The sequence below is a fragment of the Crocuta crocuta genome, unplaced genomic scaffold, assembly GCF_008692635.1.
Source record: "Crocuta crocuta isolate KB4526 unplaced genomic scaffold, BGI_CrCroc_1.0 scaffold30, whole genome shotgun sequence".
Taxonomy (NCBI): domain Eukaryota; kingdom Metazoa; phylum Chordata; class Mammalia; order Carnivora; family Hyaenidae; genus Crocuta; species Crocuta crocuta.
Genome location: NW_027528345.1, coordinates 8081727 through 8219428, shown reverse-complemented (window position 1 = coordinate 8219428; position 137702 = coordinate 8081727). Strand labels below are relative to the sequence as shown.

Here is a 137702-nt window from a genome sequence, read left to right as displayed (position 1 = left end):
GCCACAGAGGCTGTCCCTGGGAGGGATCCCCATGCACACACATTCCCCCAGGGCTGGGATAGGTGTCCACAGAGCCTGAGCCATGTGTGGCACTGGGAGCTGGCCTGATGGGAGACACAGAGGTCCAAGGTCACCTCCCACCCCTACCTCACCCCAAGGGGCTTCTGTTGCACTGGGGGGGGAATCCATTTTCCCTGGGGGGTGAGGGATGGTGCCTGAAGGCAGCCTATGAAGCCCAGGGGTTGCTGGTGGCCAGCATTCTGGGAGCCAGAGGCGGCCAGAGCTGTTCCTGTCAGGGGCCACAGGGAGCAAAGGGGAATGAGAACAGATTTCCTGAGGATGGTAGGAGGAAAAGACTGGAAAGGTAGGATGGGGCTGGTTGTGGGGAATGCTGCACTGGGAGTAACAACCAGGCTCTCTGTGCCCAGGTGTCTGTCCCTACCCCCGTCCTCCCAGCCAGGGACTCTTATAGGCTCCTTCTCTCTCTCTCTCTCTCTCTCTTTTTTAATGTTTTATTTATTTCTAGGAGAGAGAGAGAGACAGCGTGAGCAGGGGAGGGTCAGAGAGAGAGGGAGTCACAGACTGAAACAGGCTCCAGGCTCTGAGCTGGCAGTCAGCGCAGAGCCCAACGCGGGCTGGAACCCACGAACCGCGAGATCATGACCTAAGCGAAAGTCGGACGCTTAACCGACTAAGCCACCCAGGCGCCCCAGGCTCCTTCTCTTCTATAGGCAACACTTATTCCCTCAGGATCTGGAACTTTCTTTATCTGTTTTTTTGTTTTGTTTTGTTTTGTTTTGTTTTGTTTGACTGCCTAGATCCTTCCTACCTTTCTGATCTCTGCCAAAATGTTGGTTCTCAGAGTGCCCCCCTCCTACCTCCCTATACAGAGCAGTCCCCACGCCCTGTCCCCCACTCCCCGCTTCCTACAGCGTATCTTCTATGATTCTCTCCAAGCGTTATGACCAAGTGGAGTTGTTCTGTGTCTTTGTCTACTTGCTTATTGTCTGTTAGCATCTGTCACATCCCACTAGAATGAGGGAGGGGCCTGGACCTCTGTTTGCCCAGGGCTCCCACACTGCCTGGCTTGTGGCTGGTGCTCAGGAACTAATGAGGAATCGCCCTCGCGTGCTGGGCCCTGTGCGAGGTGCTGACGATGCAGTAGGAGGGGCGAGCCACCCCTGGTCTCGTGGGGCTTGTAGTCAGTGAGGGACAGAGCTGCTGAGGAGTGTCATGATGCAGGAGGGAAAAGGAGGGAGGCTCTGAAAAGAGAGAAGGGAAGGGCTGACTCGGGGTCAGGATCAGGGAGAGTGACCACAGGAGCTGAGAGCTGCAGGGTGTGAGGATCAAGGCAGTAGTGGACCGCAGTCAGGTTCACGGGGAAGGGAGTCCACCTGTTGGGGACCCTGCAGTAGGAAACCCCCGGAGAAGACCGGGAAGGCATGCAGGGGCCACGGCATGCAGGGGCCCTGTGGCTCACGGTAAGGGACTTGGTGCTTGTCCTCCAAACAATGCAAGCATTGGAGGTGTTGGAGCCACGGATTGACAAGGTCAAATGTGTGTTTTGAGTAGGTCAGCTAAGGAGCCTGTGCTTTATTGAGCAGACAATGATGGCCTTGAAGCTGCATTAGGAAGCTTAGTCTGGCGCAGGTCAGGCAGATTGGAGGGGGAGGGCGAGAGGTAGCCGAGGCCCAGGGTAGAGAATAGTAGGGCCATTGTAACACATAAGGAGGGAGGCCCCTGGGCAGGTGGAACAGGAGGTTGGCCCAGGCTGGGAGGAGGGGCACAGAGGAACCCCCAGAACAAGATGACAAGCTGTGGGGAAGCTGGGGGGGTTGGGGGGAGGGTTGGCAGAGGGGACATAGGAGCCCAAGCCCAGAAGAATGGCCGGGAGGCAGGATGAGGGGTCTGAGGGAGGTGCTGGGTTTGGGGGGATGGAGCCCAGATAGGGAAGGATCCAGGAGGTGCCTGAGAGCAGGCTTGGAAGAGAGCACAGTGCTGGAGGTATGGCCGCATCTCCCACATGCAGGTGGTGTGAGACTTTATAGAGCTCTGAGCAGAGCCCTGAGCCTGGGAAATCTAGGCATGGGCCCGGGCAAGGTGTGAACTTGGAGCTCCGCCGCCTGCAGAGCTGGAGGAGGAAGAGTTAGTACGGGAGGCGTTGGAAGAACAGTCGGGTGGGCAGAGGAATTGCATTACGGAGACCTTTGCTGAGCGGGGCTGCCCCATGGGCCCAGTGCTGGAGCCCAGTGAAGAAGGGCTGTGGGGCTGGACCGGGCAGGTGACACAGGGCGGTAGAGTGTCAGTGGGTAAGAGCACAGAGGGAGGGAGGAGCAGATTAGGGTTCCAGCTGTGCCACGTACAGCTATGTGGCCTCGTGCATGTTATTAACATCTCTGAGCCTCGTTTATCTCATCTATAAAACGGGAGCAATAATGATAATATTTTTGTCAAAGGACTATTGTGAATATTTAGATACTTTGAATGAGACTGCACTTAGCCTGGCATGTAGCAAACAGCAAACTAACAAATAAGAGCCAGAGGAGGAAAAGGAAGAGAAAACCAGGGCCGACAGCTGAGGTGTGCTCCTGTTGGGCGAGCTCTGGGACTATCTGGCAAAGGGAGTGACACATACGTTCTGGGGCGCTGGCTTGTTTGTAGCCTGTTCTGTCTCTTCTCATGGGGCCTTGGGGCGTCAGGTCCCTGCAGGCAGCAGAGCCCGATGGTGGTGTGTGTCCTGTGTGGGTCCCATGCTCCCGGTGACAGTCCCCTTTCTGGCTCAACACTCTCTCCTCTGTGTCCTCCGGGCCTTACTTTCTCTCCCTCTTAGGCCAGGAACGTGCCTGTTTGGCTCCCCGGCCAGGACCAGCCCCTCCCCGGCAGCAACTGTGCCATTCGAGTTGGGGACAAAGGTTGGTGGTCCCAGCCAGCCAGGGCATAGCCTGCACCCTGCTGTCGTCACCCTTGACCTCATTATGCCTGGCTGAGGAGGGCACGCTGGACTCCTCAGGGTCTCTGTTCCAGAGTCTGCCGCCTGGGCCTTCCTCTGCAGCTCAGGGCCCCCTTCCCTACTGTGTACGGCGAATCCACCCGGGCTTCCCCTTGTCATCTGTCCTGCTTCCTTGGGACCTCCCTACCCCCTGCTGCAGTTGCTGCCTGCTGACCCCTGGGTAGGGGCACCAAGAAGCCCCTTCCTACAGCTCAGCCGGGTCTTCCTTCCTCCCCAGTCCCCTATGACATTTACCGGCCGGACCACTCGGTGCTGACCCTGAAGCTGCCTGTGACAGCCTCAGTGAGAGAGGTGATGGCAGCATTGGCCCAGGAGGATGGCTGGACCAAAGGTCAGGAGCTGGTGAAGGTCAACTCTGCAGGCGGTGAGTTGTGTCTCTGGGCAGGGTGGCCCCGAGGGAGAGGCCCCTCAGGTCAGCGCCCAGATTCTCCCCCCACCCCGGGATTAAGAGCATCATCTTTATCATCTTCATCAATGGCAATGATGGTTAGCACGTAAGAGGTAGCATTTACGTCTCTTCAAAGTGCTTTGCGTGTAGTGCTTGAGAGCGTGAGCTCTGGAGCCTGTCGGCTGTGTTTGAGCCCAGCCCTTGAGCAGGATATTTAATCGCTCTGTGCTCTTTTTAGCATCTGTAAAATGGGTCTGATGAGAGTGCCTTCTTCAGAGAGGAACTGTGAAGATTGAGTGAGCTCATCTACTTATGGGTTTAGAATGGTGTCTGGCACAGCAGTTTATACAGAGGTTTTATTATTATCATGCTCATATGTTCATTTAATCCTAGTAACAACCTCATGAGATAGGTACTTTTCTCCTGTTTGCAGACTGGGAAACTGAAGCTCAAGGGGTTAGGCAATTTCCCCAAGTCCACACAGTAAATGAGAGTGCCTGGCTTTTGAATCTAGGTAGTCTGCATTCATTTTGTCAGCCAGCAAACGTATTGGAGAGTCAGCTAATGGGCCAGCAATGTGTGAGGAGCTAGAGGCACCATGGCAGGTGAGATGGAGAAGCTTAATGCTTAGGACCATAAACAGGACTCCCAGACCTGGGCTGGGATCCCAGGACCCACTGCGGATTAGCTGTGTGATCCTGACCCAAGCAGAGTGCTTACTGTCTTTGAGCCTCTGATTCCTCATCTGTCACATGAGCACTAAAACTGTACCTATCACACAGGACTGCTGTGGCCATTAAACGAGATCATGTATATAAAACACTTAGCCCGGGTTGGCACAAAGTTAGTGCTCAGAACAGGGCAGCAGGAGAATTATTTAGACCTGCTTTCAGGGAGCTTGGGCCATCAGAAACCACTGCAGGTTTTCCGGGAAGGACATAGCCTGGGGTTGACAGCTGGAGCCCAGGGTAGACAGGAATTAGGGGCACCCAGAGAATAAAGGCAAGGAGCGGAGGCCAGAAAAGCAAAACCTTCTCTAAGCCATGGGTGTCTGTGCTCTGTTCTGGGAAGCACCGCTCTCTGGTGGCCACCTGGAGAACTACAGTTGCCCAAGGACTGTTGACTGACGGACGCCCTGCTATATAAGACAGAAGCTGTTTAGAGCACTGACCTTCAGATTTTTTAGATGGACTTCCATGTCAGTAACTAATATTTTTACTACAAGCCCCCTGATCTGTGTCTATTTGCTTATAAGTCATTTGCATATACTCCTACGCTAACATCTTATAATTATAAAGCTACCCACAACAGAAAAATGCAAAACAGATGAGAAAAATAAATATGTGCTAATATTTTTTTGAACACATGGATGGTCTTGTATATGTTGCTTTGGTGGCTACTGGTAGAGACTGGGGATTCGAACGTGACTAAAAACACAGTCGCAGTCAGTAGGCAGTGATAAAAATCAACACTAAGGCCTCTGTAAGGCATTTCCAGTTTCCAAAGGGCTTTTGTATGCATTGTATCCTTATGGCCACTACTTATACACATTACTTTATAAGACTCATGAGTAGTCAGGGTAAGTCTTGCTGTCTCCGTGTGACAAAGGAGGAAGCTCAGGAAGACTCCAGTATTGCCCAAGCTCTGCCTGTCTTCTCACCTTCCTCGGGTGTGTGGACCTGGGCAGTACAGGGGTGTGAGCACCCGGCCCTGCGCATTTAGAGCACCTGCCCAGGACCCCATCCTGGCTGCTGGCAGAAGGGGCATCCAAGCCTCCCAAATGGGGCCTCCACCCTGCCTTCAGTTGCTCCCTGGCCTCCCTCCCTGCACCTGCCCCCTCTCAGCCCACTCTCTGCTCTCTTTGCAGATGCCATTGGCCTGCAGCCAGATGCCCGTGGTGTGGCCACATCGCTGGGGCTCAACGAGCGGCTCTTTGTTGTCAACCCACAGGAAGTGCACGAGCTGGTAGGGACAGGCAGGGTGCCAGGGAGGAGCTAGGGGTGGCAGAGGTGGGGGCAGGGGAGGGTCATAGAAAGGAGGGAGGGGGGCCTGGCTCTGGCTGCTGTTGGGACTTAAGGGAGAAGAGGAAGGAGCAGGCCTCAGCTGATAGGAAGGTTCCAGATGCTGGGGAAGGGAGAGAGCTGGTTGAGAGCTCTGGAGAAAGAAGGCCTCTGCTCATTAGGGGTGCCCCCAGGAGACTGGAGCCGTACAAGGAGGGGGGTCTCAGCACCGGGGGGCCAGCAGGAAGATAGATGCATCTTTGGGGAGCCCTATCCTTCAGAGGCCCTTCCTAGTAGCACCCCTACCCACCCAGACACCCCTTTAATCATGGGCACAGAGTCCCCCCCCAGCTCTGCGCCTGTCCCCTGGAGTGCTCAGGCACCCCTCCTGAGCTCTCTTCCACCTGCAGACCCCGCTCCCTGAGCAGCTGGGGCCCTCCGCGGGCTCTGCCGAGGGGCTGGACCTGGTGAGTGCCAAGGACCTGGCGGGCCAGCTGACGGACCATGACTGGAACCTCTTCAACAGTATCCACCAGGTGCAGGAGCAGAGAGGGGAGGGGAGAAGCACAGATGGCAGGAGCACCTTGCCTGGTGGGGGCTGACCTCCCCTGCCGTCTGTCCCCCACCGCCAGGTGGAACTGATCCACTATGTGCTGGGCCCCCAGCACCTGCGGGACGTCACCACCGCCAACCTGGAGCGTTTCATGCGCCGCTTCAACGAGCTCCAGTACTGGGTGGCCACAGAGCTGTGTCTCTGCCCCGTGCCCGGCCTGCGGGCCCAGTTGCTCAGGAAGTTCATCAAGCTGGCTGCCCAGTGAGTGCCTTGGGGCCGGTGGGTGTGTGGCAGAGTCCTGAGGCCACCTTCTCTCCCATTCCCGTCCCTGGTCAGTTTGTTGGAGACTCTTGCTTCCCTGGGTCTCCTACGAGAGTCTGTGTATCCCCAGCCCATCTAGCTGCAGCCCCCACAGAGGCTGGCCCAGCCCCATCCTGGCCGCAGACTGGCTGTTGTCTGGGTATGAACTCTGTGGGTGTGGCTGCTTCCCCTGAGGACCTCTGGGTCTTCCACTCACAGCCTCAAGGAGCAAAAGAATCTCAATTCCTTCTTTGCCGTCATGTTTGGCCTCAGCAACTCGGCCATCAGTCGCCTGGCCCACACCTGGGAGGTAGGTATGATCTGGGGGCGGGGGGCCTGTGCCCATCCTGGGAGTCCTAACTGGGGATGGGGCTCCCATCCCAGAGCAGTGACAGCTGCATCTGCCTCTCCTTCGCAGCGGCTGCCCCACAAAGTCCGGAAGCTGTACTCGGCCCTGGAGAGGCTGCTGGTGAGTGCTGGGCCTTGGCTCCTCCTTCCAGAAACCCCAATTCTGGGCTTCCCAGCAGCCCTTCTATGTATCTGTGGTCCCTTCCAGGATTTCCAGCCCTGGGTCAGAGCCTGATTCCGTCTGGGCTGAGAGTCTGGGGAGCTGGCTGAAGGACGGAGTGTTAGCGTTGGGGGGTGCACAGTGTATTAAATCCCTCAGTGTGGGGAGCATTGGCTGCGGCTATGACATCCTGTATGAAGACCAGGACAGGGCACACGTGGGGTCTGGCCTTGGGCTCTGATGCACCGGAGGAATATCGGGATCGCTGGCCTCCAGCTGACCTGCCTCAGGACCCCCGGAAGCAAGTCCTGGCACCAGACTGCATGGTGCACCGGGGTCTGTCAGTGGCCCCTCAGGAGATGTGAGGAGCCTGTAGGCTAAATTAGGTGATGAGGGAAGCATAGAGGAGCCGACTGCCTCTCCCCCCCTCCTCCCTGCTAGAGATTGTTGGGGGGTTAAGAGGTTTGAGAGTGTTCAGGAGAGAACTGGCACAAAGGTGCTTTTATCAGCCTGGCTCTGAGCTCTTGGGGGGAAAAATTCACTTTGCAGGCTCAAGAGGTTCAAAGGAATTTACTCACTAGAGAGGGACAGAGACAGAAAAGAGAGTTTTGAAACCTGGAGGGCCCCTGAGACTAACAGCCTTGAAGTTTGCCTGGGGGGTGGGGGTGGGGCTAACCCGAAGCCAGGAAGCCACGCGAGCAGACTGGCCATCCTGTCTCAGGTCTCCGCCCGCCCTGGTGAGGCCCGGGGCCCAGGGGAAGCAGAGCTCGGAGAGGCCAGGGCTTGCTGGGGTCTTGGTGTGAGATGGGTCATGCTGAGCGCGGCTCTCCCTCGCTCACGGAGGCTTCTTCCCTCCCAGGACCCCTCCTGGAACCACCGCGTCTATCGACTGGCTCTCACCAAGCTCTCCCCTCCCATCATCCCCTTCATGCCCCTTCTTCTCAAAGGTAATAGGACCAGAGCCTCCCCTCCTGCCTCCGCCCTTCTAGTCCTGTGCCTGTCTGCATGTCCATCTGCCCTTTGGGGTGTTGACGTATTGGGGCACACAAAGACGAATTAGGAGTTCCCGGGTTAGAAGCAGGGTTGAGGCATGCAGACAAGCGCTGAGGACATCGGGTGGTCTCCGAGATGGGGCCTAAGAGATACAAGGAAATTGCTCCAGGGGTCAGAGGTGAACCGGAGGAGGAGGGCAGTGTGGGCCGAGGACGCGCAAGGCCCTCATTATTGGCCCCCTGCCTTTCCTGGGCGGCAGGAAGAGGAAGGACTTTGGGGACCTTTCAGCAAAACCCATCTCTTTGCAGACATGACCTTCATTCATGAGGGAAACCACACGCTGGTAGAGAATCTCATCAACTTTGAGAAGATGGTGAGTTCAAGGACAGTGAGAGTCTGCCCCTAGAGTGGGCTGGGGGATATGACTGTGGCCTTGGAAGGGGGTGGGGGTGGGGTGGGAGAGAGTCTAAAATTGTTAATAATACAGATATGGGGATGCCTGGATGGCTCAGTCGGTTAAGTGTCTGACTCTTGATTCTGGCTCAGGTCAAGATCTCACAGTTCATGAGTTCATGCCCCACATCGGGCTCTGCGCCAGCCCTGCAGAGCCTGCTTGGGGGTCCCTCCCTCTCTCTCTCTCTGCCCCTCCCTGCTCACGCGCTCTCTGTCTCTCTCAAAAGAAATAAATAAACTTCAGAAACATAATAGAGTAAGAATACTTCTTATGAAATAGCCCCAGCTTCTCTCCCTTGCATGGTGGAGAGGGCGGCCTTAATTACCTCACCCTGCATCCAGGGCCCTCCAGGCCTCTTCTGCTCTAAGCCCTTCCTGATCTCTGTTCTTTCTCCCACTGTGCGCTCCCCACGGGGCCTGTGAGTGTGCTGGGGCAAAGCAGGCCTGGCCCCATCTAGTCCCTAGGAGCACCCCCTCAAAGGGGGCTCAATCTCTAGTGGACCCACAGGACACACTAGGGGCCTGTCCCTCAAGCCTGGTCTTCTGTCCTCACGTTGCCTACAGAGAATGATGGCCAGAGCCGTGAGGATGCTGCATCACTGCCGAAGCCACAGCAATGGTGAGAGGGCTAGTCCCCATGCTAGGAGTCCCCGCCCCCACCTGTCCCCTTCCAGGCCCCTGCTCGGCCCAGCCTCCCTGACCCCCACCTCTCACCCCACGCAGTGCCCCTCTCACCACTCAGAAGCCGCGTCTCCCACTTCCACGAAGACAGCCAGGCAGCAAGGACATCCACATGTAAGTGGGGCAGGGCTGGGTGCTGACGGGTCAGCCGCGGCTGGCATTTACAGGCATCTGCGTATAGGATGCTGTGAGCTCTTCACACCTCTCTGAGGTGGGCAGAATGTTATGTGCACGGACAGATGCACAAACACGCCTGAGCACTGAAGTGACCTGTGCAACGCCACACAGTTAGTGACTCCAGACCGGATATTTTTAGTTGGACTTCAGATGCATGAAATGGGATTAAATCATAATCGACAGTTCATACCACATCATGGGCCCTTTATTTTATTTTATGTATGTGTCTATTGCGATAGTATAATGGACGCCACTGGGCCCAGGCCAAGTATGAGCACATTGACAAGAGCTTCCTCTCCTTAAAGAGCCTTTCCTTTTCCTGTGCCGATGGAATATATTTATTTGGATATATTTATATAGACATGTATACACACATGTGTACATCCACATGGTTCTTTAAAATGCTTCATGTATATGTTATGACGACAAAGTATTCTTTAGTTTCAGTTGTTTTTGAGTTTAGTAAGAGGAGTATGATGCTGTATATAATCTTGGGGACCTGTTTTTTTCTGAGTCTGAGCTCTTAACCACACTTCTGCTCCAGACTGGGGAGGCTGTGGATAGTCTTCAGGATTGGCTGTGGGAAGTGGCCGGGTAGAGTGGTGNCCTGACTCTTCTCCCCCACACCCTCTTCTCCCCTCCACCCCCCAGGCTCCGAGCAGTCGCTGAACACCCGGAGTCCAGCCAGCACCTGGGCTTATGTCCAGCAGCTGAAGGTCATCGACAACCAGCGGGAACTCTCCCGCCTGTCCCGGGAGCTGGAGCCGTGAGGAGGCTGGGGCCCGAGCAGGCACTTCCCGTCAGGAAAGCCAGGGCACACCCGGGGCCAAGAGGCCCGAAGGCCGGCCGCAGCTGGGCAGGGCTCTCCGCGGAGTGGACTCAAGGCCCTGGAGCGGGCAGTGTGGAGGCAGCTGTCCCCTGTGATGACTGGCAGCCAAGGAGGACCTCGGGATGGAATGGGCCGGGGCCCAAGGCCAAGGAATGGGGGGCAGAGAGGCCCTGGAGTGGGTGGGAGAGCAGAGCAGGTGCTGGGACTCTGTGTTCAATAGAGAGCTCTCCACACCAGGTTTTCCCCAGATTCTGTGTCTTGTGGCTTTGTTGTCAGGCCATCTGTAGGCGGTTTGTTTTCACAGTGGACAGAGAGAGCCTGNCGTCCTGCTTTTCTTCCCAGAGCACAGGAGATAAACAGTCGGGTGTGGCCAGGGCTGTTCCTACAGGGGGAAGGGGGCAGGGGGCAGACGTGCTGGTCCCAGAGGAGCCTTACGGGTTGCATAAATTACCCTGATGCTGTGTTCCCGGGCCAGCCCTTTTGGGGCGTGGCAGTAAAGGCCCGGACACTCCAGACCTCAAGAGCTGGGGAGGAGGTGCTGCGCTCTAGAGCGGACCGGGAGAGTCTGACAAGCAGTCCCTCTGGTCTCTGGGACCCAGGCAGGGCACCAAGATGGCTGACTGCCGTCCAGACCTACCCCTCTGGCCACAGGGGCCGGAGCGGCTGCTGGAGCCTGGAGGCCCTGTCAGTGGCCAGCCAGGACAACCCTCGGCTCTCCAGTGTGGTCTGAGAGCACTGTCACAGCCCAGCTGTGACTAGCTTCCTCCCCCCTCGCCTCCTGGCTGCACTTGCTGTCCTTCTCTGCCTGCAGCACGTCTCAGCCTGTTGGGTGGTCCCCACAATGAACGGAGGTCTTAGAGAAGTGGCCGGTGATGGAGAGAGAACACTGAGGCAGAGACTTCGGAGGGGAGACCATCCCTTTCTGAGCCATAGCAGGCTCCCAGGAAATCCAGTTTCTTATCAGGGATCGGAATGGTCTCAGCAAGCTCTGTCACCGTTCAGTCCTTCCCTCCCCAGGGCTTCCTGCCTCTCAGCAGGGGGAGGTACCCTGTCTGGCCTGGTGAAGGGCCTCTTGGCCTTGGGGACGACCCCAGAGTAGGTATTGAGCAGCAGGCCCTAGCGCATCTAGAGGACGTGGGCCCCTACATCGAGGTGGGGCAGACAGCTGGTGTGGCTCTGGACTTGTTCAAGTCCTCTTCCCCTCACCCCTGCACTGTCAGACCTCTCTTATCCCTGTGGTCATGGACACACATGCAAACTGCTTCCATAGAGGGTTAGAGCCCTTCACAGGAGGCAGCACAGCTGGGATTATACCTCAGGTCTCTGAGTGAATCTGAGCAAGTTAAGGAACAGTTCTCTGCCTCTCTTTTTCCATCTGTAAGATGGGTGTGGTGGTCTCAGTCCAGCTTTAAGTGACAAGTGAGTCAAACCGTAGCTCTGCCTCAAGAGTCAAGGAGACAGCCTCGGCAATCCCGTGTCCTCGACCCAGTGGGCCTGATGGGGTGGGCAACGACGGACTGAAGTTGGGCAGAGCTCATTCCTCCAGGGAGAGCCTGGTTAGAGCAGATGGCAGGGTCACCTAGTCAGTCCCCTTGCCTATGGGTGGAGATGCAGGACTGCAGGGCACGGAAGCTTCCAGAGCTGAGCAATGATGACATGAGGCCCCGGCCCTGGTGAGTCAGGACTGCCAGGGGCTCACTTCCCCCCAGAACTCATTGTTCATGGGGTTTGGGCAAAGGCCAGACCAGCCTGCCGGTCACCATCCTTTCAGACCCAGGGGTGAGACCAACCCTGCAAAGACAGAATGGAAGCCACGCGTGGTCGGGGGTGATGTCATCCATCAACACGTCTACTTGTCTTCTCTGGGGCCACACCTATGTCCCCAAAGAACTTGGGCAGCGCGTGAATCTCCCTACTCCCTCAAACTGCCCTGCAACTTCCCAGCTGGCACTTCTCTCAGGCACGACCCCTGTGGAGCCTGCTGGGAGAGGCTTTGCCAGGAAAACAGTGCCCGGGACGGGCAGGAAGGCCCAGACTGGGCTCCGGAGACCCTGCTAACAGGGCTGCGTCACCACGGGACAGGCAGAGGCTCCAGGTCATGGTGGCTTCTTGTTCTTAGGGCCCCACTGCCTGCTGTCTCCCTGGCTGCTGAGGCACGGGGTAGCTGGAAGCCCCCTCTCGTGTCCTGGCAGCTCACGCTGTGTGCAGGGGGCTCTTAGTTGGTGTCCTGGCTTCAGGGCAGCTGTGACGGTGGAGAAGCTCAGGGGACTGCTGAGAGAAGACAGTATAAGACGAGGCCTTCAAAAAAGCCTCTCTTCCCTAACAGGAGGTAGAGCGGAGAGGGAATGTGTGTGCTTGCGCACATACAGAACGGAGCGGGTCGTTGTTCCCCTCCAGTACACTCACATACGCACCCCTCCCTCACCCCTAATCCCTAGCTCCCTCCTGAAGGCTGGGACACTAATTGTGGGGTGCATGCAGGGAGGGTCATGCCTCTCCAACAGGCTGAGCAGGGTCTTGTGAAAGGGTAGGCGGGGCCGGGGAGCCCAACTGTCCGGCCTTCCGTCTCCTCTGGCGTCTGTCCTGGGAGCCGGCCCTCCTCTCTCTCTGCGAGCCCTGGGCTTGGGCTGCTAGCCTTCCCAGGCAGCAAAGATCAACCCCAGCACCGCTGTTCTTCCTCGCGTTTCTCCTGCTGACTTAGACTTGAAGAGTTTTCATCGTTTCTGGCATACTTTCACCTCTATTTTCGCCTCGTATTTTTATACTGATAATACGGCAAGTTCTTTTTTTCCCCCACCCCACCCCTATTTAGAGTCAAATGGAGGCACAGAATGATGGGCCTAAGGTCACGTAGCTGGCTAATAAGCAAGTGGACTGGTGAAGAGACCGGGTGTGTAGCAGCTGGGCCCATGCCATGGGCCTCTGCTCACCCCTGCCCTTCCCTGGTGCCCCCGGCACTCCAGATGCAATCTCCCTGAACCCCAACATTTTCTTCTTTTACAGGAATGGGCCCAGGCACATACATTCCCCCCCTCTCACCTCATATTTGAAATCTTATGTAGTGGGGGCTCTGTGAGTGAGAGGTAGTTGGGGCTCTCAGGGAGCAGACCACCCAGCCAGGCAGACAGACAGACCCAGAATAAGGCTGTCAGAAGGGACAGGATGCCGCAGAAAGCAAGTCCAGAGAGCGGTGGGTGCCTAGGGCCGTGGGATCTCCCTGCTCACCCCCAAGCATTTAGGCACAGCTCTGCCTCTCAGAATTGGGGATTCTCTCTACTTCTTGCTGGAGCGAGTCACTGAGTGTTCTGAGCATCAGACAGGTACAGTGGCTGGTGTCCTGACAGTTGTTCATGATTCCTTCTTCCCTTCCATGGACCAAGAGGCCGGGAGGTAAATGCATTCCCAAAATGTATCTCACACCACCCCGCCCCAAGTGCTAGGCTTCTCACACAGCTGCTGGGGTGGGGGTGGGGACACGGGCTTGACCTAACAGTCCCCTTAGGCCTGTCCGGTTGCCCCAGACAATCCAGGTATCTGCCCCTGAGATTCTAGGCTCTTCAAGACCAGAGCCCCGCCCTCCTGTTGCGAAGCTGGACAGGGCACCTGAGGGCAAAGGGGCTTATGGCCCAGGTGAGGAGTGCCTGTTGTCCCTCCCAGTGATGATGAAAGCGATCCCTCTGAGAAGCTGAGTCTGACTCATTTGTGCTTTGAGAGCATCTTGTTAGTCATGCCTGGGGCCTTCCTGGGGCAGGCGGCCTTGCTGGGGCCAGAAGGGCTGCTGCTGCTGGTGGTGGGTGGAACACTGCGGAAAGAATATGGGCCCTGTGACTCCCAGAGGAAAAGGAAGGCTGGGCTCAGAGCTCAGATCCACACTTTAAGGGAAAGGTGTGGGATTCTAGTTGCTTGTGTATGTTTGGACTTTGACCAGTGTGCACCCTGGGTGAAGGTGCCCTGGGTTTAGGGCCTCATCTGACTCTGCCTGACGTGTTCTTAGCCCTTGGGGAGAACTCAAGGCCACAGTTGTCTTGCTGGGGTGTGAGGTGTGGGCAGCCACAGCTGTTTCTGGGTTGCTGATGGAAGGAGAACACAGGCTCTCCTGGCACTGAGGGGACTGTAGCCAGCAGAGGGGCGGAGACAGGGTGGCTTCTTGCTGGGGTCATGACAGCAAGGCATTTTTAGCTCACTCTACCTTCCTGAAAGGTGCCCTGTAAACTAGAGTGTGAGGTGGCCCAGGTAGGTGTCAGGGCAGCCCTCCGCGGATGCAGCGCGTGGAGCCAGAGGGTCCCGGGTCTCAGTGGCCACGCAGCCTTAGGCAAGTCCCTTCCTCTCTCTTCCTTGCTTTCCTGATTTATAAACAGGGATTTTGACTAGAAGGGTTTGGGATGTATTCCCACTCTCAGTGTCTTAGGCTGCTCAAGGCAACGGGAGATGAGGGGGCAGCGAAGCTGTGGGTCACAAAGCTGCGGCTCTCTGAGCATCTTCCCAGTGACGGAGTGTCAGCTGTGAGCAATTTTATCAGAAGGCTTTTCAGTTCCCTACCCCTAAAGATTGCCTCCTGCAACCTGCCTGTGTGCTGGTTGTCTGTAGAAGGCCCCTGTTGGGTAAATATGTAACTTGGGAAGATTCTAATGGTCTAATGGTCAGGATTCTAATCCTTCTAATGGTCACTTCAAGGGAGAACTAGAAAGGAAGAGCCCTGAGGCAATGCAGTAGGGGAGTTTTCCTGACCCTGGGCGAGGGGCAAGGTCCAGAGTATCACTTGGGGAGCACAGGGCACCCCAGGGAGAGGCAGATGGCTGGCTTCACCTGCTCAGCTTTGCTGCGGCCAGTCCTGCAGGGGCAGAGGAAGATGGTGGCTCATGGAGGAGGTCAGCCTTCCTGATCTTTCTTCTTCTCTTGGTTCTTCACTTCTGTGCTGGGCAGCCATAGGGGATCTCATCAAGTAGAACACAGAGCCATGGATTTGTTCCCCAATGATGCTCCAGCTTCCCCCAGAGCATGTCGTGGGGCTGCAGCCCCACCCCCAGAAAATAAGCGATCCCCTTTGGCAACCAACCAGGGGAGCTAGACGGTGTGATTCATTGAAGAGTCATTCCCCCAAACCTGGAAATACTCAAAAGTGAAATACTTGAAAATACTCAAAAGCACTTTACATTTTTAAAATACAAATTTGTTCTTGGAATTAAAAAAAGAAATCACATTATGGAGAGTTTAGATTAGAAAAACTGGCACTTTCTCATCCTTTATGTCTCTTTTAAATGTCATTTTTTTCACAGAGGTGTCCCTAACCATCCTATCTAATTAGATCTTCTGTGGCCCTGCATTTTTTAATTGAAGTACAATGAACATACAGTGTTATATTAGTTTCAAGTGTACAATAGAATGGTTCAGCAATTCTGTATGTTACGCAGTGCTCATCATGATAAGTGTACTCTTAACCCCCTTCATCTATTTCGCCCATTCCCCCACCCATCTCCCCTCTGGTAACCATCAGTTTGTTCTCTGTAGTTTTTTGTCTCTTTTTTCTTTGTTTGTTCATTTGTTTTATTTCTTAAATTCCACATGTGAGTGAAATCATACGATATTTGTCTTTCTTTCTCTGGCTTATTTCACTTAATATCTTCTAGATCTATCCATGTTGTTGCTAATGGCAAGATTTCTCTATTTTTTTTATGGCTGAGTAATTTTCCATTATGTATATATGATATAGCACACACATACACCACTTCTTTATCCATCCATCAATGGATATGTATGTTGCTTCTGTATGTTGACTATTGTAAATAATGCTGCAATAAACATAGGGGTCCATATATCTTCTTGAGTTAGTTTTTGTTTTCTTTGGGTAAATACTCAGTAGTGGAATTACTGGATCACGTGATAATTCTATTTTTAAAATTTAGAGGAACCTCCGTACTATTTTCTATAATGGCCGTACTAGTTTGTATTCCCACCAGCAGTGTATGAAGGGTCCTTTTTCTCTACAGTCTTCACTAACACTTGTTATTTCTTGTCATTTTGAGTCTAGCCATTCTGGCTGATGTGAGATGATATCTCATTTTAGTTTTAATTTGTATTTCCCCAGTGACGAGTGGTGTTGAGCATCTTTTCATGTGTCTGTTGGCCATTCTTATGTCTTCTTTGGAAAAATTCAAGCTCTGCCCATATTTTAACTGGATTGTTTTTATGATGTTGAGTTGTGTAAATTCTTTATATATTTTAGATATTAACCCTTTATCAGACATATCATTTACAAATATCTTCTCCAATGGTTTCTTTGGCCATGCAAAAGCTTTTTATTTTGGTGTAGTCCAAATAGTTTAATTTTGCTTTTGTTTCCTTTGCCTCAGGAGACATATCTGGAAAAATGTTCCTGTGTCTGATGTCAAAGAGACTACTGCCCACATTTTCTTTCTAGGAATTTCATGGTTTTAGCTCTCACATGTAGGTCCTTAACCCATTTTGAATTTATTTTTGTGTATGGTGTAAGAAAGTGGTTGAGTTTCATTCTTTTGCATGTAGCTGTCCAGTTTTCCCCAACACCATTTATTGAAGAGACGGCCTTTTCCCCATTGCATATTCTTGCCTCCTTTGTTGTAGATTAATTGACCATACATGTGTGGGTTTATTTCTGGGCTCTCTGTTCTGTTCCACTGATCTATGTGTCTATTTTTTTTTCTTTTGGCCAGTACCATACTGTTTTGATTACTACAGATTTGTAGTATATCTTGAAATCTGGAAGTGTGGTACCTCCAGCTTTGGTCTTCTTTCTCAAGACTGCCTTGGCTAGCCCTGTTTGTGTTTAAACATTCACTTACCTGGCCTTGTACTCTGTCAGGCACTGTTCTAAGGGCTTTGCGAGGATTAACTCACCCCATCTTCACAGAAGTCTTGTCAGGTACTCTTACTTGCTCTATTTTATGATTCTGGGGGAAACCAAAGCACGGAGAGGTCAGGAAATCCAGCCAGGGTGGTACAGCTGGTGAGAGGCAGGGCTGGGATTCGAACCCAGGCAGCTTGGCTTTCGAACCAGCGGTCTCAGGCATTGAGTTCTGCTCCCCCAGTCACGGCCTGCAGTGTGCTTCGTCCATTGTCTCCCTCCCCCTCTGGCAGCTGAGCTCCTTGTCCTCACATCCGCTTTGCTCAGCAAAGTCAAGTGAATGAACAAAGGCTGAGAAAGGGGAAATGCCCATAATCTAGCTACCTTGGACACTAATTATGATGATTTTGACAGATTGTAGATCTTCACACCATGGGTAGGAACCACTGTCATCTTTGTGAGGGCAGAACGGCCAGCTGGGCCAACACACCCGGGGCAAGAGGCCAGTGAGGTGCCTCGTGCCTGTGCCTGGCTCCTGCTTGGCTGCTCCCAGATCCTCCGTCTTCCCCTTGCCCTTGCTCACTCCCTTGCTGTCTCTCTGAACCTCCTTATCTCTGTCTGCCCGTCTCATCTACTTCTCTTTGTTCCCATCTGGGCCTCCAGACCTTCCCCAAAACCACTGGGGTTTGAGGACACGAAATAGAAGTTTTTATTTCTATTTCTACCTGGGTGGCTCAGTCGGTTAAGCATTGGCTCAGGTCACGATTGCATGGTCTGTGAGTTTGAGCCCCACGTGCATTGGGCTCTGTGCTGACTGCTCGGAGCCTGGAGCCTGATGCAGATTCCGTGTGTGTCTCTCTCTCTGCCCCTCCCCCACTTGTGTTCATTCACTCTCTCTCAAAATAAATACAGATTAAAATTTTTTTAAAGAAATTTTATTTTATAAACACTATTGGGCAGTGTAAAACAAACATTAGCACAGCTGGCATAAGATGTAAGCAGGTGGTTAGTCTGGCATCTTAAAAATCAATGTAAGTCGAGTTGTCTGTTACCTTATGGATTCAGAAGCTGCTGGAATCCCAGGTCCTGTCTGATGCCTGTGTTGGCTGCCCCTTGCGGTGGTGGTGCCAAGGGGTGGCTGGGGTGGGGTGGGGTGGGGTGGATGCTGCTGAGTTTCCACTAGCTCCTGAGAGACGTGCAATATTGTGTGTTTGCTATGAAAACGTAAAGATGTAACTACCCAATGAATGCCTAGACCCCATTTCTACCCACTGCCCATAAGCCCCCGACCCTGTGCAAACTCTGGAGTCTCCAATCTCAGAAAGGGATCTGTCTGGTCTCTGTGTTTTGCTCATTATCTTCCCTCAAGCCTTTATAACAAGTGGGGCTGGGAGGCTCAGTTCACTCACTCACTCATTCATTCATTCATTCATTCATTTATTCTTGGTTCCTTGCACACGTTGACGGTTATTCATGACATATTCAATGACAATACAAAACAGTAGAGGGTATCCAGAAGGTAGACCCCCTGTCACAAAGAATTTCAGAGGTGAGCTGAAGAAACAGCCTGTATGGGTGAAAAGGCAAATGGCAGTGCAGGGGTTAACCGACACCACACTGGCAACGCCAGAGGCAGAGGCACCCAGGACAAATAATCTAGGGCTGAGCCTCTCTGGCAGGAGGGCTAAAGGCAGGCTTTGCGGAAGGGTGGGTTTGCCCCGGGACTGGAGGTGAGTAGGTGACAGATGGTACACGGTCCGGGGGAGGGCGTTGCAGGCAGAGGACTGGTGTGGGGTTTGGCCAGCAGAACCAGACGCACAGCCTGGGACTTGGACGAAGGGCCCTTGACTAATGCATCCAGGGCAGGTGGTGAGTGTGATGCTGAATATCAGGGCTGTCCGCGAACTTAAAAAGAAATGCCTGGAAGCCCAACTGTGGTCCACAGCACACGAACCAATGTGAGAGAAAACCACGCGTGGAGCCATTCTAAAACACATTCAGTAAGACGTAACTACAGACAGGTGGTTCACAAGTGACCAGATGTGGGTGACTGTCTTAGGTCTCTACCCTGGGCCACAGTCGCATGGGGGCTAGAGGTCGTTAGGTGCCAGGGGTCCCCTCGAGAAGCGACTCTAGGCCTCACCTGTGCTGGGCCAGCCGCAGGACCCTTCCAGGTCTGATCTTGTGCTGAAGCGACTCAGCCTTGGTTTCACAGAGGACAAGGAGGATGGGTAGTCTGGCCTGGCCCAGTCTCTCCCATAGCCTGTCGGCCCTCACAGACCCCTAACCACCTGGGTAGCCCAGAGATGTGTGGGGTCCACTTCGAACAGCAGCCTAATGCTGGGCCTTCTCTGTCCTCTGTCCCACTTAGAAGCCAAGGTTCTAAGAACAGCTTTCCACCCTGGCCTGAATCCCGCCAACCCAGTAACAGCAGAGCACCAGGCACGTAGTGGGCGCTCAGTAAATATTTGCTGATGGGATTCTCATTCCTCACACCACTGACAGCCTGACTGCACCCCCCATCCTTGCCCAGGTGGCTTTGCCCTCTAATCCCCCATAGCTGCACCCAATCCTCACTTCCTGATGGAGAAGAGGCACCTCGGTTGGAGTGCTCATCATGGGCACCCCATCTCCCACGCATCTCTCACCATCCCCTCCCTGCCCTATGTCTCCAGGGCCTCCTACCTTGCTGGCTGGCCCCACAGGAAGAGTTTTCAGTCAAGGGTGGAAAGCCCAGGGGAAGACCTAGCCGGTGGGAGGACTCGGAAAGAAGAACAGCAGTTTTCTGTCTAGACCAGGCCAGCCGCTATCTGAAATGCCATTTAATGCGTTTGTCTGTATGTACACATACGTGCATCTACGTTCAGCTAGGAGGCATCTTCGTGTGAATGTATAGAGGTGTGTTCACACGTTGGCTGGTGGACTGTTTCCTCCTGTCCTCTCTGCTGTGTCCATGTCAGCATGTCTTGGGCTGGGAATGAGATCCGGGAAGTGGGGAGGAGCAGCGCTGAGAGGCACAGAGGCATCCGAGTGGAGGCAGCACCGCCTTTCAGGGCTGTGTAAGGGCTTGCAACACCAGACGAGAACAGGGGCCAGGTGCCTGCCGGGCTCCCCTTAATTCCCACTGAGTCTGAGTGCAGACCACCTTGAGTAGTAACCCAGCCGTGATTGTTGATGCATTTTGTGAGACAGCGTGGCATCAGTGCCCATTAGGATGGCCTCTGGTGGGAAGCTCTCTGGCATAACTTACCAATGTGCTCCTGGGTGTATCTCCCGACCATTATGTCTCTCAGTTTCCTCATCGGTGAATGAGGAGAGCAACGGTACTGTTAAGGGTTGCAGGGAGAGTAGAGTGTGCATAGGAGGTGTCGTGGGTGACACGCGGCACATACTTCATCAGGGTTGATGGCTGTCCTTACGTTGGCATTGTAGTTCTTGCTGAAGGACCTCTGGCTCTCTGGGGTCAGTCCCAGCTGCCTCCGGCTCCCAGCCTTGCTCCTGACTTCATCTCCACAAGGCAAGAGTGGAAGATTCTCCCCAACCCCCCACAGCAGCTCATCCTGGACCTGGGCAGGAAGCCCCAAAATGAACTTGGAAGGGATTATCAGGTCCAACCCTGTCATTTCAGAGATGGGGAGAAATGTCTCACATTTCAAGCACACTGGCTGAGGGGGACACGCTCCCCTACTTCACCCCTGGAAAAAAGTCATTATGGAGTAGTTTCAATCATTCATCAATTATGCCTTTTCATATAAGAGTTTTCTTTTCTTGAGAATCTCCATGCAGCCCTCTTTCTGGAAAGGGTGTTTTAGCAGATTCTACCTTTAATAGGTGGGAAAATGTGGCAGCCCCAAGTTGCTGCACTTCTGCTCTTGGACTTGGGGAGCAAGGATGCTGAGAAGCCTCATCTCTCTGGGGAGGGTTGTCAGGAAGATGAGTGTAAGTAAGGGATGCAGGGAGTGGCCTCCTGTGGCCCCAGGGGAGGAAGGGTGGGTCCTGTGGGTCTCTCTGAGTCCTCTTGCCCATCGCTGGCCTCGTAAATCTGGAAGCTGTGAGAACCTAGAACATGTAAAACCTGAGATGCTGACTCAAGAGTTAGAGACCATTTGCATACTAATGCAATGCAATGTAATGATCACCTTTCTATGTTCCCCATATTAGGCACCAGGAACTCAAAGATGAAGCAAGCCTGAAGCTTCTTGGAAAGTCAGGCCTGTGGCTTGCAGCTGGGTGGGTGTTTGGAGGGCATCACCCAAAGATAAGCCCTTCAGTGTTCCCTATTTGGACAGAGAACCCCTCCTCCCCCAACTAAGCCCATCTTGCTGCACCTGCTTGCATGACCTATTTTCTGGCTACAAACAGCTAGCATTACCTGTTCTAAACATCTGGAATTACCTGCCTGCTTAGTCACCTTCCCTCTGGCTTCAAACAGCTGTAGGGCCCCACCCCCTCTCCACCTCCTATCCATCTAGGGTCCCTCCCTCCCCTTTTCCCTCTTGGAAGGATCCGGAGGTACCAGATCCACAAGTTCTGATGTCTTTAAAAGGATCAGCCTGGGAAATAAGGCTCATTTGAGAGCTGTGACGTTCACCTGGACTTGAGTGAAAGTCCAACAGCCAGTCCCCTTTTGACCTCCAACTGGGCACCATGAGGGCCTGTGTGCCCCTGATAGTGGCCATGCTCTGCAGCCTGGCCTGGGCTGGTAAGTCGCTATCTGGTGGGGGTTAAAGGGTCCTGCCTAGAGAAGCAGAGGATTAGGGAACTTGGTAGAAGGGAGGGTAGTGGGAGAAGGGAGGGTCAGCTCTGCCCTACAGCCACAGAGCATCTTGGACCTGTCCCTGTTGAAGTATAGGAGTGATCTCTGCAGTGAAGGGGACTGTACAAGGGGGTTGCAGGGCTGATGGACTAATGTCATGGAAGTTCCTTCTTGACTCCTTGGAAGACCAGCCCCACACATCCCTCAGTCCAACCTGACCTGTGATCTCACCAAGGTTTGGCCCACTGTGTGGTATAAGGCTGGGGTTGTGGCCTGCTGGGTTTGAGTGGCCTGGCTGCCTTTGGTCACTCACTCCACTGCCTGGGGGTTGTCTGGGAAGGGGGTGGGGACTGGAAAAGCCCCTGACCAGGAGGTGGGCTGTGTGCTCTCCTGGCTGTACAAGTGGTCAAAGGAATGGGTCTTTGACCCAGGGTCTGAGGGACTAGAGCACAGAGAAGGGTCCTGCCTGTGGTTACTAGCGGTGCAGGGGGTGGGACCGGCAGCTTCCTGTTTCGTGGGTGTGCAAAACGCTGATGCTGATGTGTTAACTGATGGTTAATGGGTGAGTAGGAACGAGTGCCAAGGGAGGGGGCTGAGCTGAGAGGTGTGCAGAGAATCCTGCTCTGCCCAGAGGAGAAAGAATCAGAGCTTGATACCCATCGCACCCAACCCGGGTTGGGTTGTTGTAAGAATTAAGATAATGTGTAATGAGCACCTTACATGGAGCGAGATCTCAGTGAACTGGGCTTAAAAATTTTTTTTAATGTATTTACTTGAGAGAGAGAGAGAGAGAAAGAGAGAGCAGGGGAGGGGTAGAGAGAGAGGGAGTAAGACACAGAATCCAAAGCAGGCTGAGCTGTCAGCACAGAGCCTGATGCTGGGGCTGAAACTCACCAACCATGAGATCGTGACCTGAGCCGAAGTCGGTCGCTTAACTGACTGAGCTACCCAGGTGTCCCAATGAACTGTGATTTTGATCATGATTATGCTTATAAATATTCCTGGGAGAAGCTTCCCCTTGGAGTCCTTTCCAGTCAGGTTATGTCTACGGAGGCTCCTAACGGGATGCCCAAATGGAAAATGTTTGGAGGAGAAAGCTGTTCCCAGGCTCCCTGCCCTGGGACGGACCCCCTCAACTCGGACTCACACAGCAGAGCATCTGGGAGTCAGCTCCGTCTGGGCCCTGGGTGGCAGACAGCCAAGAAGGGAGGGCATGAGACCTTCTAGGTTAGTGTGAAGGTGTGGTCGCTGGGTTGGCACATCCCACTCTCAGGAGAGGAGAGTGCCTTGAGACATTTGGTCCCTGGGTGGACACCCCTGAGGGCAGAGGCAAGCGTGGCTTCTGAGTGCAGGTGGGGCCCCTGCATCTGGGATGGTGATCTGATCTGGCTGTGGGATCAATGGGAGGTGAGGGTCCAGTGGGCGAGGCCTTCTTTCCTAAGGTGGCAGGGAAGAGGCTCTGCCCTCGTCTCTCCTGGTTCCACCATCTCAGACCTTAGATTCAAGAATGTGAATCAGATGGAGGAGTCACTGCCAGCCTCAGGACCTTGGTTGTTTCGAGTGAACTGGGGCAGGAAGCTGGTCCTTAGAAATGAATCTTCTTGGTTGACGAGGTCTCCAGGGAAACAGCATCTGGGGCTCCCGGACAGGCATGGGTGTAGGATGCGCCAGTCGTCAGAGGGGCTAGTATACTAGGGACATCCAGGCTTGGGACCAGACTCTCCTATAAAGAGGGCCATGCTGGCAAATTGAAGTCTTGGAGAGTGCAGAGAAATTTAATATTTCATGGGAGACGAGGAGAGGTGGATGGAGGGAAGACCTGAGATCAAAAAGGCCAAAATGAAGAAAGGCAGAGGCTCAGGGAGATGAGGCTTCTAGAAGGGCTAGAAGCAGATGGTTGTCGAAGCGGTGACTCTGCACCTGACCAGTGGGTGCGGCACACATGGAGCCGCGTGTGGCCTGGAGGTACAGGGTGGGGAGGCTGGAGTGAGGAGTCAGGGTGACTGGTCCACCGAGTGTCCCCAGGACAGCCCAGCAAGGCACCTACGAGGAAGAGTTCCTCCTGCCTCCCCCTGCCCGCTCTAGTCCCCAGGTCATCTGGAAGAAGACCAACTTTACAGGCAACCCCTGGAAGGGGGTTCTCACTGGGGACCGAATTCTTGAACTGAGATGAAAAAGTCCACTCAGCCGGGCCAGTGGGGGGTGTTCTGAGCCCCACAGAGCCGGCCGTTCACTCAGGGCCTTCTCCGCTGGTGTCTGCTGCTGGAAAGAAGTGAATTCTTTCCTTGCGCTCTGCTGATCGGCCCATTGTAAATGTTGCCCTGATTTGTCCAGATTTTCTCCCTTTGGATTCTGGGTGTACTGCCAGGCTGACCAAGCAGGCAGCTGACCAAGCCTTCCTCCTGGCCTAAACATTTCTCCTTAAGATCTCTGCTTTGAGGTTCCAAGGGAGCATCATTTAAGATTCAAGTGGAGTTCTCCTGAGCCTGAAGGGAGTAGTGGCCTTGGGCCTGGTTGTTTTTAAGGACAATCCATTGGATCAAAGGCCTGCCTTCCTGGCCACAAGGGAGGACCTGTATGCAACTTGAGGCTGCCTCAGGATCTGGTTAACCTTGACCTGACACCTCTTTGATGTAAAGAGTGTAGGCTCACAGCAGTGACATCAGTTAGGAAACTGTCAGCAACATAAATGCACCGACACCCCAGTCCAAGGGATGATGGCCCTGCCAAAACACAGGGAGGGAGTCAGCTAGGTTACGTAGGTCAACAGGGAAGACTGCTCCAGCCTGTCTGCACACTTACCACATTGAAGGTGGGCCTGGAATATTATCACTGTGTATTTATCTAACTCATACATGTTGCTATTACGTGTCATGCACTGTGCTAGCGCTTTACAACTATCACCCATTTCATTCTTATAAATATCCTATGAGATGGTCTCCGTTGCTATGACCCTTTCACAGATAAGGAAACTGAGGCACAGACGGTCAAATAACTTGCCCAAGAGCTTGTAGCTAGAAAGCAAAAGAACCAGAATTCCAGCTGCATGCAGTTTGGGTACCAGGTCCAGTTTCTCAACCTCCCTGCCATCCCACACTCATTAGCACAGGATAAACCCTAATCCCAGAGCCCAAACCAGTCACTTAAACCCATATCCCTAATATTCACCTCCCACCCACTCCAGGCTTAAGCTGAGATACTGTACCTGTGTGGAATCACAACCAGAACCAAATCCCACATCAAATCTTAGGCGAAACTGGGATAATTTCTCTTCTCCTAATCCTAACACATTCTTCAGCTGTGAAGTGGCCTTAAACCTATCCCCACATTCCTCACCCAAACATCAAGACAAAATTGTCACTTTATCAATAAACGTAACTCAAGCCCAAATCCCAACTGTAGCTCTTAATCTAGACCAAGCCTAACCCCAACTGTAGCCCAAGTGAGGTTTCCGTTTCCGTGTTCATTCAAATTCCGACGCTGATAGTAACTCTGCCTCTGATCTTGACATCCTCCGTAGCCCACAGCCTGGCCCCTAAGCCCAGCCTTCGCTAAATCCAAACCTCAGGAACCTCTAGTGGAAACAAAGACTCTGTAATTACCCTTAAAGCTCAAAGTGGAAGGAAAGGGTCCCCAAGGCCAGCCGTCCCCTGCTGTGCTCCAACACCATCTTTGCTGGGGTGGGTATGGTAGGGCTTGCGTTTTTAAGAGTGGTAGTGGGTTTGTACCATTTCTTTCAAATTTTTTTCTTCTTCTGTCTTTTGTGATTGAAAATTTGCTTCTGCAAGTCATCTGGCTGGAGTTAGAGATGTGGTCTGCGGTTACATAACAGATCCTATTCCAGAACCGAAATCTTACCCGCACCCGCCTCATTTCCCATCAAGTAATTCAAACGCATTCCAAAGACTTGCAGAAACAGAAGGATGGGACCCAGGGGGAAACAGGGTGCAGGGAAGACCAGATGAAGGGGAGCAAAGAACAAAGTAGCAGAAGACATAAAAGGGACAGGATGAGAGGAAGGGAGTGTCAGAGGAGAGAGGGCGGGTGGGATCCTGGGGCAGCAGTGATGCACCTTCATCTACATGGCAGGCGAATGGTGGCCAGTGGGTCATGACCAGCCCACAGACCTCTTTCCTTGGTCTGCCTGTTTTTTTTTTTTTTCAACCGGGAAAGTTCACCTAAAAATTAAAGCTTCTCTTGAAAAATTAGAGGCTCTGGAAGACTGAGCCTGCATCCCAACACACAGCAAGTGAATGGGGCTGAGAGTGGCTGCCAATTTCAGGCAGAGCATCCCTGCCAAGTTTGTCACGGTCCCCACCTCTTCCCTCCACCCCTCTGCTTCTTTACCTGCTTCTACTAGAGGTCTAGCCTCAATAGGCATTTGAGTTTGTGATCCTCATCTGTAGTATGAGGCCCGCAATACACAGTGGGTGGTGGGCAATGGGGGTGAGGTTTCTGTCGTGCTCAGGAGGCTCTGTGTGTAGTTCTCCCGTGCAGATTACAATGATCTTCCCTGTTGGGTGGGGCCCCTGCCCCTGTCTTCAAGCCCTACTGCAGGGGTTACCTGGATGAGGAGAATAGGATCCGCATAGCCCTGAGTTTGTGACCTTTACTGTCCACAGGAAAAATGGAGTCATGTGCGTCTCGCTGTAATGAGAAATTTAACCGGGATGCTGCTTGCCAGTGTGACCGCCGGTGTCCCCGACATGGGGACTGCTGTGAAGACTATGAGCACCTGTGTACCGGTGAGGCTCCTTGTGGGGTGAGGGGTCTGGGAGGCACAGCACCCCAGGCCATGTCCGTGCCCAGGCCCAGCCCGCCTGAAGGGATGTGGGTTTGGGTATCCAGCAGTTCAGAGCAGAGTTCAAGACTGATGACAGGGCTCAAAGGGCCCGAATGAGGACAGTGAGGTACAGAGTAAGGTCAGGGATTTGGCCACTATTTGTCCCAGATATTTTAGGACGTCCCCAGTGTCAAACCCCAATTTAAAAGAAAATAGATGTCATTTACCTGCAATGTATGTCTGAACTGTCAGGATTAACAATACTATCTGGAATGTTTAAGTAATTCCCAAAACAGCAAAATGACAACAGACAGTATAGCATGGATTATATTACCAACTGGTATGCAACACTTTAAGTTGCAAAAGTGTAAAAATGGCCTTGAACTTCCCAACTTGCAAGCCACCAGGAAGACTGCATGCATCACAGTGGCTGTCGTGACTCACTCTACTCTTCCTATAATGCATGGACTGAGTGGCTGCAACATCTTCAATCTGTCATTCCCTGGCTAGCTATTGAACGGGACATACACCACCCTCGAAAGCCAATTGTTTCTCTGCTGTACTAACAACATAGTTTTAAAGGAATCATTTGAAAAAAGTATTTTGAATAATCCCCCTGTTTGAATGCTTTCCAGTGTTGTAGAGCACCATATAAATGGTCTTCTGCTTTGAGACACAAAGCCTTGCTAAATTTACTGTCAAACCACACGCCATGACCCTCCGTCGGGTAAACATGATCACTGAAGCCACGGTAGGTAATGGCCTGCAAGACCGCCGCATATGGTTGTGCAGGTTGTACACTGCACAAGGGCACCTGGCTGAGAAGGCCAGGTGGACCAAAACTGAATCAATACCCTTCTTGTTAAGTCATGTGCTCTGGTGAAGAGCTGTGTCTGCTGAGAGAAAGGAGGACCTTTCCCTAATTTTCCCAAAGGTGGTATCTGCAGACCTAGCCATGTGCTCACTGAGCTGCTTCTACCCTCATTCGATTTACACAAAAACACCACCTATACTAGCAGAAGTTCTCTGAGCAGCCCCAGGAATGGAAGCCCAGGTCCAGAGCTCACTGCCAAAATCAGAGACTACCCCTTTTCCCTGGTCACCTTGGACCATCTGGCTGGCATTTCACAGCACAGACAATTCTTAGCTTCGGAGCCAGTCCATCTCCAAGNAGATGATGCTTGAGACTCTCAAACAGCTCTTGAAAGTCCATTTAGCATAACATTGGCTACGGTAAGAACCCTGCAGATTGTCAGCACTTAGAACACAGCCTGGCACAAAGTGAGTGATCAGAAGATATCTGTAGGCAGAATGAATCATCTGACCTGTGGTTCTGATAGTAATAAGCCAGCACTCTTCAGAAAACTCACTAACAGATTCTGAATCACTTTGTAATGGTGCTGNCCCTGCTCGGCCCAGAGCCCCGCTGCGGTCCCCCAGCCTGCAGGCCCAGGGAATAGGGCAGCATTAAGCACGCACTCTTCTGAACACACCCTCCCCCCAGACGGTGTCCGTGGCCATTGCCAAGTGTTGTAAAGAAAGAAGGGAAGTTGGTATCTCAGGAAACAGTTCTTGGTCCTGGAGGGCCTGGGTGGAGTTCACCCTTGGCTCTGACGGGAGTTTTTATAGGTAAGGGATGTTCCTAAGCAAGCGCCTTGTCGTTTGGAGAAGCTCAAGCCCGTCCATCTACCAACTTACACTAAAGCAAAATCATACGAAAATCAGGTTTCAATCCAGAAGGCACAGGCTCCTGCCACCACCCCTCCCCTTTACCCAGAGGAGCAAATACAAATGGGTTTCCCTGAATGGTGAAGTGGCAAGCAAGAGTTGTCACCTGCGGAAATCCTTTTTACTTTTTATAACAGTTTTCAGCCATTTTCAGTCTGTCGCCTTCTTCCTGTGGGTCTTACTCAGGTAAGGCGGTGCCTTACCCCCTGTTTTGCGTTCTCTTCCACTGCACTGCTTGTCCCTGAGGCTGAGGGAACTGAGGACCCGGATAAAGGGAAGGGACCCCTTGGGGGTGTTTGGTGACTTTCCTTCTCTGACCTACAGTGGAAGAGGAGCCCAAAGAGCCAGAGCCATTCCTGGAGCTGGAGGAAGGGACGGAGGAGGCCCCAGGGAGCCGTGAGTGTGCCTTCCCAAAGGGGACACTTTGGGCTAGAGGAGGGGGGACATGAAAGGGCGACAGGGAGGGGACGGCCATCTCGGCAGCCACAGGCCCAGGCCTAAGCCAGATGGACCCCCAACCCCCAACCCAGCACCTGGAGGTGGTAAGAGGGCCGACCTCTCAGCCTGGGGTGGAGGCAGGAAAGGGAATCTGAGGCCCATGGAGGGAAGGGGAAGAGATTTTATTTTTAGAGTGGGAAGATTATAAAAACAACAGGCCAGAAAGTAGAGTTCGGCCCCTCTGAAAGGGCTTCCGGACTGCGAAGGGTGTGCACCGATTTAGCTTGTTTGTTTTCCTTCCCTGGAGATCTGGAATACAGCGCAGGAGGGAGAGGCTTGGGGGGGGGGGGGGCGGTGTAGAGAGAGGGCAGTGAACTGGCCGCCGGACGGAGGGGCGCCCTCTAGCGGTCCTCCCCGGACACACACCCCCCTCCCCTGTCTTCTCAGATTTGTACTTGGCGCCCAACTCCTGTCGGGACCGCTGCCGGGAGGCCTTCGACAGGCACCAGCCATGCCACTGTAATGCCCGCTGCCCAGAGTTTGGGAACTGCTGCAACGATTTCGAGAGACTGTGTGGCCATGACGGTCAGTCTCCTGCTCCCTTTGGCACAGCCCCAGAAACGGAAGAACTCTCCAGAACAGTAGTTGTCCAGGGGGGCGGTCCCTGGACCCGGCAGCACCAGGAACACGTGGGGATTTATTAGAAATGCAAACTCTAGGGCTTCCCCCGAGATCGACTGTCAGAAACTGGGGGCGGGACCCACTGACCTGTTTTAACAAGCCCTCCAGGTGGTTCTGGTGCGGGCCAAAGTTTGAGAACCTCCCCAGGGGAGGGGGCGGTGTGGACATTTCGTGGACATTCTGTGGGCAAGGCCATGTGATTTTTTTATTGTTTTTTTTTTAATTTTTAAAATGTTTTATTTATTTCTGAGAGAGAGAGAGAGCGCGCAGGGGAGGGTCAGAGAGGGAGACACAGAATCCAAAACAGGCTCCAGGCTCTGAGCTAGCTGTCAGCACAGAGCAGCACGGGGCTCGAACCCATGAACCATGAGATAATGACCTGAGCAGAAGTTCGACACTTAACCGACTGAGCCACCCAGGCGCCCCAAGGCCATGTGATTTTAAGTATCCTTTAGGCCCTAGGCCCTAGCCCTCCAACCACGAGGGTGACCTATACAGCCTGTCTCCCTGGCTGCTGGCTTCTGGGAAGCTGCCGAAGAGAGGGGGCACACAGATGGCTGCCTCCTCCAGGCCTGCCTTGGGTGAGACGCCCCCTCCCCAATTCTTCCTAGAGGGCTTCTCCTACAGCAGTGATGCCATAACCAAGGAGGAGCTGCAGAGCATCTCAGAGAAGATCTACAGGGTAGACACCAACAAAGCCCAGAAGGAAGACATCATTATCAACAGCCAAAACTGCATCTCACCCTCGGAGACCCGAGACCAAGTGGACCGGTGCCCGGAGCCGTGAGTCCTCCTCACTCCTCATCCTGCAAAGCCTCTCCCCCCTCCCCCGCTCTCAACCCCAGCTTTGCTTCCTTCCCAACCTCAGCTCTTCTCTCCTCAAGGCGTTCAGGATCAAAGGGAAAGGACACATTATAGGTCTCCAGAGACAAATATCTTGAGGGACTATGGGTGTCCAGTTGGGAGGGTTTCTGTGACTGGGCCGATAGTAGAGCTGACCTTCCACGAGCTGAAGGGGAAGAAAAGAGTGACCTCACGTATGCCCTTGGAGAGCGTCTGGAGTCCCCACTCTGCTCCCCAACCCAATCCTCCAATGCCTGCCCCGGCCTTTCTGGCAGTTCCTGTGGGGGTTTCTGCTCCACGTCCCGGCCTCTCATTGGGCCTCCCTCTGCCTTCCCCAGGCTCTTCACATATGTCAACGAGAAGCTGTTTTCCAAGCCGACCTACGCAGCCTTCATCAACCTCCTCAACAACTACCGGCGGGCCACAGGCCATGGGGAGCACTTCAGCGCACAGCAGCTGGCAGAGCAGGATGCCTTCCTCAGAGAGGTCATGAAGACTGCGGTCATGAAGGAACTCTATGGCTTCCTCCATAGCCAGAGTGAGTGAGCCTCCCGGGCAGTGCTGAGGACGGGGGTGTCTGCAGGAATGCCTGCCAGCCCTGGGGCTCCATGGTGGGGGGGAGGTGAAGAGAGCAGGTGGGGACTGTGTGGCGGCCGGTGGATGTCTTCGAGGGGCAGGGAAGGGGCCAGAGAGGAGCCCGGGAGAGACCGTGGCCCTGAGGAGCTGAGGAAAGCCTCTGTCTGGCTTTGGAGGTCGCCTCTCTTTTGAGTTACCCTTAGCTGCCTCGTTTATCCCCGCCACTCGCTGCTTCAGTCTCGGGGTCTCTGCAGGAGGGGGAGTCACCCCACTCCACCCCACTTCAGCCGGTCCCGGGGCCAGTGCCACCTCCCAGGCGCATAGGGTCTCTGATTCCCCTCCCTCCTTGTGCTCTGGGTCCAGGAAGGACGTTGGCTCTCTCCACGTTTTTGCGGGGGACATAGCAACAGAAAATCACTGAAAGTTCAGAGAGGGACGTTCTACTGGGAGGGGTTCTGGTTGGAGTGGCTCCAGATAGGGATACATTCGAATCAGACCGGAAAAGGCTTGAGCCGCAGGACTTTGAGGCACGGGGTTGTGTTTGTTAGTGTCCTGCCCATTCCTCTCGTGAGCTCCAGGCAGCTGGGCTTCGCCTCGTGGGCAGCTGTGTCCTCCGCTCAGAGCTGCTGCATCCCATCTGCCCACCTTCCCTTAAGAGTTGGTCACACGCAGTTTTTAGGTAAAGCCGGTGACACACAAGCGAAGAGGGCGCGATCTGGCACCGCGCCTTGGTGCTCCTCTGCAGGAAACACCGGAGAGTCTTGGAGGTCAAGGCAGCTTGTCAGAGGAGAGAAGTGGAGGCTCGCACAGGCTAGGTGACCTGTCTGAGACCACAAGGGAAGTTGTGAGTTCCCTGGGACCCGGGGATCTGATCCTGAGGCCAGGCTGTTCCATACTTGTCCTGTCCTCACCTCTGTCGCTGTCCAAATCCAGACTGTCCTTCCACTTCTAGCTCAAGTCCCACATCGCTGAAGCTGCACCTGCCCCAGCTCACCGCTGGCTTTCAGCATCTCCTCAGAGGTCAAGGGTTTCGGGGTGGGAGGGTAGCCCCAAATCGCCTTGGGCCAGACAGACCCTGCCACTTGTTAGTGGTGTGACCCTGGGCAAATTATCTTCCCTGTCTGAGCCTTATCTGTGAATGGGGTCTTGGCGGATTAATGCATGTAAAGCACAGAGTGGAAAGCCGGACACCGGGTAAGTGGTAGCCATTCAGATTGTGAAACCATTCTTATTTCGTGTATATTCTGTCCTGTTTTCCAACTGTGGTTTTTAAAAAATTTTTAAATGCTTATTTCTGAGAGATAGAGTATGAGTAGGGGAGGGGCAGAGACAGAGGGAGACACAGAATCCAAAACAGGCTCCAGGCTCTGAGGTGTCAGCACAGAGCCTGACGCGGGGCTCAAACTCGCAAACTGTGAGATCATGACCCGAGCTGAAGTCGGACACTTAACCTACTGAGCCACCCAGGCACCCCTGTGTTTTAAGTCCTTGAAAGGTCAGAAGGTGCTGCTATCTCTTTGGTATCCTCCACACACAGTTCTGAGCAGCAGACCGTGGATATCTGATGGCTCCCTAAATTAGAGCTCCAGACCCAACTTTCCTCTTGGGTTTCCACTGCTTCTCTGATGTCTCATGTGGCTTTCTCGTGGCATCTAGTCAGGACTTAGTGTGGAGAGAACTCATGCTTCCCCTGTCTTCCTCCAGACCTCCTTCCTCAGGCTTCGCCATCCCATCAATGACACTGTAGCTTAGCCCAATGCTCAGGCCCAAACCCTAGGAGTCCGATTGGATTCTTCTCTTTAATTCACAGCTCCTCACCTCCAACTCCTCCATCAGTAATGTCCATCACACCCTCCTTCAAAATCTGTCCCTGGTGTGCCTGCTTCTCACCCCTCCTCCACGGCTGTCACCACAGTTTTAGACCTGGACAAAGCGTTAGCCTCAAAACTGGTGTCTCTGCTGGCTTTTTACATACACAACCAGAGTGAGCCTTTAAAAACAAAGCTATCCCATAATTTCCCTGCTTAAAACCTTTCGGTGGCTCTTTCTCCTCTCAGAAGCTATAAAGTAGTTGAGAGACCAGTTGATGTCAGTAGCAATCATGTGGGCTCAAGTGCCGTGTCTACCTTTTATTAACTGTGTGATCTTGTGAGAGTTACATAGCCTAGTCTGCCCCAATTTCCTCATTTCTAAATTGGGGATAATTAGTATCAACTTTATATGGGTGCGAGGACTGAAAGCACTTAAAAGAGTCCAGGCACATAGAACATACTCAGTACATCTAAAATATTTTTGTGTGATTACTTTTTGGCCGACACCCAGCTTTCTTGCCATGGCTTGTGTGTGGGTGCCATTCCCTACCTATCAGATGTCCTCTGCTACCGCCCTCCCCCACAGCCCACTGTGCTCTGGCCACGCTGACTTTCTCTTCGCTCTGCGCACAACGCCCAAGTCATCTTAAAGCCTTGTACCTGCTGCTCCCTCTACCTACCTGCCCCCCTCCAGATTTTGCATGGCCGACTCCTTCAGGTCTCTGGTTAGTGCTACCTTCTCTGAGAGGCCTTTCTGACCTTCCTTTCTCAAAGGGCCCCTACCCCCACCCCACCTCCAGTCATCATGGGCTACTCTGCTTTATTTTCTTTATGGCACTTATCTGCGATCATATTGTTTGTCTCTTCACTGGAATGGAAACTATGACGATCTCGTCCTTGCCTTTCCCTGCTGAATCCTCAGCCTTTAGATCTGGCTTGGCACAGAACAGGTGCACTGTGGATAGCTATTGAGTAGACAACTGAATACGTTTGATGGTTGCACCCATGTGTCTCTTGATGCGCTGGAGCAGGTAGCCCTTCCCTGCTTCCCAGGGCCTGGTCCCTCCTTCCCCTCTCCTAAGTCCTCTGTGTTCCTCTGTGCAGACCGCTACAGCTCGGAACAAGAGTTTGTCAGCGACTTGAAGAACATGTGGTTTGGGCTCTATTCAAGAGGCAATGAAGAGGGAGACTCAAGTGGCTTCGAACATGTCTTCTCAGGTGGGATTATTCTGCTTGGAAAGAAAGAGTTGGAGGAAGGAAGAGACAACTTCCCTCAGGAGTAGGGCAGCATTGGGCACTGCTGAATCGGCAGCCAAGCCAATTAACAGGGAGGGACACGTCCACTCCCAAGCTGAAAGGAAGGGGTCTGAGGAGCTGCTTTTGAAGAACGGTCTCTTCTGGGATGTCTGAAGAGGAAAGGAGACCAGATACTGGGGCTCCCAAAGGGCACACGTAGGAAGGGAGATGTGTTTGGGGCATGGCTGTCTACCTCTGGATGGTCCTCAGCTTTCCAAGATGGCCATGGTCTTTCTCCCCACCCCATAAACCTCCTGCCATGTTTGGCTTGCTACTGGGGAGACCGCTGAGAGGAGAATCCCAGGTTGATCACCAGGGCCAGCTGGGAGGAGGAATTCTCCCAAGGGCTTGAGCTGAAAGGGTTTGGGGGAGGCTTTCCTAGGTGGGAGTTAGGGATTCTAGGAAGTCAGGGCAAGGGACTGAGTAGGTGTGCATTCTACAAGCCAAAGCCTGAAGAAGGGGGGGCAGCCTTGGCATGGGAGGGGCCAGAGGGGTTGGAGGGGAGGCCCAGATCACCCACCTTAAACTCTTTATTATAGGTGAAGTCAAAAAAGGCAAAGTCACTGGCTTCCATAACTGGATCCGCTTCTACATGCAGGAGAAGGAGGGCCTGGTTGACTATTACAGTCACATCTACGATGGCCCTGTGAGTACTGAGTGCTGAGCCCATGGACTGAAGAAACCTTATTAGCAGTCAGATATCCTGCCCTCACTCTGTACTCCAAACAGCCAGACATGCCTCTCACCGTGACTCTCACTGGCCACCTAGTGGGGACTGTGAATATGACTTCCCTATTTGCCGGAGAGCACATCCTGGAGGAGACCCCCTAACACGGAAGGCTCCAGACTGAGGAGGATAGGAGGCAGACAGCGCCATCTCTGGACGGGAGGCTGGGGGAGGGTTCTCAGAGGGGAAGACTGCTCTCAAAGATGTACAATTACCCCCTGCCTGAATTTCCTTAGAACGTGGCCTTGGCTGGAAGTTTCAGCCTGGCTAGTCTGAGTTCAACCCCTTACGTTTTATTAAAAAGAAACCTTTGCTGCCCTGTGCCAGGAAATAATTTAGGGGCAATAAATTGTCCTCCTCCACATGTGATGGCCACAAGAACCAGATAGCGCTCCAGCTGTCCCAGTATCGGTCACAGGAGTGTGGGCTCTGGCCTCTCTGGGAGATGCACACTGGCAGCTCCAGACAGTGTGATACCTCGGCAGGGCAGACCGTCTCCCTGGCCAACGTGAAGAACGCAGCCTCCCCAGAAAACTCACACAGCCCATCAACAAATCTTGGCCGGCTGCTACCGTTTGTCACCTCTCGGTCAGGCCGCGCTCTGTGGTATTCACCAGGCCCTCTTTGCTACTCTCCGCAGTGGGATTCTTACCCCGACGTGTTAGCCATGCAGTTCAACTGGGACGGCTACTACAAGGAGGTGGGCTCAGCCTTCATCGGCAGCAGCCCTGAGTTTGAGTTTGCACTCTACTCCCTGTGCTTCATTGCCAGGCCAGGCAAAGTGTAAGTACTGGGCCTACTAGGCCCGGGGAGCAGGCCAGGGCCACACGCTCTTCTCGGCCAGGATGGTCAGGAGAGTTGGGTTCTGTGACTCCGTGGCTCAGACAGATCACCCTTCCGGACCTCACTTTTCTCACCCGGGCAATGGAGTTGTTAGATAAGACTGGTGGTTGCCAGGGGTGCCTGGGTGGCTTAGGCAGTTAAGTGTCCAACTTCGGCTCAGGTCAGGATCTCACTGCTTGTGAGTTTGGGCCCTGTGTCGGCCTCTATGCTGACAGCTTGGAGCCTGGAGCCTGCTTTGGTTTCTTTGTCTCCCTCTCTCTCTGCCCCTCCCCTGCTCATGCTCTGTCTCTCTCTCCAAAATAAACACTAAGAAAAAAATAGAATAAAACAGTGAGAAAATGGAGCTGCTCTGGCACCATGGGCCTCTCTCTTTGGCCCCAAAGGCTCCTAGCGAGAACCTGACATCCCAGAGGGTATAGCTAGAAGCCACGGAGCCTCATGCCTTCCAACATTTGAGGACTTTGGGTCCTACTAGTTCTGAAACCCTAACATTTCATTTCTGGGGGTTCAGCCATAGCCTCTGAGATTTTAGACGACTGTTCTGGGAGAGATGAGGAACAGTGTTCTTTAGGAAGATAGAAAATAAGGCACAGATTTTGAAGGGCTGACTGTGCATGGGGAGCTGGAGGCAGTGGCTGAAGAAAGCTGTGGCAGGTCTCTTAAAGGCTGTTCAAGTCTGGGTGGAGCCCTTCTGCATGGGTCGGACTTGATCTTCCCAGCCAAGGGATGGGCGTGGAGAGACGGGGCAGGCCCCTCTGACTTGGCTGTCTTTCCCCACAGGTGCCAGTTAAGCCTGGGTGGATACCCCTTGGCCATCCAGACCTATACCTGGGACAAGTCCACCTACGGAAATGGCAAGAAATACATTGCCACAGCTTATGTGGTATCTTCCACCCAATAGAGCTTGGAGCCAGACATGGGCCCGAGGACAGTGGGAGCTCTTGCAAGACTCAGGTGCTATCTGCACCTGAGGTTGGAGGAGGATGGGGGAGACTGGGGGGGAGGGGGTGTGGATTCCCAAGTCTAGAAATGCCCTTATGGGAAAAAGAGAAAAGAAACAAATAAGAGAAATGCAGAGAAACTCGAATTTTTGTGCTTCAGCAGTTTGGAAATAGAATCCAGACAGAGAAGATAGGAGCCCTCCATAGCCCTTTGTCCTGACGGGTGACAAGTCCTTGACCTCTCCAGGCCCCATGTTTCCTTTTAATGTAAAGGGAAGGGGTTTGCCCCCTTTCCTCTTTTTGGGGTTGATGAGAGGGCAAACCTGATGGTATCATTACCGTGAAGGTGTTTTTAACCTGATGGTATCATTACCGTGAAGGTGTTTTTAATTGTTCTTAAGAAGAACAGCAGCTAAAAAATCAAGGTTACTATAATGGCTGTTATCGTACACAGCTTTGCAAACTGCAGCTCAGCCCTGTGTCAGGGCCTTGAAGAACTCTAGTCATGGAAATCAGGCAGTGGGTGTTTGGTCGTTTCTAGGGTTATAGCCTCACAGAACAGGGCCTGGGAGAATGCTGATGACTGATGGAGGGCATAATGGGTTGGCACCGAGCGAACTTGGGAGGGAGTGAACTTCTCCAGGCCTGAGTGTTTCTGTAGCAGCTCAGTGACTGCATCAAGAAGCATCCTACTTGTATATGTTTAGTGCAGGTGCAGAGGTGTATTTTGATTCCACGTATTTTGTGAAAGAGCCTCCCAAATAGAAAGAAGATTTTGCATCAGGAGAAAAGGAATTTACAGCTTGGTGACATTAACAGTTATTTTAAGACTTACCCAGCAGCCCCCATTTGCTGGCATTAAAGACCAGGGAGGGGGGGCTCCCTTGTTCCAACCTCAGTTATGCATCTCTACCCTGACCTGAGGGAGACCTAGGCTTGAGTGATGGTTTACAGGGTTTGAGTCTCCAATTAAAGTCATTCAGAAAACCTAAAATCTGTCCCTTCTTTGTATATGGCCCCCGCCCTCCAAGTGTATGTCTCCCTCCCTGCCTTTTCCCTGGAGCAGGGCTGGGAGCGATGTTGCTGGCTTCAGTGTCTCTTCAGGATGGTGTGGAGAAGGTGGTATCTTGAAGTCCTTGAGGACTCCCCAAATCTCTCTAGCCAACAGGGGAAGAGAGTTCTTCCTGGTGGACTTGTAGTAGGAGCAGTGGAAGGAGTGTAATTTTGGCTTCTGGTTCCACATATAAGGAGCTTGGAAGTTACTACTCCATCCTACCAATGAGTAGAAAACTGGACAGACTGAAAAATCAACAAATCTTGGATCTGGAAGAGAGGCGAGGACACAGGCAAGCAGATGCCCTGAAGATTGGAAAGTCAGGCAAATATAGATTGTCATAAGCTTGGAAAGACAAGCTTACTGGAGCGGAGACTCTCAAGCAGAAACCATGGCGGAAGCCAGTGCCAAGACAGGAAAATCCAAACGGCAACTGATGAATTGCCTGATGGAGAGCCGGTACAGACTACTCTGAGAGTTAAAAACTCCAGGAACCCAGTCATAGGGCGAGGAGCGCCACCAGGTTCCCAAAGAAACCTGTGTGTCAGAGAAGACCCCCTTGGGCTTCTGGCACAGGGAGACGTGGAATCATTCTGAAATAGCTAGAGTGCTCTGTCCTTCTTAACAAAGCCTGCCGTTGGAGGAAACTTGTTAGCCAGAGGCTAACCTGCTGGAATATTATTAGAGCCTAAAATTGACCTGAAGAAGGAAAGTACCCAAATCCACCCATTTTAGCCATCGTCTCACACAGAAAGGGGGAGAAAAAAACCTTCTGAGAAACAGCTGTGAAGTTCTCAATCCAGAGGAACAGGCTCACTAAAAGACTGAGACAGAATCATAGTAGAAGGCTTCCCTTCTCCTCACACCTCACGACTGCATTACTAAAGGCCTACTTACTATGCCTGGCAATCAGCAAAGCATACCAACAGGCAAAATAACATAATTTGAAGCTATAGAGCAAACATCAGAAACAGACATGGCAGGGATGTTGGAATTATCAGATAAGGAGCTTAGAGCAACTGATTAATAAGCTAAGGGCTATAATAAATAAAGTAGACAGCATGCAAGAACTGATGGGCAGAATGTAAGCAGAGAGATGGAAAGCCTAAGAAAGAACCAACAAGAAATTAGAGAGATGAGAACACTGTAAGAGAAATGAAGAATAGCTTTGGTGGGCTTATTAGTAGACTGGACACATTTGAGGAGAGAATCTGTGAGCTTGAGGATATCTCAACAGAATCCCCAAAACCAAAATGCCAGAGAACAAAGGCTGAAAAACACCCAAGACAGGATATCCACGGACTGTGGGACAACTACAAAAGGTATAACATACACATAATGAGAATACCAGAAGGAGAAGGAAGGGAGAAAGGAACAAAAGAAATATTTGAAACAATAATGACTGAGAATTTCCCCCAATTAATGACAGACATCAAACCGGAGACCCAGAAAGTTCAGAAAACAACAAGCAGAATAAATGTCAAAAAAAACCCCAACTCTACTTTGACATATCACATTCAAATTATAGAAAATCAAAGATAAAGGAAAATCGTGAAAGAAGCTGGGGGCGGGGGAAATCTTACCTACAGAGGAACAAAGATAAGAATTACATCCAATTTCTCCTCAGAAACCATGCAAGCAAGAAAAGAATGGTGTGAAATATTTTAAAATGACAGGAAAAACCCCACTAACCTAGAATTCTGGACCCTGCAAAAATTATCTCTCAAAAGGGAAGGAGAAATAAAGACTTGTCTTTTTGTTTTTTTAAAGATTTTTTTATTTTTAAGTAACGTCTATACCCAACATGGGCCTTGAACTTACAACCCTGAGATCAGAGTCACATGTTTTTCTGACTGAGCCAGCCAGGCGCCCCAAAGACTTTCTCAATTAAACAAAAATTCAGGGAATTTGTTGCCAGCAGATCTTGCAAGAAATTTTAAAAGAAAGTTCTTTGGAGAGAAGGAAAATAAGAAGTAAGAAGTGAAGATAAAATGCTGGTACAGATGTGAAGCAACAGGAACTCTCATTCATTGCTGGTGGGAGTACAAACGGACAGTTACATTGGAAGAGAGTTTGGCAGTTTCTCGCGCAATAAAACATACTCTTACCATATGATCCAGCAATTATTCTCCTTGGTATCTGCCGAAAGGATCTGAAAACTTATGTCCACACAATCGCATGCGTGTGAATGTTTATAGCAGCTGCATTCATAATTACCAAAACTTGGAAGCAACCAGGATGCTCTTCAGTAGGTGAATGAACTGTGGTCCATCCAGACAATAGAATATTATTCAGCACTAAAAAGAAGTTGACTTATCAAGCCGTGAATCAACATGGAGGAACCTTAAATTCGTAATACTGAGTGACAACAAGCCAATCTGAGAAGGCTACATACTGTATGATTCCGAGTATATGACGTTCTGGAAAGAGCAAAACTATGGAGACAATAAAAAAAGATCAAGTAGTTCCCAGAGTAGCAGGTAGTGGGGAGGGATGAATACATAGAGCACAGAGGATTTTAAGGCAGTGAAAATATTCTGTATGATACAATGATAGATACATAGTTGTTATAAATTTGTCCAAACCCACAGTACAGTACTAAGACTGAACCCTTAGTTCAACTAAGTTTAGACTCTGGGTGTTAAACTAAGTTAAGACTCTAGGTGCTGTGATGTGTCAATGTGAAGTTCATCTTTGGTAAAAAAAAAAAAATTGCACTCTTCTGGTGACTGATATTGACAATGAGGGAGGCTATGTATGTATGGGGCAGGAGGTATATAGGAAATCTTGGTACCTTCCTCTCAGCTTATTGGAAACCTAAAACTTCTATTAAAAAAATAAGGTCTGAAAATAAAAAGAGTGGAAGGAGCATTGCACTTAGATTATGGGGTGCGGTACATGGAGACTGGTGATCCCCAGCCCTTATAAGCAGCCCCCTTGACCACATCCACAAGGAACATAAGGGTGCTCCTGGATGTAGCTTCTGTGGTTGTGGGAGTTGACCAAGGTGAGGGAGGAGGAGGAGGTATTAAAGAGATAAAGAGAGTTCTTACCTGTAAACAGATCATGTGGGCCACACATGCTAGGAAAATGCCAGGTATGAAGGAATACTTCAGGCAAGTTACAAAGTTCAGATGGATGAAGCAGGGCTCATCTCGCTCTTCCTCAGGGGAGCTCACAGTCAAATGAGCAGGACAGGGAGTCAGCAGAACACGGTGGTCACAGGTGCTGGCTCTGAAGTCAGAATGCCCAGGTGCCTCACCAAACCCTGTCACTTGCCGGCTGTATAGGCACACGTTTTAGTTATTCAAAGGAGTTTCCTCATTGGTATTATGGGGATAATATTACCATCACGTTGTGAGATAAAAAGTACAATATGTTTATAACTTAACAATAATTCTTTAAAAAAAATTTTTTTTTAATGTCTTATTTATTTCTAGGAGAGAGAGAGAGACAGCGTGAGCAGGGGAGGGTCAGAGAGAGGGGGAGATAGACTCTGAAATAGGCTCCAGGCTCTGAGCTGGCAGTCAGCACAGAGACTGACGCGGGGCTCGAACCCACGAACCGCGAGATCACGACCTAAGCGAAAGTTGGACGCTTAACCGACTAAGCCACCCAGGCGCCCCATAACTTACAATAATTCTTACCTGTCTCACTTATTATACAGATTTCATTTTTCATGAAGAGAGGCAGTTCATATTCCCTGCAATTAACCTTAACATTCATCTACTGGTGCCTAGTACTTGTCCTCCTTACAGACCTCTTCAGAGGTCTTCCAGGCAGTCAAGTGGGACACAGAGGCAGTGATCATATCCCAGGGTCTGGACCTTAGCTTTGCTAAGGAATGAATTAATATATAAGATCTCAAGCTGTCCCAAACTGTGCTAGGTGGGGTTTTTACATACATTTTGCTCAGCCTATTAGTTTTTTTCATCTTTACCATTTTAATTTTCCCTAGACAACTGAGGCTTTGATTAGGCCACATTCTCAGTAAGTAGCAGAACAGGATTACAAAATTTAACCCTTTTCCTCAGGCTATAGTGAGCTTGGATTTCTAGCAGTATTGACTCATTTATTCGTTTGTTACTCTTTCAAAGAATACTTACGAAGGCCTGTGATAGAGGTTACTGGTTTCCCCTCAGTATCTGCTTTCCTCCTCTTTTTCCTGGATTGTTTTTAGATAAGCAACATGACTTCCAAGAGTAAAAACCTCTCTTGCAGCCAGGAGGGGCCGTGTGTCTGTCCTGGCCAGTGGCATGCAAACGGGAGTGTTCCTAAAGGCCATCATTCCTACTGTGCCCTTTCCTGCTGTCTGGGTTGCAGACAAGATGGCTGGAGCTTGAGCGTCCATCTTGAGCCACCAGGGAAGCCATATGCTCAAGATGATGGAGCGGCAAAGTAGAAGGTACCTGGGTCGACACTGGAATTATCATCCCTGTGGGGAAATAGGTTCTACTTACATAAGTGGGTTAGGAAAAAGCTTAGGGCAGAAAGTCGCCACCATGGGGCAAAAGAACCTGGGGCTAGGTAACAAGATGCTGTAATGGGATCACCCGTAAAATTACTTTCCATCTGACACCAGTAGACATTGATCACAAACTCCACTTGCCCCCCAGGCCCTTTGGTTCTTGGAGCTGATGACAGTTTTCTTCACGTTCACCATGTGTGTAAGATCTCAAGAGCTCAATAAATACGGAGATGAAACCCCTGCTGGGGGCTCTTGTCTCCTCCTGGATATTAGGCTCTCTCGTATTCAATTCTGCATCCACCCTCTTGCTGTACAAGAGAGGACTCTAGACTTCTAGTCTGCAACACATACCAACCCTGGATTGCTCACATTCAGTCTTCTTTGAGAGAGAAATATTATTCTCTTATGTCTAAGCCACTATGATACTGGGCTTTATCTCACATGCAATTAAACCTCCTACAATTCATAACAACCCCAAGGTTCACAAATGTGAATAAAGCTACTTAGCTAATGTTCCTTTTCTTTCTTTTTAAGAAATTATTTATTTTTTAGAGAGAGAGAGAGAGAGAGAGGGAGCGAGCGAGCGCACATGAGGGACAGAACAAGGGAGAGAATCCCAACCAGGCTCTACACTGTCAGCACAGAGCCTGATGCGGGGCTCTGCTTCATGAGCCGTGAGATCATGACCTGAGCCGAAATCAAGAGTTAGATGCTTAACCAACTGAGCCACCCAGGAGCCACCCAGGAGATTCATATAAACTTTCAGAGTGTTTCCTTATTTAGCTATTTTGAAGATCTCAGTAATTGTTTCAGACATTAACACCATTGACAAAGTGAACACCATTCATAATCATTAACTGCAGCATTTTATTCTTGCAATAGTAAACACTTATATATATATTTCCACTATTAGAAATTCAACCTAAAAGGGGCGCCTGGGTGGCTTAGTCGGTTAAGCGTCCGACTTTCGCTTAGGTCATGATCTCGCGGTTTGTGGGTTCGAGCCCCACGTCGGTCTCTGTGCTGACTGCCAGCTCAGAGCCTGGAGCCTATTTCAGAGTCTGTATCTCCCCCTCTCTCTGACCCTCCCCTGCTCACGCTGTCTCTCTCTCTCTCCTAGAAATAAATAAAAATATTAAAAAAAAAAAAGAAATTCAACCTAAAGAACAAACACATAAAGAGATACCTTTTTGAAAATGACTATTCAGCTATTAACAATAAGTGCAACTGAGATGACTGGGGTTTGTTTTCCCTAAAAATAAATTAATTAATGAGACATATAAGCATAATTTACCAAACTTGTTGAAAACTATTTGAAGATATGTCAACAGAAAGTGGGTAAGTCTGCAATCTAGAAAAGAACTTCTGATGGCCTGCGTCTGGGCTCACATAAGAGGAGAGAAGGCTGTCATGACAGGCATAGCTGGTTTGGGAACAACAATGTGAGCCTTGGAATTAGGTAACAAAGGCCATCAAGACCATCTAATTAACTCCTTTCACTTTGCTTCTGTACTCACGAAGAAACTGTCTATTATGTGACTTGAGAGGGAGACAAAGAGGATGGAGGAGTCACCCAAGGGTCTCCGAGGTTTTACTAAAGGAGCCAGCAGCCCCCATCCTTCTCATCTCAATGGAGTCTGGTAGAATTCACTTAAAAAAATACATTGGTTTAGTTAAGGACATCCATAAATCAATATGTTTTAAAATTATTTATTATAATAATTAAAAACAAAGCAAAAGAATCATTTAATTAGTAAATATATTGATGATTCACTTAATGACTACTATGATGTAAAAATACTAAGATACTATATAAATATACAGTGGGAAAGATGAGCTAATGATCTGCCCTTATAAGAGAGGACCCCCCCCTCAGGACGGTTTTTCGTTGACCATTATCTGGATTAGTGGTTTCCAGTCTAAAATGCACAGTTGTATCCTGTGCTTTAAAAAATCATGATGCCCAGGCTGCATTAATTAAATCAGAATTTCTGGGGACAAAACCTAGATATCAGTATTTTTTTTTTTTTAATGCTCCATAGATGATTCCAAAGTTCAGTCAAGCCTAAGAGCCACGGAACTGGATTTTGAGGCTAATGTTTGAGATCATGGAGTTGTTTCAAACTGACAGGTTTCTTTGCTTCCGTTTGTTTTAATGGAGTTTTGAAATCATTGTTGTTTTACAATTTTAGAGTTGTCCTGAAAATGAAAGAAAGCTCACTCATAGTGGAAGCAGAAGCAAGAAATGTTAGAGGCTTCACATTCATTCTTCTTTGTAAGCCAGGGCACTCTAAAGACAAATCTTAGTACTGACACACGACCAAGAAAGACTCAAGAGACAGACTTTGAAAAGCAGTTTACTTGCAAAGGTGAAGAGAGTCAGACTGAAGAACTGGTTTGCCAAATACAAGTACTTAAAGGAAACAAAACAAAACAACTGCATGTTTGACAATTACAAGATTACAGTCTGTTCAGACAGAGAAATAGTACCTTTCTCAGATGATTATCGTACTTACAAAGGTCGTGATCTCTAGACACCCGCAAGGCAGACATTCGGGATTAGATTATTTGGAAGGGAGTCCAAGGAAACATTCAAGGAGTTATTACTCTGGGAATCAGAACAAGTAAGGATGACTCTGCAGTTTTGGGTTACCTCCCGTGAAGTTTAGTTATTCTGGAAGCAGGCAAGGTGTCACATTTGGCTTCAACGCAAGCGTCAATTCTCCCACCCTGAGAAGAAAGGCGCACCGTATCTGACCGTCTGCGCACGCTCCGCCCGGACGCCAGGGGGCGGGGCGGCGGCACGCGGGGACTTGTGGGAAAGCTCAGGAAGGCGGGGCCCGGCGTGAGTCGCTGCAGCCCTGGGATACCGGCCTTGCGGGCAGTAACGGCCTAGTGAGGTAAGTCGGCCTTGTCGTTACCTCCGGCTGCAGCAGCCGACGAGGCTTTTGGGGTCGCCTGTCACGAAGGGGGCGCGCGGCCGTGGGTCCCGGGTGAGGCGGAGGGCGTGAGGGGAGCGGAGAGGGCGCGGCGGTGTCTAAGGTAGCGGCGTCCCGGGTGAGCGTTCCGGAAGGGGTTTGCTCCGCGCGCCCGGGGCTGGACGATCTCTGCTGACCGACCCTCTACCCCAGCTGCCCGGGGTATTGGGCGGATTGGCAGTGGTAGCACCGCAGATCCACTCTCTCCCGAGAGAACTGCGGTGAGGCCCGCCCCCCTCTCGGCGTCCGTGTGCAGCGTTTGCCCGGATATTGAGTGTGAAAGCGATACCCCCCCGCACTGGAACTTTCTGTGTGCTTGCTGGGACTCCAGCCCTGTCGCAGGTTCCCTTGGGAGCATTTACCCCTGTGGGAGCAGGAGAGGTGATGAATGAATGAAACGGAAAAGGGTTCTGACGCTTTGCAGCATCTCAGTGGCGTGGTGCGGCTTTATTCCTATTTTTGAGCCCCCAGCTAAGCAATGTACTAGTTTCGCCTTATTTTATTTTACTTTCTAAAAATGAGATCTACATATGTGATCAAACATGGGCGCTGCCTGAAAAGAATCTTAAACTTAGTTTAGGTTCTAGGGCTGGGCTACGGGTCAGAAGACCAATCTGCATTTGCAACCGTTAGAAAACTGATTTTTCTGATCTCTTCTCTCTCTCCCATTCTGCTTCCCCACTTCTCTTAAGCTTTGAGTCCGCTCCCACCTTTTTGGGGACTTTGTCTCATCACTTATCCTTTTTCCTAGATCTTCTTTTATCTTGTTTCTCTTCGCCAGACTATATTTCTGAGCAATCTTTGATTATTAAAGACAGAATCATACTAATCCCAATATAATCTCATTTACTCAGCAGCTCATTTTATTTCCATTTTTTTCTTTAAATCTCATTAAAACTCTCAATAAGTCTTAATATGACCAAATAATAATGCACTTTCATTCCTCTTTGATGATCTTTGTGTCATTTGGCACTGCTAACCTCTCACCTTCTTGAATTGTTGAAAATTCTGTTCTGTGACTACTCTCCCAGGTTTTCCGCTCAGCTCTCTGGTTGTTGCTGCCTAGTTTTTCCTGTGTTTGTTGGCATCTCTTCCTCTGCTTCTTCCCTAAATGATAGTGTTTTCCACGTTCCAGCCCCTCCCCACCCAGACCTGTATTCACAGTGATTAAACGTGTCCAAATCCGTGATTGTAATTTACACCTTTATGCTAGTGACACCCAAATTTGTATCACCAGCCGTGTGTAACTGCCTTTAACTACCTACTGGATATATCGTCCTGATGTTCCATAAGCACCCAGCTTAGCATATCTCAAACTGAAATATTTGTCTTTCCTCTTGTCCTCCAATCCTGAAACTTTTCCCTTTCCTTTCCTCATTTAACCAGGTTTCCAAGCCAGAGATCTAAGACATTGGTTGAGTCCTCTGCTCCCCCACTCCTTATGTGAATCAGTCATCAAGTATCTTTTATCTTCCCACTATAATACTTTTAACTTAACTTCGAGATCTCATGGCCTGGCATTTCAAGATCTGCCCCATAGCCACCTGGGCCTTCTCCTTCATCATTTCATCATTCTCTTTCTTAGTCCCTCAGTCCATCTGCCCACTCCTCCATGGTTAATCACTTGGCTGGCCTCTTTGAAGCTTGGCTAGTTAGAGCAACTCTGGGGCCTCTTTCCTGGAACCCCCCACCCTACCCACCATCTGATTTATGCCTGTCCTTTGTGGTCAGTCCCACAGCACCTGTATATACCTCTATTTAGCACAGTTGTTCTCAACCAGGAGTTAATTATGCCTCCCAGGTGACATTTGGCAGTGTCTGGAGACACTGATGCTCACAGTCTGGAGGTGAGGGGGAATACCGCTACCTAGTTGGGAGAGGCCAGGGATGTTGCCAGCTATCTTACAATGCAGAGGACGATCTACCAGAAAGGAAAATCTGGTCCACAATATCAATAGCCCTAGGCTAAGAAACCCTGCCTACCCTAATATTTTGTTGCTCAGTACTTGATTATTTTGTTTCCTTCTCCCCTAGATGCAGGACCTTGTCTTACTTGTTTTTACAGGGCCTATCACATAGCAGAAGTTCAATAAATTTACTCCTTTGAAAGGAGTAAGTAGATAATTAGGATTAATTTATAAGCTGGAAATGGGCAGATAGTCTGCTACCATGGGCTATTTCCTAATTTCAATGATTTCCTTATTGCCTTTCATTCACATTGCATTTCAGTGATGCCCAAACTTGTCTGTTATTCATTTGTTCATTCAGCAAACATTGATTCACCTAAAAAATAATATTCTGATATTTTCCTTCTTCAGCATCACTTTAGGCTCTCCTTTCTCCGTGTATTTTGGCCATTTATGAAGTGGTAAAAAAAATTCATTATTTTAGCTAAGCCTCAAAAAATAAGCCAAATATATTTGTTTAATTCTTGTGAGAGATTGGTTGGTCAAAACTCTACAGGCCATAATGACTTCGACAAATAAAGCAATTGAATTACAACTACAAGTGAAACAAAATGCAGAAGAATTACAAGACTTTATGAGAGATTTAGAAAACTGGGAAAAGGATATTAAACAGAAGGATATGGAACTAAGAAGACAGAATGGTGTTCCTGAAGAGGTAAATTTCTTAATTAAATTCTTCTATAGCATCCTGCAAAACTAATTTAAAGTAAAGCACAACCTTAAAAAATATATTTTTTAACGTATGTTTATTCTTGAGAGAGAGAGAGACAGAGTGCAAGCGGGAGCGGGACAGAGAGAGAGGGAGACACAGAATCCGAAGCAGGCTCCAGGCTCTGAGCTGTCAGCACAGATCCTGCCTGGCAGAGGGCTCGAACCCACGAAGTGGAAGATAAATGACCTGAGCCAAAGTTGGACGCTTAACTGACTGAGCCACCCAGGCACCCCAAAGCACAACCTTTTAAAATGCTTTGTGAAAATACTGAATTTGAAGTGATTTGCCACCTGTCAGCATTCTGAAAAATTCTGCTTTTAAGTTTTTGTAATTATTTATATTAACTATATTAAGACAGATTAAGCCTTAGTGAATAGTTACTGAAAGGAAGACAATGTGATAATTCTTAAGGTAAATAAATAACATCATACAATATTTTGGTGTTTGTGTAGATTATATAATCATATATAATTATATATTTAGTGATATATTAACATACAGTATTAGCATAAACTGTAGATAGTACAGTCAAATGTTTTTCTTAAGACTGTGGATTTAAATATGGGTTACTGTCATACTAATGATGGGGAGGCAGTTCAGTTTGCTGTTGCAGTTCTGCTAATTCATTGTAGTGAGACTGAAGATCAGGCAGGTTTGGAAGTGTGCATTTAGGATTGCAGATTAAATGTATAGTGAAACTTCCCAGAGAATACTTGTGACTAAACAGTGTTCAACATTTGGGAGAGAATGAATTGAACATTCCAGCATGAATTATTAGTGAAGATGGTAAATTAATATCTTTAAGTACTTAAAAAATAAAAAGTACTTCCTATTTGAAGATATAATTTAGTGAGAATTTTAAACATTGCTAGTTATACAAAAAAGTAATAATACAGCAGTGCTTAAACATTGTGTGTGTGTGTGTGTGTGTGTGTGTGTGTTTTCTCTCGTCCCTAGAATTTACCTCCTATTCGAAATGGGAATTTTAGGAAAAAGAAGAAAGGCAAACCTAAAGAGTCTTCTAAAAAAACCAAAGAGGAAAACACAAAAAACAGGATAAAATCTTATGATTATGAAGCATGGGCAAAACTTGATGTGGTAAGTTAATCTACTCATGTGCTTCTTAGTATTTGAATAAAATTATCTTGGAATTAGTTAAGAGTCATGGGTTAAATGAAAAATAATGAAAGGTTTTTATGCCTGTGTTTTTGTCCTTTGGATTGTTTTATGTGAAGACCAGTTTATTTATAGTGCTCTTTAATTTGCTACATTATTTTTTTCTCCTGCAGCCCTCTTTCAGTGAATAGCAGCTAAAACAGCCAGTATTCTTTTCTTTTTTTCCTATTTCTTCTTTCTTTTTTCTCTTTTTGCAAGACTAGTATGTAGAGGTCCAGTGTACTTTTCACCCAGTTTACCCTGGGTGATGACGATCCAAGTTCTATTGAGTGTACTTTTTTAAAAAAAAATGTCTTCTTTATTTTAATGGTCATGTAATTATGAGCACTGTTTTCCTACTTATAATTTCAGGACAGTATCCTTGATGAGCTTGATAAAGAAGAGAGTACCCATGATTCTGTGTCTCAAGAATCAGAGTCAGAAGAAGATGGGATTCATGTAGATTCACAAAAGGCTCTTACTCTAAAAGAAAAGGTATTCTTTAGGTTAGCGTTAGTTTCCTTCACGTAAGCAGGATGTGCCGAAAATCATGTGGCTCCCAGTATTTCTTCAACATAGTTTGGGGGGTGTTCAGATTTAAATTTTTATTGGCTGTACCCATATCAAGAGACAGTAGAGCTTGTCGATTAGGAGTGTCTGCTCTGAAATCAGATTATATGGGTTGAGATCCTGAGACAAGTTCTTTAAATTGCCTGTACCTCAGTTTTCTTAACTGTAAAAATAAGATTACTATTATTAGTAAATCTCAGTGGGTTGTTATGAATATTAAATGAATTATTATATGTAAAGTGCATGGACTCTACAGAGAGTCGTTTTAGAGTTTTTTATAGTAGACAAAAGTAACTTAAAATCAGTGTGACGTGAGTATTAAATTCTACTCCATATCACAGGCCAACTTTTCAGATTAAACCTCATCCTGCTGCCTTATTTTGTTACATTTCTGTGGGTTATCAGTAAAAAGTATATAATGCTAGGTGTGTTACTCATTTTTCTGTCAAGGCTTTTGGATTGTGCCTATCCAATGACTATATAGTGAATGTCAGCATTTGTTGAAAGACCATTTTGCTTAATTCTCTTTTCTTTACTGTTAACCTTGATTATAGAGCAAATGTGTTAGAAAGAGATGCATCATATTGAAAACAAATGGCTCTGGAATTCTGTGCCAATACGTATCTGACTCTCATGCTTTTTCAGGGCAATAAATACTTCAAACAAGGAAAATATGATGAAGCAATTGAATGCTACACCAGAGGCATGGATGCTGATCCGTATAATCCCGTGTTGCCAACAAACAGAGCATCAGCATACTTCAGGTTGAAGAAGTAAGGGATTTCCATGTGTGTGAATGTTTTATATGTAGATGGACACTGATTTTAAAAAAAATCTTTCATACACCCCGGCAATAACATAATATTCAGAGGTAAAAAGGCATGTGTTATTAAGCCTTGAAAAGTCATGGAGAAACTCCAGATGCATATTTCTTTTTTCTTTAAATAGTGTTACTGACTTTTTATTCTCATAACTAAGCATAGTAAAACAAACATACAACCATTTGCTATCATTGTAATTTTTTGAGCAAAAGAGCATTTGGCAGTATTAAGGATGTAATCTTAGAACAGTTTTTTAAATGAAATCTATTTGGACTTATAAAAATGTACTACATGGCCTGTCTTTTCCAGGTTTTCAACATAGTAGTAAAAACTTGTCCCAAATTCTGGCATTTGCTTGCAGAGCAGTATTTGGGAACCGTACATCATAAAAAGATAACTGTCATCTTTCCTTGAAAATGGGGATGGGATCTTCATTTTTTTTTTCTTTCCAAGTTTTTGTTGAAATTCCAGTTAACATACAGTGTAATGTTCGTTTCAGGTATAGAATTTAGTGATTCTTCACTCACATACAACACCTTGTGTTCATTACAAGTACACTCCTTAATACCCATCATCTGTTTAACCCATCCCCCTTCACCTCCTCACTCCAACCCACCTCCCGTCTAGTAACCCTCAGTTTGTTCACAAAAGAGTCTATTTCTTGCTTTGTCTCCCTTTTTTCCTCCTGGTTCATTTGATTTGTTTCCTAAATTCTGCATACAAGTGGAATTATATGATATTTGTCCTTCTCTGACTGACTTATTTCACTTAGCGTAATACTCTCTAGCTCCATCTGTGTTGTTGCAAATGGCAAGATTTCATTCTTTTTGATGGCTGAGTAATATTCCATTGTGTATAGATACCATATCTTCCTTATCACTTATTAGTTGATCGACATTTGGGCTCTTTCTATGATTTGGCTATTGTCGATAAGGTTGCTGTAAACATCAGGGTGCATGTATTTAGTATTTTTGAATACTTTGGGTAGATTCCTAGTAGTGAAATTGCTGGAATTTAGGGTAGTTCTTAACTTTTTGAGGAGCCTCCATACTCTTTTCCACAGTGACTGTAGCAGTTTGTATTCCCACCAACAGTGTAAGAGGGTTCCCCTTTCTCCACATCCTCACCAACATCTGTTGTTTCCTGTGTTGTTAATTGTAGCCATTCTGACAGGTGTGAAGTGATCATCTCATTCAGTTTTGATTTGTATTTCCCTGATGATGAGTGATGTTGAACATCTTTTCATGTATGTTAGCCATCTATACGTCTTTGGGAAAATGACTACTCATGTCTTCTGCCCACTTCTTCGTTGGATTATTTGTTGTTTTGGGTGTTTAGTTTGATAAGTTCTTTATAGATCTTGGGAACTAAACCCTTATCAAATATGTCATTTACAAATATCTTCTCCCATTCTGAAGGTTGCCTTTTAGTTTTATTGTTTCTTTTGCTATGGAGAAGCTTTTTAAAAAATGTTTATTTTTTTGAGAGAGAGAGAGCATAAGGGGAGGAGGAGCAGAGAGAGGGAGAGAGAATCACAAGCAGTCTCTGCCCTGTGAGCATAGAGCTCACCGTGGGGCTCAATCCCATGACCCCAAGGTCATGACCTGAGCCAAAATCAGTAGCTAGATGCTTAGCCAACTGAACCACCCAGGCGCCCCTAGAAGCTTTTTATCTTGATGAAGTCCCAGTAGTTAATTTTTCTTTTGCTTCTCTTGTCTCAGGAGATGTGCCTAGTAGGAAGTTGCTATTGTTGAGGTTACAGAGTTTGCAACCTGTGTTCTCCTCTAGGATTTTGGTGGTTTCCTTTCATCCATTTTGAATTTATTTATTTTTGTGTATAGTGTAAGAAAGTGGTCTAGTTTCATTCTTCTGCATGTCGCTGTTCAGTTTTCCCAACACCATTTGTTAAAGAGGCTTTTTAAAAAAAATTTTTTTTAACATTTATTTATTTTTGAGAAATGGGGAGAGAGACAGCATGAGTTGGGGAGGAGCAGAGTGAGAGGGAGACACAGAGTCCGAAGCAGGCTCCAGGCTGTGAGCTGTCGGCATAGAGCCCGATGTGGAACTCGAACTCATGATCCATGAGATCATGAACTGAGGTGAAGTCAGATGCTTAACCAACTGAGCCACCCTGGCACCCCAAAGAGGCTGTCTTTTTTCTATTGGATATTCTTTCATGCTTTGTCAAAGATTAGTTGGCCACATATTTGTGGTTCTATTTCTGGGTTACCTGTGTGTTTGTTTTTGTGCCAGTACCATACTGTCCTGATGACTACAGCTTTGTAATATAACTTGAAGTCTGGAATTCTGATACTTCAGTGTTGCTTTCTTTTTCAATATTGCTTTGGCTGTTTGGGGTCTTTTCTGGTTTTATACAAATTTTAGGCTTGCTTGTTCTAGCTCTGTGAGAAATGCTGGTATATTTTGATAGAGATTGCATTAAGTTTTTTTTTTTTTAATGTCTTATTTATTTCTAGGGGAGAGAGACAGCGTGAGCAGGGAAGGGTCAGAGAGAGAGGGAATCACAGACTCTGAAACAGGCTCCAGGCTCTGAGCTGGCAGTCAGCACAGAGCCTGATGCGGGGCTCGAACCCACGAACCGCGAGATCATGACCCAAGCGAAAGTTGGACGCTTAACCGACTAAGCCACCCAGGCGCCCCTGATAGAGATTGCATTAAATGCGTAGATTGCTTTGGATAGTATTGACATTTTAACAGTATTTGCTCTTCTAATCGAGAAGCATGGCATGTTTTTCCATATCTTTGTGTTGTCTTCAGTTTTTTTATCAGTATTTTTTTTAATGTTTATTTATTTTTGAGAAAGAGAGACACAGTAGTGTGAGTAGGGGAGGGGCAGAGAGAGAGGGAGACACAGAATCTGAAGCAGGCTCCAGGCTCTGAGCTGTCCGCACAGAGCCTGATGCAGGGATCGAACTTGCGGACCAAGAGATCATGACCTGAGCTGAAGTTGGACGTTTAACTGACTGAGCCACCCAGGTGACCCTCTTTCATCAGTGTTTTATAATTTTCAGAGTACAGATTTTTTACCTATTTGGTTAGGTTTATTCCTAGGTATCATATGATTTTTTGGTGTGTATAGAAATGCAACAGATTTCTGTATGTTGATTTTGTATCCTGTAACTTTACTGAATTTGTATATCAGTTCTAGCAATTTTTTGGTGGAATCTTTTGGGTTTTCTGTATGGAAGATCACGTTATCTACAAATAGTGAAAGTTTGACCTCTTTGCCTATTTGGATGCCTTTGATTTCTTTTTGTTGCCTGATTGTTGAGGCCAGTGCTTCCAGTGCTATGTTAAATAACAGTGGTGAGACTGGAAATCTCTGACCTGGTCCTGACTAGAGAGGAAAAGCTTTCAGTTTTTCCCCATTGAGGATGGTATTAGCTGTGTGGTTTTTGTATATGGCTTTTGTGATGTAGAGGTATGTTTCGTCTGTCCTCTATAGTTTTTTGAGGATTTTTTTTTTTTATCATGAATGGATGTTGTACTTTGTCAAATGCTTTTTCTGCATTTATTGAAAGGATCATATGGTTCTTCTGCTTTCTTGTATTAATGTGGTGTAGCACCTTAATTGATTTGCAACCACCCTTGCAGCCCAGGAGTAAATCCCACTTGGTCTTGGTGAGTGATTCTTTTAATGTATTGTTGGATTTGATTTGCTACAATTTTGTTGAGAAGTTTTGCATCCATGTTCATGAGGGATATTGGCGCTTAGTTCTCTTTTTTTAGATTTTTTATTAAAAAAATGTTTTTTTAACATTTATTTATTATGAGAAACAGAGAGAGACAGAGCATGAGCATGAGAGGGGCAGAGAGAGAGGGAGACAGAATCTGAAGCAGGCTCCAGGCTCTGAGCTGTCAGCACAGAGCCTAATGCAGGGCGCAAACTCATGAGCAGTGAGATCATGACCTGAGCCGAAGTTGGATGCTCAACCGACTGGTAGCCACCCAGGTGCCCTTTAGTTCTCTTTTTTAGTGGAGTCTTTGGTTTTGGAATTGGAACTGCTGGCCTCATAAAATGAATTTAGAAGTTTTCATTCCATTTCTATTTTTTTGAAATAGTTTGAGAATAATAGGTGTAAGCTCTTTCAGTGTTTGGTAGAATTCCCCTGGGAAGTTACCTGGCCCAGAACTTTTGTTTATGAGAGATTTTTGATTACTGATTCAATTTCTTTGAATCAGTGTGTTCAAGTTTTCTATTTCTTCTTGTTTCAGTTTTGGTAGTATATATGTTTCTGGAAATTTTTCTATTCCAGTCTTTCAATTTGTTGGCATATAATTTTTCATAGTTTTTTTCTTATAATTGTTTGCATTTCTGTGGTGTTGGTTATTTCTCCTCTCTCATTTGTGTTTTCATTTATTTTGGTTCTTTCTCTTTTCTGTTTGATACATCTGGCTAGGAGTTTTTCAATTTTGTTAATTTTTTTCCACAGAATCTGCTCCTGGTTTCATTGATCTGTTCTGCTGGGTTTTTAGTTTCTGTATCATTTATTTCTGCTATAATCTTTATTATTTCCCTTCTTCTGCTGGCTTTGGGCTTCATTGTTCTTGTCCTTGTTCCTTTAGGTATAAGGTTGGTTGTTTGAGTTTTTTCTTGCTTCTTGAGATAGGTCTGTATTGCTGTATACTTCCCTCTTATGACTCTTTTGCTCCGTCCTAAAGGTTTTGGACCATTGTGTTTCTATTTTCATTTGTTTCTATGTATTCTTTTATTCTCTGATTTCCTGTTTGACCCATTCATTCTTTAGTAGCATGTTGTTTAGCTCCATGTATTTTTGGTCTTTCTAAATTTTTTCTTGTGGTTGACTTCAAGTTTCATAGCGTCATGGTCAGAGAATATGTATGGTATGATCTCTGTCTTTTTGTGGCCTGATTTGTGACCTAGTATGGGATCTCTTCTGGAGAATGTCTCATGTGCATTTGAAAACAATGTGTATTCTGCTTTAGAATGAAATGTTCTGAATGTATTTGTTAAGTCTGTCTGGTCCAATGTGTCATTCAAAGCCATTGTCCCTTATTGGTTTTCTGCTTAGATGATCTTTCCGTTGCTGTAAGTGGGGAATTAAAGTCCCCTACTATTACTGTATTATTATCAGTGAGTTCCTTTAGGTTTGTTATTAATTGTTTTATATATCTGGTGCTCTCATATGGGGGCATGAATATTTATAATTGTTAAGATCATCTTGTTGGATAGTCCCCTTATTATGATAATGGTACCCTTCTTCCTCTCGTTACAGTCTTTGGCTTAAAATCTAGGTTGTCTGGGGGCACCTGTGTGGCTCAGTCAGTTAAGTGTCCCAACTCTTGATTTTGGCTCTGGTCATGACCTCATGGTGTCTTGAGTTCTGGCTGTCTGCACGGATCCTGCTTGGGATCCTGGGGATTCTCTTTGTCTCTGTCCCTCCCCTCCTTGGACCATGGGCGCACTCACTCTTTTAAATAAATAAGTACTTTAAAGAGTATTTTTAAAAAAAATAAATAAAATCTAGTTTGTCTGATATAAGTATTGCAATGCTGACTTTCTTCTGACTTGCATTTGGATGATAGATGGTTTTTCATCCCCTCATTTACAATCTGCAGCCATCTTTAGGTTTAAAATGAGTCTCTTATAGATAACATATAAGTGGGTCTTATTTTTTTATCCATTGTGACACAGTATGTCTTTTGATTGGAGCATTTGGTCCATTTACATTTAGAGTAATTATTTTTTTTAAACAGACTCTTTTTTTTTTTTTTTTAATGTTTTTATTTTATTTTGAGAGATGGAGACAGAGAGCAAGCGGTGGAGGGGCAGAGAAAGAGGGAGACACAGAATCTGAAACGGGCTCCAGGCTCTGAGCTAGATATCAGCACAGAGCCTGATGCGGGGCTCGAACCCATGGACTGTGAGATCATGACCTGAGCCGAAGTCGGACGCTCAACCAACTGAGCCACCCAGGTGCCCCCAGAGTAATTCTTGATAGATATGAATTTAATGTTATTTTCTTACTTGTTGTTTCTGGAGATTTTCTCTGTCTTTTTTTAGTCTTTGTTGCATTAGGTCTTTCCTTCCCACTCAGAGAGTCCCCTTGACTATTTCTTGCAGGGGGCTGGTTTAGTGGTCATGAACCCTTTAGTTTTTGTTTGTCTGGGAAATTCTTTTTCTCTCCTATTCTGAATGACAGCCTTGCTGGGTAGAATATTCCTGGCTACATATATCTCCCATTTATCATGTTGAATATATCATGCCACTCACTTCTGGCTTCCAACAGTTTGTGGAGAGAGATGCAGCTTAGCCTTATGGATCTTCCCTTGTAAGTTGGGGACTTCTTTTGTTGCTTTTAGGATTTTTTTCCTTATCACAGTATTTTGCAAGTGTAATTACGTATGTCTGGTATTGGCCTGCTTCTGTTGATTTTGATTGGAGTTCTCTGTTCCTCCTGGATTTGGATGTTTATTTCCTTTCCCAGATTAGGGAAGTTTTCAAGTATTATTTCCTCAAATAAACCTTCTGCTCCTCTTTCTGTCTTTCTTCTGGGACTTCTGTGACACAAATATTATTATATTTGATGGAATCACTGAGTTCCCTTATGTATATTCTTGTGATCCATAATTCCTCTCTTTTGTTCAGCTTAATTATTTTCCATTATTCTATCTTCTATAGCACTTATTTGAACCTCTGCTTCTGTTGTTGTGGTCATTACATCCAGTCTGTTTCAAATCTCAAGTTATTGCATCTTTCGTTTCTGACTGATTTTTTTTTTAATCTCTTTTATCTCTGTGGTAAGACTCTCCCTGATGTCTTTCATGTTTTCTCAAGCCCACCAAATATCCTTAGGGATGTTGCTTTAAATTCTTCATCAGGCATATTACTTCTGCTTTTTTCCATTAGATCTCTGTTCGTGATCTTTTCTTGTTATTTCTTTTGGGACGAATTCCTCCATGTTGACATTTTGTCTGAGTCTCTGTTGTTTTCTCTGTGTTAGAAAAGCTTCTTATGTTTCCTGCTCCTGAGAGTAATGGCTTTATGAGGAAGAGGTCATATAAGTGTCTATGGTCTGGAGCTTCAGGGAGTTTCTCTGGTATATGCTGCGTGTACTCTGCTGCTGTATTTTGGCTGCTTTGTCCCTCAGGTCAGTCATCTGCAGAGGCTCTCCATGCCTGTGGTGGGCAGTGTTTGGATTAACCAGAGTATGGAGAGTTTTAACAAGGTGTGCTCTGGTCTGCTTGTTAAATGAGACCTGATTCTACTTCCACTAGAACTGAAGCTGTGCGGAACTCTGTGGCCGGTACATGTGATGCATACAGAAGTTTCTGCTGGCCTTCTGAGGAAGGGGCCCACTGTGCTGCTGCTTAGGCACTCTTGCCTGAGAAAAGCAGTACTACTGCAGCACAGTTGGGTGGGACTTGGTGTGAGCAGGTAGGGCAGCCAGTGTTGGTGCTTGTGTTGTTTACTGAAGTTGGTTTATGCTGGGTGGTGGGGGAGGGAACTGGTGTCGCCCAGCTCCTTTGTCCTCGGAGAGGGGTCTCTGTGCTCTCAGGGAAGTATTCCAGAAGAGCAAATAATTTTCCCTTGTGCATCCCAGGCAGTTTTCAGATTGCTGGTTTCCTGCTGTTTCCATTTGCCTGCCTAGAACACTGCAGTGCACTTTGGGCTCTATTGTAGCCAAGCCTGCTAAACTTCATTTAGCCATTCTTTTAGGGCATGTCTCTTGGCTACAAATTCTCTTAGTTTTCTTTCATTTGAGAATTTCATGATTTCCCTTTCATTCAGATGACATTTTTGAATGTGCTTCTAGTAGATTTTAACTGGAAATAGGATTTGGGGTTGACAGTTCTTGTCTTTTAGCACTTGAAAAATATTGTGTCATTTCTTCTGGCTTCTTTGTTTCTGATAACTGTCATTCAAATCATTTCTACCACCTTATTACCCCGAAAGTAAAATATATGTCTTGGAGCTTTACACATTTTTTTCTTTGTCTTTAGTTTTTAGAGGCTTGACTATATGTGTTTGTGTGAATTTCTTTCTTTGTGTGAGTTCATCTTGTTTGGGGTTTGCTCTGCTTCTTTTATTTTATTATTTATTATTATTTATTATTTTATTTAGGGTGTTTTGTTTTATTTATTTTTGTTTTTTGCCAAATTCAAGTGAGTTACAGGTACTATGAATACTTTTCAACCACACCCTCTTTTTCTCTACTCTTGGGGTTTGAATGACATGAATATTAGCTCCTTTGTTACAGTTGCACAGGCCTTTGAGGCTCTGTTGTTATGTTTTACAATTTGTTTTCTCTCTGTTGCTTCCGTTGGGAAGTTTCTCTTCCATCTTCAGGCTCACTGGTTTATTTCTCTGCCTTCTGCTGTTGACCCTATCCATTGACAGTTTTACTTCAGTTATTGTGTTTTTCAGTTCTAAAAATTTCACTTTATTCTTCTTGCGTCTTTTGTTTCTTTGCTGAGACTTTGTCTTTTTTCATTTGTTTCAAGCAAGTTCATAATTATTTGAGGCTTTTTAAAAATGGTGGCTGCTTTAAAATCCTCTTAGATGATTCTAAATTTTTGCCACTTCAGTGTCTTTTCTCAGTTGAGGTTTCCTGATTCTTGGTATGATGAGTGATTTTAGGTTGAAATCTGGACATCTGAGTGTTAGGTGATGAGACTCTGGATTTTATTTACTTCTTCTGTGTTAGCAGGTCTCCTGTGACCTTATTCCAGTGGGGAAGGGGGAGTGCCGTCTCATTTCTACCAAGGGCAAGTGGAAGCCCAGGCCTCCCACTTGGCTTCTGTTGACATCCGAGTGGGAAGGGCTCTTCATTACTCTACCAACACCAGCTTGGTTGGAAGGGGTGAGGTGCCTCCTTACTGTTCCCCTTGTAGTCTCCACTTAACCCAGAGGAGCATGGGGATTGGCAGGGGTTGGGGGAGACGTTGTTACTGCTCAGCATCAGTGCAAGTCCCAGTTTCTCACCTGGTGTTGTCTGACATCACTCCACTTGTACTTCATTTTAGCTCGATGTACCTAGAAGTTTAAGCTTCCTACCGNGCATTACCTTATATGGCAAAATATGTGATTAAGGATTTTGAGAAGAGGAGCTATCCCAAAGTCTCCAGACTTTAGGGACCTGGTATGGTGGGGACCATTGCTGGTCTTGGGGAGGGTCTCACCGCACTGGGATGGATGCAGGTTTGACCAAGAAGGGCAGTCGCTGGAACTCAGGGCCATGGGATTTGAAGCAAAGCAAGGTACACAGCCAGTGTCTGGGTTAGCTGCCCTCAGCTGGTGTCTCTGTCATTACGCTGAGGGGTGTGGGGGATGGAAAATATTCTTTTGTCCCCAGAGAGGCCCCTTTTTGAAAGCCGCCTCTCAGATTGCTCCGTGAAGAGAGGACAATTTTAGGGATCCTCAGATCACTGCACTGCCTGCCCCAGGGATTGTTTGCCTGCCTGCTCTCCAGGAGTAGGGCAGTGCCCTCCGGGCTCTATCCCAGCCCCGCCCCATGACCTCTAAAACTTCTGTCTTTGAGCCCTGCTGGTTGCCAAAAAGAGAAAATCAGCCCCTTGTTTTCCAAGCCAGTGGCTTTGGGGAAGCGTTTTCCTTGTGCTTATCCCTGTGCTCTCTCTTCTCGCCTTCGTTCACCACCAGGGCTTCTTCCCTGTATCCATTTTCCTGGTGCTGGATTGTTGGTTGCCTCCTTTCTTTCACTCCTTCCTTTACTTCTCCCTCTCCTCCTCTCTCTCCCTACATACTACCCTTTTCCTGCTTCCTTAAAGCAGTGATAACGTAGACATTTTTGTAGGTTTCTCGGGGCTGGGTCACAGGATGTATATATGTTCTGTTTACATGGTGATGACCAGTTGTACAGGTAGTCCCAGTGTGGTTGTGTAATCTTACGTTCTCGTGAGGAGTGTGTGTGTAAGGACGCTTGCTCCGTGTCTTTACCAACACTGGTAGAATCAGGCTTCCTAATTGTTTTCAGTCTAGTGGGTGCAAAATGGTACTTCACTGTGGTCTTGATTTGCATTTCCTCAACTGCTAATGAGATTGAACATCTTATATATTTATTCACCACTTGTATTCCTTTTTTTTCCTGTGAAATGCCTGTTCTGTCTTATGGGCATTTTTCTGTTAGTCTGTTTTTCTATTGATTTTTAAGAATTCTTTATTCTGGATACTAGTCCTTTAGTGTTTATAATAATTATTTTCTCCCAGTTTGCAGGTTTGCTTTTTTTCTATTTCCATGAAGTCTCAATGAGCAGAAATTCTTAATTTTAATTTATTTCAATTTACTGATTTTTTTTTAGAGGTCAGCACTTTTAAAAATACAATTTGTTACAACAGTAGTTTCCCACCCCGAGCTCATAATAGTCTTCTGTATTTTCTTCTAAGACTTTTTATGTTTTAATTTTCATGTTTAAGTCTTTGTGTATGCTGAAGGTAGAATTCCAATTTCATATATTTTCATATGACTGTTTCAGTCATGTCAGTCTTACTTATTGAACATCCATGCTTTTCCATGGATCTGCAATGCCGCCATTGTTGTCTGCTCAGTTTGCATGGATTGCTTTTTCTTTCTTTCTTTCTTTTTTTTTTTTATGTTTATTTTGAGGGAGAGCGAGAGAGAGCAGGGAAGGGAGAGAGAGAATTCCAAGCAGGTTTGTCACTGTCATCACAGAGCCTGACATGGGGTTTGGTCTCATAAACCGTGAGACCCTGACCTGAGCTGAAAACAAGAGTCAGATGCTCAGCCCACTGAGCCACCTAGGTGTCCCACATGGATCTCTTTCTCATCCTTCTGTTCTCCAGTTGATCTGTTGCCTATCCCTGTAACCCATTCGATACTATCTTTAATTGCTATAGCATTATAAGAAGTCTCGATATTTGGCAGAGGACAAATATTCTTACCTTATTATTTTTTAGGAATGTCTTGGGTATTCTTGGACTTTTGCTTATCAATGTATTTACTGGAATCGTCTTGTTAAACTCCTTGAAAAATTATGTAGAGATTTTGATTATAATTGCTGTGGATTTATAGATCAGTTTGGAGAGAATTCTATTGCTATGGTTTTGTGACTTTTTATAAATCATGAATATATCTCCAGTTAAGTCTTTAATGTTTTTGAAAACAGTCTTCAAATTTTCTGCATAGGGGTCTTACATATCTTTTGTTAGATTTATTTCTGGTGTTTTTTTGTTGCTTATCTCTAGTAAAGCAGTCACCTTGCAAACTTTCATTATTACTAACAGTGTCTCTAGATTGTTTTGCATTATTTAGGTAGACCATCAAATTGTCTGAGTTTTGTTCCTCTCCAGTCTTTTAGAAATAACTCTGTATATTTCTTTTTTGTGAAAGTGCATTAGCCAGGACCTCTAATATAATACTGACAGAAAGCAGTGGCAGTGGGCATTCTTGTTCCTTTAAAGGGAATGTTGCTTAACATCTTACCATCATGAATTAATGCTTTTCAGTAGCCTTAAGTAAATAAAAGAAGGTGGGATTTCAGAAACAAATTTTGAAGTTTTGGTTTAACGCATGAATATTGTTAACTTCAACTTTTTAAAATTGCAGATTTGCTGTTGCTGAGTCTGATTGTAATTTAGCAATTGCCTTGAATAGAAGTTATACCAAGGCGTACGCAAGACGAGGTGCTGCTCGATTTGCTTTGCAAAAATTAGAGGATGCCAAAAAAGGTATTAACATTTTCAGGTTATTATTATCTAAAAAATTCTTTAATAGTTTAATTTAACAGATGACTATACAAAGAATACTAGACAATCACATTTACTACCCTCAGAGAGCTTTCTGTATGTGAGTAAATCTCATTTTTGCTACTTTGGGAAGGAATGCATTATTTGTCACCAATCAGACTTTGGTTCAAATTCTTATTCCACTGTGTATTAGCTGTGTGACCAAGGAGAAGGTTATGGATCCCCTGTGATTTTTAGTTCTTTAGCTGTAATATAAAGATTAAATTATCTTGTTGGATATTGTGGGGCTGAGGCACTGCACATAGAGTCCTTGACGTGTTTTCCTTCATTTGTAAATTCTAAGTCTTCTGTTATTCCATAAAGTAAGTCTGTGTACTATAAATCATAAAATCTGAATAAAGTTCATAATCTAACAGGAATCTGCTGTTTCTTAGTTTTATGATGTACAACTTAGTGATAGCAAGTATCCTTCCTGGGGCTGGTGGAAGAAGGTGAATTGTCAGGGGATTCTGTTAGGATTTTGTTTGTCTTGGTGGAGAATGGAGACAGTCCAGTAGCATACTATTGGTTAGTATTTCTTGGTTCCTCTTAATTTTGCTGTAAGATGCATGCCTATTTGTCACATGTAGCAAATGATTGTTTTATAGAATTTTTAAATAACCTGTCTTTCACATATTCTTTATCTTCAAATTTACTTAGATTATGAAAAAGTTTTAGAGCTGGAACCAAATAACTTTGAAGCAACGAATGAACTCAGGAAAATTAATCAGGTAAAAACATAGTTATTTAAGTGCTTTACTTACCTTTATTTGACGATGTAAAGGTTTTTGCATAGTCTTTGTACCGTAGATTACTTAATATAGACTTTTTCTAATTTTAATTCTTTGTACTATACAGTTTTATAAACAAATTTGCAAGCTAGAGGAAGTAGAATGATATTTAAAGATCCCTAGGAATCATCATCTTAAAAAGTCATCTGAGGGGCACCTGGCTGGCCTAGTCAGTAGAGTATAAGACTCTGGACCTTGGGGTTGTGAGTTTGAGCCTTACCACTGGGTGTAGAGATTACTTAAAATCTTAAAAAAAAAAAAAATCAGAGGGTTTTGAGCTGCTGCTTTATTTTTTCCCAGATGACAGAGTTATTCTTCTTTATCCCACTAATTTTTCTTTTTTGGCTTGTGCTTTTATTTCTGTATAAAACTTTTGCATATTTCTTTGATTTTGTAAGTTTTAAAGTTGTTCTATATTTATGGTTTATATCTTAGCAAAAACTATTAATTTTTTAACAGTAAGGAAATAATTATTAAACTATAAAATTTGTTGTCAAATGATACTGTACAATTACATATTCTTTTCACTTTGCTGTTGAATGAGAGTTCTGATTATTGGGCCATGCATTGAAACTTTGAGGAAAAAATGACAATAATTGGAGAAAATCTGCTTTTAAATATTGCCATTACTTATAGCACATAAAATCTATTAATTAATGTATCAACTTTCTTATAATCGTGAACTGTGTTACATATTTTTGTATTTTATTTGAGGTCAGATAGTGACTGAAAACGAAGTTTGAGAAATTTGTTGATGTAGTCTTCATTATCTATTTATTTTTGAAAATAGTTTCTAGGATGGTTCATGGCCTGTGTAGAATTTCAATAAATATTTGTTGGATAAATAAGTGAACAACTAACATTAGTGATTTTAATTGGAATAAGATGTGTATTAAATTTATTATGTTTTTGTTTTGTTTTGTAATTTGAATTAGATTTCAAATTAAAGATATTATTTCAATATTAATTTGAAATGTGGCAAAAATTCTAATACATTTGAGTAATTTAGTATTTCCCAGTCAAATATATATGCATCTTGCATTACTTGTTTTATTTTAACGGACTTCTGTCTCCTAGGCTTTATCATCCAAAGAAAATTCATACCCAGAGGGAGCTGATACGATGTTTAAGACAACTAAAGAAGAGAAAAATCCAATTGAACAGCAACAGAATAAGCAACAGGCCATTTTACAGAAAGATCTGGTAATCAGATGGATTTCAACAATCAATTCAATTTGTTGAATTTACTCTTTGTTTCTTGTGTATCTGTTTCTGTCTTTTATATGTAAATTCTTCAGTAGGAGTTGAAAATTATACTAAAAACCTCTGGAGCTTATAATTCAAAACTTTAGTAATTGAAGACTTAATACATAATTTAGAAAAACATAATTTAGGGAGAAAATTATTTTGAGTATTTGAACATATTTACATATAGATGTAAATTTAACATAGGTATAAATTGCAGTTCATTCTTACATATTTTTTTTTCTCATTAATTCACACTGGACTGTTTCTGATAAAGAAATTCCTTTAGAAATCATGAGTTGAAATTTAATTTAATATCTCTGTAGTTTTTCATGGACCCTTAAGAGATTTTTAATAAACACTTATGGAATGATTATTGTTTGTGATAAACCTGACTAATTATAAGTGAACATTACAAGGTAATCTGATATGCACATTCTAATGTGGTTAAATTTATCCTGTGTTTAGACATTAGTTAATGTTAATGTTACCAAAGAATAAGCTGTACAGTTCTGGTACTCTGTCCTTTCACAAAAATTATTTGAGTTGTAAAGTTCTATTGTACAACTTTTAATTTAACTAAAGAGTATAAAATTTGGGCCTATATTTATTACAGTGTGTTTTTAAATTTAAGCTTTAACATTTAATTAGGAGGGTAATGGTTAATGCTGCAAAGTAGTGTAGTAATGTATGTTTCTTTTTAGTTCTGAAAAGAGAAGAATGCCATTACAGAAAACAACTTAAACTAACATTCTAAAACATGTATCATGGACTAGATTTTTAACATTAAAATATACTTTAATTACTGGTATAATATTGATGAGTATTCTCTTAGTGTTTACTTAAGATTTGAATTCAACTAATTTTTTTGCACTATTTTTTCATTCTTATTTATATTTCTCTCCAAAATGATAGGGGAATGGATTTTTCAAAGAGGGAAAATATGAAAGAGCAATAGAATGCTATTCTCGGGGGATAGCAGCAGATGGCACTAATGCCCTTCTTCCGGCTAACAGAGCAATGGCCTATCTGAAGATTCAGAAGTAAGTGTTGGATATACTTAATGCTTTTCAGGATGAAAATCAAATTTACCATAAATTGTTTTATTAGATAGACAATAAAGTATAATTTATTTACTCTTGAGCATTAAATTTAAATGAAAGAGTGAGTGAGTGTGTATCAATACATATTCAGTAAATATTCGCTCTTGTTATTATTTTCCCCCTCTTAATAGTCTGGCATTACACAATTTAACATTAAATGTTGCATGCGTGTTATTCTGAATTACTGATTTAAAAATTATTTTAAAAAATTCTTTTAAAGTTTATTGAGAGCGAGCAATCGAGAGAGAGAGAGACAGAGCTTGAATAGGGGGAGGGACAGAGAGGGGAGAGACACAGAATCTGAAGCAGGCTCCATGCTCTGAGCTGTCAGCACAGAGCCTGATGCGGGGCTTGAACTCATGAGGTGTGAGATCATGACCTGAGTTGGAGTTGGCCGCTTAACTGACTGTGCCACCCAGGTATCCCTAAAAATTATTTTAACCTTAGAACCTTTTGGGCACATTTTTATCTGGAAGTGTTTTATATATACATACCCATACTTCACTAAAGAGAGTTGTTGCCGTTGAGATCTGCTGATTGATTAGATGTATGCAGCTAAAACTTGGTTGTGTGGTACTAAACAGCTGTTGTGGATGCATTCAGGGGTTCAAGTTGGACAATCAGGATAATATCTGATGGCAGAGACTGTGTCTCACGGTTCTTTTTATCTGTTGTAATAATATTTTATACAGTAGTGACAGAGTTTAAGAAAAAACCATGTAAATACTAAAAATAGGGATTCTGATTATCTTGGTGCCATGGACCCCTTTGGCTATGTGGGGGACCTTCTTGAGAATATTTTTCCATGTATCATTGTACATTTGAGAATACAGAGGAAACCAGTTTTATTGAAACATAGTTTTTAAAATATTAAGATTTGTGATACAGTGATATATATACCACAACAAAATGAGAAACTACGTTTAAAATAAGGAAAATTAGGGGTGCCTGAGTGGCTCAGTTGGTGAAACGTCCAACTTCTTGATCTCAGCTCAGGTCTTGATCTCAGGGCTGTGTGTTCAGGTTCTGTGCTGGGCATGGAACCTACTTAAAAAATACAGGTAAATTTAAAGCTAAATTATTTTTTAAAGACATAATGTGAAAATTTAGATTTGGGGTGACCTGTATCTGTGACCTGTTTTTCCACATATTGATGAACTAATAAGTGTGGATAGGGACTATCCAAAAAGCCACACAGATGATTGTGTTTTCAGTGTGATAACATGACTTTGCTCTTTGGTATCTGAAGGACTGCTAGGGACAGAGTTGCTCGACAGTTGGCCAGTTAGGTCACATAAGCATTTATAGATCGGGATTCTGTGATCACATACAAACAAACAGCAGGTTAACTTTCTACTGTGATTCTGGAATAGTGGTGAGCATAAATAATATTTTGAGATATCTGTAACAGTTGTAATGTGGTATGAAAATATTGGTGATATTTATTGGGTGCAAACTCAGCTACTGCTTTTGTTACTGTGGTTTGTTGTCTGCAGTTATAATGGGAAGAAACGCTAAATCCTATTTAAACTAAGTTAGTGAAAATAAAGATGTAATATTTTTCCCATCCAACTTTTCAGATCTCTCAAAGGACCTCAGGTTAAGAACTCCTGTCATATAAGTAAATTTTGTTTATATATATCCTCATTTAAACTAACAGAAATGGGGTGCCTGGGTGGCTCAGTCTGTTAGGCATCTGACTTCGGTTTAGGTCATGATCTTGCAGTTCGTGGGTTCAAGTCCCGTGTCGGGTTCTGTGCTGATAGCTCGGAGCCTGGAGCCTATTTTGGATTCTGTGTCTCCCTCTCTCTCTGCCCCTTGCCTGCTCACATTCTGTGTCTCTCTCAAAAATGAATAAACATTAAAAATTAAAAAAAAAAACTAACAGACACAATTAGAGATACATTTTTTTGAGAGAGAATACGTTAGTGAGAGTGAATGATGTGAAAAACAGGTTGAGCGTCCCAGTTCAGGTTTAAAGGCACAAGAGTGGAAAAGTTCATGTAACTTCTGAAAGGGCAAGTGGTTCATATTATGACTGTTATGCAGGTTACAGTGTTAGAGATAAGGCTGGAGAGCCAGACAAGCCCTTGACTTTGTGCTCTTAAAAGTACCGTAACCTGAAAAGTGTGGGGGCCATGCTCACATCTTGAATGGGAGAATGATTTAATCAGCAAAGTAGAAAATATGTTGGTAGGGGCATGCACACACACACACTTGCACATTTATAGATATACTTTTCCTTTCATTGAAAAGTGAATTAAAGAATTAAGGGGTGGTTAAGTTTATTTGCAGTTTTGACTTTGTTCTTAGGTCTTATTTAAGGGGTAGGTAGCAGTCATCTAGGCCTTGGGGAGAATATGATCACAGGAAATGCTCCTTTTTAAGAATATTTTTATTATGAAACTTTTGCAGCTTTCACGAAAGTAATATAATAAACTCCATGTACCAGATCATCTAGTTTTAACAAGCCGTACCTTTTTTGTTACATTTAGCTTTTTTCCTCTGAATTATTGTAAAGCAAATCATAGGCATTATGACATCTTATCCCAAAAGGATTTTTGTACATAACCACAATACCATTATCATGCCAAATAAATTCACAGTAATTCATTAATGTCATTTTGAAATATAAGAGGGTCTTCAGTTTTATGTTGTTTGTTTGTTTGCTGGTCTCCTTAGCTTTTTGTTTTTATAGAGCACTACCCAGTCTGACTGAATTGATTGCTGGTTGTATGGTTGAGTAGAATTTATGAAAAGTGTTAGATGATATGTCATTATACATATAAGGGGTCCTGAGTTTCATATGGTTTTGTTTTCCTTAGGTGATGTATACTGTGGGTAAATATTAATGAAGTTGGATTCGAAAATTAGTGCCAGTTCTAATTGTTAAGGTAGTACTTATATGCACTACATGTGAGTGCAGCTAGAGGGGAGGCAGGCTGCCAGCGGTGGGATTCTTTTGTCTGCTCTGCTTGTACTTTACCATCATTCTGTTCCATCCTTCCTGCACACTCTCTTCTGGGTTTCCTTTAACCTGGTACGTTTTCCCTGCTTACCAGATGATCCCAAGTTTTGTTGAGAATGAAGAATAAAAAAGAAATAATCTTCCTTCAAAGACAGATTTGGGAGTTTTTAATTGAAATAATATGCCTGCTCTTTACATTAGAAAGTCAGTTTATGTGAAGTTTTTCTATAAGCTGCATTTTCCGATTGTAATTTTGTCATATTTATTAATAGATATGAGGAAGCTGAAAAAGACTGCACACAAGCTATTTTGTTAGATGGCTCTTACTCTAAAGCTTTTGCCAGGAGAGGAACGGCAAGAACATTTTTGGGAAAGTTAAATGAGGCCAAACAAGGTACGACTGTTTTATAACAACTGTCACTCACTTGTCCTGATGAGACTCCCAAGTTACAGAAGCAGAGATTCATGTAGCGTTTCCATGGTTCACGAATACAGAACTTAGAGAAGTAAATTTTCTTTCACAGTCTAGGTCATTCATAGTTTGCATTTTGGAGGAATACGGCTTCCATATTGGACCTGATTATCTTTTACTTTAGTAGCATACAGTCTAATCTGGCTAATTGCCAATCAAAATTCATGAATAATTTGAATTATCACTGAGAAGAAAGAGGCAGAAGGAAAAAGAAAGGGAATCATTTGTTAAGGGTTAGAGGATAGTGTGGGATCTGCAGTGATGCTCCTTTTTATTCTTGGTATTAGTTATTTTATTTTTCCAGGATCTGTCAAATTCACGTATTCATTCTGTTAGTTTTTTAAAAGAACCAACTTGGTTTTCTTGTGTTTTCTTTTTCATTTATTTCTGCTCTTTCTTTCCTTCAGCTTTGTTTAGGTTTAATTTTGCTGTTTTTCTAATATTTTGACATCAGTACTTGGATTTTCAGCCTTTTTTCTCATATGTGTATTTGAATCTGACAGTTTCTAAGCTTGGGTTTAGCTGTAGCTCATGTATTTAAAAATGGTAGTAAAATACACATAAAATTTACCATCTTAACCCTTTTTAATTGTATAGTTCAGTAACATTAAGTGCATGCATCACTGCCAGACATCTTCAGAACTTTCTCACCATCTAATCCTGAAAATCTACCCGTTAAAAAAGAACTTCCCACCCCACCTCCCCCTCCTCCAGCCCTTGGTAACCATTATTCTATTTTACTTTCTATCTATGAATTTGACTATTCTACGTACCTCTCATATAAGTGGAATCATGCAATGTTTGTCATTTTCTGTCTGGCTTATTTCACTTAGCATAATAATGTTTTCAAGGTTTAAGGCTGAAGAATAATATTCCATTATATGGTCTCTTAGATTCTGTTGTAGATTTACTGAGTAACCCTGTCATTTTTTAATAGTGTGAGCTTTGATAAGTTAGATGACCTCTAGGTCTCAGTTGTATCATCTGTAAAGTGGGGTCGTGATGAGGGTTACATGAGAATTCACAGAAAGTAATTAGAATAGCACTTAGTAAATGTTTAGCTCTTACTATAGCTCTCCTATTTCTGGCATCCTGAGTAAAACTTCTTGAGATAAACACGGGTTATTAACTAAATGTATCATGTCTTGAACTCCATAAAGTATTTTCACTAATTTATTGTAGTTCTTAAAAATTCACTTTAGATTTTGAAACTGTTTTACTTCTGGAACCTGGAAATAAGCAAGCAGTAACTGAACTTTCCAAAATTAAAAAGGTAATGTGTTCTTTTCACCAAAATATGACCTTATTTTCTGAAACAGAAACACATTATCTGTTAACATAATTAACTTGAGAATATTTCGATAGTCATACTTACAAATTTATTTTCAAGGACTTAATTGACAAAGGACACTGGGATGACGTTTTTCTCGATTCTGCACAAAGGCAAAATGTGATAAAACCTATTGATAATCCATCTCATCTTGGGTCAACTGTAAGTGAAAAGCACTTTTTTTTTTTCCATTTTTTCCTTTTTAAATACCAGTGTTGTATTATTAAGAGTTGGAACCAAACTGTTGAATTAATAAACTCTTAAAAGAAATGTTGAAAGCTGTTAGTACTATTTTTAGAATCTTTAAAAAATACTTCTTAGGATTACAGACATAATAAAATTGGAGAAGATTCACCTGTTTAGAATTCTGGCATAACTTTTTCAGTGACTTAATTTAGCACTATAAATTTAAATATTTTTATATGTTTTCCGATATTAAAGATATTTAAAGTAGTTCTACATTTTATAATTCAATATTTTTAACAGCTAGTACCATTCTTATTTGAGATTATGATTTTATTAATAAGAACCTTGCATCTTGTTTGGGGTTTGATTTAAAATCAGCACCTAAGCTCAACAACAACAGAAATGAGGTGAATGTGCTTTACCTGTCAACTCCTACTGTTCAAATCATCTGCAGGTGGAGGTGGTAGGCGTGCTCCCCGGGGCCACCAAGACGCGGGAGGTGGAGGTGGCTCACAGCCCATGAATGGTTTTGGGGGTGGGGGGCATGGAGTAGGACGTGCAGGATGGTCCTGGTAAGGGAGAAGTTCTCTTGCATCCATACTGACCTGCAGACAACAGAAGTGAAAGCTGTGTTGATATGACAGACAAAAGAACCAATACCAGCAGCAGCTGAAACCCAAAAAAGCAAGTGTCAGCATCTGTCACCTTTTTAACCACCAGGTTCCAAGAGAGCAGCATCAGTGTCAGAAACTCTGTCCTTCCCATGGGGTGTCACCTACAGCTTGGGGGAATGGATGCCAGGAAGTTAAACTACTGTCACCACCTGTCACTGCCCATGTCTGCGAATGTAGAATAGCAAGGGGTTGCATCCTAGAGGATTAACACAAGTAATTATAAACTAATAAAGTAGCATATTTCAGATAGGCAGGCATCTGTGTCCAAGGTAACCCTGTATCCGTCCATCCCCCTCTGTGGCCACAGATGGTGGTCATTAGTATATTGAGAAGAGAAAGAATGGGAATCAAAAGCCCATTGTCTGCACATGGAATCATAGTCATTCTCATGGAAAGGTGCTGCCTGTTAGTCCTGACCTCCCTCTTGTCCCCCCCGGACCAAGGGGTCTTCTCTCTGGAAGTTCTGTCCATGGCCTCAGGCCCTAGGTGGATAGGGGTGCCTGGAGTCTTGCAGGGGAACTGAGGAAGGATTTCCTGAGAGGAACATGTGACTCATAAATATCAGCTAAGCTCAGCTATGTTTATGTTAATTCATTAGTTCTGATTTTCAGGTATGCTGTGAGACACACAGTGATTATGTTCTATGGAAGAAGGAGACAAAATTTCTAAATGATAGGAGTAACACAGATGTGTTTTGATTTCTGGTATGAAACTCCCATGATGTATCTTGAGAGGCAGTATGAGTTCTAACAGTGACTCAGGACACAACCACCTGCTCATATGGACACAACCACCTGCTCATATGAACACAACTGAAGGACTTTGTGGGGGACTGGCCCTGCAGTATGAACTCCTCTCTTCCTTTGTAATGTCATTTCCAGTATACGTTTTCTACCACAAATATGTGACTTCTGACAGTCCAGCATATTTTTACCCAGGGTACAACCAGAGGGATTCCATATAGTGCCTGTGCCACCAGAGAAGGAGCAGTGATGAGTTAAGGAAATTTACCTAAGACCACTCAGAATTGCACAAAGCACACAATATAAAGTTGGAGGGATGGGGTTTCACATTTTCCAGTTGTGAGGATTACTGCAGACATTCTGAACAGGTGAATTGACTGGAAACAGGAAAGGAGGAAATGACAGGAATAGATCGCACTTGGAGGAGTTCTTCAGTCAGGCTAGGAGCTTCAGTGTGGAGTTCGGTGTCATCCTCCTCGTGTTATTCCCGGAAATACACAAAGCCCCAAGGTCCTCAGCCTTCAAGTGCTTCTGGCTTCTGGAGGCACAACCAAGATGGCAAGCTGAAAATAGAGAAGCCTGTAGGCTCCTGGGCTAAGAGTTTACACTTTGAAAATAACACAGGAGACATAATCACGTGACACACAAAACAGAGTAAGGCCAGGAGAGAGTGCTGCCCCAAAAGATGAAGGTTTCCCAGGAGAGTTACAACTGAAATTGGCCGCAGCATTTGTCTTGTCCTCTATATCCTTGGTAGAGACAGAGCTGCTGTTCCTCACGGGAGCAGCCCCAGCTTCCAGAGCTGATAAAGGCCCTAGGAGGAATGGAGGGCTATTGTAATTTGGATAGATTGTGCAGAATTAAAACAAAACCTCCACTTACTCTTCCACCATCTTAAACTCTCTACTCTCAGGTCCCTGATCGGAAGCAGAGTTTCTCACATGCTCCTTGGTGACCCCCAAGGATAAGGAGGAGACCTGTCCTTTATCCTTAGTGAAGACACCAACAGGGTCCTGGTTCAGGTGTTCTTATAACTCATCAAACAACTGTGGACAGCTTGAGGCCACAGCTGGAAATAAAGTTAGAGGTGTGCCTCATGGCTTGAAGAATCCAGCACATGGTCTTTGTACAGTGCACGTTTGCAGAAGTGGTATGTCCGCCTAGCTGTAAACAGCCTCATTCTTTCTCTGTGAGAGACTCCTGCATCCCAGCTCTCTGTGGGGAAATGACACAGCCCATCACATGTATGTCCTGAGAAACCTGAGGATTGTTACAGTGTGCTCAGTCAGGTTTATTACCCTAACACTGCAAAGCCCTCAGCACCAGATCTACACCTTTAAAAAAAATCAGCACCTAAGGCAAAACTGTAGTATATGCAAATTATAAATATTCCATTATAAAATGGTGTAAAATATATTTAAAACATTTATATTATATATTAAAAATATACCATTGCACATTGTTTTTGGTATATTGTTGTATTTTTCATTAAGTCAATGAAGCCAGTTTTTCCCCTGCAGTATTAGAATAGCTGGCATGAATTTAGCAATTGGTTTTGTGCTCGATCTTTAAAGTTATTCATTTAGGGCAATATATATGTGTGTATATATATATGTACACACATGCATATATACACACAGACACATGATCTATCTATCTATATGATATGAGTCTGGTAATTTCTACCATTCACATATACAGAAGAGTACACAAAGTAAGATTAAAAAATAATTATAAAATGAACACCCATGAAGTCACCTACGTCAAAAATTGAAAAGACAGCCCCATGTGCCCCTTACTGCTCATGATCCTCTTCCTGAAAGTAACTGTTATGCATGGCAGATGCTTTGAGAGAAACAATTTTATAAAGAAGTCAAAACAGATACTTTGTCTTCCTTTTACAAAGGAAGAAAGGCCAAGAAAGTTTGTTTTTTCAAGTTCATATTTCAGGTTAGTAGCAGAATTTCTTAGTTTAATGCTTTTCCAGGGTTGTTGTTATTTTTGATAAAGTTCCACACCTAATGTGGAGCTTGAACTCTGGAGTCTGACATCGAGAGTTGCATGCTCTACTGACTGAGACAGCCAGGCAGTTGCCCCCTAGTGTTCTTACTGGGACTTTATTCTGTGACCACACTTGTTCATATGCCAGGCATAAACCTAGTAGCTTTTATACATCGTATTAATTTTGATACATTATGTATTTTGATACATTATGTTAACGTGCTACTATTCTGTTCTTTTCAGTAAAGGAGATCAATGTTTTCATTAAAAGTGGTTTAAACTTTTTCATGTTTAAACATAAGATGTTTTCACAAAAATTAATTCACAAGTCTTAAAGAGACTTTGTCAGACTTTGTTGTCTGTAATTATAAAAACATTGCCAGGTATTAAACCAAATATCTGTGTATGTGATGTCCCATGGCCAGTGTACCCTAAGGAGCTTTTATAAATTTGCTAGGTTCTCTTCTCCCTCAGTTTAAAAGTCAATTTAATAGTTTGAAAATGCAACATGTATTTAAATCTTTTGTGGCAAGATCTCAAAACAAACAGAACACCTCTGTGAAATGAAAAATCTGAGGCAAACCATTCTGTAAATGATCCCAAATGAAATCAGTATCCTAGTGGGGAAGGGAAAAATTGCTGTTTATTTTTATAATAGGTCTCTATAATAAAAAAGTGGGTGTTATGTAAAAAATAAAAGATGGAGTTTGGTGTAATGTTTTTAAGAGTTGCTTTGAGCCCCACTTTATAAACTTCGAACTCTTGGGCAAGTTACCAAATCCCTGTGTGAGCCTTCCTTTTTCTCCTTGAGAATAACTCACAGGTTAGTTTATATCAAAGGAAATAATATCCATTAATGCGAAAGCAGTATTAGGTGAAGTGAACATTAATTTCCTTTTCAGTCTCATATTTGTGAGACAACCTGACCACTGGGGAAAGTGGGCAGGAAAAAGAGGAAGGCCCAGGACATGGACAGAGTCCTAGGATGACTTCAGTCGAGTGAGAGCCTAGGCCAGGGAGGTCTGTGTTTCAAGGGCTGACAGCCTGGGAGTACGTTTGGCAAATCTCTGGAGAGAGTGTAGGCGGGCAGGGGGTCCCTGATGGGTGCTAATAAATGAAGGGCCTCTTGTTCTCGTAGCCTCTGCTGAAATACTTTGTTTTATTTTCACGTTTCTGTTTTCCTATAGCGAATTTTTACCTTTCTTCCTGGTCCTTCCCCATTTCTTTCTCCCTTTCTGTTTATTTTTATTTTTCTCTTTTCTTGAAATGGCCATATTAATATAGAGCTAAGTAAAATGTCATGCATCTAAATTTAATTTTTAAAAAGTGGTTAATTGAACCTTCCATATTTTCTTACATCTTTCTGTAGTGGTATCTTCTGTGTTTTACCCCTGTTAACCAGTGTAGTGTCACCCCCTGTCACCCCCCACCCGTCCCCTAACCATCAGTAGCCCGCAGCCGCTCCCATTGGGAGCTGTCTACGCTTAATAGAGACCACCGATTAGGAAATTTTAAAGTTGGGATCATGTTGACACATCTGTTGTAGGATTTAGTTTTAAATGGAACTGTATTGATACAGTTCAGTGATTATTGCCTCTCAGAAATTACAGTTTATTTTGCAGCACTAACACATACACATGATATTCTTGGTTAATATCTTCATAAAAGACTGTTGCTATTGATAAGCAAAGCAAAGGCCTTAGCTTAACATGATTGCACTTTAAATAGAACTGCTACTGTGATTCTGTTAACAAATTTGCTAATAGCTTTTAAAATTTATGTTCATTCATCCAGTAACATTTGGTTGTTAACTGTTAGGTCTTAGCTGTCTTAATAGAATGTCTGGATTTAACATTGAGTTTATATATCATTGAGTTCAGTATATATGTCAGAAAAAGTTTTTATATTTACAACTTTTTAATTTAAAATTCAACCATACAATTGGAATGAACACTTAGGTTATGTTGAAGAAAAGTTTTTTATTAAAAATTACAAAAGTATTATATGTAAACTTAAGAAATTTGAATGTTTGACACAATGAAAAAAGAGTGAACCCTATTTTATTAAAACATTGTGGTCAAGTCTTACCAACTTCATGAATATACATGGCAGATCTTTAATCCTTTGCTGGTTTTATCCAGCTGCTACATATTAGAAAGGCTACTTAGATTTTAATGATAGTCTGTTTCATACAGAATACTAGTTAATTGCCTGACCTTGTTCTGCTTGTCTTCTCTGTAGGTTTGGCTATCATTTTTCTTGGCTTTGTTGTCTGTAGGATAAAGTCCAAAGTCCTTGACAGGGTGCATAATTCCTTTATAAACTGTCTTTAAGGAGCCTTTCAGGCTTTGTCCACACCATTCCTCCCCTTGCACCAGCCCCATTGGACTTCTCATGTTTCCACTGACCATGCAGTGCCCTTGCACATTGCCATTCACATGTCCTTTTTCTGTGAAGGTTCCCCTGATGCCAGTGTTTATCTTCCTTCCTCTGTGTTCTCTTACCATTTTGTGCTTTCACCTTTTATAGCATGCATCCCATTGTCTTGTAATTATATATACGAGCATCTCTTCTTTCTCCCATTCATACTTCTGTATGGTCGGTGCTGTGCATATTTTTAATCTTTATTCTCAGAGTATGCTCCTTTCTGTCTAACCATCAAGTTGAATTTACTTACAGCTGTTAGTCTGGAAAATTAAAACCCAAGTACATTCTCAAAATATGTAGCAGATAACACTGCAGTTTTTAATTTGTGATCCTAAAATAGAAAACCCTAATATGTTGATTTAAAGAATTGATTTTAATTGTTTTAGAAACCACTCAAGAAGGTTATTATTGAAGAAACCGGTAATTTGATACAGACTATTGATGTACCAGATACTGCTGCTAATAACATTACTCTGGCAAACGGGATAGCAAGTGCAGGCGCTGCAAGTAAGAAGAATTCAACCCAAGATGACCTTTTGCCCACAAGTGATATTCCAAAAGCAAAAGTACTGAAAATAGAAGAAATCAGTGATACTTCAGCCCGGCCGTGAGTAGAAGAAATACTCTTACATTATGCTGATCTAGAATGGTAATAATTCACTAGAAAATTGATACTACTAAGGAGACATCTGGTTTGTACTCATCACCATAATTCTTTGAACTGCCCAACTTCACATTCTAGTTTTTCATTTGTACTTAACTGTAAGAGAGGTTTTGCTTAAGGTGTGATCACTAGTCCTACACCATAGCAGGGAATTTAGAGAAAGAAAGTATCTTGAGCAAATTGATTTTGTACCTTTTTGTTCTAGAACTTCATTGTATACATTTCACTTTTTAATTCAGAAAAAAATCTTTAATTTTTTAAAAGGAAGCTTCATAAAATGTAAAATTTAATCATCATTATTCTAGTCATTAATATGTAAGATTATTTATGGGTTCCTTAAGTTATGTTTGGAATTTTAAAATAGTCATGTGTATGCTTAATGGTAAGAATATAAAAAATATAGATTAATTAGGTTTCTTAGGGGATGTTGAAGCTTTATTCATACATTCTTGTATTTGCCACTCAGCAATCCTATTAAAAGTTTTTTTTTAGTGTTGAATTTTAGTGGTTTTTAAAGTGATAGTGATTAGTGATTTGAGGAAAACACTAAATAGGCAGATTTTTTTTTAAAGGAGGAAGCATTTCTTGGTATCTTGGAATGTCTTTCTTGACACTGTGCTAATTCAGATTTCGGAAAGGCTGAGTTGTGAGTTGTGTGATGTGATGTAGTAACGTAGTATATAGAAATGGTGCGCTTTAAAAGGTGACCAGGCTAAATCAGCTCAACAGATGAAAATGGCTGTTATATAACCAGCATGTGAAAATTTGCAAAAGCATAATCTCTCTTGCCAAAAATACAGATACATTGACAGCTGAAAGAATTTGCTATGTGCAGAATATAGTTACAGTACTGTATTAGTAAAGTCAGAAATGAAAAAAGTCTCTGTTGATGTCTCCTTACATAAGCTTTGACTATTTATGGTTCTTTTTTAATTGTTTGATGCCTCTGAAATATTTCAGACCTCAAGTCAGCCTGAAGCAGGATGTATGCCCATCTTTCAGTGAGAAGATTTCTCTACAGATAGACAAAGCACCTCAGTTTATCACTACTGTGCTTCCTCCTGTTCCTGCAAACTCGTTCCAGCTTGAATCTGATTTCAGACAACTGAAAAATTCCCCAGATATGCTGTATCGGTATGTGAAGGTAAGAAAGAGGAAGCTAGCATTCTAGTTAGGTAAAAGGTCAGAGAGCCTCTTTTGTCACTATATAATAAGAGGACCGTACTTGCTGTTTGTATAATAGGATTGTAAAACCTTTGCCGAATGCATATCTTACCCCGGCCAGACCGTTTAAATATTTACAACCAGGAAGCCTTTGGAAGTAGGTTCTGTGTTAAATTCTGTGGTCTAGAATAACTTAATCTAATTTTAAAAACCATAACTTAAACTTAATTCTTCATTCTTCTTTAACTTTTTTAAGAAGTTAAAATACATTGAGTGCCTTCCATGTGCCCCAAGCACTGCTCGCATATTTAGGCACTCATTCTCCTGAAAATGAGCTCTTATTTGCTCCCAGAAAAAGAGCAAATCTTATGATATTTGCCAAATAATGGATTTTAGCATTGTCTTTTTCAAGCGTTATTACAATAATAATCCCTTGCAATTTTCTAGTATACAGTTACTTCTAAATACATTATCTCATGTACTTCTGTTTTTTAAACTGGTTATTTTTATTGCTTCTTGAGAGCACTCTCAAGTTTCCTGTCTGTCCTACGGGGATGTACATCTGCATCTCTCTGTTCATGAGACTTTTCCCTGCCTTGGACAGAGCGATTATCTTACAGTTTCTGTAACTTTCGTTCTTCTGTCACAGTTACATTTCAGCGTGACCCCAGTATTACTCAGTAAGGATGAATGCATAATAGTTATTCTTCACCATATTCACCTAACCAGTTATATACATAATTTGTGATATGTGAATGTTGCTATAATGTAATTTTCTAACTCTTTGTATCTTTTCCAAGCAAATTGAACCATCCATGTATCCTAAGTTGTTTCAGAAAAATCTAGATCCAGATGTATTCAACCAAATCATTAAAATTCTGCATGACTTTTACATTGAGTAAGTTGAATTTTTTTCTTTATACCTGCATATTGTAATGTTATGCTATTTCTAGTGATTTGGGAAAGTCATTCTCTTCGTCCTCTTACTACCTTCTGTATAACTAAATCAGCTTTCGAGTAAATTTCACCATGCAGAAGTTGTAAAGAGATGACAAGTGCAAGCAATGAAAAGAGAAATGACTAGGTAGGAGGAAAAAGGACTTTAAATAAATTTTTTTAAAGAAAGGAAGGTGTAAAATGGACAGATGTGATAGGAAATTAAAAAGTCTGTGCTACACTTCACACTTAAGAGTTTTATGATTTCTTCAATTGACGAAAAATCTCTTCATTTGGCCACTTAAAATATAGACTGTATCCAGGGAAAAAAGATAAATGAAGATCTTATTTATATATAATTAGACATATTGTGTTAGAAAAAAACAGAATTAAATGAGCTACTTTTAATTAATCATTTTTCTATATTTGGATTATTTCAGGAAAGAAGACCCATCACTCATCTTTGAAATCTTACAAAGACTTTCTGAACTAAAAAGGTTTGATATGGCAGTGATGTTTATGTCAGAACCTGAGAAAAAAAGTAAGTTCTGTGAAGAAAGCTTTTCCACATCTCTTTATTCTGACCTGTTCCTTTATTCAACAAACGATAGGGAACATTTTATTGAATATTTACTAGTACAAGGCACATATAATTAAATTTAAATTAACAGTTAAATAGAATTACAGTTAGGTGAAATAAAATCTTTTAATCCTGACCACAGCATTATTCTGAGCTGTAGGTGTGATTACCAGTTCCCTTTTACAAAGGTGGAAACTGATGCATAGAGAGGTAAGGAACTTGACCAAGGTCGCCTAGGTAGGAAGCCAGACCCAGGATTCAAACTTAGGCTCTAGAGTGTGGACCCTTCTGGAAAGTGCATCCGAGCGGAATGGTTGGGAGCCTGCTGTTGTGCACCATGTACAGGGCCCCGCCACAGGGGCTGGTAGCTGGGCACGAGCGCAACGGAGGTGGGACTCCTGCTCTGGGCAGGATCTTCCCGTGTTTGATTTCAGCTGAGTTCACACACAGGTGCAGGAGTGGATGAACGAAGTGGGTGGGGAGGAGTTTTCGACCAAGGGAGCAATGTCTGCAGAAGTTCTGAGGCAGGAGAGAGCAAACTGAATTCAGAAACTGAAAGCAGTACAGTGCAGCTGGACTGTAGGGTCAGTGGGGTGGGTGGCGGGGGGAGGAGATTGGCAGGTGATGAGCCTGCAGAATTGTGTGCCTTACTTGTTTCTGTGTCTTGGTCTTTCCTGTGAGGTGTCAGCGTAGGGAAACCTAACTAAAATCAGATTATGAGGGAACTTCAATTACTTAGAGTTTTGGGCTTTAGTTTTAGGAAAAAAGAAAAGGTATTAGAATACAAGGGTACCAGTTTAGTTTTAAAAATAGCAAAAACTCTGTACCATTTTCATATACCTCCTGGACTAAACATACTTGGGGCTCCTTTTCTTGTTTATTTCTTGTAGCAACATTGAGTTGACTTAACTAAGAAAAATACTCTTTATGTTGTACTTAGAGAAGTGGACCTGTAATTTTACATGATCTTTTTATATAGGGTTTAGAGTAAAAGACATTTCTTTTTTATCTGAAGTCAAAAATAGCCCCTGGAATTCCTTGACAAATATTGGCTTCTCTTGATTACTATTCTAATCTCTTCTATTTTTTTTTCCTGCTCTACTACACTGACTTTATGTCTTTTGATATATCAAGCTGGTGAACTTATTTTAGCCTTCGGCAATTTGCATTTGGCCACACCCTCACCTAGAATGTCTTCCCTTTGCCTGCTTCTTTGCTTCATTCAGTTGTCACCTGAGAGTTGCCACCTCCGAGGCACCTTTCCTTAACAGACCTACTCAGAATAACTGTTCCCCTCCCCCCGCCCCCCCCAATCACCCTCTGGCTTCTTACCCTGCTTCATTTTTCTTCATAATATGTAACTAGCTGAAAATATTTCCTGTATTTGTGTATTATTTTTCTCTCCCTGATAGAATGAAAGCTCCCTGAGAACAGGATCTTTGTGTACCTTGTGCTTTAGGCCTCAGGGCATAGAACCATGCTTATACTGTCAGTATAAATGCACTGAATGAAGGAATTTCTTGCTACTGTAATGTGGGAAGTTCAAGTGTACTCAAAGAATGTGAGTTGGTTCTCTAGACTGGCCTACCAACGGTACTGTGTTGGTTGGGTCAGCATTGTCAGCCAAGTTCAACAGGGGGAGCACCTGGAGCTCCTGGCATGTAACTAAGCATTTAATTAATATTGAGCTGTTGTTATCTTTTGTATCATCAACAACCAGTAGCTAGTTTTAATGTTGAGAAATGTATGAACTATAACAGAGTTTTCCAAAGTGTTGAGTGTGGACAATTCAGTGGTCTAAAAGGTGATTTTATATGATTTATAGAAAAATTTTGTTTTAACTTTTTTTTAAGTTTGCTTTTTTATTCTGAGAGTGAGAGAGCACATAAGCAGGGGAAGGGCAGAGAGAAAGAGGAAGAGAAAGAATCCTAAGCAGGCTCCGCAGTGCCAGCACAGAGCCTGACTTGGGGCTAGAACCCACAAACCAGGAGATCATGGCCTGAGCTGAGATCAAGAGTTAGATGCTTAACAGACTGAGCCACCCAGTCGCCCTGCTTTAACTTTTAAGGGTTATATATTTTATTAGATACTATAAAAATGTATCCCTAACATGATTTTGTGATATTATTAAGAAGTTTTAAGTTACAGTAGTGGTACAGAATTTTCTTTTAAAATAAAATGGTTTCAGTTTGAAAAACAGTTAATTGGAATGTTAAGTAACTAAAAGTACACTTGTTACACAGTCAAAAATGTTTAAGGTGGTACAGAATGAGTTAAGTTTAATCTGCAAGATTAACATTATTGAGAAAGGAGCAGAAATTTTTTACAGAATATTCTGGTAAGAAATGTCATTAGATTCCTGTGTTTTTTCAGATAAGCTTTTTAAATATCCGAATTATTTAATGATTATTGCTTTAAAATATAAAAAGTTTTATTTGACAAACAGATTATTCTCTTTAGTTTTGGTTTCACTTAGTTATTAAAAAAATAGAGATTAAAATGATTTTTTTTTCCTTTTTTTCAGTTGTACATGTGTTGTTCAATCACATAGACAAATCAGGATTGAAGGATAAGTCTGTTGAAGAACTTAAGAAAAGATACGGTGGTTGATTTCCATTATGTACTGAAATTATTGTCATTGAGTTTCATATGTAAATTTTTTTACTGAAAATAAAGTATTTTGCTTTTTAAGAAAATGAAATCATACAGGAAAGGACTATCTATAGACCTTTATTATCTATAGTAAGTTAATTATACAGTGAACTGTGACTTAAGTAATGAGAAATGTCCTCAAGTGAACTATTTATAAGTCATTTTCCAGAAATAAAAATATAATGATGTATACTTGTGAAGATCAATAGTTTATGTCATTTAAAATTTTAAATCTACATTCTTCAGTACCCCATAATTATAACATTATTTTTATATTTTCATGTTTTTGTAGCCACATGACAAGGTTGCTTCATTAGCGTATGAATAAAGTTATATTGGTAAAGAGGTTGTTAAGTAGATAAACAGTTTCTATAGTTTTAATATCATGTGAATTCAGTAATATAAAATTATTTAATTGCAAGGTGTGTAATTTTAGTATTTATGTTGAAAGGAGACTGTTAACTAGACTCTTGGAACAGGTTAATTGAAGAGTCACAGCATCCTTCAATTTTAATGCTGCAGTTTTTCTTCCCCCTCCTGATATCCACATTATTATGTCATCTAAAGGCAGATAATCTTCTAAAGTGTAAAAATTTTCAAAACTAAGAATGTTTAAAGTAGTACTTAGCATGTAGCTTGCTTGTGTGTTGAGTGTACGTGTGGTATCTGTAACAGCTTCCGGAAGCAGGACTGGGACTCCACTCGTCCTTGATTTGCATAGTGCTCCGCACAGTCCTTTGCATGTAGGTAAGCGCTCAGATGATGTTTATACAGTTTGATTCAGTTTTACCATGCAAATCAACTTTAGTAAACATTTAAAATAGTACCCTAGCAAATTGGGGGCATACTCTAAGTGTTAAAACCAAGTTCATTTTAGAGGCCGTCAGGTTGTTAAAATGTTAGGTCACCATCCTGTAGCTGTTACCTGCATCAGTAAGACAGTCAAATTTAGGACTTTGATACTGTTGGTTATTTTTGTTACATTGTACATAGGCTTAAAACTGCTTGGGTAATAATCATACTGTGTTTACAAAGATAGTTTCCCAGTTCATGGTATGAATTATTAAAATGGTCACAATTTGTGTAGCCTCCATAGTTTACAATACACTTAGGATAGAGCTTGTTAGTGTTGCGCATTGTTAATTGTAGTGTATTTTGGTCTGTGAAAAGGCAATGAAATTGAGCCTTTTGTGTATAGTTTATACATAAGCTACAAGTATTGAGTTCGAATGACTTTAATTTTTCTCAGGTCATTAAGAAGTTGATTTTGATGTACAGAAAAGCATTCCAAAGGCAAAAATGTTCTTTTACTTATTTTATTGTGTGAGCCATAGAAAAAACTTACAAAATGGTCAGGGCAGGTAGTGTGATTGCCTTTTTTTTTTTAAGTTTTTAATTTTAATTCCAGTATAATTAACATACTGTATAACATAGTCTAGTGTCGTGTTAGTTTCAGGCATATAACATAGTGAGTGATTCAGCACTTCCATCCATCCATCACCCAGTGCTCATCACAAGTGCCCTGCTTAATTCCCATCCCCTATTACCCCCATCCCTCCATCCACTGTTCCTCTGGTAACTGTCAGTTTGTTCTCTGTAGTTAAAAGTCTGTTTCTTGGTTTGTGTCTCTCATTTTCCTTTGTTCATTTAGTTTCTTAAGTTTCAGATAAGAGTGGGATTGTATGTCTTCTCTGACTGACTTTGCTTAACATTATACTCTCTAGCTCCATCCATGTTGTTGCAAATGGCAAGAATTCATTCTTTTTTTTTTTAAGACTGAATAATCTGTTGTATATGTACACCACATCTTCTCTATCCATTCATCTGTCTGTGGGTGATTTTTAACATAAGAAAAGGAGATTCAGAGGGTTAATGGTTCCATGATTTCAGAGCTAAAAAATAGAGCAGAATATACTGTCTTGTATTCATAATCTGCAGCTATTTGAACTATTCCAACCTGGAATATTTATGTTGCATCACTTCTGTAGACCGTGGTCTGACTGAAGAAGTATGGATCCCAAAATTTACTTTAGAATTTGTATTAATTTTAATGTTAACCTATTTTCTCCCAGAGAAGATTTCATGTAGTGGTTAAGACAAAAGGCTTTGGAGTCAGACTTACCATGTTTGTATTCTGGCTTTATTCATCTGGCTTTAGGGCCTTGGACCAACACTTTGCTTTGCTTTGGTTTCCTAAGCTGTGGAATGGACATACTAATAGTTTCTACCTCATTGGGTGACTGCGAGGATTAAAGGAATGGACACATTTGTGTTTGGAACAGAGTCCGGATATGTAGCAAGCACTTTAAGTTACTACTGTTACTGTTATTACAGTTACCCTCATTTCCTGAAAGTTGTTGGAATAAAGTATAGTCTTTATTGTTGTCTTACTGGAAAATAGCACAGTGGGAAAGTCATTTTGTATCCTGAGTGTACATCCTATTTGCACTTAAATTGCTTGTGACTTTGGACACATTACTCAACCTTCCTAAGCTTCAGTTTCCTCTTACATAAAATTAGAAAAGTAGTAAGTGCCTACGTCAAAGATTCTTGGAGAGATAAATATGCTAATACATGTAAACATTTAATATAATGCTTGTCATACAGTGCTTAGTGGTTTTTGTTAGTAATATCAGTAATTGACATGAAACACAAAAGCAGAACTTTCTCAAGTGGTTTCTTTTAAAAAAATCCAATTCTTCACTGTTAATAGTATTTTCTTACTTGATAGCAACATTTAAATCATAATCTTGCATTATTGGCAGAAATACCATGCCTACCATTTTGTGGCTCCCTCTCCCCCCAGTCTTTTTATTTGCATTAATTTCAGCAAATGGTACCGGATACCCAAGTCCTTACTATTTCAGTAATTTATGTTAATACATTTGAGAAAGATTTTACTCTTGACCTACAAATCTGTTATCTGCGTTAAGAGAAAGTATTTCTGAACACAGTACCAAAGCTCAGTTTACCTTTTTTACAATTTTTTAATGTTTGGCATTTGTCAGAATTCTGTTTCAAGTAACATTAAAACATTTAATGTTAATTAAACTATTGTTTGATTGATTCATTTGTTAACAAGTATTTGTAGAGTACACGTCTAATATCAGGCACTAGTAGGCACTGGAAATATGAAATGAACAAACTAAAAATGGATTTTGCCTTCACAAAGCTTGAAGTGGTGTGGGGGATAAAATAAACAGTATGACAGCTGTTGTGACAGTAATACCAGGGGCTTGTGGGAAACAGCAGGAATAGATGCAAAATAACCAGACCTGCTTGACAGACTCTAATTTGGAGCATGGAGTAGGAGCTAGACAGTGGTAAGAAATGAAGCAGGAGAAGACAGCAGGGCCCAAACCATAGGAGATGTGGACTTTCTCGTGAGAGAATTGGGGAGCTAGGGAGTGCTTCTACAGAGGAGTGGTTGTCAGGTTTGTATCTTGGGCAGTTTACTTTGGCTGCTGTGGAAAGGACAGTTGCATGTGGGCTTTGAAGTCAGGGAAACTTGTTGGAAGACTGTTTAGGTGATTAAGAGATTATAGTATTCTGAACTAGAGTACTAGCCATAAGGAGGGGAGAGAAGTGGTAAGAATGGAGAAATGTTGAGCAAGTAGAGTAGACGAGACCTGGCCGTGGATTGAGGGCCTCCACATTCAGTGGTTCACTAGGTGAACGCTTCCTATCTGTGTGGCCTTCTGATCCTGTGTGGAATGAGCATTGGGGTGAGAGGTTGAGAAGTAGAAGGAAGCATTAAGGACCATGCCCAGATTTCCCCCCAAGAGAGTGGTAGTTTTATTCACAGAAATAAGAGACCACAGAGGGTGACAGAGGAATGTAGGGGACCAAGCACTGGGGAAAACTAGACACAGCCTCTACCCTCTGGTGACTTGCAGTGTAGCTGGGAATCTGATAAGCCGACAGTTACAGTCCTGTGCTGCATCTCCTTTCTTTTGGGGCTGCTGCTGAGGTGGCTTGTATGGCAGATATTTTGTGGCAGCTCATTTTTACAGAGGTAATTAAAGAAATCTTGTTTTTATGCTTTTAAAAATCTGAAATGGTATGGAAAGTAGACTTTCAGGAGCTTTTGCTTTTGAAAAAGATTGGAGAGATTTAGTTTTTCTGAAGTGAGTAACGAAGCAGGTGGCATTAAAAAGTAAAGCAAAATTTCTAGTTCCCTGGAGAGTTATAGTATTCACAACTTTTTCCAGAGTAATTACTTGAAAAGGAGAAGAGTGAAGCTATACGTGATGGTACAGGTTAATCACTTTGATTATATTTTGTGTAATAATAATTTGGGGCAACCAAAGAATTTGATTAGTAATCCTTTTTAACATGATTGTTTTGAATTACATATAGGTTTAAGAGTTCAATTATTTCCCTCTGAAGCATGAGGATGGAAAGTCTCAGTCTAAATTAGCCCTAACAGCAGCCCGTCTAGCTGTAGACTTCTCCCATCCAAGTACTAACCAGGCCCGACCCTGCTTAGCTTCTGAGATCAGATGAGATCGAGCACGTTCAGGGTGGTATGGCCGTAGACTAGCCGTAGACTTCTAACGAGATGGATCACTTGTTTTACTTCTTTATAGTGGCCACGTGCACTCCTTATCCTAACCTGTTAGTGAGGAGTCGGAATTCTACATCTCTCTTCTGATAATGGCTGCTCCTTAAGTCGGAGCACCTCAGTATCTGGAAATAAATCTTCATGAGCTGACGCTTACAGTGGCGTTTAAAATTAAGTAAAAAAGACCTTTGGGTGATTTTATTGAGTAAGTGTTGTTCATCTATATTTATCCTAGAATTATCCTGAATTAATCCTATCCTAAATATCCATACTTAATAACAGAAAGACAAGAAGGCACACCACCCCCCACCACCTACAGAAACACAGCTTGTGTGTGTCTGCAGCCCTGCCCTGGTGCCACGCTGAACTCCGCTCTGGATGAGACTACAGGTAGCCGTGCGGGGGGCTCGGTTTGTGTGCACCTGGGCCCTCCCTGTCCCAGGATGCGGGATTTAAGATAACTCCAGTGTTCGTTGACTTCTCTGATTGCAACCAGCCAGTCCAACGTGGGAGGTCGGACACAGTCGATCCCTGTGGCTCATGGAGTCAGTACTGTGCCTTTGCAGTAACTGGTTCTGTGTTGATGGTCGCAAAGCAAGCAGGACTGTGTGTCGTGAAAGACCCAGTGGACGGACTTGACTGGTGATCCTGGAGCTGGAGAGATGGGGCAGGGAAGACTGTGTGGAGGAGGTGGGGTCTGAGTGGCCTGGAAGGGCACGGAAGATCTGGTTAGCTGGAAGAGGGGTGACCCTGGCTGCCAGGGGTTACAGATGGACAAAGTGGCAGCATGGAAACCTCTAGGACAGTTTCCGAATGACACAGCAAAGCCCAGGCCTGTTCCCTCAGGAGACCCTTGGGGAGAGCGGTGAGTAGTAGAGTTGTTAATCTGGCGCGCCTCCTGGAGGCTCTTGTACTTTGTGTGATGACACTGTAGCATTTAAACTTAATGCTTTTCAAATACCAGCCCAAGGGGTCAGAGAAAAAAAATCAAAGGAAGCAGACAGTCCTGCAGTCCACATAGATGGAACTACAAATTTAGGCCTCGTTAGGAGCCTTCTTTCGGTTTATTATCTCTCCAGGGAGTAACATAAATGAGGAAGACCTGTCTGAGTTCTGTTTCAATCTACTACTGTACCGCTTGCCTTGCCAACTGACATTTAAAATCAGCAAAGCTGGTGAACACATTGAAGATGACGCCGAGGCTGAGAGCCAGGGGAAAGTAGTTTCATGAAACTGGGGCATCCTTTGGGAGATGTGGGGCCGAGGATCAGGATGAAATGAGAATAATAAAGATTAATAAAGGGCAACAGTAAGAAATATTGAAAAATATGTAAAAATGTCAACAATAATAGAAGATTCTCAGCTGCTAAAAAGTTACTGAAATCTATCAAATGCTTTTCTGACCTGGTCTGGCTCTCTTAGTAATGAATCTCACACCATACGAGCTTGCTTCCTCCCTCAGCATGGAGACTGATTTCCACAGAGCAGAGCACAGAGTAGGCACTTGATTAACATTCACTGAATGAAAGGTGAGTAAAGCTCAAGACAGTTGTCCCTGAGTCTTGTCCACCAACACCAGGTGGAAGCGATTCTAAATTAATTTGATCTTGAGAATTTTAAAAATAGCCTTTCTATAGCCAGAGTGGTGGAAACACACAAGGGTACAGGATGGACTCATTCTACTGATCAGGTGCCAGAATGGAATTGGCGGTACCATTTGGAAGACATCTGGAACTCTGTCCCAAAGAATCAAGGCCATAGTAGAAAGTAGGGATTTTTTTTTTAAATGTATTTTATTTTTGAGACAGAGTGTGAAAAGGAGAGGGGCAGAGAGAGGGAGACAGAATCCAAAGCAGGCTCCAGGCTCTGAGCTGTCAACATAGCGGGCTCGAACTCACAAACTGCGAGGTCATGATGAGCTGAAGTCAGTTACTTAACTGACTGAACCACCCAGGCACCCGGAAGGTTACTTTATCATAATGAGCTTTGGTCCTGCATAGTTTTCCTGATGTTCAGTTGCTCCTCTGTCACCCTTGAAGCTATCCGGTGAGATATATAGGGCAGCTGTTAGGTTAAATTACTTGTCCAAAGTCATGTGAATAGCAACATAACTCAAAAACTCTGTGGTGGTTCTAGAAACTTCTATCAGGTCCCCACTCATGGAATCCAGTAATCTAGTTGATATTATGACTCAGCTTTTAGCACCTCAAACCATTGAGTATGGGCTCAGTGGGAACTAGAGTTAGTCTGCATATCAGTGGGATTATAGACCTGCAATGTGTTTTCAAGGGATGGCTTCCAAAGCACACTACTTGGCACATAAAATGAAGTTAATAGTTGTCTGAATAGCTGAATGAATGAATGAAGCACTATGAGATGAAGCATCCAGGTGAATAGCCTTTTAACAGGCTTCAAGCACTTGCCTGAACATTAAAGACCTTTTCATCATCAATGAGGATTATTTTAATTCTGTTTCACAGGATTGTGTTCAGAGAACTTCACCTGTCTCCCAATGTTCTTTTTTTTTTTTTTAATGAATGTGGAAAGGGAATAGGAATTTTGTTTCTCATGTGGAACTCTCTTGTTGGTTGTAAGAATTCAAAAGGCTTGGTGATAATGTTAGCTACCATATATATGCATTCTGGGGTGGGTGTGTGTGTGTGTGCGCGTGCGCGTGCACTGAGGGCTTTGCACATACTATCTCAGTCCTAGAAACAGGCTCAGAAAGAGGTTGTTCTGTGATGGGAATCAAACAGAGGTTAGTCTAACTTAGACACTCACACTCTTCCTTTTACACTTCAGTCACTGCCAAGCAATTGCCCCAATAACACAGAAGTAGGGTAGCTGGAGACACAGGCAGGCAGCTGGCATTTCTTTGGTATCACTGCCACCCACTGTGTCTTCAGGAAATAGCACCTACATGACAGACAGCATGCTGATAGGAAGCCAAGTGAGAGTGAATTTTAACTTCTTAGCAAGACGTTGGCTCTTCAGTGTCTGTAGACATCTCCTTCTAGCACGTCCAGCAGATGTGAAGGTCTAACCTTTGATGATGATGTCCAGTCTTGAAACCTGGGAGGAGGATACGGGGAAGGGACAGAGTGTTAAGCCTGGTCCTGCACGAGTTCTTCAGTCCATTCTGCTGACTAACAGGTCCTGCAGACCTCCTCTGTGCTGGGCACCAGGGGGGTTGGCTTGGGTAGCTGGCACACAGGAAAGGGTGTTGTTAGTGTTTATGTGGGGCCTGTTACGAGCCATGGGATTCGCTCTCTCTTAGCCACAGTTGTCTGACATCCGTGGTGTGTTCATGCAGGAGGCTGTGAGGTCACTGGGCAAATGTCCAGCCAGGGAGCACACATCAAAGTCAGTGCCCAGCATGTGAGGGTAGTCTTCCTCCCTTCAGTACTTTAGTGCCTGGGACCTGGATATAAAATAATTAACAGACTGGACTTTGAAGAGGAAGAGATGTCACAAAATGCAGTTTAGAAAGGAATCTGTAGAAATGTCTGTCATTCCTTAGGACAGAGGAGAGAGGAGCGTGTGTGTGCGCATGCATGTGCGTGTTCCTGAGTGTGTGTGTGTGTGTACGTGTGGTGGGAAATGGCTAAGGGTCTGTATATGATATTCAAGTCTGTTTTAGCTACTGGCCATTGTTTCTCTTCTACTTTCTTTGCTTCCCATTTTCCATCATCAAATTGTTTCGATTTTTGCTTTATGGAGTCCATTTTAGTAATAAGATATGGTGATGTGGGTATTTATTTCTCACTGGGATGATTTCAACGTGCATGTTCTACAACATCAGAGCAAAAACTGTAATAACTATGAGGTCAAGGCTGATCCAGGATTATGGAAAACTGGTGCCTTTGCCATGGCAAAAAGCCAAGTTGGGAACAAGATGGTGCCATAGTTTTGTGGTCATTGGTTCAATATCCTGAAGATTATACCATGCTCAATTCCCTTTTCTACTCTTCGTACCAAGCCTTTTGTGAGTGAGAAACATCCTTTAATTCTTTGTGATTGGTCACTGCTCATTGGGCAGAAATTAGCTTATTGGGAAGGCATGGGGACCAAAGGGAAGGACTCATCCATTTATTGCCTAGCAATAACGTGATGTGCCAGTCTGTTTCTGCAGCTGAGGTTGCTACTGATCTGATTTTAGCCCTAAGAGCCTGTAATCTGAGGCCCAGAGCAGTCTAGAGTCTAACAGTGGTGGAAACTCGGCTCGGTTATAGACTTGATCACGTCCTCAGCCCTGGGCCTGGATTAGACGGCCACCGAGAAGTGCCAGAGGGCCCCTTGCCAAATACGTCTCCCTGCCGTCTTGCTGCCATGCCTGAAAAATCTATTCTGACCTCTTGGAGAAAAATAATTTTACCTTGGCCTGGGCATTATGATTTGAAAGAGCTAATTGGCCCATAGGCAGAGATGATTTTATCTTATAAAATCCATACCGCCCTAAGGGCTTGGAGAGGATGATGCTAAAAGAATCCAAAGGCAAGCTTGGGAGGCCAAAGCCAGGGTGGGCTTCCGAGTAATCCAGAAGTGTAGAGAGTGATCTATCTAACTAGGGAAACTGGAGAAGGCAAATGGGAAGGTGGTAGACACCCTTCACAGGCTCCAAGTTTTGCCTGAGTGGGGCCTGGAGACACTGTGGTCCTAGGCTCACAACTTGACATGGGTCTCCAGGGTGAGCGTTCTCCTGAGTAGGTTCAATGCTAGGTACTCTGGTTATTATTACCCCACGATAAGTAGACTGAAGTAGTGGGAGGTAAGTTTCAGTAAGATGCTGCAAGTGGCTTCTATCTACCTTCAGCCCTATTGCAAACCAAATGGCAAGGCTATCTGAAGCCCTCACATTGCAGAGTCCAGATTCAAATAGATTTCTGTAATTGTCACCAGGAGAGCTTCAAGGGCTCCAGCTCTAGTGGGTCATCCATTTCTTCAATTCTCCCCAGACATAGCCTGAGCCTCCTACTTGCGTCACTGGAAGACATCATCTTCCATTGGGTCTCAGCAACACCCAGCCCAAAGTGTTTACACGTGCACAGATCCATCCTGACTGCTCGTCAGTTCCTTGTGTAGATGGCTGATGCAGGCTTTCTGGCCATGGCCACCCTGTGACTACTTCTTCTGGCTTCTGCTCCTCCCAAAGCCCACTTAACCCCAAGTGGCTTCTGCTCCTCCCAAAGCCCACTTAACCCCAAGTGTGGGCACAGACCTCTCTGTTAGCCTCCCAAACATGGGTGATACTAGAAGGCAAAGTTTAACAAAACTTCACGTGGCCATTGTTTCTCTTCCAGCATTTGAGGGTGCCATCAGAACATTATAGGACAGAAAATGAACTTGAAACCAGGCATCCCTGTCCTGGAGTCCACTACTTTCTTGCATGGTGCCCCTCATCAAGTCCAGAATTCTCTCCCAGCTGGCCCAAGCCAGATAAAGCAGAAACCAGGTACCCACTCTAGCAGTCTCTGCAGAGGGTTATTTTGTGAAGGTGGCTTTTACATATGAAGGCTCAGCATCTCATTCTGCAGCCTTTGTTCCTGTACCTGGATTACTCCCACCTTCAGGACCTCTCAGAAAGATGGGTGGGTAGGTCCTTAGCCTTTGATCTGCTTGACCAACAGACAAGTTGTCTTTCTCAAATCAATAGGAAAAACTTCCCAAAAGAAAAAGTCCAATAAATATAGAATGCACAGAGAATGCTTGTGATCCCCCAAATGTTGGCTTTAATTTAATTTTTTTCCTTTTTTTTTTTTCCAGCTTTGTGTCTTACATTGGGTACCTGGGATTTGACTTAGCCCTTTTTATTCATCCTTTTCATCTTTTCCACCCAAGAAAGCCTGAGTAATCAGAGTAAGTCAGGATGTTCAAATTGAGTGTATAGTCTGACAAATAAACTTTAGCCTTTGAGTCTGAAACGTTTCTAAGTCAGGCTGTAATGCCTGTTTGCCATCTCCTTTTTCATCATACTTGATTTTGTCATTGCAAAGCAGAACCAAGCTGTCACTAACTGAACACACAACATCATTAACTGCCAGAGAATTATGAATCCAGACCCGGTAGAAATTCAGAAAAAGAACAAATCATCTAGGGGAATGAGGCTCTTTAGCAGAACTTGGAAGTTTATGTTAACAGGTCAACTTAACTAGCTTGTAAATCACCTGAAGTCAGGATTAAGATTTTCATTACTATTGTGATCAATGTTGATTTTAATGACATTGCCCTTAGTGTTTGTTAGAAGAAAACCAGAGTCTCATTTTCATGGATAATTACTTTTTGTAGATCTGCTGCTTACCAAGGAGCTGTAGTATTCATTTTTTGAAGGGCTGCATTATTAACTTTGATCCAAGAGGTGGCAGTGTGCTTTTTCTGTTGGGACTTGGATGTGAAATCTTCTACCTTCTTTTCCCATAAACTGGCAGGGATAATAGGGCAGTGCATTGTGAAATCCCTGATGTAATGTGTTCATTGATTCACTACATTAAAACAATAATAAAACATTGAATCTGAGTTATAGGAATGAGATTATATTTTAATTCATAAAATTAATGTGTTTTTTTTTTATTAAGCAAATAGTGAATGCTTAATCCTGTATTGAATTTTCAGTGGGTAGAGTAGAAATATAAAAAGCTATCATTGCTTTCAGAGGCTTAAAACCTAGATGTAGACCCCACAAGGCTAATACTAATAAAACAGAAGACAGTTCTGTATTAAATGAATTAGGAGTTAAGAGGAAGGAGAGATGGCTGCGGTCTGACATCAGCACGAAGACTTTTCAGAGGTGGTAATTAAAGGGATGGGTAGGGACTTCTGGAGAAAGATGGTGTCTTAAGCACATTTATTTTTCTTCCTCTTTCTCTTCAGATCTTACAAAAATAGTAAATAATTGCAAATGAATAAATCATAAGCAGCAAAAAGAAAAGCAACAGGGAATTAGGAAATGAGATATCAACAGATTTTGGAAAGATGAAGGTGGAGGGAGTTATAGAAAGAATATGCATGAAGGAGCATAAGGAAGGTGTTGTAGCTGAATTGCATTCTCCCAAAATTCATATGAAGAAGTCCGCGCCCCTAGTACCTCCTGACTGGGCCTTTGGACGTGTGACTGTCTTTGGAGATAGAGTCTTTAAAAGGGTAATAAGTTAAAATATGGTCATTTTAATCCAATATGATTGTTGTCCCTATAAAGAAAAGATTAGGATGCACAGAGGGAAGATCATTTGAAGACACATGGAAGAAACAGCTCTCTGCAAGCCAAGAAGAGTCCTTCAGAAGAAACCAGCCCTACTGACACCTTGACCTTGGGACTTCTAGCCTCCAGAATTGTGAGAAAATGAATTTCTGTTGTTTGAGCCACGTTACGTGGTACTTTGTTATGGCAGCCCTAGCAAACTAATTGGAATACGTTCCAGAATGCTTGAGAGGCTCTCAAACAGGGAAAGGGTAGGGTAGGTGTCTGTCATTAATTTTGTGAAATTCTCAGGCACTATTGCTTCAAATATTTCTTCTGCTCCTCTCTTCTCTTTCTGGTATTTCTGTTGTGTGTATATTATACCTTTTGTAATTGTCCCACGGTTCTTAAATATTCTATTTTGTCTTTTTCACTCTTTTTTTCTCTTTGCACTTCGGTTTTAGAAGTTTTATGTTGTACATTTAGGTCTATGATCCATCTCGGGTAAATTTTTTGAAAATTTCACTGGCTCATTGCACTGGCCAGATCTTCCAGCATTATACTGAATAAGAGTGGTAAGACGGAACATTCTGCCTTGATCCTGGTTTTGGGGGGAAGCATTCAATCTTTCATCATTAAGTATAATGTTAGATATAGTTTTTTAAAAAATATAAATACTGGGGCGCCTGGGTGGCTCAGTCGGTTAAGCGTCCGACTTCGGCTCAGGTCATGATCTCACGGTTCATGGGTTCGAGCCCCGTGTCGGGCTCTGTGCTGACAGTCAGCTCAGAGCCTGGAGCCTGTTTCAGATTCTGTGTCTCCCTCTCTCTCTGACCCTCCCTTGCTCATGCTGTGTCTCTCTCTCTCAGAAATAAATAAAATATTAAAAAATATATATATATATAAAAATATTCTTTATCAAGCTGAGGAAATTCCCTTTTATCCTCTATTTGTATTTCTGTAAGTTTTTTAAAAAATCAAGAATGAGTTAAATTTTTTTTAATGCTTTTTCTGTATTGATTGGTAAGATCATTCCATTTTTTAAATAATTAGCCTTGTTATATAGTGGATTACACTGATTATTTTTTGAATATTGAACTAGTCTTGCATCCCTAGAATAGAGCCCGTTCATGGTATAGAATTCTTTTTATAAAATGTTGGATTCCATTTGCTGGTATTGTGTTAAGGATATTTTTACATTTATATTCATGAGGGTTATTGATCTGTCTTTGTACTATCTTTGTCTGGTTTTAACTAGGGTAATACTGGTTTCATAAAACACATAGGGAACTGTTCTCTCCTCTTAATTTTTTGGAAGGGATTATGTAGAATTGGTGCTAATTATTTTTCAAACATTAGATCAGATTCTCCAGTGAAACAATCTGGGCCTGGAGATTTATTTGGGGGGAATTTTTAAATAACAAATTAAACTTCCTTAATATTATAAGTTTATTTAAAGTATTTCATATCAAATGATAATGGTGGTTTGTGTTTCGATTCATTTCTTGTCAGCTGTAAGATTTGTATATGTAGAGTTGTTTATAGAATTCTCTTATTATCCGGGGCGCCTGGGTGGCTTAGTCGGTTAGGCGTCCGACTTCGGCTCAGGTCATGATCTCGCGGTTCATGGGTTCGAGCCCCGCGTCGGGCTCTGTGCTGACAGCCAGTTCAGAGCCTGGAGCCTGTTTCAGTCTGTGACTCCCTCTCTCTCTGACCCTCCCCTGCTCACGCTGTCTCTCTGTCTCTCCTAGAAATAAATAAAACATTCAAAAAAAATAAAAAAAAAAGAATTCTCTTATTATCCTTGAAGTAGTTTCAATTATGTTAAATTTCTTGGGGTTTGCTTTATGGCTCAAGATATAGTATATGATTTGTGGGTGCTTGAAAAAGCTATGGATTCTGCTGTTGTTGGGTAGAGTATTTTATAAATGCCCAGCCTCTTGGTAGACGGTGTTGAGTTATTCCATGTGTTGCCGATTTTTTGTCTAGTTGTTTTATCAATTGTTGAGAGAGGAGTGTTGAAATCTCCAACTATACTTGTGGATTTGTCTATTTCTTATTTCAATTCTATCAGTTCTTGCCTCACATACTTCGCAGCTGTGCTGTTTGGTACATACACATTTAGGATTGCCATGTCTTCTTTGTGAATTGATCCTTTTGTCATTAATCTCATTCCTTGTTTCTAGCGGTTTCCTTTGTTCTGAAGTCTGCTTTACTTAATATAGGCACTCATTTTATTGCTTTCCTTTGATTAATATTTACAATATACTTTCTTCTTTTATCCTTTTACTTTTAAACTTCTTATATCATTATGAAGTGAGTTTCTTATGCACAGATTTGGTTAGGTCATGTTTTGTAATCCAATCTGTTGATCCCTGTCTTTAAATTTTTCTTAGATCATTCATGTTTGATGTAATTATTGATACATTAGGCTATAGTTTGGCATTTTAGTTTTTATTTTCTGTTTATTCTTGTTTTTCATTTCTGTTCTCTTTTTATTGCCTTCTTGTGTATTACTGAAACATGTTTTAAAATTTCATTTTGATTATCTCTGTATGCTTTTTAAGGTGTATGTTTTAATAAAGCATTTTTATTGGTTGCTTTAGATACTGCATTATATATACTTAACTTATTGTAGTCTACTTGTATTGTCATGTCCCCGGTTTGAGTGAAGTATAGAAATCTTATCTCTCTTTATGTCCCTTTACACTCCCCTATTTGTAATATAACAGTCTTATATATTTTCTCTACATACATTTAGAACCATAGCAGACAATGTTGTAATTCCTGGTTCAAACCTAAAACATAATTCAGAAAGCCTATTGTAGGAAATAATGTTATATAGGAAAATTTTAAGAAAATAATGTAGGAAAGTCTGTGTATTTATTTAGTTTTTAGTATTCCAGGGTTTCTTTTACTGTTTTCTTTCTGTTTAGAGAATTTTCTTTAACCATTCTTTTTGGGTAGGTCTCCTGGTAAGACCTTAGTTTTCCTCCATGTGAGAATTTTTTGATATCCACATCATTCTTGAAAGATATTTTCACTGGAATCTGGTAAGCCTATTAGACTCTTTTATTTTTTTAATGTTTTATTCATTTCTAGGAGAGAGAGAGAGAGAGCGTGAGCAGGGGAGGGTCAGAGAGAGAGGGAGTCACAGACTCTGAAACAGGCTCCAGGCTCTGAGCTGGCTGTCAGCACAGAGCCCGACGCGGGGCTCGAACCCATGAACCGCGAGATCATGACCTAAGCAAAAGTCGGACGCTCAACCGACTAAGCTACCCAGGCGCCCCCTATTAGACTCTTTAAACACATTTTTTAAATGCTTATTTATTTTTGAAAGAGAGAGAGATACAAAGTGCAAGCTGGGGAGGGGAAGAGAGAGAGGGAGACACAGAATCTGAAGCAGGCTCTCAGCTCTGAGCTGTCAGCACAGAGCCTGACACAGGGCTCAGACCCACAAACTGAGAGATCATGACCTGAGCCGAAGTCTGATGCTCAACTGACTAAGCCACCCAGGCTCCCTGAACCTATTAGATTCTTGGTTGATAGTTCTTTTCTTTCAGCACTGAAAAGTATGTGCCTTTTCTTTTTGGTCTCCATGGTTTATGATGAGAAATCCAATGTCATTGTAATTTTCCTATAGTTAAGTTGTCATTATTCTATGGCTGTTTTCAATATTTCTGATCTATTAATTCATTTATTCTATAATTTCTAATGTTCTATCTTTCAGTTCATTATTTCTCTTCTATATTTCCTCCTGCTGTTGAGCCCATCCACTGAGATTTTTATTCCAGTTATTGTATTTTTCAGTTCTCAAATTTCCATTTGGTTCTTTACGTCTTCTGTTTCCCATTTTTTATTTGTTTTAAGCATGTTTGTAATTGCTTGTTGAAGTTTGTTGCCCTTTTCAATTTGAGCACTTCCTATTTCTTTGCATAAGCAGTGATTTTTAATTGAATCCTGGGCATATTCACATTACGTATGAGAATCTGGATCTTATTTAAACCTTTTTTTATTAAAAATTTTTTTTTAATGTTTTATTTATTTCTGAGAGAGAGAGACAGCGTGAGCAGGGGAGGGTCAGAGAGAAGGGAGATACAGAATCTGAAACAGGCTCCAGGCTCTGAGCTAGCTGTCAGCACAGAGCCTGATGCCCGGCTCTAACCCACGAACCCTGAGATCATGACCTGAGCCAAAGCCGGATGCTTAACTGACTGAGCCACCCAGGCGCTCCTAAACCTTCTTTTTTACACTGATTTAATTTGACACTTCTCTGGCAGGTATATGGGTGGGGCACCACCACCCAGTTACTATCAGGCGGAAGTAGAATTCTGGGTTCCCCCTCGGCCTCTGTTCGCACCTGGGTGTGTTATACTGTGGGTGGATGTGGCAGTGTCCTCTCCTCACGTGGTGCCCACTGACACTGTGACGGGGCAGTCTCCTGATTGCTGAGCAGTGGTCGAAGTCCTGATTGTCCTTTAGGCCTCCCCTGACACCATCCCATCTGGAAAGGAGAGTGGGCACCTCATTATTGCTGGGTGAGGGTAGAAGTCCAGTTGCCCAGTGGTCTCCATTTGACATCATGAGGGGTTAGCATGCTTGTCACTGGCTGGTAGGGATAAAATCCCTGGCTACCTACTTGTCCTTTCCTACTAGCCCTCTTGGGTGTGGGTGGTCTTCATCAGGGTCTTGTGAGGGTGGGAGCCGAGGCTCCCTATTTGGCCTCTTCTGGTACAGATGAGAGTAGAACCACAGATTTTTCTGTGGTGTTTGTCTGGAGCAGAACTCTGTTATCCTAAAGTTTCTGCTTTGTTTGGCTGCTCCTTTCCTGGTGCTTGGCCAACTCTGGGGCCTTATTTTGTTCTGTGCCCCTTGGTGTTTCTGGATTGCTGGTCTTTTCAGCAACATGTTTGGGATGTCTGGCAAAAAGAAAACCCAGGGTATTCACTACTGTGTTCTTTGGGTCCCAAAGTTCGTAGCTGATCTGTCTCATTCTACTTTTCAATCTTTTTATGTTTGATTTATAAGTAATGTCCAGGGTTTTCTTTTTTTTTTTTTTCTATTTAGCAGGAGAACTAGGGAAAAGTACACCTACTACTAATAGTTTTAAAATATTTTATGTACTTTTAGATTTAATCTCCCCCAGAAGCTTAAGTCAAAATCTCTGCCCAATGAGGGCAAATCTCACTTGCCCTCATTTTCCATTGGTAAGTCCTCTTGGCTCTATCCCTGAAACATATTCAGATGCTCTTTTCTCCATCTTCACTTCCACTAGCCAAGGTCAAGTCAGCATCTCCTTTCTAGACCACTACAGATGGCAGGAGTCTGGTTTCCCTGCTTCCATTCTTTCCCCTACAACCCATTCTTTTACAATTATTACAGTAAACTTTAAAAAGTATAAACCACTTCATGTCACTACCCTGATTAAGAACCTCTAAGTGGTGTTCATTGCATTTTGAATGGCATGTGAATTTCTTATCCTAGTTTACTAAGTCTCCAAATGATCTACCCCTTGCCTACCTTTCTAACTGTATCTCTTCTACCCTTCCCTGAAGTCAAAATGATCCCATTGTACTTACCTCGTTTTTCCTCCTCAGTATTTCTCTCTAATACCTGCCTCGGGGCCTTTGCACTTGCTATTGCAGAGCCCAGAATGCTCTTCTCCTAGATCTTCACAGGGTTCCTTTGCTTATGTGGATTCCATCTAAAACATCATCTTCTGGGAGAAGCTTTCTGTACCACCTCTCTTACCTAAGTAACATTCTATATCAACACCCTATTTAATTTTCTTCAACACATCTATCCCTAATATTTTCTGGTATCTTTATTTACTAGTCATCTGTTCTCTTCTCCCTGTGAGATATAAATTCCATGACATCAGGGTTATGGCCTATCGTGTTTTCTGAGTTGCACTGGAGACACAGTATCTAAATAATCTTTACTAAGTGGATGAATTCAATCAACTCCTAGTGAGCTAATTATGTACAGAGGTCTATGTTGGGGATAAGATAATTTTTCATATCTGACATATAGAATCTGGCCACTGACCTGTTGTAGATATCTTGGTGACGTTTTATACAGCAGGAAACTGAAGGCCCACTGTTTGCCAGGCACATACATGGCCCCAGGAACACAAGCATGAGTAAAGCAGGGCTCTTACCCTCTAATTTCTCAGAGTCTGGTGTGGGCGACAGAGCAGAACCCACTAACTATCCTACAGTGTGATGTGTGAATAAGCTGTGGTAAACCTTATTCTCAAGGTAGGAACAAAACACTAAGAGATAAAGAATTGTGTGACTAATTTTGCTGGACGGTTGGATGAAGATTTTGAAAAGCTTTACAGCTTTTTGTCTATTTGAGTGAGGCCTTCAAAGGTGAATAGGATTTTGCCAGGTGCAGAAAGGGTGATAAGAGCATTGCATCCAGAAGAGGAGAGGAGAGGTGAGAGCAGAGAGGCCCGTGAGCTGTTTGAGAGCAGGCCGGACTTTCACAACACATATTAAAGTCAGCATTAGAGTGAAGCTGGCCCAAGAACTGCATGAATAGACTTTAGTTCTTTTCTGAGTTAATAAATATTTGATCTCTCTCCAAGAGTCAATGAGAGTTTGCTTTGTCTAAGATTTGTTTGTGGTTTTCCCTCCATCAGCCTCTTCTGTTTGAATGAGCTGTGGTTGCACCATGTGGAAGTGGGGAGAGGATCATGGTGAATTCACAAACACCCTGGTTTGCTTTCTCCGTGGCTTGGTGTGCTGTGATGGGATGTAGTTAGGGAAGGCGTTTTTGCCCTCTGCTGATATGGTCACATAGCATGAAAGCCCTGAGCTAGGAACTCTTTGCTGTGGATCCTGTCTTGCTGGGCGGAGCACAAATATTATGGGAAAAGAAATATATGAATCTGCTATTGAGTATGAGCATCATCCTGAGAATGAACTGTGAGTGTCTTCCTCCTGTGCTAGCCAGTGTCCTTCGGAAACCAAGGGCACAGACACCTGGTTGTAGAGGAAAGCCGAGAAGGAGAAGGAGGAGTGTCCAATATACGCCAAAAATATACGAGCCAGGCGCTCTGTTGCTGTTGACATTTTAAGTTTCTCAACACTGTTCTTCTAATTTTACAGATTGGGTCACTGGGACACCAAGAAGTTGAGTAGCTTGACTGACGTCACGCTCCTAACAGTAATAAAACTGGAATTCAAAACCAGGTCTGTTTCCAAAGCTGGATTCCCTCTCTGCACCTGCCTTCTGTAGTAGATAGCATGTGGTCACATGGCGGGGGGCAGGAGTGTGTGACGGTGAGCATGGTGGGAAAAAACGGCAAAGACGTAGAGCATGGAGGCTCAAGTTCACTCAGGTCCCTGACCTTGAGGCTAGCGCTGTCTGTCAACTCCAGGAGTTGTCTCTTTGACCTCATTCATGTGCCGTCTATCTAGAGCAGTTGGAGGGACAGAGGCATTATCTGGAGAAGCTGATAAAATTCCTGGCAAAATAAAAATGTACCAGATAACTCTTCAGAGTGACCTGCATGCTGGCTTCCTACCGTGAATCTGCAGGCTTGGAGATAATCAGAAAACCTTTCTCATCAGATGTCCTATCACAAATGAGAAAAGCAGTATGAAGGAAGGCAGCGTGCGAATCAGGCAAACAGTGTTAGATAAAGACTGGCTTAAACCCGTTGTCCCTCATCCTTGGGAAGGCTGCCGCGATTCTCTGCCAAGTGCCCTTCCTGCTCATCCCTTGAAAGCATGAAGCACGACTCTTCAGGCTCTGTCACCCAGAGGTGAAGATTATAGTCCACAGGGAAATGACCTCCTTTGGATGTCACGTACATTTGTCCTCCAGAGATTAAAGAAGATTGTGCATGCAGCCAAACAAGCTGCTGTGCAGCTTATGGGTAGAGGCACCACACACATATGCGTGCACACACATGCACATGTACATACATGCACACGCATGCACATACACACATACGTGCACGCCCACACACCCCTCCAGGGGTGGCATGCCCATCTCCTCCTCCTTGTATGCATGCGAGATGTGCAGTTCTCCACTCTGCAGTGCCTCTAGGGAGTCTAGCCGTCCCCCACCAGGCTCTCCCAGCATGCAGCAGGGCTGGGAGGTAGAGCACTCTGCACCTTGGATCAGTGTCACTTATCAGTCCACTCCAGGATACACCATGTTGTAACTTCTTCCTAAGAACCAGAAGCTGGGTAATGTCCCCTCCCCCCCATTTTTTTAAGGAACAAGCATTTTATTCAGTGACAGTAACATATACCTTGAACACGTCAGTGCTGTAGGTTATGTGGCCACAGAGATGTTGACTCCTTACACTGAAAATCAGCTCTTACTTTCAGCATCAGGGAGCATCTCCTTGTTCATTTCACTGCAGCCACTTGAGCCTCCTTTCTGTTTCTCAGACATGCCTGAGGCCCTTGCCTGGGACCCGCTTCCCTCCTCGCCTTGCAAGCCTCAGCTCAAGGGTTACCTTCTAAGAGGGGACTTCCCTAATCATTCAAACTCAGGTTTTCTCTCCCTCCCTGCCATGCACCTGCTCTAGCCTTTCTCTAACAAGCATATCCATTTCTCTTATTGCAATCTTAGCGTTTATCACCACCTGATTTATCTTTTTTGTCCATCAGTTGTTTCTTATCTGTTTTCTAACCTCTAGAATGTTAACTTCGTAAAAACAGGGACCTTGTCTGTTTTTTGGACTCTGAGCATTTAGAATTTCTTAGAATAGTCTGTGATAGTTGTTCAATATGTATTTGTGAATGAATGAATGAATGAATGACACCTATCCTTCATCTGTGCTTTATAGGCTAGAGAGGCAGTGAAGCATCAGAACTTAGGTTTGAGAGTCAGAAAGCTCAGAGGTTGAATCCTCGCTATGGGGTTGATGACCCAAAGTCCGTGAAGTTCAGATTCTTCGTCTGTAACAAGAAGATAATAAGAGCATGTACTTCACAGAGTTGATGTGAGGATTAAATAAGGTAATTCATTTATGGTGCTTGGCATTGGGTTTGCAACCTAATGACAACAAGTGTGTTTTATTTTTACTGGGAGTGAGTCTAATGAGAAGGTAATAAGATGTGAGGGCTGAGGGAGAGGTGGAGGGCAGGTTGCCTCAATGAGGTCTAAGGTGGGACCTGTTCCAGACAGGTTTCATTAAGGAGCCCTATGCAGCCAGTTATGCCCATGACCCAAGTCAACAGACCGATCTGAAGGAGAGGCATGCGTGACGAGGGTCCTCATTGGCATCATGGTACCAGAAGGACCTTACTCGGGTTCTCCTTGTCCCCAGTAGCTCTTGTCTAACTTTCTTGTAGCTCAGGAACTCTGTTCCTCCTTATAGGGGAGGGGGCAGCCCTCTAGCAGCAAGCACACTGTGGTTAGTGATGCCAGGGAGTGACTTTATTAATCTGATGTGGTTGAGGTCCCTTTCTCTCATTTAGAGTCTGGGTCACGTATTGGAAGAAACATACTAGCCCTTTATCTACTGTCAATTCTGATTTCATGCTTCCTCCTGCATGTGCTATCTAAATTAAATCTCTACTCCACTAGGGAGCCCTCTGGCTTTTGGCTCCTATTTTTGGAATAGTAGCAAAGACTTGGATGTCCAGAAAAGGAGGCTCTAGGGCTCCTACTGTGGTCTGGGCTCCCCCAGGCTCCGCATGTCTGAGGGTTCGTGTTTCTCATTTTCTTGCCACTAGGATATTTATTGTTAAGCCAGTGACACCAGTGGTGTCTTCAGGCTAAGCTCTGGTCCATCAGTAATTCCAGGCCCTCCCCCCAACATGCTCCGAAGCCAGAGTCCCAAGAACAGCTCTGAAGTTCTACCTTTCATGCTTGTCTGGCTCTTTTTTTGCATGAATAGATAGACACTCAACAAAGAATGACGTGTAATAAGTAGCAAGCTAGAGATCTGCAGGGGGAAGGAATGGGTGTTGAAAGATTTGCACACTGTTACACACAGTGCTGGGCTCTGTTAACAGGCGTGATGCTCCTGCAGGCCAGGTATGTGGAAGTCTCTCCCACAGGGCAGAAGGGACCTGCCAGATGGAGATGTGTGGCAGGACCAAGGGGCTGTGACTTGGGTTTTCCTTGGAGCACTCATCTTAGGATGCTCACTGCCATCACTGGGCCTGGCTCCCAGGGTGGCGGGATTAAGCTTGAAAATTCAGGCCCATGAACAGATAGAAACTTCTTTCTTCAGTTCCCCTCAGCAGAGCTCGGGCATATTGACATTTTCAAGAGGACTTTACCAAATTCTAAGAGCAAACACAGAACATAAATGAAGCAGATATTAGAGGCATACAAAGTTCAGCTCGCACAGTCCGGGGGTCTTGACACCTGGGTAGCCTGTAGCATTCTGCTTTCCCCTCCTGAGTCCTCTAGTCCAAGCGGCTGGACTGCCTCCATGCAGAGGGTACCTGCCTTCTTCCCTGATGCCACAGTCTGCTTTCCCAGATGTCAGCACTGGCCTCTTTGCCACTTTCAATTCTTCAAGTTCAAGGCCAAGGGAAAATGCTAATGCTGCCTGTCCAGTAGGGACTTCCAACTGAGTTTTGGGTTCTGGTCCAAAGATGGGTCTTTCTCCAGCCGCTCAGGAAGATGGTGCATTTCAGGTGAAACCTCTGCTTAGAAAAAGCAGTTTTGTTCTTAACGTGTCCAAGGGAGGAAACAATTACTAAAAGTGTTCGTTCAAGAACTACCCACTTACAGCTTCGTGGAGGAAGTCACTGATAAACGGCGCTCCGCTGGGGGCACATCAGGAGAGCGAGGGCCTGGAAGGACATAGGTGGGCAGACCTTCCCTCTTCCTCAGTGCCTTTCCCAAAGTGTGTCTCTTTGGGTGTCCTCCATCACATTCACACCTTAGTGCGTTTCTGGATTGTCACCAATTACGCCGTGAGTTTTGATAAGCTGCTCAGCAGGTGGGTTTTCCACACTGCACGGTGCGGAGTGTCACCTTTGCGGGGGAGGAAGAATCTTGTCTCTGGGGAGACAGCGGAGGCTGGTGGAAGGTATTTCCTCAGCTGTGAGATGAAAGCTGTGCTGGCCAGGGGGCAGCCTTCCAGGTGCCTGTTTATATCTCCGTGAGCCTCTTCTTCTCCTAGCCTTTTCTACCAAATCTTGCTTTCTCACTTTTTCTTGATCCAGGAATGGTCAGCCATTCACGGTTATGTCCTAACCAGTGTTATTACCTTGAGGTGGTGCAATTCCAGGGCAAAGCAAGGAACCTTGGGTGTGTTAGTTGACAACGATGCCAGCACCTGTGATCCCTGCTCCCCATCCCTCTTCCACCAAGGTATCCTTCTCAGAGGTTTTAAAGAGGGCACCACGTGAGGTGGCTGAAGGAAGAGCTGGTTGATGTGGGCCGCAGTGGGTCGGTGCTGGCTGGCGCAATTGTGGGTGGTGGGACATGGACCCAAGAGTTACGCTTGAGAGCTGTGCAGAGGCAGCAGCAGGGGACAGGGCGGCCCTGCAGGCGGGTGGCGTGCTGATGGGCTTTCGGGCTGTGGAGGCCAGAGTGGAAAACAGAAGGGAGCAGGTTGGGAACGTTCTCTGGCACCAAACCTGGGAGCCTGGGCTACATTCTGGAGACAAAGGGGAGCCTTCAGAGGGATCTGAGCTCTGAACTAATCTGATGAATCCGCCTTTAGGAAATCAATCTGGCTGCAATGGGTAAGACGATTATATTAATTTTAATTACAGAGTTGTAGACAGCAGCGTATCGAATGAGGAAATCATAACATATAAATATTTTATTTGCAAAAGCATAGCTCTTACATTATGTTNCATTAGGCAATTAGTTGGTCCTGAGCTCCACACCACAGGGAAGGGGACGTGGGAGAGATATGAAGGTGTGGGAATCTTCTTCACAGCTGTGTTCAAGAGTCAAGTCTGCACCTTAAGAAACAGGGGAGAAGTTTCTGAAGAGTGGGGAAAAGTTCCTGGCCAGGAACCGAAGGGGGGTATGAGTTCTCAGGAGAAGACAACTCTCGGTGAGAGGGTATCGGGTGATGGGAGCAGAGAGCCCGTGGCCCATTTCCCGGGCAGAGCCCCGCACATCAGCCAGGCTCCCAAAGGCCTGCGCCCCGTGTTGTTGCAGCACCATGGCCCTGGGACTCGAAGGGTCTCGTAGGCGGCACCCCGGGCGAGTGGTCGACTCTGATTTCTTTCTTTCGGCATGTGTCTGTCTCTCTGTATCTGCCTACTTTTATAGGCACATGCTTGCATGTATATCTATAACGTATTTGGAAATTGGCTGTGTTGTACTTCTTATAGTAGAGCTAATGGAACCATTGATGTGAATTCTTTTGGAATCTAAACTACCATTCTTAATGCCTATGATATATCTTATATATAGTTTTGAATGTCTTTGCAAAGAGCCTTAAGATCAAAGCTGCTGTTTCATCGTGTCCTAAACCACAGAGCAATTCCAAAGTAGACAGCTGACCTTACTGTGTGGGTCAGCAGACGGAGCCCTGTCCCACGGCAGCCTGGCACTGTGAGATTGCGGAGCTGTGGTTGGGCGGGAAGTCTACTCTGGTCCTCGCGCGTGTCTCCTCCTCTCTCATGAGACTGTCACGCTCACAGCACTTCTGATGCCAGGTGTGGGCAGGTTTCTGCACCAAGCGGTTCTCTGACACCGTCTCCCTGGAGGTAGTGTCCCACCTCACAGGGTACGGGCTCAGTTGCATGAGACTGCCCCTACTTCTGACGCCAGTGCACGCAGTAGGTCTCCAGGTACCCACAAATCAGAGGTTCTGTCTGATTTGTCTGACCCGGCTACAAATCAGAGGTTCCCATGATGTCCTCTGCCTTGGATTTGATTATTTCCTTGAACAGCTCACAGAATTCCAGAAAACACTTAATGTCTACCCGTTTAGTATATAATAAAGGATGTGATAAAGGACACAGATGAACAGCCAGATAAAGAGGTACCTAGGGTGAGGTCTGGGAGGATCCTGAGCGCAGAAATGTCTGGCCCTGTGGATTGGGGCCTGTCACCCTCCCAGTATGCAGTGTGCATGTGTTCATGCACCTGGAAGCTATCCTAACTCCAAACTTCGGGGCATAGGCATGATCAATGATTAACTGCATGTCCAGCCCCTACCCCCTCTCTGGAGAATAGGGGGGTGGTGGGAGGGAACTGAAAGTTCCGAGCTTGGGATCGTGGCTTGGTCTTTCTGGTGACCGGACCCATCCAGGAGCCATCCAGGAGGAGTCCACTGAAAGTCACCTGGTTAGAACAAAAGACATTATTACTCAGAAAATTTCATGGAATTGAGGAAATCTGTGTTAGGAACTGGGATCAAAGACCAAATATTAGAACAAAAGTGCTTTATCACTTAGGTATCCATGATGGTTTTAGGAGCTCTGTGCCAGGAACAGGGGCAGAGAACAATATTTTCTATTATCTCACAGCAGCACGCCCTAGGGAGAGCATCAAGAAGTAGGGCTTCCACCATCCCAGGAGGAGGAGGATTGAAATAGAAACTAAGTGGGGTGCCTGGGTGCCTTAGTTGGTTGAGTGTCCGACTTCAGCTCAGGTAACAATCTCATGGTTATAGGTTCGAGCCCTGTGTTGGGCTCTGTGCTGACAGCTCAGAGCCTGGAGCCTGCTTCAGATTCTGTGTCCCCCTCTCTGTCTGCCCCTCCCCCCTCACATTCTGTCTCTGTCTCCCTCTCTCAAAAATAAACATTAAAAAGATTAAAATGTGAATTTCAGATAATGAATAATATTTGGGTCACACTTATACCAAAGCATTATTTGTTATTACCTGAAATAAATTTAACCGGGTATCCTGTGTTTTCTCCCTTTGTGTCTCACACCCTTACTTTGGGCAAGTCATTTAAATTCTTGGAACTTCTGTTTCTTCATCTGAAAGATAGAGAGCGCTTTGCTTTAGGGTGCTGTGCTTAGGATCAAATGGGATCACTGCAGCAATGGCGGGGGGGGGGAGGGTCTTCCTCCCTCTCAGGGTCCCTGGCTGTGTCCAAAACTTGAACCAACAAGGATAGATCAGCAAGAGAAAATCATACAAATTTATTTAATATAATTCTCACATGGCATGGGAGACTTCATAAGGAAAGGAAGACCCAAAGAATCAGCTAGACGTGAGTATTTTTACACTAGATTTGATGAGGGTGGACAGTCACAGAGGACTATGTTAGAGTAAGGTGTATGAGGTAAGTGTAGGAAGCTGGGAAAATCTAGGGAGGTTTGTTTATTAGGATTTTTCTCTACATCCCTTCCTCAGAGATAAGGATGCTTCTTTCCTCCGGTTAAGGGGGGGGGCACCTCTCATATGAGGGTTTTATGACCTGTTTCCAGGAGAAGGCTGGAGGGAGGATCACAGTGACCTTCCTGTTGCTTCTCTTGCCTCAAACTCCTTCAGCTTAAAATATTGGATATGCCAAGGTGCTGTATTTTAGGGTAGCGTGTCTGGAACCCCATCATTCCAATTGTTAAAATGATTTACAATCCATAGTCTTATGCACTCCTAGAATAACTGAATAGTCTGTGTCGAGTAGGGCAAATTCAAGACTTAATTCTGCTTAATACATGTGTGTTCTTGGATATCCATCATATGAGATAATAGTGGTATCTACCTCATAGTGTACTTATGAAGTTTAAATGAGTTAATGAATGTGAAGTGCTCAGCTCTGAGCATGGTACATTATAACTGCTCCATAAATAATACTTCGTTGTTACTGCAGATGCATAAATATGATGCAACATTATCAAGCTAAATCCAGAAGACTTGCTGAGTGCTCTCTCTGCACTAAGCGCTGCTGGGCAGTATCTTTTCCTTCCAGTTAGCAATCGGAAGGGGACAGAAATTGGCAAGTTTAAAAGGGGAGGAAATTTACACCTCTTCCTGAGTATGTTAAGAGACAGAGATAACACCTTTGTGAACATTTTTGAAGAGTCTAAAAAATTTTCCCGAACCTTGGTCCATTCAATAAACTCTGAAGAAACCAAAAGCTGATGCCTACATCTTACTGCAGGCAAAAACATCCCTCGTAAACAAACTGGGGGTTCACTCCAGCCTTAGATGTATCACTAGCCTAAGGCTAAAACTCTCCCTGTTTATTAAACCACACAGAGCAAGCTGGGTCGCAGCATTAGCGAATGGCAAGCCGGCTTTGCCTGGTGCTCTAGATCCCTGAGCACAGAGGGAGGAAAGAAATTCATCAAACAGAGCTCATTGGAGCAGTTTCAAGAGAGGCTCAGTTACCTTTCAATATAGGAAAACATTAAGATGTAACCAAACGGAAAGGTAGAAATAGAAGCTAGGGAGTAGCGGCAACAGAAACATCAGGTTTTAAACAGTTTTGAGCTTGTTTACAAACTATGAGTATATGTGCAGCTGCCTCTCCACTATCAGTGTTGGCTTTTCAGGGACCTCATAGACTTCATGGAGAAGGGGACAGATAAGCAGGTGCCTAACCGTCAGAACCTGCAGCCAGCAAACAGAAAACAACTTCCTCTCCAGCCCCTTCTGTGGAGTCCTGAGCCCACCCGGGCTCTGCCTGCAGATTTCTTCAGCCACTCTCCTTTATCCCAATCTTTCTAGTGTTTTCTTTACCGACTTCTTCCATCCTGAAGCTCTCACAGTCCAATCTCTATGTTGCTGCCTTGTGAGTCATTTTTAACATTTGGTGGGTTTCATTGCTGAAATAATCACACCTCTCGTGGAAGGGAGGTGCTGGGCTGTGGAGCGGAGTGAAGTGAGTATCTGTTTCTAGGATGAAGAACACATTTACATCAATCAAGCTGCATAGTCTGAGCTGACATATAAGATGCCCCTTGGGAGTGACTGCTTTTTCGCCTTTTTTTTTTTTCAGTTGAAGTACTTGTCATTTCATTTCATATATCTTTAGATGCAATCAAGGCATGTTAGTGAAAATTCATGAGTCAAACATTTATTTAAAAACACTGCTTTAAGACAATATAGCCTGTGGAACTCAGATGTATTTTCTTATCTTATGTAAATATTTGCCAATGTAGAAGCCTTATTATGTAAACCCATCTGCATATGCAATGGTGAACAATTCCTTGAAACCGTTGGCTGGGTTATGAAATAGTCTTATAGGTTGAAAAATACATCATGCTTTCTGCTAAAAGTATATATTTCCACCCCCTTTCTTACTGGTGGTTCCTGGACAGCAAAATCCAGGGTCCTCTGGGAAGCCTCCCACATTCGTTAGTTTGGTTGCTCTGGTGACTCTTTTTAGATTACCTGGTCACCCCCAAGTCTCTTTCAGTTTGCTCTTCTCTTATTTTCTCTTTCTTTCTCCCAGAAAAGTTATATGAAAAATCCAGCATTAGTGAGCACAGGTTGATGGCGCCCCATCATGGACTCTATGTGGTCTGGAGTTTGGGGAGATGCAGATTAAGCAGTGGTGATGGCAGCCTGCGGAAGCGAGGCTGACCTGGTTAAGCAGGTGGATGTAACCAGGCATCCTCACCCCTCCACTCTACTCTCTGCCCTCTCACCTCCTCCCACTGTGCCCAGTACTTTAGACAGAGGCACTAGAAAGAGCTTGGATTTTGGAGTCACACAGACCTGTCTTGGCATCCTGTTACCTCGTAAGCTGGGAGACCTGTTAAGGCACTTGGTACTCCAGGCCAGGGTTTCTTTAGCTAAAATATGAGGAGGGTACCATATACCCCGCTTTGCCAGGGCCAATCTTGGTTTATGCTTTGTGTCCTGGCACACTTATTCATAGCATCTCCTTTCAACATCTCAAGTGTCCTGAATAGATTATATGATGACCCTACAAAAAAGAATAAGTCTTACTTCCTGTTGTTGTGTTAAGAATGACATTTTAAGTGTCTACTATAGTGTCAGGCACATAGATCCTCGAGATGGTACCTTTTGTCGTTATTAATAATGATTTGAAATGAGGCTCCCACCTACTCTAAGTGATATACTTGATGTGGTAAGTCCATACATGCATGGGCTTGGAACAGAAAAGTCTGTGTCTGTTTTACACTCTGGAATCCATTTAGATTTTATATTTTGTGTTAGAAATGGAATTAACTCCCACCATGGTATTTTAGGACCTCAACTAAATGCAAGATTCACAAGAATGAATTCACCAAAGTCAGACACCGTAATGATCAGTTTGGATTGGAAGGGAGAAGAGAAATTAGTCACATTTTATTTCATTTTTTAACAGGAAAAAAGTGCTATTTAAAGCAAAAACAAAACAAATAAACATTCCAGGGGAGGGTGGAATTAATCACAGGCATAGGTCACTTTTTCAAAAGAAATTCTCCTCACCCAACTCTTTGGGTAGAGGTGAGAGCTTTGATACAAAGCCCAGAGGTCAAAGGTCAGAAGTCTTTGAGACGAATGAGGTGTCTTACCAGAGGGGAGGGTCTAAGTGATACTTATGGTAAAACATATATATGAGAAATTCTGTATAGTGGAAATGGCAGAGGAATTTATGGGAAGTTTGTTAGGGAGGAAACCAAGGGTTGGTGCTTTTTTTTTTTTTGTCTGGAGTCATGAACCAGCTGCCAGAAATATTAACCTCACACAGGTGCCAGACCCTGAACTGGACCCTGGTCATGTGGCAGTGTGGCACAAAGCATGCAGACAGAGAAGGAGACAGACACATGGGCAATGGCAGAACTGTGCACTATGGTACTGGCATGCTGTATGGGTTATGATGGCCTAGCTGCTGTAACAAACAACCCCCAGCCCATGGCTCAGCTCAGTAGATGTTTATGTCCCTCTTGTATTACAGAATCATGCAAGTGGTCGAAAGGCAGTCATCACATAGCTCCAATAGTCTCCATGGCCTTCGAGTTCTCTTCTGGGTCCTCAGCACCCAGTCAACAGATAGAAGAAAGAGAAAACTGGAGTACTGCACAGGAAGATTTTGGGGGGCTAGGTTTGAAAGTGGTGACCACAGGCCATTTGTCAGAGCTGAGTCACATTGCCTCCACATAATGCCATGGCTGGACAGCCACTTTCTGGAAACAATTCTACATAATGGGAAGGGAGTCTTTGGTGAACAGTCAACTGTTTATGGGACTTACACACAGAGGAGGAGTGTAATGGGAGCTCAGAAGAGAAGTAAACCCAACTGTGTGTATGTGTATGTGTCCATGTGTGTGGTTGGGGAGGGAAGGGAAATTATAGCAATGGATGGCTTCTCAGAAGAATTGATATTTAAACTGAGTTTTAGAGAGAAATAAGATTTTAAGTCAGAAGGGTGGTGGGAAGAAACAGTTTAAATAGTAGAAACAGCATGTTCAAAGGCACTGAGGTATTCAGTCATCTAGCCAACAGATCTTTATAAAAGTGCCTTTAAGGTGCCCAGAATCATTCCAAATGCTGGGAATGCTGCTAGACAGAAGATAGACAAGTTTTTCCACCCTCATTACCCTGTATTCTAGTGAAGGGAGACTAACTATAAACAAACAAGCAAAAATTACACAACTCAAAAAATCAAGTAGTGTGTTACGGGGGACGGGGGGGAGTGCATGTTCTTAAGCAGGACTAAGGGTGGTGCAGGATGTGAGAAACGATGGGACTGGAGGAGATAGGAAAGGCCAGCTAGAAAAGGGCCTTTCGTGTACAAAGGGGCATCAGGAAGAGGGGCTGGGCTCAACTTTGAATTGTGGAGAGTCCATCTGCCTGCAGATGGGCTTCAGGTGTGGCTGCAGGGAGGCTGGTCGTGAGGCTGCCGGAATGATACAGATGTGAGGTGATGAGGCCAAGGTGGGGAGGGTGGAAATGAGAGCTGTGCTAGAGGTACAGGGATAGGACCAGGCTGTCACATCCCAGGGGCTAAGGAGAGGGAGGGTCTCCAGGACGACCCCTCAACTCCTCTCCCCCGCCTCCTAGGTCTCAAGCAGAAAACAGTCCAGTCATTCTAGTTTGTGCACTTATTAAAAAACGTTTTCTACCCTGCCTGTGTTCTTTTATTAGACAGTAGTGGGTACAAATTATGAACTTAATGTTATTTGATTTATACATTTCAGTTAGTTGGCTTAACTACTTTCATTTCTTACATTCTCCATCTGTCCTGGATGGAGGTGGCCTTTAAAGTTACCTGACCAGGGAACTCACACAGAACAGCACAGGGAAAGCCTTCTGCTACCCCTGCGACCCCCGCCCCCAACTGTCTCTGAGCCAGGCTAGAGCCAGAACCACTCCACTGGGGCGCTCCTTTCGTTTACACCTCTTCACATTTCACTTTCATCCCTCAAATGATATGGCCCAACATTCTTCATGACCAAGCTGGAATTCTAGCTAACATCTTTGATTTTGAACTAAAATTAAAAAAAAACAAAAAAAAAAACAGCAATGGGTAGTTTAGACCTGATTTGCTATTCTAATAGGAGTGTATCGATATATTTGGGGGGCTAGGAAAGAAAAAGAATATTGAAGTAACAAACATGATTATTATTATACACAACAGCTTTCCTAAAGACCAGAACTTCAATCTTCATATGTTTTTAAATTAACTTACAAATGATGTGATTAAATGTGCCTATTCTCTGATTACAGCTTTGTGTGCAGCTGTGGCTCCTGGCATTTTTAGTATGCAATGTTACAGTAATGCTTTCTAATAGGAACATGGCTGTCTTCTAAAAGAGATTTAAAATATTTCTCAGAATAAATATGATCACTAACTAAGAATAAGATTGTTAGAGAGTTTGGTCTCCTAAGGTATACCATTAGTAGCAGTTGTTTTATGTTTAAGACTTTCCCCCCTTAGGTAGAAAAATGGAACCACAGTAGTCAAGGCAGAACATTATGCTTGTCGTCTTCTGAATTCAAATGACTGTGCTCTAACCTGATTTTAGTGAAATCTCACAGATGAAATGAGTTGCCAGAAGTGCAACTCCTTAGAGCATGGAGGGAGGGAGGAAAAGCATCAGAAGGGCATCCCGTGACAACTGTCCTCATGCCAAATGTTCTGGAGATGTGACAGATATTGCTGCTAAGGCAGGGGTTCAGGTTGTGGAGCATTCCTTCTAGGCAGTGCCAGAAGATGTCACTGTGAAAAGAGCTGGGCTCCTATAACTACCTACTGGCAAAGGAAAGGAAGGAGGAACTTTGGAGACTGCCTTGTTTTCTTAGTGAAGCCTACCAAAGCTAGGCAGAGATCAGAAGCTTGAAATAAACCATCCTTCAAAGTTCAAGGTGTCCAAGAAAAAAAACTCATTTCCTTTCTGTTGTGTGTTTTTACTGAGAAACTATGTGCTAGATATGAGTATGAATTTAATACCAGTGTTATTGGTTGCTTATTTATTTATTCAAAATCACACTTTATTGAGTGTCTACTGGTGTCAGAAAGTAGATTTGATCCTAAGGACCTAAAGATGCATAAGGTATAGTGTTTTACCTTCCAAGGCTCAAAAACCCAGCAGGAAGTCATTGAAACATGTAGGTTTAATTTGGTAAGATAAGTGTTAATAGAGGTATATATAAAATGCCAGGGAAAACAGTGCTAACACCAGCTCAGTGAAGTTGGGGAGGTTTTCATAGAGGATATGGTATTTGAGTAGATTAAACTCATCTTCCCTTGTCTGTCTACACTCCAGTGAAAGTCAATAAACATGAACAGATTTACTAATTCAGTGCTTCTTCTTAGCTATCCGAATCACAAAAGGACAAGAAAGCAGTATCCAAACCTGGCACCCATCAGATTCACCTGCGGAGCTTAACAAAATTTCTGTGATGTTTAAACATATGAAAAGCCTCTCAACCACCTTCACCATAAGATAAATGCAAATTATTTGCCAGGTTGGTAAAAATCTATAAGAGCCATTTTGCTTGCGAGACTTTTATGTTGATGGTAGAAATGCAATCTGATACTAAGCAGAGGAATATGGCAATACATTATAGAATAATAAATTAAAGAAGCATTTATTCTTTGGCCCAGCAGTTTGGCTCCTAAAAAAATGTATCCTAAACATATACCTGCATAAGTACAGAATAACACATGTGCAACAGGTATTCATTGTGTCTGTCTTTCTTTCTTTCTTTCTTTCTTTCTTTCTTTCTTCCTTCCTTCCTTCCTTCCTTCCTTCCTTCCTTCCTTCCTTCCTTCCTTCCTTTCCCTCCCCTCCCCTCCCCTCCCCTTCCCTTCCCTTCCCTTTCTGTAATTTAAAAGTATTGGAGATAACTCAAATGAGCATCAGTAGAAGTCTGGAGGATAAGTCATAATACAGCTCCTCAGGGGAGCACTATGCAGCCATGAAAGGAATGAGGAAGATCTCCATGTTAGTGATGTGAAGTGCCACCCTGAATACTTTAAGTGTAAAAGAAAAGAGCAGAATGAGGAACCATGTGTGCCACGCTCCTTTTGCTCAAGAAGGGAGGATATAAGAATTTATGTATTTTTTTCTTAGTTTTTCTTTCCACAAACCATTGGAAGGTTAAATCAGAAACGAATGAAAATGGTAACCTATCTAAAACTTTTGAAAAGACTTCTTCAAAAATAATCTCAAAGTTAAAGTTGCAAGTCTGTTGAAAATAAGTTAAAAAAATTTTTTTAATGTTTTATTTATTTCTGAGAGAGAGAAAGAAGAGAGACAGCGTGAGCAGGGGAGGGTCAGAGAGAGAGGGAGCTACAGAATCTGAAACAGGCTTCAGACTCTGAGCTGGCAGTCAGCACAGAGCCCGATGCAGGGCTCAAACCCACAAACCGAGATCATGACCTGAGCCAAAGTCGGAGACTTAACCAACTGAGCCACTCAGGCTCCCCGAAAATAAGTTTTTTCATAATCATTTAGAGTACATTGCTGAAATAGTGCTTCCCTCACCCTCCAAAATTGAGTGTGTATTTCCCTGAAATATGGTACACTCATCAAATCAGGACATTAACATGGAAACATGGTAAGTGTGGAATCCCTTGATCCCATTCAGGCCCTGGGTGTCCTTTAGAACAAAGAATCCCTGCTGAGAATCACATGCTATGATTAGTGTCAGGTTCTTTAGTCTTCTAAAGTCTGGAACATTTCCTCACTCTTTACCTCAAGACCCTCTGAAGATTTTGAATATTGTATACCCATTATGATGAAGAATATCCCTTGATTTGGGTTGTCTGATGTTTCCTTATGATTAGATTGAAGGCTGTGCATTTTTGGGAGAAACATCACAAAAATGATGTGTGCTCTTGTTACATAAATTTGAGTTGTCCCATTACTGATGATGTCAACTTTGATCACTTGATTGAGGTCATCCATTATAGTTACTCTTTTTCCCTTTGTGATTAATATGTAGTTGGTGGGAAGGGACTTTGAAAGTGTGTAAATATCCTGTTCCTCAACAAACTTTTGATTTATTAATTCATATCATGGTATCCTATTTTATTCATGGATTATGATGTTATCATTTTGAGGCTCAAACTGTGCCAAATTTGATGAGTAGGAGCCTCTTTAAGATGGCTTCTGTGTCCTTTTGAGATAATTTCATTATTCTTGGAGTACTTTTTTGCTTTTTGGCACATGGTATTCTGATGTTGGACCTCCCTGCCCAGCATTGGAAGCAGCCACTTCCCCAAGGATACCTGATTCATTTTACTGGAGAATGATGTTTAGAAACAAAGATGTATGTACTAGCTGTACTTGTTATTACTGGGGTGTCTGCTCTCAGAACAAATTAGTTGACAAATGAATATATATATATATATATATATGTTTGTGTATATAAATTTACGTCTATATTTCTATGTCTATGAATATATCTTGAAAACTGAGGTCACTTTGATAGCTCCAGTTTCTATTTAATATCACAGTATTCATTCTAGTTTTCTCCCTTTCTATTGTTTGTTACTCCCTTCTCTGACACTGAGAAATTTTGACTTCCATTTTCCTTAGTAGAGTCACTTATTTGCCCAATCCACCTGGACGTGACCAATCTTCCATCTCCTATGTATTATTAAATTTGAATTGGAAATTTTCATATGAACTTGTGATTTAAAAATATACGTGTGTTCATTTCCCTCTATCTTTATCCATAGAAGGGCCTAAAAACATTGAAAATCCAATGGCAGTGGGTACCCCTAGCACCCAGATTTTGGTTTGTAACCATTCTTTCCCACTGAAAGGAACCAGGACTCTTTAGAGAAATGGTTGATTCTGGGTCTGGGTGAGGGAGGGAGCCTGGGATACCTTACTGTGCTAGAAGAAGAGCCAATTTGAAGAGAGGTCTTACAGGACAAAGATGGAATAATTTGAGCTTTAAAAAGAGTGACTGCAATGGAATGAAACATGCTAAGTACATGAATCTGTAAGTCAAGTAAATGATACTCAGAAAAGAGAAAATCAAAGACACAATGAAACAAACAAAACACTATTTGTTACCTACTCCTTACAGTACTGAAAAGTGATAATTCAAGATAAATAATTATTTACCTTGCCTTTCCAGAAGCAGCAGTTGATGAAATATCCCTCTCCCTCTGTCTCTCCCCCCCTCTCATAAAGATAATCAGCTAATCAATATAGAATGAATAATAGAAACAGAAAAAAAATCACAATTTTTCAACCTCTAAGGAAGGAATTGATTTGGATAAGAATCATCAGTGGATGATAAAGTCATGAGGTAATATATTGATGGAGAATTGGATACTTTAGTGCAGCCGAAGCATTACTCTATAGATGATCTGATGGGTTAAAAGGAAAACGGAACTTCACAATGGAGGGATGAAGGTATCTCTGGCTTACCAATAATGGTATCAATGGCTTACCATATCAATTAGACGTGATGTACTTCATGATGTGTTGCAATAGCAAACAGCATAAATAATGATATCTTGCCTAAAATGTCTAACCTGAATGTAATCCAGCCTCCAGATCCAAACTCGAGTTTACAGGGAATGCATGCATGAGTGGAATAAGTTACATGACACTACAAATCCAGAAAGTGGGCCATTCTGAGGGACATCTGGCCTGGTCTCTCTACCAAGTGAATGTCATGCCAAAGAAAGGGAAAAGGGGAGCACGGTTTTCAGTTATGAATGACTTAAGAGATGTCACAACCAAGCATAACATAGATTGGATCTTGGTAGGTCTAAGCTGGGTGTCATATGCATTTTTGGAGCAATTGATAGAATTTGAATATGGATTAGATATTAGATGATAACAAAGAATTATGATTTTTAAAAGCTGAATAAATGGTTTTGATTTTAACAAGAAAAATGTTATCATTTACTTAAAATACTTCAGTGAAAATTGTTGAGTCAAATATAAAAATGTGAACAACTATTAATCTAAACAATAGTTATATTGGAGTCATTATACTCTATTTTTCTATATGTTTGAAAATATCTGTAATAAAAAGTTAAAAAATAATTCTGATTTCTAGTCTCCAACCCAGACATGATGAATGAGCCAAAACCCTAGCTGGCGTCTTATTTGATCAAATATGCGATCTCAGTGAGGGAATGGATGAACAAATATCCTTTTCACCTGTGTAATCTTCAACAAATACTGATCAGGTCCCTGCTGAAGGCCAAGAATTTTTCTGGGTCCTAAAGATGCAGCAGTGAGCAAATCAGAAACCAGGGGTCTTAAACCCATGGAGCTGAGCGTCTTGCCTTCTCCACAGTAGGACTCTTTAAAACAAACAAACGAACTTTTACAAGTTGTTAAATATAACACAAACACAGAAAACAGATGGGTAGCTCAATGACTTGTTGGATGGTGCCACCCCTGCCCGATGCAGTTCACTGCCAGTCAGCCAGGACTCTTCCATGCTCCCAAGCCCCAAGTCACAACCCTCTTCCTTCCCAGAAGGGTAGGTTTTAGAAAGCTATTGGGGTACCTGGGTGGCTCAGTCGGTTAAACATCTGACTTCAGCTCAGGTCATGATCTCGCAGTTTGTGGGTTTAAGCCCTGCATTGGGCTCTGTGCTAACAGCTCAAAGCCTGGAGCCTGCTTCGGATTCTGTATTTCCCTCTCTCTCTGCCCCTCCCCTGCTCATGCTCTGTCTCTCTCTGTCTCTCAAAAAATGAATAAACATTAAAAAAAATTTTTTTAAAGAGAAGGCTATTAAAAAGATTAAAGGCAAAAGTTCAGAACATTGCCCTTAGTATTCTTCTAAATACCCTCTACTCCTCAAAAGTGAGGTTTTGCATTTTTTTTCCTTTGGTTCAAAAGATGTTAATTTCAAAGTTTTAGAAATTCAGACATGCATTATTAGACAGGCGATTTTCACCTTATCCTATCAAGTAAAAGGAGCAGCTCTGGGGCAGACTCATTCCTGAGTCACAGCTGATTCTGAGAACATAATGTCATAAAGGACCTTCGGATGCAAACGTATAATTCTATCATGGTGGGATGAAGAAATTAAAATGTTATTTCAAATAACCTCAGCGCCAGCTTCCAATGAATGAAGTTGCGGTCTCGAGAGACTGTCTGCTGCGTTATTATGTTGTAGTGATGTGAAAAGGTGGCCTGAGGCAGTGCTCGTTACCTGGGCTGGCTGAATCAAGTGAGAAATAAGGTTTTCTCTTTAGAAAAAAAAAATTCAGAGAACTTTAATCTTCTCCACATTGTATTTGAGTTTCTTCCTTTTCTAATTTAAATCTTTCCGTTTCAGACCTCAAACATTATAAAAATGGGTGATGTGTTCCCAGCCCGACCATTCTCAGAATGCCCAAATTTTGGTAACAACACAAGGATTGAAAAGCAATGATAGGTGCATTTCATTTGGAAGTTTCAAAGCTCTCATACTAGAGAATTTTATTTTTTTTAAAGTTTATTTATTTATTTCAGCAGGAGAGGGGCAGAGAGCAAGGGAGAGAATCCCAAGCAGGCTCTGCGGTGACAGTGTGGGGGGGGGGGCGCGGAGTTTGAACTTACCTGAACCCAAATCAAGAGTCGGATGCTTAACCCACTGAGCCACCCAGGTGCCCCATACTAGGTAATTTTAAACGCACAATGACATATCATCTTCACCAGGCTGTTGTGTGCGCTGGATAAAATATTAAGCACGTAGTGCAGCTTGGGGGCACCCCCAGGAGTCCAGGAAGAATTTGGCGGTCAGCTGAGGTGGAAGGGAAGGGTTCCAGACTGGGTGGGAACTGGGCTCCCCTTCCAGCAACTCCACTTTCTACCTGCATGGCTGTGGGCCCATCCGTGGTGAAGCCTCAGTCTCGTCATGGGTAAGTGAGGGCAGATTTCTAACGAGGGTGCTGTGAGCTTTAATGGTGACACCTACCGTGACTTAGTGCTTACAGTGGCCCTCTGTGCCCCCTCACACCTGTGTCTTATGTATTTTTCTCAATGTTTCTACCCTCCCCACGTTACTCATGGGCCACTAGAAAATGTAGGAAGCTACGTATTTTTTTTTTAATGTTTATTTTATTTTTGAGACAGAGAGACAGAGCTTGAGCGGGGGAGAGGCAGAGAGAGAGGGAATCACAGAATCTGAAGCAGGCTCCAGGCTCGGAACTGACAGCACAGAGCCTGACGTGGGGCTCGAACCCATGGATCGCGAGACCATGACCTGAGCCGAAGTCGGCCGCCCAACCGACTGAGCCGCCTAGGCACCCTGGAAGCTACATATTTTTAAAAGAAGGCATTTTGCCATGTCCACTCCATGTCCACTCCCCTCAGAGAGGAGGCATCTCAATTGCACCCTGAACCCTCATTTAAGAGAGTTTTAATCTCTTTCAAATTACTTAATCTCTTGAAACCTTATTTCCTCATGTATAAAATGAAGATGAGTACCTCCCCACTGGGCTGTAGTGAGCATTAGATGAGATAAAGAGTTTTTGTTTTTTTGAGTGGTGAGTCAGGAATATTTCACAAAGTCTTGAATCTGAGGCCCAGCTGCCCATGTGGGGAGAGGACCCCCATGTAACCCCTCCTGATTTGAAGCCTAAACCCTGGTTGTGGAAGTGGAACTGGGGCCACAGGGTGTGGAATGTGGTTTGCGGTATGTGACGAGCCAGGCTTCCCACAGCAAGACCTGGAAAACATCAGGCAGAGATGGGGAAAACAGGATCGTATTACCCTTCTCTATCTATCACAGCCTCTCTCTAGTCAATGTCTCCCAGCTAGTGCCTCTCAGCATCTTCCTTGGGGCTTAGAGCTTGACACTCTAAGTTTTAATGAGGAATAATAGCCACATTTGGCTCTTTTTTTCCCCCTTGTGCAAAGCCTTATATTTATTTGCTTTCTGGAAGAAAAATAAAAGTGATCATGTTGTCAGTCTTGGGCTGGACATTAAATAAAAACAGCCAGATTGAAAGAAAATGTCAGCAATAGGCTCTGAGGTTTCAGAGAGAGAGCCTCCTGGTCCCTGTATCCTCAGAGAAGGAGGCCCAAAGTCTTAAAAGGCCTGTTGTATCAAACAGCCATTGGGCTATATTCTCAAGTTGTTTATTGCCTACATTTTATTTCTCTTCCTGGTGTTCATTTGAATGCAGGGTGTGTGCTCTGAGGACCCTCACCTCCCCTGAATATCTTCTTTGCCCACTGGCCTAAAGTTCTGTCACTGCCATTATCCCCAGAGGGCCCGCCGTTGAAGGGCTACCCTGAGGTGTTCTGTTCCAATGACAAAATCCAGGGGAGAGGTTACATATTCTATAACATTCTTTCTCACCTTTAAGCAGTACCTGCAGTTTCATCTGAAGGGGTGGTAATAATGATGTTACTGCTCACACATGTATGAACACTTCATTACTTATAGAAAAATCTCATGACTTCATGACATCCCTATGCAGCAGGCTGGCCAGGAGACCTTACTCTGATCTTATAAATGAGAAAATAGATTGGAGGCTTAGGAGCTTACTTAAGAACATATGGTCGTCAATTTATTTCAGCAAAATCATCAGACCAAAAGTATAAAATAGATCCTAAGTTAACCCTGGTATCCAGTGGTTTTAGACAGAGGGTCTTTGCTTGGATGGAAAGAAACTAGTATTTATTGGGGCACCAGGCCACCAATGGTAAGTCATCTTACCTGTATTCTTTCATGGTGGGTGACCACCTTCCTTTGTGTTTATGTATGAATTATCCCCACTTTACAGATGAGAGAACCGACGTTCAGGAAGGTTATGTGCCTTGCCCTAGTAAGAGGTGGAGATGGATTTAAACCTGTCTTCTCTTACTCCAAAGCCCAGAACTGCCTGAGATTGTGGAACACAACTCCTGACTAGACTTTTCTAGTGGGGCCATCAGAGCTGGGCTTCCCTCAAGCAAGGGTGGGCTTGGCTGGGCGTGGCTGTGTGCAAGCTCCACCCAACTGTCCCAACATCCACAAACCTTCTGTGATGAAACGCACACCCCGTCTTTATGGAGACTCGCGTCAATCCTGTGTTAACCTTACTGTTGACAATTTAATGTATTTATGCTCCAGGACATATTTCTTCACGCAGTCATCAAATCGTTTAAAAAGGCATTTATTTGGGTCTTATTAGTTATGCTCTGTCTGACAGATAAACACAATCTGTTAGACTGGCTTGAACCAAAATCTATTTATTATTAAAACATTACTGAAATATAACCAATTTCTTGGTTTCTTGGGTTTACATGAAATCTCATGGTGTTGATATATTATCCACTCTAATATGTGAATGTTTAGTTGGCTCAAAATAAATCATTTTGTCTTTCTTTATAACTCTTCCTTGGCATAAAGTTTGTTTGGCTTAATGGCTGGTTAGATATCCCCATAGCAAACTCTTTTATAACTCCATATATTTTTTTCTCCAAAAGAAGATAGAAGTTATAAATATGCATGGAGCAGGAGGCTGTGGGAAAAAGCAATTTGCTGCTCTTGGTAACATTGGGCAGACCACGCAGAGCATCAGAGAACGGGGAAGAGTTGTCTTATGGGCAAATGAGTATGGTTATTCTTTGGAAAATCAGCACTGGGGGTAAAAGTCCAACAGGTTTTTATCCAGGTTTTTTTTTTTTTTTAATGTTTATTTAGTTTTGAGAGACAGAGCATGAGCAAGGGAGGGGCCGAGAGAGAGGGAGACACAGAATTCAGGCTCTGGGCTGTCAGCACAGAGCCCGATTCAGGGCTTGAACTCACAAATGGTGAGATCATGACCTGAGCTGAAGTTGGATGGTTGACCAACTGAGCCACACAGGCGTCCCTCCAACATATTTTTTTAAAATTTGCCACCACATCCTTTTTCTTCAGAGTTTTGAACTGTTTGATTTACGAAGGAAATAAGTAGTTGCCACTGAATCAGGTTTATAAGTGGGCCCTTATGTAAAATTTCTTTCCTCTTTAGGAATTTTGAGCTGAGGAAGAGGTGAAGAAATGTTTCCATCCTCTTTTTTTTAATTTTTAAAATGTTTTTATTTATTTCTGAGACAGAGAGACAGCGTGAGCAGGGGAGGGTCAGAGAGAGAGGGAGACATAGAATCTGAGACAGGCTTCACGCTCTGAGCTGGCTGTCAGCACAGAGCCTGACGCGGGGCTCGAACCCACGAACCATGAGATCATGACCTGAGCTGAAGTCAGATGCTTAACCGACTGAGCCACCCAGGCGCCCCTCCATCCTCTTGATAGATGGTGAAAAGGTGAAGTGACTTGTCCAAGGACACACAGCTGGTTGCGGCAGAGGCAGAAGAGATATGGCCTCCTGACTCTGACGGGGCCATCGTTCCCGTTCCAAATGTGGTGAGCTCGCCGGTAAGAAGCAGGATCTTCACATATTGGTTAGTGGAACGTTGCCACGCGTGAGTGGTAGGTGACCCACACCTGGGTGACTGGTTATATGTATTTGTATAATGCTACATAGGTGTGAAAATTTCAGACAATATGAATATGTATTAAGTATCTAAAACTGAAAGCCCAACTCTTCCTGGTCCCTTCTGGTCTCACTTCCCAGAGCTCATCACCAATAGCTTGGTCTATAGCCATCCTGATTTTTCTCTGCACATTTAAAACTCTTCTCTATTCCCCCAAACACACAAAGTTTACTTTTTAAATTTAAATTAAATTGTTTATATATACATAATCTTCTTTTGTTTTTTTTTCTGTTTTTAATGTTTATTTATTTATTTTGAGAGGGAGAGAGCAAGTGGAGGAGGGGCAGAGAGAGAGAGGGAGGGGGAGAAAGAGAGAGAGACACAGAGAGAGAGAGAGAGAGAGAGAGAATCCCAAGCAGGCTCCACACTGTCAGCACAGGGGTTTGATCTCACAAACCCTGAGATTGTGACCTGAGCCAAAATCAAGAGTTGGACACTTAACCGACTGAGCCACCCAGGCGCCCCTGTCATTTGCTTTTTCATAGCAGGTTCTTAAAAAAGTTATCACGATCAGGGCGCCTGGGTGGCTAAGTCAGTTAAGGGTCCGACTTTGGCTCAGGTCATGATCTCACGGTTCATGGGTTCAGCCCGGCATCGGGCTCTGTGCTGACAGCTCAGAGCCTGGAGCCTGCTTCAGATTCTGTGTCTCCCTCTCTCTCTTAGTTCGTCCCTTGCTTGTACTCTCTCTCTGTCTCTCAAAAATAAAGATTAAAAAAATTAAAAAGTTATCATGGTCTATTTCATAATTTATTTCAAGGAAATAGAACATGGGCTTCTTTTCATGTCAGTATCTATAACCCTGTCTTCTTCCTTGTGTGGTATTCCGGTAGGTAGAACAGAATATATTTAGCCAGCTTCCTATTGATATAAACCTTGCTGTGTTCTATTGCCAATTTTTAAGAATTTCAAATCATGACCATGGCATATTCTGTTCGTAGATCACAACACCATCCAGCCTCCCTTTCCTTTCCTCTTACAGTTTTAAAGTCCCTTCTACCCACTCTGATGCTCATTCAGTCTTTGGTTCGATATTTCCAGCGAGGTGTTAAAGTCACTGCCAGTATGTGCTGGATACAATGCACTGTGCAGCCCTGAGATTCTACTGAAGACAATTTGTGCTCCTGTAGTGATTCGGAGTTTTACAGAGCTGTAGGCTCATTATTAAGAATATGAACAGCCATTATTCTGTAGAAGGCAGGCAGTGCTGGTTATTAGAAGCTTGGACCGAGAAATGTCAAAATCAGTCATCAGGAACTGCCCATCTGGTAAATGCTGCTGTGAAATCTTTGTTTACTTTCCTTTTTTTAATACAAGAGTAAAGGAAGTTAGTGTCTGTTTGTTAAGTTTTAACAAACTTAAAACAATTCTACATATTAGCCCTTATGCCATTCATAATTCAACAGCCATTTATCGAGTGTGTACTCTGGCAGATTCTGTGTTAGACCCGAGGCTTCAGCACATCACACATGGCTTCCACCCCGAGGTGCTCCGGACTCTAACGCTTGAAAAGACTGTGTTCTTTGGTAGGTATCGGATGCTTTGCTAATTTTTAAAAGAGGAAAGAAAGAGGGGCATCTGGTTGGTTCAGTTAGTTGGGCGTCTGACTCTTGGTTTCGACTCGGGTCATGGTCTCACAGTTTGTGAGTTCAAGCCCCACGTTGGGCTCTGCTCTGACAGCACAGAGCCTGCTTGGGTTTTTGCTTTTGTTTTTGTTTTGTCTCTCTCTCTTCCAAAATAAATAAACTTTAACAAATAAAAAAAGGAAGAAGAAGAAAAATAAAGACAAGATGAACATGGAGAGGAAGGAAGGGGAGGGAGAAGAGAAGAAGGAAGGGGAGGGAGAAGAGAAGAAGGAGGGAGAGGAGAACTCTCTTCTGAACCCTGTATGCCTAGACCAGTGGTTTTCACAGTTCAGCGGGTATTAGAAAGGCTAAGGTGCTTGTATGCAAGCTTCTTGCCTAAATTACTAAGAAGGAAGGAAAATAAAGAAAAAGAAGAAAGGAAGGGAAAAAGGAAAGAAAGAAGACAGAAAGGAAGGAAGAAAGAAACGAAGAAAGGAAAGAAGGAAAAAAGTAAAGGAACGAAGGAAGGAACAGGAAGGAAGGAAGAAACAAAGAAGGAAGGAAGAAAGAAGACAAAAAATCAGCTCAAAGCAGTCTCCCTTTTGTTTCCTCAATGCCCCCCCTCCCCGCTTTCCCAGCCCCACCTCCCTTTCACTCTTCACTGGCTTTACCACTGTCCCCTCCCCCCAGCCACTCTTTAGGGGGAGTGAGAGGCCACATCTGCAGGAATCCAGGGTCTCTGCTTCCCTAGCCTGCTTGGTTTATTGGACTTCCTATGTAATATTTTATTTTATCAAGATCCACTGCTAAAAAGCAGAACAAACAAATCAAATTTGAAAGCCATTTGCTAGGAGGATGAAGCCCAGGCCCCTAGCCTGGCATTTAAGACTGCCACCTCTGTCGTGGGGNTTTCCCTGCCCCCTTCCACCCTCAGTTTGTTCTCTATATTTAAAAGTCTCTTATGGTTTTGCTGCCATCTTGCTGCTTTTCCTTGTGGCAAGCATCTAGTGCCAGAGTCCTCAGCTCCAAGCCACCCCCCATACCCTGATTCCACCTCCACCCACCCTGGGGAGCCAGGGAGGGCAGCCTGTTGGATTCTTGCTGGATTCAGCCTCTGTGGCCCGAGGACCAGGGGCCTGGACTCTGAATTCAGAGCACCTGATCCTTCTTCACAATCCATGACCTTGATGGGCTGGCTCATGAGCTTTGTGAGACTTTGATTTCTCACCTGTAATCGTTCCTACTTTATAGGGTTACTGTAGAGAATAAATCTCTCCAGTGGCTTCCCATCTCACCCTGAGTAAAACCTAAAATGATAACAAAGCTCCCCCCCGCCCCCAACGCCCTAGACACAGTCTGCCTCCCTCCCACCCTACTCCCTTCTGGCCTCATTACCTTTCCTGCCTCATCTATAACACTTCTTTGCTTATTCCTCTTGAGTTCTTCCTTAAACATGGCATGCACACTCCTACCCCAGGGCCTTTGCACTAGTTGTTGCCTTTCCCTGAAATGTTCGTTCCCCTAGTATCCTTCTCATCTCCTTCCAGAATTTGCTCAAATGTGGATTGAAGACTTCCTGGGTCACTTTATGTAAAATGACATGCTTTACCACCCTTCCCAACCCCACAATGGCACTGTCTTTCTCTCTTTTATCTATTGTACTGGTAGTACTTGTCACTATCTTACTGTATAATTCACTTATTGATTGTATTGTCTGCTTGGATTTTTATCTCTTATTCACTCCAACACCTAGATCACTGCCTGGCATATAGTAGGCACTCAATAAATATTTGAACAAATTAATGAATGATGAACTAGATAAGGCAGGCAGGTTATTTTGAGGGACGTGGCCTTTTGATGATTTGGAGCCTCAGTTGCTGGTTATAAAGCCTAGGTATATTTGTGCACATGTGGAAAATCAGATTTGGAGGGAGTCACAGGAATTAAACTTACAGGCATTGTTCCATCTCACTCATTTGTTTATAATGAGCCATTCCCAGCCCAGGTCCAGCTCCAGCCAGAGGAGAAAAGAATCTTCTTCTTTGCGTACATGTCTGTTCAGCAGCCCACAGGGCTGCTGGGGAGACTACCTGATGCATGAAGAGCCAGAGCACAAAGAGCTGGTTATTCTTGAAAGATGCTTCTCATTTATGATTCATCTGTGTTTATGGTTACTTTAGTCTAAAGAATAAGGGAATGTCAGAAGCTCCTTTACTTGGAACATCCTGAAAAACTGTGACAACTTCTTCCTCTCTTACTCTGTCTTTTCCTCCTTTCTGTGGGGGCCATGGCCTATGCTTAAAGCCAAGATGGCTTCCTTCCTTTCATTATTTCATCCATTGAGTTAAATGTTTTAAAGATTACAGGCCATCTTTCACTGGTTTTATTTTAGGTTACTTTTCTTTAAGGGACCTGTTTTTTAAGGCCCTAGAGAAAGTGTTTTAAAAGGAATAGACCTCAGGCACTTTTCAGCTGACATCTGGCAATATTCCTCATTACTTAAATAAGTAATTGCCACTGGAACTAGTCTGCAATTTTTCATACTGGTAAGCACTAATCCTTATCAACCTCATAACTTTTATAAACTTCATTAATGTCTTAGTTCATTCTGGTTCTTATAACAAAATAGCACTGCCTGGGTGGCTTATAAACAACAGACATATATTTCTCACAGTTCTGGAGGCTGCGATGTCCAAGATCAAGGTGCCAACAAGGGTATGCTTTGGAGAGGGCCCTCTTCCTGGTCCGTGGCCAGTCCGTCTCCCTGTGTCCTCAAATGGTGGGAAGGGCTAGGTGTTTCTGTGGAGCTGTTTATATAAGGCTCTGATTCTAGAAGGCAGATACCTAGTGACCGAATCACCTCCCAAAGACTGCACATGGAACAACACTAAACATTTTCCCCGATGACTAAACCACGAGATGACAGCTGGGGCACCATTACCACGTAGTTTTTACATATAACATGTATGTAAATTAGAGTAATTTTTTTCTATTTAATTACCATTTCTTCCTTTTTTACCTTCTCCCTAATTCTCTCTAGCAACATATTTTCTTTTGGTTTGACCGGTTGAACTCAAAAGTTTTGGAACCTAAAGTGAGCATCAACTCTTATCAGAATAGCACTGGGAAATGCAATCCTAGAAAAGGCAAATTTTAACTGAAGTGGCTTGACAAAGGTAAGCATCCATTCCCCATGTGACAATGCTCTCCACGTCAGTCACTGAGTTAGTGGCTTCTCTTGGCTGGATCATGGGCCTAGCATGATACTGACGAGCTCCATGGCGAGGTACAGAGCTTTGTGCACAAACACCCACCCACTTAAGCTTTCACTAAATGCAATGCATCATTTTAAGCTATTTCAGTAAAATAAATTTTAAAAATATTGCATTTCTATTGGCTTGTTTTACCTCTTGAGTTAGCTTGAAGTTTTGTTTATGACAGAAGACACACAGGTTTTTTAAAGTTTATTTATTTATTTTGAGAGAGAGAGAGAGAGAATGAGTAGGGGAGGGGCAGAGAGAGAGGGGGACAGAGGATGTGAAGCAGGCTCTGTGCTGACAGTGAACCATGAGATCATGACCTGCGCCGAAGTCAGGCGCTTAACAGACTGAGCCACCCCAGGTGCCCCTCAGAAGACACAACAGTTAATTCATTTGTGTTTCCAAGCTCCTTAGGCTACAATCCTTGCTCTTCAAGCCTCAGCACCCTTTTGCATCGATAATGGCATTCTTCATTAGCAGCACCACTATTATGGGACTAACACCCCCAGGGAGCAGAGTGAGGTAACTGGCTTTCTTTCCGACTCCATCACAATCCACCTGTCCGGCCAACTTGGGGTTAGCAGTTAGGGGATCTTGAAGTCTATTTTTGCCTGCATCGATGACTGCTGCTTCCTTCCTGACCGTATCTGCCGTGATCAGATGCGGGCTGCCTGCAGCGGAGCAATGTCTACAAGGCCCGTAAGGTAAGCATCCCGTTGCTCTTCGGGATCGTAGGGATGAGACACTGTAACGGTGGCACCGCCCCCAGGCCGTTCATGCGCCCCGCCCGTGAGTAGTAGCATCGCAATGGGCATTGCAACGTTTTGACCTTCCAGCCACAACCACGTTCTCCCCTAGGGGTGGGATGCCAGTTCGCCTAATTACTTCCCAGATGCCCCACGGGGTAGCCAGTAACACAGAATACTAGCACAGACACATTCGCCCCACATTAATTACACGAAAGCCGTGAACTTCCTTGTCTGCACGAACAGCATTGGGGATCCTCTCTCAGCGCGCCCTGGAAGAGGCCGCTGGACCAGGAGGCCATCTCCCTTACTTGTCTTTGTTTAGTTTATTGAGTAAATTCAACCGTTCTTCCTCTGCAGTGGAAGCTGGTTTCACAAGGGCCTGCTGATGCCCACCTCTGCAGCTGTCCGGGTTTGTTGGGGACGTACGGGTCACATGCGGGATTCTCACCGACCGGAACGACGCGCAGGTGTGGCCCTGGTCGCCCAGTGCCAGCCATTCTTTCGCCTCCTGCCGCACTTCCTGCTTGAGTTGCCGGGCAAGTTTCCTTCCAGAAACGACACCTGCTTCGTTTCCACCTACAGAGAGGTGGAGGGGGCGATGGCAGAGGTGGCAGCTCTGTGTGGTCCGGAGCAGCCAGGTGGCCACAAGGAAAACAGCGGCCGTCACCCGCGCTGGGTCCGCGCCAGATGAGACTAGGCTTCCATCAACTGTTTTACAATGAAAATAATTATTATGTGAATGTGCTCCAAATGTAGTGATTCTAACTTTAATAATTCCATTCAACCAGTTAATTTTTAAATTAAAGCAGCAATATCCCAACTGTTTTAATTACATTCCTCATTAGCGAAAAAAATGTATCAGCATGCTTTCCCAATGTGTATGGATTTATTTATAAATTATATACCCATGCCAGTATACCAATATGTTACCTATCTTACAAAGTATGCAGAAGAGCGCAATTGAAAGGATGACATAAAGATAAAAATAAGCGACTTTTCTTCTTATTTTATTCATTACTAGAACAGCATCACTCAATTATGATGATGAATGTTCTAGCTGCTTCCTTTTAAAATGCCTTGCTAATCCTGATGACTTCATGCTCCCATTAGCTAATATAACCGGCACAACACAAACTCAAGGCAAGGTTCATAACAAATAAGAGGGGAGGTGAATCCATATTTTACGTAGTCTCTCTGTTGAGTTTAAATTTGGGGATTGACTTTTGGTCAGAGAGATCAGAACCTTGCTTTGCCTCATAATGTGGCTGATCCAAAAAGCTGGCATGTCCTAAGAATCAGAGAAGTACAGGATATGCCATTCTCTTTTTTGTTTGGTTTTGTTTTTTTTAACGTTTTATTTATTTCTGAGAGAGACATACAGCGTGAACAGGGGAGGGTCAGAAAGAGAGGGAGACACAGAATCTAACACAGTCTCCAGGCTCTGAGCTAGCTGTCAGCACAGAGCCGGACGCCAGGCTCAAACCCACGAAATGTGAGATCATGACCTGAGCCAAAGTCAGTCGACCAACCGACTGAGACACCAGGCCCCCCAACCATTCTCTTTTTTGTTTGCTTGTGCTTCTTATTTGGGGGATTTGTCTTTAATCCTCTCCACTTTGTGAGAGTTAGTTTAGTGGAGACCAGAAGCTACACGCCATACATCCACTGAGACACATCTGAACTCCAATGTGTGGCCATTTGGTGAGAGTGAGCAACAAAAAAAACGTGTCAACTCCTTGCTTAGGGAACTTCCACTTTCCCCCCAAGATACCCAGAGAACCACAGGGGGGTGCTCCAGGCAGGTAACATCTGGCAAACAGGTGAGATGCCTGTATCAATTAGAATATTTAAATAGTAGTACTATTTTGATTCATTTCATATTGTTACATATAAATATAGATATAATTGCATACTAGTCTTACAGGTTCCCTGAAGTGCTCAGACTCTAGTCAGAAAGATGTTTGCTACTAACTCATTCTGGAAAGTTCACCGGGAACTATTGCCGCTCATAAATGAATGTCCCAGAAAGCTGCTTCTCAAACATCACGTGTTTAGATCACACCTTCACAAGTGTGCCTTACCTTTACATCATCTGCACTCTTAATATTGATATCTATATTGACTTGTTTCTAATACTTAAATTTATTTTAAAAGGAAACATTGTGTCACTGGCATGAATGGAAAAATTCGTATCATTTTCCTTTACCTTTGTTTTTTTTAATGTTTACTTATTTTTGAGAGGGAGAGACAGAGTATAAGCAAGGGAGGGCCGAGGAGAGGGAGACAGAGAATCTGAAGCAAGTTCCAGGCTCTGAGCTGTCAGCACAGAGCCCAACGTGGGGCTCAGACCCACAAACTCAGAGATCACAACCTGAGCCAAAGTTGGATGCTTAATGGACTGAGCCACCCAGGTGCCCCTCCTTCATCTTGTTTCACAAACCCCTGTTCTTCTGACCACAGTCTGCACCTCACAGCTGAGAGCCCAGAGTGCTCTCTGCTTGCCTCCCTGCAATACCCAACATTCAGCACAGCCTGGTGAGACCATGGGCACTTAAGTACATTACATTACACTGCTTCTCAGCAATCAGTACGCAGAGGGTGCAGAGGGTGAAGGTGCTGGCAGCCTCGTACCTTCACAGGTCAGCTTGTGTAACCCATCTTTTTTGTTGTTGCTGTTCACTTCTAGGACATACAGAGACAAATATTAAACTCAAATATAGTCATGATACTGTCCTTATGGCTTACATATCTGGGCTAGTGTCCCTTACCACCCATAACCTTGGGTCTTGATTTCCTACTATCAGTTGTGTTTTTCCCAGTTCTTATTTGTTGGTTGTATGTATGGCATTTTCGTGGATACATTCCTGTACCAAGCCACTGCAAAGCTCAGTGGAACAGTGCATAAGTACATAAAATATCTCAGATGACATCCCCTGCCTCCAACTGTCATTACTGACTTCATCTGTCATGAGGGTGTAAGTCTGTGTATCTTGTGGAGGGCAACGAGAAGACAGATGTCGTGTTGGATGTCTTGTTATATCTGCCGCATGACATTTCCCAATTTACTGTGTACGTTCTACGCAGAGACCAACTCGCTTACTACTCAAGACAAACTTGCATAAAGGGCACATCACAGGAATATGGTAGAATGTGGTAGAAGTGTTGGAGGGCCAGTTCCAAGCCTAGCTCTCAAGAGACCATGTTCTCTCTCTTTCTCTTTGTCTCTTTTTCTCTCTAAGTCTCTCTCTTGCACACACACTCTCTCTCCCTTCCTCTCTTTCTCTTTTCCCTTCCCTCCCCTCCTCTCCCCTTCCTCCCTCCTCTCCTCCCCTGTTTCTCCTTCATTCTGCCCCCCACTGTAAGAACAGTCCCAGGCTAGCCCGCTGGAAACTGAAATAAACTTCATGAAGCAGAATCAGTTTGTCACAGCTGAAGCCATCCTAGACTCTCCAGCCCGGAGTGATCTGTCAGTGGATTCCAGTTGAGCTCACTTGAGCCTCTCCCAGATCGGCAGAACCATGTAGTCGTAGATATGATTTGAAATCATAAGGCATTGCTGTTTTTTGCCATTAAGTTCTGGAGTGGTTTGCCGTGTGGTAATAGCTAACTGATACAGAAACTCAGATTTAGGTTACATGATAATTTGTTAGTGGCAGAGCTAGGAGTAGAATCAGGCTGCTTCTTATTCCTGGTCTAGGTGTTTCTCTGTCATAGCATACTGCTGAATCTATCTACCTGCTTTCCCCGCGAGGATCTGAGCTCCTGTCCTCTGAAGAGTAACCACTGGTTTATTCTATCCCCTCACAGAGTTAATGGAGGCCACATGGATGCATGGATGACATCCTTATGCAAAGAAGACCCATTTAGATTTTGTAGAATGAATCTCTGTTTTAGAAGACATACCAAACAGTCTTTGGTTGTTCTGTAACTATCTGGTATCTCCATCTGCCTGCTTTTCACATAAAAATTTCATAAGCCAAATCACATTGGCTCTATTTGATTTTCCTACTCAACATGTAGCTGTAGAAAAGAACTGTGCATTGTCATCCAGAGGTCACAGAATACATCGATTCCTGATGTTGTTGTGACTCTGAGATGCCTTCCGGGAATGCTCTGAGGTCGAGCTCCCTCACGCTGCACCTTGGCTGTGGGACAAAATGTCAACCTGTGGCTAGTACAAGGCTTGATTTCTAAGACCGGGCTCATTCGCATGCTTTGCAAAGTCTCATATCAACATAGTAAGAAAGGTCACTGAACAATGAGACAATCAAGACGTTTCCACCCCATGAATGAAGTTTGGTGTAAAAAGAAGCAAAAATAGTGCCAGAAATAAATTATTGGCTTATCAACATGTTTATTAAATGCATCATACTCAGAGCACCAGATGTGAGAAAGACAAAGGCTAAATGCCAGCAGCAGGGTTGCTAAGTACATTATTTGGCTTGTTGCTGGTAATGAGAGGCTGCGTTTGGTGGGAGTTGCCATGAAATTATATGTTTCTGCTGTTTTGTTCCTCAATGAACCGTGATCAACTCTAGGAATTGTTTGGATAAGTTTTCCCTTCGGTGTTGATAGAAAAGAAGATTCTCTCTGAAAGAAAACTTTTATGAGCTCCAATTTTTTTTTCCTGAATTCACAATTTCCTTATGGTTCCATTTTGGATTGTTTGTAACACAGCAATAAATGAATTAAACTGATTAGTAAATGTATCAAATGTAATTTATGATTACCTCTAATTCTCCCCTTTCCTTATACCTTGCAAAAAGTAAATACTGTTGATTTGAGTTATGCTCGAAACTTAGAATGAGCAAAAGGAAGAACCTAGAAAGATGACATTTTGTTAGCATTTTCAAATCATATTTCTGCTGGAGAAATGGGCAAATCTTACAACAAAGCTGCTGATTTGATTAGGAAGACTACTAATTACACACTGTAGCAACACCCTCATGCACAATCTTCTATTCATAGTTCTGGCATTTCCCCCATTTCTTGTTTAGAAAAACATTTTCTGGCTTAGTTGAGAAGAATAAGTCATTAGAAGCTCCAGTAAACAATTCTGTGTGGGGTGTCCGTTGGAGCAAGCAGCTGTCCTTTGAAAATTGCCTTTATTGTCTGAAGCTCCCAATTTTGCAGTCAGGAGGTCGTATAAAATCAATTAAGTCAGAGGATCTCTGGGTAATCAGCTCCAAGAACTGTTGCCCCAGCTGTGATTATTTGCCGACTGTGGCAGCTTACGCCCCACTCCTGTGTCACTGGTGCCCACGCATTAGCCTTCACCTCCTGGTAGCAGTGTGGTCCTGCCCTCCCTTTAGCTGCTTTCCTTCGCCACCCTTGCTGGTTCAGCGCAGGCTGTTACCTCCCCAAGCTACCCCCCAGCTCCCCTCTCAAGAGATGCCAAGAGAATGCCCTGCTGGGTTAACAGGTTGTGGCTTTCAGTTCCTCCTCACTGGCAGGTAGGAAGCTGGGAGGAAGTACCACAAAGTGCTGCTGTTGCTATAGCAACCAGAGCAGCTCCTCAGAAAAGCTGTTAAAGAGGAAAAGCTTCTCTGGTTTTCTGATTATCCTTCCGTATCTTCCCCTTTCTTCACCCCTTATTAGGCACCTCAAGCAATCATTTCTCCTAATAACTCCATACACTTCCCTGTAAGGAAATCACTCACACTGAGGCTTAGACAACTGAAAAGTGTTCATCCTTTAATAAGATACAAATTCTTAAACCCAAAGAAGAAAATCTCATAATATCTAATATTATAATTTTATGCATCATTTGGCTGGGTGAAGAAGTATATTGATGTATATATAGGGTAGAGACTTCATTCAGTCATTTATTCATTCACCAATCATGTATTAAATACTCGCCAATAATACCAGGCAAAATGCTAAGCACTTAGGATTCAGAGGTAAAGAATCCTATCTCACAGTCTGGTGGAAAGGCAGATATGAAAACAAATAGTCACAGTAAAGTATTGCTGGTGTCTGATAAAAGTGTTTCTGGCCCCATGGGGCATAAGGGATGGGTAAGCCGTTCTGTTGGGGGAGGGTGTTAGAGTCAGGAAAGGCTCATGACACAGACAAGTTGTGAGACGGGCATGTGTGTGCAGCAAGCACCTCTTAAATGCTCTCCTGAGTTCATTATCTTGGTTGAATTTATTGGCCCTTAGGAGGCCCAGGGAGTCTTTATGAGATAAAGTGTAAATATGATTCAAAGAAAGCTGGGGGTGTCTCACTTGATAGTACCTGGAAGGCGGAGATGGAAGTACCTGGAAGCAGAGATGGTGGAGGCTGGGAATGAGAGGAGCCACTAGGGGACCCTCATGGGGGAAAGTCCTGGCTAGAACATTCAACTGGACCTGAGGGAGGTCAGAATGGGGACCATTGGAGGCTAGTGTGGGAGGTGTAGTTGGTGTAAGATAATCAAGCCTTTGGGGGCATGGGAGCCTGAGATTGGGTGGGACACCGATGAGAAAAAGATCCATCTGACTATTATTTTTTAAAATTTTGTTAATGCTTATTTATTTTTGAGCGAGAGACAGAGTGTGAGTAGGGAAGGGGCAGAGAGAGGGAGACACAAAATTCGAAGCAGACTCCGAACTCTNCTGTTCAAATCAGTGTTACTCAAAATAGCCAGAAAATAAAAACAACCCAAGTTCCTATCAGAATGGATAAACAGCATGTGGTATATCCACACACTGGAATACTACTCAGCCAGAAAAGAATGAAGTACTGATATGTGCTACAATATGGATAAACCCAGAACCCCTTACACTGAGTGGAAGAAGCCAATTATAAAGGACCATGTATTGCATGATTTGATTTATATGAAATATCGAGAATTGGCAAATCTATGGAGACAGACAGTAGTAATTAGCAGCTGCCTCGGCCTGGGGGTAGGTGGGTGAGAGGGAAGACATTGAGTGCCGGCTGAGGTATATGGGGTTGCATTTTGTGGTGATGAAAATGTTTTAAAATCAGATTTTTGTGATAGTGGCACAATTTGAAGAAAACTAAAAATCACTGAAAAATCACTTTAAATGGATGCATTTTACAGCCTGAGAAGAGTATGTCAATAAATCTATTTTTTAAAATTGCACAGGAGCTCACAGCTCTATACGGTGTGTTTTTGCCATCAATGCGCCTGTCTCATTCCGTTTTCAGTGTTCTGGTGTGATGTGATCTGGCTGTCACTCTGTAAAAGAGCTCTTCAATGACGTATCCTAAAGGGCCTCTCCACAGATAATACCAAAATCTCATTTCACTTTTAATTTTTATTACATTTTTAATTGTTTGTTTATTTTTGAGAGAGACAGAGACAAAGCATGAGTCGGGGAGGGGCAGAGAGAGACAGGGAAACACAGAATCTGAAGCAGGCTCCAAGTTCTGAGCCGCCACGCACAGAGCCCGATGAGGGGCTGGAACCCACCAACCTTGAGATCATGACCTGAGCTGAAGTCAGATGCGTAACAGACTGACCCATCCAGGAGCCCCCAAAGTCTCATTTCAGCTTGCCCGCTTCCCCTGGCTAAGATGACACTTTTCATGGTTGCAGCAAGCTTCAGTGGTGTGTCCCTCCTCCAGCCACTGTGATGAGCTGGGACAAGGGATAGACTGGACACAGTCCTTTTCTACAGGGAGCGCCTGGCCATGTGGGAATTCAGGCCTGCAGACAGGTACTGGGCAGAGCGCTGGCGCTGCTGTTCCCGGAGCGATAGGTGGCAGTGCAGAGGAAATCAGTGTTACTCAAAATAGCCAGAAAATAAAAACAACCCAAGGCTCTCCTCCAATGGACTCACTACAATATTGCAGATCCATGTAGTTTGGGGGAGGATTGCAGGGCCTGCCACGCAGTGAAGTGAATCTTGAGCCGGGTCCTGGCTGCTTCCGCGGTCCGCTTAGGTACTTAGATTTGTGTAACCTCTAGCCCTCAGGTAAATGCTGGTGGCAGCTTTAACTTCCAGCCCTTTTTTACTGTTGGGACAGCCCTACCCCAGCCCCTGAGTTTTAAGAAGCAAGTCTGGCTCCAGGTCCCTCCTTTTGAACAAGGTGCTTTTAGTCTCTCTGATTCCACGGGACCTAAAATTTCTGGCTGTTTGGCTTGCTCTGGAAACAGAGCCCGGCTGGTCTGAGGTTTTCTTCCTGCATGTCACTTTGCCATTCTTCTCTACTTCGTGCCCTCAGAGGTGTTACTTTTGTTTTCGAGTCTGACAATGTTATTTTGGTGTTCTTTTTATGTTTTCATGCCATTTCTAAGTGTTTGAACATAAAGGGTGGGGAGGCAAGGAAAACAAAGTGTGCCCTTTGACTATCTACCCCAGTCAGGAGTTGATGCACTGGTAAGTGAAGGCTAGTGATCTAGGACAGATTGGATACCTGGGTAAGTTACCAAGATAAGTTACAACATAATCAGCGACCTAAAAGAAAGAGTATTAATTTTATGACTTGCTCTCTGATTAAAGAATTCCAGGGTCAGGGTGCTTGGGTGGCTCAGTCAGTTGAGCGATCCACTTCGGTTCAGGTCATGATCTCACAGTTCATGGGTTCAAGCCCCAAGGCGGGCTCTGTGTTGACAGCTCAGAGCTTGGACCCTGCTTGGGATTCTGTGTCTCCCTCTCTCTCTGTCCCTTCCTGCCCACACTCTATCTCTGTCTCTGTCTCTGTCTCTCAAAAAATAAATAAANAAACCATAAAAGACTCTTAAATACTGAGAACAAACTGAGGGTTGATGGTGGTGAGGGAGAGGTGAAAATGGTTGATGGGCATGGAGGAGGGCACTTGTTGGGATGAGCACTGGATGTTATATGGAAACTAACTTGACAATAAACTATAAAAAATAAACATAAAAAAATAAAAATGGGAGGGGGGTCCCCTGGGGGGCTCAGTCAGTTAAGCATTCAACTTTGGCTCAGGACATGATCTCACAGTTTGTGGGTTCAAGCCCTGCATTGGGCTCTGCGCTGACAACTAGAAACCTGGAGCCTGCTTCAGCTTATGTGTCTCCCTCTCTCTGACTCTCCCCTACTCACACTGTTTCCCTCTAAAATAAACACTAAAAAAAAAAAAAAAAAAAAAAAAAAAAAACAATTCAAGGGAAAAAAACTTTTGGAAA

At 44.1% G+C, this 137702-nt stretch overlaps 3 protein-coding genes and 1 pseudogene across 5 annotated transcripts in view; 3 read left to right on the top strand and 1 right to left on the bottom strand.

Annotated features, from left to right (window-relative positions):
• Positions 1-10158, top strand: part of RAPGEF3 (Rap guanine nucleotide exchange factor 3) — a 21828-nt gene extending 11670 nt beyond the window's left edge. Inside the window, exons 17-28 of one of the 2 annotated variants that reach the window (XM_077753258.1) lie at positions 2831-2912; positions 3228-3374; positions 5266-5363; positions 5809-5934; positions 6031-6212; positions 6471-6561; positions 6670-6720; positions 7619-7706; positions 8061-8125; positions 8770-8824; positions 8929-9000; positions 9715-10158. In XM_077753258.1, coding sequence (XP_077609384.1) covers positions 2831-2912; positions 3228-3374; positions 5266-5363; positions 5809-5934; positions 6031-6212; positions 6471-6561; positions 6670-6720; positions 7619-7706; positions 8061-8125; positions 8770-8824; positions 8929-9000; positions 9715-9833 — 1176 coding nt within the window. In that variant the 3' untranslated portion in view covers positions 9834-10158. The remainder of the gene's footprint in view (positions 1-2830; positions 2913-3227; positions 3375-5265; positions 5364-5808; positions 5935-6030; positions 6213-6470; positions 6562-6669; positions 6721-7618; positions 7707-8060; positions 8126-8769; positions 8825-8928; positions 9001-9714) is intronic. The other variant, XM_077753259.1, reaches the window with a different exon arrangement.
• Positions 10159-21359: 11201 nt separating this feature from the next.
• Positions 21360-36123, top strand: ENDOU (endonuclease, poly(U) specific). The gene is made up of 10 exons (XM_077753664.1): positions 21360-21414; positions 26091-26213; positions 28304-28375; positions 28865-29002; positions 29710-29881; positions 30280-30479; positions 33433-33546; positions 34164-34270; positions 34992-35134; positions 35975-36123. Exons 1-10 carry the CDS (start codon positions 21360-21362, stop codon positions 36093-36095), a joined length of 1245 nt encoding a protein of 414 aa, XP_077609790.1. The 3' UTR covers positions 36096-36123.
• An 8351-nt stretch (positions 36124-44474) lies between these two features.
• RPAP3 (RNA polymerase II associated protein 3) lies at positions 44475-81734 on the top strand. Of its 2 annotated transcripts, none has more exons than XM_077753257.1 (17): positions 44475-44557; positions 47099-47257; positions 48272-48412; positions 48842-48964; positions 49685-49812; positions 61428-61549; positions 62267-62337; positions 63475-63600; positions 64558-64685; positions 67986-68107; positions 69388-69458; positions 69576-69677; positions 75933-76153; positions 77171-77354; positions 78175-78272; positions 78751-78851; positions 81415-81734. In XM_077753257.1, exons 2-17 carry the CDS (start codon positions 47105-47107, stop codon positions 81498-81500), a joined length of 1977 nt encoding a protein of 658 aa, XP_077609383.1. In that variant the 5' UTR covers positions 44475-44557; positions 47099-47104; the 3' UTR covers positions 81501-81734. The 2 variants fall into 2 exon arrangements, with proteins under 2 accessions (XP_077609383.1, XP_077609382.1); XM_077753256.1 differs by having other exon boundaries at positions 44498-44557; positions 46954-47257.
• A 46554-nt stretch (positions 81735-128288) lies between these two features.
• The window catches only part of LOC144222955 (bifunctional methylenetetrahydrofolate dehydrogenase/cyclohydrolase, mitochondrial pseudogene), a 32697-nt pseudogene continuing 23283 nt past the window's right edge, over positions 128289-137702 (bottom strand).

Excerpts from the sequence above, each read along its gene's own strand:
- ENDOU (XM_077753664.1), top strand. The coding sequence starts at position 21,360 with ATGAGGGCCTGTGTGCCCCTGATAGTGGCCATGCTCTGCAGCCTGGCC. Across the intron at positions 26,214-28,303 it reads CTATGAGCACCTGTGTACCG|TGGAAGAGGAGCCCAAAGAG; the intron begins GTGAGGCTCCTT and ends TCTGACCTACAG. Across the intron at positions 35,135-35,974 it reads ATTGCCAGGCCAGGCAAAGT|GTGCCAGTTAAGCCTGGGTG; the intron begins GTAAGTACTGGG and ends CTTTCCCCACAG.
- RPAP3 (XM_077753257.1), top strand. The coding sequence starts at position 47,105 with ATGACTTCGACAAATAAAGCAATTGAATTACAACTACAAGTGAAACAA. Across the intron at positions 49,813-61,427 it reads GCATACTTCAGGTTGAAGAA|ATTTGCTGTTGCTGAGTCTG; the intron begins GTAAGGGATTTC and ends TTAAAATTGCAG. Across the intron at positions 61,550-62,266 it reads ATTAGAGGATGCCAAAAAAG|ATTATGAAAAAGTTTTAGAG; the intron begins GTATTAACATTT and ends AAATTTACTTAG.